At 41.5% G+C, this 126976-nt stretch overlaps 8 protein-coding genes and 3 long non-coding RNA genes across 13 annotated transcripts; 5 read left to right on the top strand and 6 right to left on the bottom strand.

Moving 5' to 3' along the window:
- Positions 1–877: 877 nt before the first annotated feature.
- On the top strand, positions 878–14613 carry LOC147051136 (uncharacterized). Of its 2 annotated transcripts, none has more exons than XR_015067274.1 (4): positions 878–1080; positions 4867–5014; positions 5172–5241; positions 14362–14613. It is a non-coding gene; the product is annotated as an uncharacterized LOC147051136 (long non-coding RNA). The 2 variants fall into 2 exon arrangements; XR_015067273.1 differs by lacking the exon at positions 14362–14613 and adding an exon at positions 5484–6415.
- hoxd3a (homeobox D3a) lies at positions 8550–14356 on the bottom strand. The gene is made up of 4 exons (XM_085920633.1): positions 14215–14356; positions 12912–12971; positions 11028–11650; positions 8550–10053 (listed from the first exon to the last, which is right to left on the bottom strand). The coding sequence occupies exons 3-4, from the start codon at positions 11518–11520 to the stop codon at positions 9311–9313; spliced, it is 1236 nt and encodes a 411-aa protein (XP_085776759.1). The 5' UTR covers positions 11521–11650; positions 12912–12971; positions 14215–14356; the 3' UTR covers positions 8550–9310.
- A 3575-nt stretch (positions 14614–18188) lies between the features above and the next one.
- hoxd4a (homeobox D4a) lies at positions 18189–19594 on the bottom strand. Its single transcript, XM_085920635.1, has 2 exons — positions 18935–19594; positions 18189–18688 (listed from the first exon to the last, which is right to left on the bottom strand). The coding sequence occupies exons 1-2, from the start codon at positions 19344–19346 to the stop codon at positions 18390–18392; spliced, it is 711 nt and encodes a 236-aa protein (XP_085776761.1). The 5' UTR covers positions 19347–19594; the 3' UTR covers positions 18189–18389.
- Positions 19595–28662: 9068 nt separating this feature from the next.
- hoxd9a (homeobox D9a) lies at positions 28663–30062 on the bottom strand. The gene is made up of 2 exons (XM_085920601.1): positions 29459–30062; positions 28663–29111 (listed from the first exon to the last, which is right to left on the bottom strand). Exons 1-2 carry the CDS (start codon positions 30060–30062, stop codon positions 28867–28869), a joined length of 849 nt encoding a protein of 282 aa, XP_085776727.1. The 3' UTR covers positions 28663–28866.
- A 2130-nt stretch (positions 30063–32192) lies between these two features.
- On the bottom strand, positions 32193–35275 carry hoxd10a (homeobox D10a). The gene is made up of 2 exons (XM_085920706.1): positions 34603–35275; positions 32193–32467 (listed from the first exon to the last, which is right to left on the bottom strand). The coding sequence occupies exons 1-2, from the start codon at positions 35273–35275 to the stop codon at positions 32193–32195; spliced, it is 948 nt and encodes a 315-aa protein (XP_085776832.1).
- Positions 35276–37703: 2428 nt separating this feature from the next.
- Positions 37704–40236, bottom strand: hoxd11a (homeobox D11a). Its single transcript, XM_085920666.1, has 2 exons — positions 39687–40236; positions 37704–37939 (listed from the first exon to the last, which is right to left on the bottom strand). Exons 1-2 carry the CDS (start codon positions 40234–40236, stop codon positions 37704–37706), a joined length of 786 nt encoding a protein of 261 aa, XP_085776792.1.
- Positions 40237–43560: 3324 nt separating this feature from the next.
- On the bottom strand, positions 43561–46671 carry hoxd12a (homeobox D12a). The gene is made up of 2 exons (XM_085920565.1): positions 46072–46671; positions 43561–45023 (listed from the first exon to the last, which is right to left on the bottom strand). Exons 1-2 carry the CDS (start codon positions 46625–46627, stop codon positions 44782–44784), a joined length of 798 nt encoding a protein of 265 aa, XP_085776691.1. The 5' UTR covers positions 46628–46671; the 3' UTR covers positions 43561–44781.
- Positions 46672–53037: 6366 nt separating this feature from the next.
- Positions 53038–55020, top strand: evx2 (even-skipped homeobox 2). The gene is made up of 3 exons (XM_085920903.1): positions 53038–53431; positions 53549–53784; positions 54400–55020. The coding sequence occupies exons 1-3, from the start codon at positions 53038–53040 to the stop codon at positions 55018–55020; spliced, it is 1251 nt and encodes a 416-aa protein (XP_085777029.1).
- Positions 55021–60732: 5712 nt separating this feature from the next.
- lnpa (limb and neural patterns a) lies at positions 60733–66428 on the top strand. Of its 2 annotated transcripts, XM_085921083.1 has the most exons (13): positions 60745–60895; positions 61368–61453; positions 61531–61572; positions 62345–62532; positions 62614–62672; positions 62748–62788; positions 63378–63461; positions 63559–63610; positions 63684–63893; positions 64812–64917; positions 65063–65133; positions 65430–65582; positions 65723–66428. In XM_085921083.1, exons 2-13 carry the CDS (start codon positions 61427–61429, stop codon positions 65860–65862), a joined length of 1173 nt encoding a protein of 390 aa, XP_085777209.1. In that variant the 5' UTR covers positions 60745–60895; positions 61368–61426; the 3' UTR covers positions 65863–66428. The 2 variants fall into 2 exon arrangements, with proteins under 2 accessions (XP_085777210.1, XP_085777209.1); XM_085921084.1 differs by lacking the exons at positions 65430–65582; positions 65723–66428 and adding an exon at positions 65207–65410 and having other exon boundaries at positions 60733–60895.
- A 4704-nt stretch (positions 66429–71132) lies between these two features.
- Positions 71133–74247, top strand: LOC147051145 (uncharacterized). The gene is made up of 3 exons (XR_015067269.1): positions 71133–71188; positions 73194–73288; positions 73782–74247. It is a non-coding gene; the product is annotated as an uncharacterized LOC147051145 (long non-coding RNA).
- Positions 74248–115339: 41092 nt separating this feature from the next.
- On the top strand, positions 115340–122578 carry LOC147051146 (uncharacterized). Its single transcript, XR_015067268.1, has 3 exons — positions 115340–115518; positions 115802–115873; positions 118941–122578. It is a non-coding gene; the product is annotated as an uncharacterized LOC147051146 (long non-coding RNA).
- The last annotated feature ends 4398 nt before the right edge of the window (positions 122579–126976 follow it).

The raw sequence follows: 126976 nt of genomic DNA on the forward strand, positions 1-126976 counted from the left end.
GACAGATTCAGTCACTTAACAGATGGCTGAATAAATGTAACGATAAATATAAATAGAACCCCCTTCTGAATACAATACATTACAAAAACAACTATTACAAGACACAACACATCAATTTCAATTAGCCGTTTCTCTCCAAACAACCAGACAACATACAGATAAAACGGAGCAAACTCACCCGTGAAGACACGTCAATCACGTTTATAGTTGAAATAGAAAACTAAAGTGGGCCAAGGTCCAAAATGTAACATATAAACCGTGAAATATACTTTAAAATACTTTTAAAAAGCCCACACACAGAACAAATAGAAAGGACGTCTTCCACTTCCGGTTTGCAGGTGAACTCTCTTTTCCTATTAGCCCCTAATGACAATATATATATATATATATATATATATATATATATATATATATATACACTTTTTTTTTTTTTTTACTTTCAAACCTTTGAAATAGGTTCATCGAGCGTCAAATTCAGCAATTAGTTCACGCAAATAAACACGGAATTGACATTTTTATTAATGAAATGTAATACTTTTTGCATTATTGCTTTGCTGCCTTTGGAGGTGAACGAAAAGGGAAAGTGAAAAGGTGACATTTGCAGTGCAAATAAAGCGAGCATTTTGCTGGCTCAGCACGTTGCGAGGATGTGACACCGCTCCCTGGTTTGTTGCATGAAAAGTTCCATTTCTCTCCACAGCCACTGGATTTATTTTTATGCAAATTAGCATTTTTTTAATGACACAACACTACATTCTTAGCTTTTCACCTCTGAGTACGGCAAAGCAAACACAGGTCAAGAGTAATGCAGCAATTTCTCTGATCGTCAAATAAAGAGCTTTGATTGGCTGATCAAATCAATGACGTCAAACTCACCTGTGAACCAAAAGTAAAGGAAGCAGGAACAACCTGCTGACTTTTTTTTTTTATATGTTCTAAAACTGGTGACTTCATATGCATTATGTAAATGCAATCTTTAATGCTTTTTTTATGGATTTTTTTTTATGTTTCCTATGGATTCTACCTTCTTGGACTTCAGTCTAGGTGCATTTCCTCTTCCGACATGAAGTGTCTTCTTTGGTGAGTTTGCTCATTTTCATTTGTTTGTTTGCTGGTTGGTTGTTGGTTTTATTGCGCTTATGTTTGAGATCGTATGTTGAGATCTGGCAGCAACTGTTGTGTAAAATGTTTGTACTAAACCTGTTGATTGCTGGTTTGAATCAGACACTGTTTTGGAATGTAAAATGTAAAATCCTTCACTCCCATGATGGATGAGGACAAAAATGAATGCCTTCACCCGCCATGGTCTCCATAATAATGTATTTTGAATGCAACTGTCTTTTCTGATTTTTCTGACTACTTTATAAGTATACAGTAATTGTAGCAAATTTGTTATTTCGTAAGTGTGTGTGCATAACTGCCATCATTTGGTATTATTCAGAACCCAGAGAGTAGCTGTCGGATTTAAAAGCTTTGATAACCTCTATATTAGAAGTGTTCCAAAAGTCTTGAATGCACCATTTTGTAATCGGAGTAAACAAATAGTTGCTTGTGTTTACAAGTGAGCAATGAGCATCCCTCCAGTGTTTTGGCGTCTGATGTGGTGTTGCTTTTGTCCTAGTCGTGGCCTGGAGCACTTGCAGTGCAGAATGGCAGCAGGACTTGTCATGAAGTGTCAGCATTGCTTTTCTCTGAAGTTCCTTGACGGAGTGTAAATAGTCACTGTATTGATGGTTTGTTTTTGACGTGCATTTCATGTACAGGTTGTTTTAACACGGCCAGCTGATCTAGAAATGCATTTTGTCATTTAATCATGGGTTGTCATTCAGAAAAGTTTTGGAAACATCTATAGAATTTTGTCTTTTTATGATGCAATGTGTAAGTAGTGTAACAAAATTGTAGAATTTATGTTTTTTTTTTTTAACTTATGCAGCTTTATAATTTGAGACTCATCTATCTCTTTCCTTGCAATGGACTATCTAAACTTGACTTGACTTGACTATCTCCTAGCTAGCTAGCTGCTAGCTAGCTAGCTTTTGTAAATGGTATTAAGATACCTAGCTAAGTAGCTAGGTAGCCATCTTAATACAGTTTACAAAAACAACTGCAAATTTCAGATTCACATCCAGTAACTTTGACAAGTCGCGTATTTAAACTGTAGTTGACAGTGGCATAGATGTATCGCACTGAGGTGTTTTTAAATGCAATTTCTTTGGCGAGCGAGTCGATCGGTTTTACTTCTATCTGAGCGGGCCACACAGTGACACATTGATTCAGCAAGATAAGACCATCACAAACTTGCCAGTTCCCGCTTCTCACAGGAAGGATCGTCAGTACTCAAAGTAAATATCACAATGACAGATTGATACATGGGGACGCCAGACTATGTTGATAGTAGCAATCTGTATGGAACGTGGGCCAGAGCAGCAACAAGAAATTACTTTTTTTTTCTGGTGTGATGCATGGATCCCGCTGTTGAGCCTAGTTCATGGAAAGTTCAGCTGAGCAGCCTGCTCTGTCACGGTCCTTTTTTGAATAGATTCATTCTACGCTATCTCCCTGGCAGGCCCGGGGTAATGGATGAGGTGCAAGGCTCTAACAAAAAGCACATCTGCATGCGCACGATAACATGTTTCACAAAGGAGTGGCGGCTCGCTTTGAACAAGGACCCTCTTGGAGATGTCCACACATGGTCCTCATAAACAGTTGAGATCCTCAGGAGACCAAAATATCATTGGTCTGAAGTTGACCTTTATAGTGCACTTTTTTTTTCCCAAAACACTTTCGATATGCTAGCATCAAACAATCGAGAATTGGAATATTTTGGGAAAATGTATGCCTCTTAAGTAGCAATAAACACGCATGACGTTGCAAAATGGTAGAAGGTCATGTGACCTTTGATTAACTTATGTCTGATTTAGAAAATCTGTCAGTTGTGGGAGTGCATTAGCAATGATGCTAACCAATTTTGCCAGACGCAATAGTATGTAAATAAAACGACTGTGATGAACACGCTACCGTGGCTATAAACCACTCCGAAATATATTCCCTCTTTGCCCTTGCTCTACCGAGTCCACGTCATCGCTCGCCATGCACAGTATTGTATAATTGACTGCCTGGCCCTGAGGCAGCCGGAGGTGTCGGCCATCTCTGCGGTCACACCTCGGTGCCTCACAGTTGGCGAGGGCGGCCGTGCCACAAATCACAGTCCTCTGACAGGCGCGCTCTTTACTTCGCATCCTGCGGAAATGCAGCCGCCTCGACAAAAAGGCCCCGGAAGCTAAGACGGCACGTTTGGAGTATTACACCAAAAAGTTTTACCTCTGCTTTATCTGCAAAAGCAGACCTGATTAACTGTGAGCAAACGGCGCTGGCATTTACCCCCCGCCTGTAACCTTTAAATATGGCTGAGGAGAACCTCTGCTCTAGCGTAGAAGAGCTTTTGGCCAGAGAAACACATTGTGTCACACTCCCGAGAGGGAACAGATGGGGACGACGAGTGCTTGTGAATGAGCCAACTGAAGTTGAGGAAAAAAGATGATTTTATGCATCAGAAGTGAAAGCCAGAGGGTCAGCAGTGGAAAAATGTACCGGAATAGACAAATACACATAACTTATTAATTAAAACCACCATGGGTTAGTGTTAGGTCATCGCGTTTCCAAATGTTCATGTTGGAAAGGGCTTAAGTGACACTATTTTCAGTTTAAAAAATAAAAATGTGGTGTAAGTTGCCCCTGAGGATTGTAAGGATAACAATTGGTACAGTTCTTTCAGGGGACCACAAATGCATTCAGATTGTGCCTGGTGGCTTGAGTGCATCCCCCCAAAAAAAAAGTTTGATTGTGAGCCCATTTATCATTATTCTCTTTGGCAAACACAATAGCAGCGCTTCCCAGAGGAATTAGGGCAGAACTGCAGAAGACAAATAATTTACTAGCACTTTGCCTCACTGAGCAGCACTGTCTGCCTGCCAGCAAGCATCCATTTACGTCTCCGGCCGCCGCAATAATTCACCGCGTTCAATAAATAGCCTACATGGAAATGATGTACTTATTGTTGTTATTATTATTACTTTTCACACACTGAAATTTAGATTGGGTTTATTATCATGACTTATGTCAGGTTGTGTACTGATTGATTGCCACATAGAAACAAGCAAGCAAGATTATCCCAGACCTTCTACATTCAATTGTTGCGCAGATCCAGCTAATGATACAGTTTAATGAATGTATTTTTGTTTTTATTGGCAGTTTGACTACAGTGAATGATCAGAATGGCGCGATATAAAAGATACCCACAAATGTATAATGTCTTAGCCATCCTTCATCATTTGGGATGTTGGGAGAGGAGAGTCAGTGTTGCAATTTTCAGTAGTCGAGCACACCACAGAGTTGTTGGCCACAGCTCTCAACCTCACGCTCACGAAGAAGCATTTTTCTTCCAACAACTTTTTTTTTTTCTAGCTAATGACATATTTAGTATTCATGTGACTTCCTGTTGTGTGGCCCCTCCACATATAGAAACTGCACTTTCACTGGCTCCATTTTTTTTTTTTTTTAAGAGAGCCAGTCGATAAGATCCCCACTTGGCAGCCTTTTTCTGCAATGACACCCTCTCCTCCCTGAAAGTAAATTAAGTGGAGCTCTAGCGCAGTGTGCCGCGGTAGGAATGCTGGGCCCGAGGCAGCTCCTGATACTCCAGGGGAGCCGGAGTCCACATTATGCTGCGGCAGGCGAGGGCCATGGCGACCACAGCGGCTGACAGCCCCCTCGGCGGACGCGCTCGGACCGCTGCCACCGTATTCTCGGGGCATCTACATTATTCAAAGATGAATGCATTGTCAATTTTGTGTCTCCAAACACTAGATATGTGCGGCGCTTTGCTCCTCCCGCAGCCAAAGGTGGACTCACCTCCGCCCGCCGCTAGACACTCTACAAATGAAATCAAATGTCTTCCTCAATGCTGCGGAATTACTTAACCCTGCGAGATGCTGCCGTGCTCTCGTTTTACACGGTAAAGACAAAAGTATAGTGGATGGGGGGAAAATTATATATCGTGCAAGTGTCTCGTGTAGAAATGAGGTGATGGCACCTTTGACTACATTTCTTTTTTTTTTTTGTAGAATATGGATTGCTCATTCTAGTCTTTTCTCCCTTTGTCTCCCCTGAAGTCAGATCCAATGTTGATCTTCACTTAAAAAGTTCCCGTCTCGGCTGAATTCTTAACCCTGAGATTGAAACGTAAGACCATTGTTATTCATTCCGTAATCATCCTCGTATCGTCAAGTTGCAGGCTACTTTATTGAAATAATGTGTCTGAGATTACAAATGAAAACGGCCTGGCATCATTCTTTATCCAGAAGACAGATTAAATTCCAAAGGCTGTTACTGTAATAGGCACACTTGTAGCTTGCCATGAATTAGAGCTCTAATTATATTAGCTACTATTTTAAACAAAATAACACATTTCTTATGATCCATAGGTGTAATTTATAGCAAAGCCAAGTTCATTTTCCTGGGCAATCAATTTTGCTGTGTAGCAGAAGACTAATGTCATTACGGAAAGCGCGGAGAGCCGGGCCCAGTATCGCGCCGAGCACAGGAGGGGATTTCCAAAGATAAATGAAGATGCAATTTATTCACTCATAATTTCATACGGAAGGGAAATCTGGATGAGCTTCACCAAAAGGCGCTAATTCTAAGCAAAGGCGTCCAGCGAGGCTTTTGTAGGACAGGCGTGGCTAATGTGTGAGTTACTTGGGGTTTCCTCCCTTCAGCGAGTTATCTCTCACCGGGGAGGAGGAGAGGAGCGTCTTGGTCAGGCCCTCCTAAATCATAGCCACGGGAGAGAGTCATTTATTTCACTTACAATTATATCTATCAGCCGCACGTAAGAGCTGCCGTAAATCCCCACACTTCAGGCTCGCAGACATCAGTTCAGGTTTCTCGGCTAGTTACTCTTCAGCCACTCTTGGTGTGAGCTTCTTGTGAATGGCCAAGCCTGCGTGTGAGGTTCTCAAGATTTGAAAAGAGATTCATTCAAGTGAGATGATGGAAGGGAACATCCTCACCAACTGGATTTGTTTTCCTTTGGCTTTTGGATCATGACGTCTGTAATGGAAGAGAACAAAATGTATGATGAAAGCAGTACACATCTCTGTTCAGGGAACTCAGTGCAAAATGGCTAAAGCAGCAAAAAGTATAAATGTTGATTGTAGATAAAAGAAAAAAAATCTATATCTATCTTGTATACTTTTGGAATGTGGGAGGAAAGTGGTTTTATGGAAGACTATCATTTTGCCATTTACAAACATATTATGCTTGTCTAATTGCCCCCATGGGAATTATTAAACCAATAGAGTAGTTTTTGTTTCATGACATGTTTTATTGTTATCACTATACAGAATATTGGACTGTTAGCTGTTGTAGTCAGGTGTCTGAAAGCTTGTTTTCTTTTTATAGTATGCAGTTTTTCCTAGTCTGACAACATCATAAATGTATGTTTTGATAAGCCTAACTGTGGTATCCAATTTTAATGATGATGAAAAACACAAGTATTTCAAATATTTTATTGTAACCAGAGACATAATACAATTTTGGCCACAGAATTAAAGTTGATTTGAGATTATCCTAGATTATTCACATTTAAATTGCATTTTGACTGCAAGGGTGAGAATGTTTGAAAGAAAATGAAGGATTTTAGGAAACAAGAACATTTTGTCCATCCAGCTTCAGCTTTCGGCACCAAATCCCGTGCACAGCATCAGTCCCAAAAGAAAAGAAAAGAAAAGGGCTTCACTTTAAACCTCAACAATGTCGCTTTTGTTGATGCGGTGGCGATGGGGGGGGGGGGGGGGGGGGGGGTCAATCCGCGAGTCCCATTTTCAGTCGTAAATTAGTTCTTGTGCAACCTTACCCGCAACTCCCGTTGTCACCAGCAGCAAAATAAAAATTTAATTTTTTTAAAAAAAAAGTCAAAAAATTATTTTTTTTCAAGCAACTGTTTGTTTTAAAAGTACTTCTGCAGTGTGTCCATATTCCACTGCGCGAAAAGAACAAGATTCCTCTTGACGGGATGAAGATGGATGGAGCCGGAAGTATCGCGAGATCTTCCCGTAGACCAATTGAGCGTTGGTCTCCCCTTCAAATTGAATCTTTGTCGCTTTTAATTTCTCCTTGAGATCATTGGAGTCCGTGGAATATCAACACAAACGTTACTCGTGGGTGCTCGTGGACATGTAGGCGCCGCCACAGCACTGAGGACCCCTCGTCAGTGTCCAGCCATTGCGCATGCGCGACTTGAGCTCCAATCAGGGTCACAGCAGCAGCCCGGGGCGCGCTTCACTTTTCTCAAAATAGGTTTATATTTATAGATTTTGATTTGTTTAGATGGCGCGTTTATACTGGTTTTGAATTTTTAATCATATATAACAAACAGTCTAATGGACTCAGTGGGAAACACACTGTAAAAGTTCATTTTAAGCCTTTTGTTTTCAAAAAAAAAAATCCATTTGACTGCAAATGTAGGCCATCACTTTATTTTGCATTTAATCTTTCAGAATTTTTATTTAGGTATAATTCTATCTTCTTTTTTTATCAACACTGGTGCCTGCTACACTACTGTTTTATGTTAATCATTAAGATAGTTTTGAGGTCGCACTTGGTGGAAAAAAAAAGTTTGCAAACCACTGGACTATATCTTTTTAATGGACTATACATTATACTTTTTTTAAAAAAAATTACGTTTGGATATTTTCCCAGCATGACCATAGTTTTGGCTTCAGTAACCAAATGTTTAGTCTTGGTGGAACGGATTTGGAATTGAATTCAAAGCAACATTTAAGAGGACAACTTGCACGCAGCGTGTTTATGGCCTCCCCCCATTCAAGATTAGCCCGCACGGTTTGAAGTGTGTTTCTTGGATTTGGAATGCAGATGCTTTGTTGGCGAGGAGGAGGAATCAGCGAGGAGTCGAAAGCGACGAGTTTTTGATTAATGAGCTTTGAAATGGCTCTCCAGGAGCAATAAAGGATGAACTGCTCCCTCCCTCCCTCCCTCCCTCCCTCCCTCCCTCCCTCCCTCCCTCCCTCCCTCCCTCCCTCCCTCCCTCCCTCCCTCTCCCCTTCGTGCACGCGTGCATACACATTAAAACACGCACACGCATGCACTTTCCCTTTCTTGCCCGTCGATACATTGGATATATATTTTTTTTTTAAATCCACCCGATCAATATAAGGATGGAGCTCATTCTCTTCCTAGTAATAATCACACGCTCGGTGTCGTAAAAAAATAATAAAACGTCAATAATCTCCGGGGCCTTTTCTATTTCACAGAAATGCACTTTATACATTGGCTATGCTGGTGTCTAATGTATTGATCCGCTTCTCCTTGTTTGCAAAGTCCAGTGGCGCTCAATTGGCCTCCTGGTAGTCGGCAAACTCAACAAGGCATGGACATTCTATTCATATTCACAATGAAAACAACACACGACGCCTCGTGGAAATAAAACAGTCAAGTTTGAGCACTTTATTTACAAAATGTCCAACACAATAAAATAGAACATTTCAATATCATCGGGGTCTGGTAATTTGATGAGTTAACGACAGGAGACAATGAGTAGAAAAACCAAAATGACATGCTGGTGTGTACAATATTTGATACTTCGATAGTCTACGATTTTGCTTAAGATTCCACACAAGATTAACCATGGACACGTAATGGTGCTTATACACTATAAAATGCCCCATTTGTCCCCGATATACAATTAGATTTTTTTTTTTTTTCAACAACCCTGTTTTGCCATCAAGTGCACTGATCTGTCCAATGTTACAAAAAAGAAAAACACGTATAAATACTCGCTTATAAACGATAAATAATGTGCAATCATTAAATAATAAATAGATAAGAGCCCGAAAACGATTATTCAATAATCATGAAAATAAATAAATTCGATGATGAGGATGAGATCCTGACAAAAGAGACAAAAAACCGGACTAAACGTCCTTCTCACTACTGATGAGTTTCTACGTTCATCTACTTCAAGTCAAATATTCAGTCCAAAATGCGCATTGCACTTTATATATGTATATATTTAGAAAAAAAACAAAAAACAAGAACTCTCAGACATCCATCCCCACGTGTCCATTAACGTGAGAGGATTATTTAACACAAAAAAAATACACAATAATCGTCATATCAATACTGTGATGATAATAATGCACAACGACTCGCTCGGACTTATTTGAAGAATGAGGTAATAAAAAAAGCGCGACGTAATATTGGCACACACTCAGACAGATCCACACTTCTATTACAAGTGCGTGAGTTTGGGCGCTTCCTGAATCCTTCCCTGAGTGGCTTGATGCGAGGTGAGGTCCGTGTAGGTGGGGTGGGGGTCACAGGGTCCGTGGTGGTGGTTCCCCGGGATCTGGGCGGCGCAGCTGTAGTCCACGCTGGTGGACGACGGGTGGGGAAGGTGGCCCAGGTTGAACACGGGACCCGACGCCGGCATGGAATCCACAAAGTTCCCTCCCACGTACACGGGGCTGCCCTGCAGGTTAGCGCCGGCGAAGGTGGCGCCGCTCTGCATGCCGTGGTGCTCGTACTCGGCGTTCTGGTAGCGCTTCTGCTGCGGCATGCAGCCGCCCAGCGGGGCCGTGTAGGCGGCTAAGCCGTACATGTTCTGCTGGGGCTTGGCGAAGGGCGGAGGAGATGGTGCATCGTAGCCCAGCGAGTTACCCAGTTGGCCGGAGTAGCCCATGTGATTGGCGCCGGTGAGAGGCGGGCTTCTGTCCGGGGAGTGCCCCAAGGGCGAGTGCGCGATCCCTTTGGACTTTTGGTCCTTTTTGTACTTCATCCTCCTATTCTGGAACCAGATCTTGATCTGGCGCTCGGTCAGGTTCAGCAGGTTGGCCATCTCCACTCTGCGTGGGCGGCAGAGGTAGCGGTTGAAGTGGAACTCCTTCTCCAGTTCCACCAGCTGCGCGCTGGTGTACGCAGTTCGGACCCGCTTGGACGCTGGCCCGGTTGGACTCTTTTCGTCGCTCACCTCGCCTGGGAAAAACAAAATGACATTTTTTACCGTGTGTCCAAGTGGGAGATTGCGAAACTATAAATCAATTCGTCGTATTAATAAGTCCACGATTGCGAAAATAACGGTGCTTTAGTTTTGAGGTTTTATTGCAATAGGTGCAGTTAAAGGACCACCGAGGTTAAATGAGTGCAACAATTAATCAACACAAATCAATTGAGCAAGTTCCTGCTCTTTGGAAAATATTTGTGCTTATTATCTGATATGTAACTGGCCAAACCAGTAATTGAATCATAATCAACGAAACTTTGTTTTCTTTGTCAATTTGAAATATTGTCCTGTTATATATATATATATATATATATATATATATATATATATATATATATATATATATATATATATATATATATATATATATATAATGAGATGAAAATAAAAAGAGATCATTATTAACGAATTGATTATCTTACCAGCCTTATTTCAATGTAGAAATTAGAAATGAGAATAAAACAAAACTGCCATTAATTTCTTTTAAGGAAAGCGCTATCGTGGGAAACATCTTTATTCAAAATAATTCTTCACTGTTTTTTTGAAAAGATAAAAAGTCTTAGTAGTATCGATACTTGGTAACAGTATCCGTAACTATAAGTCAACAATTGAGTACTGGCAAAAGTATCTGTCTGGGGGGGGAAAAAAAAGTGGATAGACAACAAATCAATCACTCCATGCAAGGAATATTGTTCATTTAATTAGAAAAAGGGGTTAAATGTCTTTAGTATCTCAATGTTATTAAAAATGGAGTTAACGTTTGGCACACATTTGTAGAGCAAAAAAAATAAATAACATGGATTAGACCCAGATGATGATGATGACACGGGCCTCATCCGCTCACCAGCCCCCACACCCTCCACCCCCGGGCCTTACGTTTGACACCTCTCGCCTGGAGTATTACTTGGCGAGAGTGCCACAATATGCACAAGCATTTCCATCATACCGGCAGCTGGGCAGTTGTTATTCGTCTTCTGCTTGGCGTTCTGCCGGCTCTCCTTCATCCACGGGAAAATCTGCTTGGTCAGGGCGGGTGACGCGTTGTTGCTCCCCGCCGGTGGCTTCTTCTTTTGGGGCGTGTTGCCGTTGGATCCGGGCGAGGGTGGGAGCGGGGCTCCGGCCTGCTGCTGCTGCTGCTGTGGCTGTGGCTGCTCCCCGGCATTGGACGCTTGGCTGCTGCTGTTGCTATTGGTGCTATTGTTGCTTTGGCTACTGCCAGCACTGCTGCTGCTTTGCCGCATGCAGTCCCCATTTAAGTCACTCTCCTTGAGGCTCAGCGGCCTGCCGGAGGGGGTCTGGATGGGACACACGGAGCCCTGGTAGTCCCCGTCGATGTTTGCCGCGGGGTAGGACTGGTGGGCGTAGTTGTACGTGTCAGCCTTGGGGTACGTGTAACCCCCGAAGAGTCCCGAGTTGTCGTAGTATGTTGCTTTCTGCATTTTTGTTGGCTGGCTCAAAGACAATCAAGCAGGCAGGGTCTCTCCAATGGCATCAGTGGCGGTGCTTGTGATTTTTTTTTTTTTTTTTTTCACGTGATTGGCCTTCCCCACTTTGCCTCCAGTCTGTCACCTACACATCCCAAAATATAAAACACATTTTGAAGGTTAAAGAAGAAATAGTTACCAATCTCTCAGTGGTGGTGATGCACATTGCAGTGCCAGTTGCCCCCCCTCCCTCCTCCCCTCCACACACACACACACAAAACAGTTAAAATTTAACTTGGACTCAAAAAGACTCTCTGTGGGGCTTTGGTGTGACGCTGAATCAGCATTTGACACAGCAACACACAATAGCCTTTTCACTAATCACAAGCTCTGACAAAGCACGTCGTGGAGAAGATGGAGAGACGCTCACACTCACATGGATCACCCAAATAATCTGTTAATATTAATAAATGAAATGTATGTGCGTGGGAGGGTAGAATAGGTCGTTGATGTGGGCGTGGTTGGCACAATTTCAGATGATCATTTGTCTTGTCTCCACACACCTTGCATAATCGAATACAATTGAATACGTAACAGTCGAAGCAGTGCAGAGCTTTATTTCAATTTTAGCGTGCGTGTGGAGCAGTGTATCATCTTTCTTGTCATATTTTGCATTACCCATAAAATAATATTTGTTTTTGTACTGCCTTCCCTTTCTACTGCACGTTAATATACATTTTTTGCCTTGCCTACAAATTTCCCTGCGAATATAAACTGTGTGTTAATATTTAGCTAGATTTTAATGTCCAAATATTGTAAAGAATTAAGCAACATTTTGCACAGGCGTCCTAAAATCGCCTCGTAAATATCAAAAGTAGACTTGTGTATAGTTGTACGTTGGTGGTGCCGCTCGTCGTGCTGCATAACAATTGCACCTGTCACCCGTGAGAGCGCCGCGGCAAAATTTATGAGCGCAAATGTGCAAAACACACCACACACGCCCGCACACACACTTTGCACTCCACTACAAGTGCAAAACAACCAAGCGTAGGTGGAAGGCAAGCGAAAGAATTTCAGATGGTGCCGAGCTGCTCTTATAAAAGCGGGCTCGTTGCTGACAGTGCTGCACAAATAGTCCTCTGTTCGCCAGCGAGAACATTTACGCAAATATCTATCTATATTTTAAATGGACTACTCGGAAATTTCATTGTTTGATTTTTACATTTTTATTGTACATTTTGTACGTTGCAGCTCTTGGGATTTAGGAGGTGAATATAATGACATTTCCATGCCTCGTGTCTGTTTAGGTCACTGAAGGTTCACTTTATGTTGGGGCAAAAAACAACAACAACAAAAGGCTTTGTTTGTTGTGTGTGTGTGTGTGTGTGTGTGTGTGTGTTACTCACCAAAATCTGCGCAAATGTGTGTGACGTCCTTTAAACATTCAGCATCGTACCCAACTCCACCTGCAAAATACAAATATTTCCTCACTGTCTCAATATCGCATATTGTAAAATTTGCACGCGCAATTACGTTTTTTTTTTTTTAAATCCTTTCCTTTTCAAAAAGCAGTGTCACGTGATGCCTTTAAGACCCCCCCCCCCCCAAAAAAAAAAGTCCTACATATGCACTTTAAACAAAGACGATATTTAGCAGTCATAAGCAGTTTTTACCTGACCTTTTGGGTCAAGCGGCTTTTAAGTCGACGTTTAATGAACAACGAGGAACGGTTTTAAAAGCTTCAAGTAGAAGCCCAAAATGCCGCAAACTCCAACGTCGCTTCACAAGCGCACACTGATGTCGAGAAATTCGACCTTGCGATGGGAACCAATGGCTAAAAGACGGCTCGGATGTGGAATTATTTGTAAAAAAAAAAACGGGTCGATATAGAGCCGCTCAAGTGCTCGGGGCCCACTGGGCGACGAGTAGCAGACATGCTCGCCTATTCAAGGCGCAGTGTTCCTCGCCTACGCGCTGCTACGGTAAGTTTGCTCCACACAATGGAGCCGACTCCATGTAGACACTTATTATCTCCACGATGGAGTTGCGAGAAGAAAAGGAAAAAAAAAAAATATTGAAATTAGTCCCGAGTGTTTTGGTGAATTGTGTATTGACATTTGGTGAAATGAAATATTTCCTTTTCATTTGAAATATGAAGCTACTGTTAAAATAAATTATGATTAAGACCTTTAAGATTCTCTTAATGCGGGAATAAGAATGAACAAATTGTAATATGGACATTTTAAAATAAAAAACGACAGAAAATGTAAAAACGGTGCAAAAATCGAAATGCTTTTCCTTTGTCTACGAATCCTCACACACGATTTGAGGGTTTTTTGTTTTTTTTTAACAAAGCCGCGCGGCTCAAACCACATAAATCACACCGAACGCCATTGTGACGATAAGACAACAAATTAATGTGATTTACGATCCAGGAGTCAAAAAGAAGAAAAGTGCCTTCTACTTTTCCCTTCGCGCTGGCTCGCGTGGAAATGAGCTGAAAAGTGCACCGGGTTCCGTCTCCATCATATTTGGCTTTTCCTCTTCCAAAAAATCAGAAGCTTCCTTTTTTTTTATTTTTTTGTGGGGCTTTGCATCCGCTGCATCCGCGAGCGCTTTAACGAGCGTCCTCCGCCTCCGCGTGGAATAAATCACGCTTGCATCAAATTAACCTGCTTAAAGGTTGCTTTGCGCCATGCAGCTGCTTACCTGCGCGTCAATTCATCATTTACAGTAAAAAAAAAAAAAAAAGCCAACATGAGCTCGCTTTTCCGCGACTCCTTGTCGAATAAATCCTTCAGCTCTCCTTTTGTGTGCACACAATGCTGTCCTAAACCCGATCTTGCTCTTTTGCAGACATTTCCATACACCAGTGGAGACAGTATTCCCGAAAGAGTGCAGCGAGGACTCAGCTACCAATAAAAAGCCAACATAGGGTATATCCTTATTTCTGCACAGCAAGGAGAGGAGAGAAGGGAAAGAAAAAAAAAAAACCTTGCTAGCAATCAATCAGCAAATGAAATAGCAGGAATTCGAGTGTAAGGGCCCCCGTGTAGATTTGGGAGCTAAACAGTAGAATATTTGGTTTGGGGAGGAGGGGGGAGTTTTATGATGACAAATAAAGGCACTGCCCTGCAAGATGCGAGCATATTTGTCCACGTGATTTGTTCTCCCTCCACCTCACCGATTCTTTTGGACAAAAGGGTTGCGTTCAGATTGGTTCCATTCACAAAAATCTTGCAAATATTTCTTGCCACACGACTAATTTTTACACGTAAGGCATTAGGCAAAGGTATCAGGCCATTGTTCTTCAGCATTGACAGGCAGACAACAAGCGCGTCTTTCAATAACACAAGCAATGAGCGAGCATTTGTCACCAGAAAGCTTCGGAAGGCTTTTTGTGCCTTGCTGTGAAGAAAAAGATTCAGCATATGTTCACAGGGTCATAAAAGTGAAAGATTTACAGTTTTCGCCCCCCCCCCCCACACACACACACACCTACTCCCCTCCCTCCCTCCCTCGCAACCTTTCAGGAATTACTGGGGGGTTGATTTACAACGCATACACAAGTGTCAAAGTTCCATTGATACACATTTTGAAAATTGAATTCGTGGCAAATGAATTTGAGCATTCGCGGTGAGCATGCACATTCACAAATGTGAAATAAGTGGCCAGGCAAGATGCAGTAAATAATCGGACCTACCCGAGCATCCATCGGTTCGGATGTGTCGCTCCTGACGCTGCTGTGCTGCTTAGAAGCTATTATTGTTTCCCCCCCCCCCCCATGCACCCCACTTTCTCCTTAGGAAGATCTTTTCAGTTTTTCAAGTCTAGATAGAGTCCTCGCGATTAATGACGACGCCGAGCTTCGAGGGGGGCAACGGGGAGCTGCATTAATTATCGGGCCGGTCACGTGATCTGAGACCAGAGAGAGAGAGAGAGGGAAGGGGGGGAAGCAAGCTTCCGGAGAGAAGCTGTCGGCGTGGATTTTTCTGCAAATGCTACCCCCCCCAAAAAAGACGACGTGCTGTTGTTGTCAAGAAGGAAGGAAGGCGGAGAGAGAAGGGAGAAGACTCAAATATGGCCGGATGGGGAGAAGCGGCAGCGGGGAAGCAGCCTTAGCGCATGCAGCTGTCATTGGAAGTGGCAAGGCGCCTATGGCTGCCATTTATTGGTGCTCGCACATGTAGGTCAGCGCGGAAGCTCACCCCAACATGTGTAGTCCAATCACACACTTTTCCCATACAATCATATGCGAATACTAATGGGGGGGGGGCGCCTTGCATCCATCCGACTATCGTATAGATGGCGTGATGCGTTCAAGGACATCAATTTGATTTGATTTGAAGACATACGGGAGAGTGTGTGTGTGTGGGGGGGGGGGGGTCCACATGTCTTATTCGAGGCCTTTTGTGTGATATGAGCTTCAACAAGGTGTGAGGTCTTTTCCTAGTGGTGCCATTTGAAATCATGTTGAAGATTTTACTGAAGCAAATACTCGTCCAATCCAATCAGAACGTGTTTTTCAAAAACCACCGCTTGGATAAAAGCACATAGCAATCAAATGATATGAATGCTTTTAAAAATACATTTATTTTTAATGATAGATTTTTCTTTAACTCCCAACCTGTCTTGTAAGTGATGCGGTCATTAGAGTGCGCATGTATGCGTAAATTTGAAAATGGTGGTTTCAGCGCACGTTTTTTGTTGTTGATTTTTCACAAAATTTCAAGGCAGCAAACTTTGATACAATTTTGAGTTGGGCGGTTTAAAAAATATTTCAATTGATTCCAATGTGATAATTGTCTTGTATTCCTCCCCTAATGTTAAAATATTCGTAAAAAATAGTCAATTGTTTTGGAACAAACTATTTGCTGTCAATAAGATCAATAATTTATATTTCCAACTTGTTCCAACTTAAATGACTGTTTAATCCCCTCCCTACTCATGAAGAAAAATACAAGCCGTGTATTTTTAAATGCAGTTCACAGGGTGAAATTCAAACTTCAAACCGAATCTGATATTTTCACTTCAGACACACGTATCCCTGCCACCTGACATTTTCTGCCATTGAAATTTTGTATTGTGATTTGTGTGTGTGTGTTTGCGCGCGGACTTCCTTACAAGACTGCGTTTGCATTTAGAAAAAAAGAAAGAAAGGGGACAATAGAGAAATGAGGACAATGGCAATAATTTAGGAATAGTAGAGAAGTTAAGACTATTGACCCGGGTAAAAAAAGAAAAAATACGTCCATATTGTGTTAAATATACGAGTATTTATTCTATACAAAACGTGCATTGTGTGTTTTTTGTGAAGCCGACAACGTTAAGCGTATATTGATGCGTAAAAGAAGACGAGCCAAAAGGCGCACATTTGGCCGATGTTTTCCAAATGCGCCCCTGATGTGGCACCTCGGGCGTCAAAATGTAACAAAAATAATAAAAGAAAAACACTAAATATTGTTTTTTAAGCAGTGCCGAAACGCATTTTACTCATCGTTGTTATTATTATTATTATTTTTTTTTTACAAATTTCTCATTTGAATGATTGAATCACGGTTGACTGAAATCAGACACTTGTGCCCTTCTGCCATCATTTAAATGCATAATCAGTAGAAATCTTTATTTGTTTCCAATATACATCTCACATCCCGGTGCACAAATACAAAGTAGAAAGCATGTACAAAAATAAGACCAGTAAAAGACATTGCATTAACAATGACGCCTACAAGAGAACATTGGAGGTCTTTTTTTTTTTTTTGAGGGGTAGTTAAGAACTCCGTTGTAGAAATCACGCACCGATTTGCTTTGGATGCTTCGCGGAGTTGTTTATGAGGGCGAAAAGGGAGAAAATGCAGCTCGTCCTGCCGGGTCAGGGGTGTCGGGGTCATCCCTTGCGGCTTGAGCGTGTCCCCTGGATGAACCTGCCAACCGACCTTCGCCTCAAATACCTCCCCGGCAAGACCTCCACGAGCTGGGACAGCTTTTAGGCCTTCTCTTGTCTTCAGACAATGACGGGTTTAAAACAAAACCAAGAAGGAAAAAAAAAAAAAACGGTCTTTTTTTTTTATCTGGCTTGTCACCCCCACTTCTTTGTGTAACTAAAGACAAAATACATTCTCACATTAAACTAAGACGACATAAAGCCATGCACAAATGTGTAATTTGTAAAAGATTACATATCATTCATTTCATCGTGTGTGCGCTATGAGAAAACGTCCACTTAAAAACGCAAATAAATTAAATTCAACATTCTCCTAAATTTTAAACAAACTCGATGTCATGCGGGAAGATTTTGAAAAAGAAATTGGCTTGGCAGAGAGGAAAATATGAACAAAGAAATGTAATCATGGCTATTTGTAAGGAATGTTCTTTTCAAAGAAAACAAAACGTTTATAGTACAAAATAAGTTAAAACAAACAAGCAACGAAGACGAGCGATATATATATATAAAAACGAGATTTGTTTTCCTGCTTGCGATTTTCCTTCAAGTACAATGCGCGTTTGTGAGAGGCGCTTTTTTTTTTTGCATGTGTGTAATTTGAACGAATGGGCTCCCTGTGCGAAATAAAGCTACTTAAGACTTTAAGCCAGCGTGAATTCACGAGAGACGACATTCTTAAATCCACAGAGCCCCCCCACCCCAACCCAAAAAAACAATATTTCTTAAAAAAATGCTTGAATTCGTGGCGCCATATGCAGGAAGTGTGTCGAACCTCTCCGGCAAAATACTGATTGATTTGCTTTTTTTTTTTTTTTTTTTTCCTCAGGCTCAGGACAACACTGATTTTTGTTGTTGTTAAATTAAAAAAAGGTAAAAAAAAACGACTTCAGTCCATGCAAAATAAAAAATAAAAGTCAGATGCAAGTGAATTTGTCGTGGTTTATAAGGATGTGATGTCAGTACTGTTGTCCTTATGGAGGCTTTGCAGGTGGCCGTGGGTCGGCACCGACCTGCCTTTGGTGTTGGGCAGTTTGTGGTCCTTCTTCCATTTCATCCTTCGGTTCTGGAACCAAATTTTAATCTGTCTTTCTGACAGACAAAGCGTGTGAGCGATCTCAATCCGGCGCCTTCTGGTCAGGTAGCGATTAAAGTGGAACTCTTTTTCCAGCTCCAGAACTTGCTGGCGCGTGTAAGCCGTCCTTGAGCGTTTGGGCTCCGAACCGGTGTAATCCGGATTGACTGCAAGGAATTGAAAAAATAATACATTATTGAAGAAGTGTAAAAAAGTGGGATCATATTTGTAATATTTTGCGCGCAAAAAACAACGCACTTGCAACCACCCTTGGGGTTTTTAGGCTCTCTTGTTTCGCGGCCTGTATCGCCCCCCCAACCCCCCAGCTATCAAATTTACGACTCGTGTAATTGGCAAGGCCTTTCAAACGCTCCCATAAACATCACACCGGGTGATTTCCAAAGCGCGCTTACCCGTGGTGACGTGCACTTTCTTCATCCAGGGATAAACTACCGCGGGCTGCTTCGCTTGGATCCCGTTTGGACTCTTGGGGTTCTGCTGCTGGCCTGAACACGTCCTGGCTCCCGCTACATGAACCGAGTCGCCCGGCTCCGACTGCGCGCCGTACGGGCTCGGTTGTCCGGCTCTGTCTTGGACGTGACCCCGCGGCTGCAGCGGAGCCTCTTGCACTGCGGTGCATCCGAACGCTTGCTCCGTGTAGTTGGCGCGTGGGTAGATGGCCGGGTGCTGAAAGTCAGCGTCCTGCGAGCGGTTGAAGTAATCCGAACCCTGCTCAGGGATGTAGTTATTCTGCGAATATTCCTCACAGGGAGGAAATTTGGGGTCCACATACTTGGAGTTGACCATATACGAACTCATGGCCATTAATTTGTGAAGGTAGAAAATACTAATTTTTCTCCAGTTGTCTTTTTTCCTGCCTCCATAAAGCCCTCCTACTTTGGTGTCAACTGAATAAAGTTAGCGGACCATGTGACTGTGCGGGCCAATGGAGGTGACGCTGCTACTCGCACGGGTAAACAGACAAGTAAAGAGCAATTTCATCCTCTCCAAATATGCCCCCTAATTAGACTCCTGCAGGAAAAATAAACCTCCAAACATCTGCTTGCGTGCACGTCTAGAAAAGGAAGGTCCACTCCAGATAGAACAAAACCACTTTATACCTTGAATTATGCTTAAAAAAAAAAGGAAGATAAATACCAAAAAAAAATGTTAAGCCTGCACCTCCAAGCTCTCATGTGCTTGTGCTGTGGTGTTGAAAAGCGACAAAGAAGAAGCCCCAAGCGGAGTGAGGACAATTGATGGCGACTGTCTTTGTCAAGGAGGGGGGGGGGGGGGGGGTCATCCAAAAGTTACACCAATCTCATCCCTTCATCTGCTGCCACGTCTTGCAAACAATTGGTCGCCTCTGGGAATCATTCATTAGGCGCACAAACAAGAGCAAGGGAAGGCGTGTGTGCATCCAAAAACAAAAATATGTCCCAAAACTATTTGTGTCATTTAAGACAGTAAATAAAGCTGGGGAAAACTTGAAAATATTATTTATTGACTTTTTTTTTAAAATTAGTTCACTCAAAAACAAGTTGTTTTGAGTTGCAGTAAATTATGAGTTGTGAAAAGGCGAGACAAGCACCTGCCATAAAACAAAAACTTACAACATTCAATTGAATCGTCCAACTTCAAATCTTATTCGTTTGTTGTGTTGAAATTTCAACTTCCACGTTTGTTTTCCATTCCAAAATGTTCATGCAGGCATGATGCTCAAAATGTCAGAGGATGCAAGGAAATCAATACATCGAAGTCTTTTCATCGACCATATACTCCCCTAGAATCGAATCTGTGACTGGGCTTGCATTACACAAATTCGGTTCTACAGGGTATATATAGACGACGGCAGGGCATCCTCAAGAGCAAATCAACATGTGTGGAAACCATCCAAGAGACAAGTCTAGTCAACTTCTTCATTTGGGAACAGCCCCCCCCCCCCTCCCCCCAAAGACTTCCTTCCCGTGTGTGTGCGTGTGTGTTTTCCTGCAATTTCCCCCATTTGCGTCCATGTTTGATGATAGTTAAGTTATTTTGGCTTCTTTTTGGCATTCCTCACAATTAGAATTGTCAAGTGAGGGGGGAAAAAAATGGTTGGTCTATTCTCCCTGCAGTTAAGAGTATTTTCTACGAATATATCTGACGAATTTGATGCAACAGTTTGTCAGTTTCTTTCACGTTTTACTTTGCTTTCTTTGATGAATCTTCAAATTGGTGGAATAAAGAAATCTCTTGCCATTTTAAGAATGCAAAAATCAATCAAATCTCTTTAAACTTTATACTTAGCATTACAGTCAATTTTCTGGAGCTAATTTAAGTGTTAGTTTTTTTTTTTTAGTATAGAAACTATCCACATGATGTCAATAAATCCTTCAAGATTAACTCAATCTTTATCCAACCTGCATGAATTATTTCACCTCACATTTAGCATTGAAATTATGGAATAGTGGCAAAGTTCCTTCAGGATTACCATAAAAAAAAATAAAGTTTCTTAACATATAAGCAACTAATGGTTATAAATACCCCCCTAAGCTATTAGCCCCTTTTTTTTAATCGAAATAACTATTAAACAATAGCCAAAAATGAACCCATAGGAAAACCTTGCCTCTGAAGCACCTTTATTTTTCAGTGTAAACAAATTCTTTGTCATCTAAATCTATAGTTTATCTCCACACGGGCCAGTTAACCCATTGGCCCACCAAAATTATTTTTTTTCAGGCCCTCTGACAACTCAAAGGGGGCACAAGTTGAGCAATCCCCTTTTTAGCCATTAACTATAAGCTCAGTGGCAGCTACTTACACAGCTCGGCATCCAAGCTTTCACTCTTACTGATTAATTATTGTGCATATCAAACAACGTTGATCATTTTTCTTCGATTTTCTCCTCACGTTGCTCCAATGATAAAAAAGAACATCCATTTGAAGTGTGCATGCAAATATAAAAAAAAAGGACCCTATGTTTTTTAACTTGGCAAAATTCGTTTCAAATTCGTTGAGATATAATTATATTTAAAAAAAAAAAAAAGCAGTAGAAATTGAACACGTGTGTTATTTAGTAGTGAGACAGGCTGACCTGTCTTTCACCTTGCCCAGGCCAGCCAGCACTTGAGACGGGTCAAAGACGAAATGCAACACAAAAGAATCATACAGTCAGCGTTTTTTTTTTTTTTTTCAACTAAACGCTCAAAGCGAGTGTTTTGGCCTCTTTTCACTCTGCAGCACTCTTGCACGCATTTCTGCCTTTCAAAAGCTCCAAATAGAAGGCGGATTTTTTTATGCCACATTTAGACACTTTGCTCAGCCATGGCATGCATTTAAAATGAGCAGTAAATACGCTTTTAAGCATTAGATGTTTTTTTGTTTTTGTTTTCAAGAACTGTTAGGCACATCGGGCCCTTAGGACTGTAGGCCACATGTGACAAATATTTTTTTTTTTCTACAATAATGTGATTATTCTCGTTAGAACGCAGAACATTCATGCACCAAAACAACAATGAGCTAAAGAGTAGCAGATCAACAAAGCTGGAAAGCAACTCCAGTCCTAATTAGAGATGCTACATTTAAATTCAAGTTGGATTTAAATCACATTTGAAACAGAAAAAAAAAAATCACTATGTGAATCACGTATAGAACGTCATCTCCCGAACCCCTCCCAACCCCCCCACTACAGCCGCCCCCATTTTCCTTTTCCACGCAGGAAACAGCGTTAGGTATGTGTGCGTGACATCATACGCCCAAGCAGCAAATGATAAAACGCCGTCTTACCGCAGTGCCAGCCAACACACACACGCGCACGCGGGCGCGCGCACGCACACATCAGCACCACCGCCAGCTCCCTCCGCGGCCGACGCGCAGCCCCACGCTGCCTGCCGGCCGGCTGGCTGACCACCCAGCCGGACGTACGCTCCTCTCCGGCCCATCTGGAGCCGCTCGCCGATACACAATGCGAATTATATTTTGTCTTGTCAAGCCACGGGCCATAAAGCAAACTTTAATGGCGTCACGTGTTTCCTGGCAGCCACTCACGAGACCGCGCGGGCCCATAAATAACCCCTCCAAAGTTGCACTTCCTCGGTAATGGCTGTGAGGCTGCGGAGCATGCGAGCAAGGAAGGAAGGAAGGAAGGAAGGAAGGAAGGAAGGAATGAAGGGAGGAAGGATGGATGGATGGATGGATGGAGGGAGGAAGGTCACAGTTGTCGTGACACCACTGGAACACGCGTGCACTGAAATAGACACCTCTCATTCTCATAATTGCCTTTCAAGTATTTTTAAATGTATTATTGCTTCATTCATAAATGAATACATTATGTATACTATTAATAACGACAATAATAATCACAACAATAATAGTAATAATAATAGTAATACATTACTATCATAATCATCACTATTGATTATATGTGGTAGTAGTTGTAGGGTCCAAATATGAATTATGGAATGGCCATTTCATTTAAGTACCGCTAAAACTAATAGTAATAATGTAATGAGATTTTTTTCCAATTATTTTTGAACATATTACTTTATTGTATTTTTTTGGTACTTATTTATATTTTAATGTCTATTTATTTACCCTCGTAATTCTAATTACAGTCTTCATATTTAAGAAATAATAATAAGTTACAATAATAAAAACGATGACTGAGTGGTGGTACTTGTTCAATAATACAAATATGAATCAAGAAATGGACACGTCATATAAGTTCGCCTATGTTTAATATTAACAATATCCTTTTATTTTTATTCGAATTTGCATTGATTCTTATTTTATCATTATCATCATCACCATCTTCACCATTCATTCCTATTGTTTTAGTTAGTAGTACTACTACAATAGTAGGAAGGGTAATGGTAGTATCAGTGCTATTGACTATTATTATAGTCCATAAGTAAATGTACTCAAAAAGTACATGTAATACTCAAGTCATGATGATCTTATTTTATTTCAATCACAAATGTACTTAGTGTGAAATTGGAGCTTGTTTACGTGAACGCATGCGTGGCAACAGGTGGACACGTCCGTTGTACCTTCTGCCATCTAGTGGAAGAATATCCAACTGTTCTGCCTGTCACTATACGTCGCTGCCATAGATGGAATTCGCTCATCATTTTCAGACCAATTAAGTCCAATTGGATCAGCACACTTGATGCTCACTCATTGCCTTTGGGAATCACGTGACTCACGCCCTCATAGTGACGTCATTCAAATGTGCAGCCATTCCTCCTCCCCGTGTGGAACGTCATGATGATGATGATGTCTCCTGCACCTCACCAAACTTAAATCTCAACTTTCAGTTCAACCTCAATATGGTTGAAAAAAAATACATCTCAGTCTATTTATCACTAAGCAATTTTAAAGCTAAATTCGGCCACAACTGTCCGAGATTACAGTCACGGACTGCCCCAAAACTCCTTTGAGAAAAGCCAAGCAAAAGTAGTCATGTGACTGTGCTTCTCAGCCAATCAGAGCGCAGCTTCATTGGCAGAGGTTGACTGTTGGACAACACCGCCTCCTGCTGGATACCGGGGTATTGCACCCCCTCCCTTTTCACCTCTCGCCCTCTGCACATCTAAATGAACATTGTACTGATGCGAGAAACATTTTAAAAGAGGCATTGTGCGATATTTACGTGAATTTGATCTTAATTTCGTTAGGTTTTACCGTAGAGTTTTATTTGCTGTTGTTTGAGTTGCTAACTTGAGTCGTCTGTTTCCTGCAGTGCTCGTCTGAAGCCTTTCCAGGCCTTTGTGGGTAAAATATGTCCAATTGAACATAAAACCAAAAACTGTGATAGAATATCTTAAAAATACGACTTAATACATGACAAATATTGCCTGCATTCAATATGAGCGAAATGCAATCTGTAAGGATATTTGCAAGTCCTTTTGTACATCTTTTGAACTTAATCCAAGAGTAGTAAAAAAATCTAGAATCAGAAAAAATGACGTGACTGCGTGTATTCAGGCTAGTCTACTGCTGCTGTCGGTGCTGTACGCAGCCTCCATTTTGCCGCATTGCAGTGAGGTTGTAAATACTTTCGCAGCTGCCTGTCAGGCCTCACTGAAATACTGTCTTTGTTCACTCGGCCCCATCTCCAACAGCTGAAAAGCAGCGGGCAAAACATCCACACACAAAAAACAAAAACAAAAAAAACCCGGCTTGCATTGTGAAGCTAGTGGCACCATTTTGATATCAATAAACAGAATTTGCAAGAAAAAGCTTTCCCACTTTTTTTTTTTACACTCTAATCCCACAAAATCATTTTAAATACATGCTATTTATTTCTAATGACACAATAAATCCCTTACATGCAAAGAAGCCCTTTCAGACAGAAGCAATCGATTGCTAAATTGTATTTCATGCACAATCAAAAAATCTCCTTGTTTCTTCGAAAATGACATTTTGTCATGATACCAACAATCGAATTAGCTCATCTGCACAGTGTAAAACGAATTGCCATGCACTGTTCTGCTTGGCAGAGGAAACAGGAAGCTGTCATTTTTTACATCGCAGACACACGTACACAACAACTTACAAATCGATGTCGGATAATCCATGTTTAATCGTCGACGTTGTCTCTTTGGCGCTGGATGCTGTTGGATTTCAAGATGACCTCGATGAAGCGAGGAGACGGACTGGCAATTTTGACATCGTATCGCTTTGGAGAGCATTTAGACGCAGAATGAGGTGATGGAGAGAGGAGGGGGATTTGCGATGGCAGGGGGGGAGGGGAAGGGTGGGCGGGCGGGCGGGGGTCCGCCTGCCTGCCTGCATGGGAAATGAGCAAAAGAGCCATGAAGACGTTTGCTACCTCGCACACATGACCACTGGCATCCAATGACAGGCCATAGACGCTCACAAAAGGCGTCTAGTGCCAAGTTGTAAATTGTCCTCTCACAAAAAAAGGAATTTCCATTGCAGTAACTCGTCCTGTTTTTTTTTTTTTTTTGGGGGGGGGGGGGGGCGCTTAAAGGCGAGGGGCCCCAGCAAGCTCCTTTTCGCCCTTAAGAATTTCCTAACCAGCTATAGCCAACTAGTTTTGTACATTCTAAACCTTTTTTATTTGTTTATTTATTGTATTTATTATTTGTTCATTTACTTTTAGGCGCAAAAGTCAACAAAGGGTCCAATCACCTCGATTTTACCGGGCATAAAAGCTCTAAAGTATTGAGAGAACATAGGGACATTTTGTTTATGTTGCGCCATTATGTTCAAGACGGCTATGGCAATTGTGCAATTCAGGCTAAATAATAAAGAATTTTATTAATGACGTGAAAGATTGTGCAGTATTTACAATGCACGTCAATACAAAAACACCTGAAATTGTATTTTTTCACCCTCATACTTTTTTTGAATAACCAAGCAGATTCCCACAAGAGGATTGAAAATTATAGGAAAATAAAATGAAAATATTTGTGTAGCTCATGTCTAAGAGTTGCTGGTGCGCATACCATTCTTTGTTGGATGTATCTTTTTTTTTCTCGCACTACGGACAGTGTACGAGCGCGCGCGTGTGTGTGTTTCATTTTATTTCCACTCAAATTGGAATAAAACCATTGGATGCGAAGTAGACGCAATCGAAAACGTTTCAAGTAAAATAATAGACTTGGCTATCATTTGGAGTGATGTGTGTGTTTGTGTGGTGTGTGTGTGTGTGTGTGTGTGTGTGTGGTGGTAAGGAGACGCCATGTTGGTGGTAAGATGATGGACTAGAAGATTATTTACAAGAACCCAGGCTGGCGAGTTGCTCTTAATTTATAGTATAGTTAATTTATAGTAATTTATAGTGTACTTTTTGAAATAGCTTTTTGCAAACAATGTGTAAAATAATAACAAAAATAGGAAATAGAATTTTACACCACTGTTGTATTTTAGGAATCTTTTCATATTTTTTTTGTATTTTTTATTAGAGTTCATTTATAGTATAGCTGTACACGATGTCTACATAATTTAGGCGCTGATTGGCTGGAAGAAATCACATGATTCGAGGGCCTTGAATAGTGAAGAGGCGCATATTTACCTTTTAAGCTATAATACGGGTTGTTTGTCAATTTATATTTCAAACAAAGTTGAACCTATTTTTCAGTTACGGTAGAAGTCCGCTCTTCTTGTTTGTATTCTATTTGAAGTTAATTTATGGTTTTATAACCAGCTTCAATCAGCTCTGCTTGTCTTATCATCCCATCAAAACCAGACCCAAGCCAGGAGTCGACAAAAAATATTAGCTCGTGACAAGTAGTCTAAAAAAAAACAAAAAAAAAAAACAGAACTAATAAATTAGCTCATGTTGACAATCTGAAAATAGTTAACACGGTTCATTGATAGCGCAACTTTGCAATACTTGACGTAACGTTTAATCTATTTTTTTATTTTAAACTTGTTAGCCAATATAGATACAATAAAAGAATAATAAAAGCAATGTACATTATAGTAATCAAATAGTTACTTTTTATAATCCCGCATATTATAGTTATTTGCCAAACTTCCCAGTAGCCATTATGTTGAACTAATAATAATAATAATAATAATAATAATAATAATTATTATTATTATTATTATTATTAATTTGAGTGTATTTTACCATTCACATGAAATGTATTATTTTGTGGAACATTTGGGGGAACCGTTTTTCTTCTTTTCTAGTCTTCCGGGGGCCATATTACATTTGTGAAAAGAATAGCATCAAGTTTATCTTTATATATTTGGACATTTTGTGGGTAAACGTTGTAGTGCAGTTCCTCTGAGACTTTATTTTGTTTTGGGTTACTGACTGCATCGAATGCTATCACGGGTCCAAGAGTCTTGTGGTCATCATATTCGTGTTAGCACATCTGAGTACCACATTGGAGCTGTGCTAAATTAGAAATTTGAAAATAACTCATTCCAATAGCTAGGAAATGAAAAGTGCATGAGTGATTGATCAAAGTTGTATTTGAAGCGACTAATCTACAAGCCTTAATATAGCATCAACATTCATGATCGCTGTACTGCTCCATTAGTTTCTATTTCCTGGAACAGCCCAACATTCGCAGTCCTCTATTTTATGGCAACGACTAAACAACTGTTGACCTCGCAACACACGAGTGCGCGCACACACAAAGGAAATGATTTTTTTTGGGGATCTTTTTGCAGGTACAAAGAACATTTAGGATAATTACAGTCTTACAATTATGTAAGGGGATGCAAATACCAAAGTCCGTTTATGTTATTATTATTATTACGATTACTATCATTTTAATCAATAAACGATGGCTCCCTTTTTGTTTCCATTGTGTTTGATACCACAGCGCCCTCTAGCGCCTCACGGCCACTCTTTACTTTAAAAAATACACTGTTCCAAAGTGATAGTGTAACTACACTATAATGCACAATTGTGACCCCCCCCCCCCCCCCCCTTAAAAAAGTACTTTACTATCGGATAAAAGGCAAAATAAAAAAAACCAAAAAACAAGGCAGTCCAACTGAAGTTTAGCTTCCCATCAGTGAGAAGTAGAGTTGATGAATTAACGTGACCATTAAGATGTGGGAGTGATTTCCTGTGCAGCAATCCATCGGCCAGACACCCCTGTGTCCACATTTTGATTGTCAGCAACACACGCACAAAAAAACAAGAAGTGCCCAGAGAGGGAAAAGGAGCTTTCAAAGGGGCTCCTTGTAATTACTGACTGCCAGGGCCAATAAACTCATTTAGGCCAGACGTCTAGCCATCTCTATGGCTTTATTTCTTCCTGCTCTAAAGTCATTATAAGACCACAATGATATCGCCTGATCATAAACACCCACCACTAAAAGTCTCAAATGAAATTTACCTGGGATTCGCCATCATTTGTCTCGTTTGCAGCACGTGCAGTCGACATTAAAATCGAATCACGCACTGTCCACAGAGGTGACGCAAAATGTATCTGTGCGTGCGTGTACGTGTGTTTGCGCGCGCGTGTACGTGCGTAACCGCACTAACGCGCACTCGCACACACACACTAAATATATATATATATATTTGGGTTTTTTGTGCACACACACACACAATTTATGTCGAATGCACGCTGCCTGTAAATAAATGTGTGTATTCCAACAGATAGGTCAAACAAATTGAACAGTGAAAAATCTTTATATTCAACAATCAAAAGCAACTCACACACACACACACATGCACACACACTCTCTCTTTCGCTTCCCTTTTTGTCACTTAAATCAGTTACAAAAAAAATTATAATAATAAAATAAGTGAGAAATTAATGGTTTCACTTGCAACGTGATCCACAATGTTTCTCAGGGTGCTTCCAAATTAAATCAAAAATAGTGCTTTGAAAAAAAAAAAAAGTCCAAGTCGTCCTCAGTGCAATCAGAGCTGCTCCTTTCCACCTCTTTCTCGGTTCATCTTCTTCATTTTCATCCTGCGGTTCTGAAACCAAATCTTGACTTGCCGCTCGCTGAGGCTCAAGATACGGGCCACCTCGTAACGGCGGTCTCGACTTAGGTACATATTGTACAAGAACTCCTTCTCCAGCTCCAGAGTCTGATATTTGGTGTAGGGGCAGCGCTTCTTCCGACTCGACCGCGCGTGGATCCAGTTTGCTGCCGGGTTGCCTGCATGCACAACAGAGCACAAATTAGCAGCCACAAAAAAAAAGCTCCTGTTTATCTTTGGAAACTCAGGAGAATCCAGCATTCCCATCCAGGTTTTTCCTTACGAACATCTATTTCAGGAGTGTTGTGATTGACCCCCACCCCATGCGTGGAGAAAAAAGTGCAAAATCCAGGGTAATAACATTAAAATAAAAAATAAATAAAGCGGGTTGCGTCCGCACTGGGCCGCGGTGTAGTAGTGGTCTCCAGGACACTTTTATGGGTCAGTAAAACATCCCCGTTTTACGCAGTCAGCTCACACAGTTATAAATCAGCACTGGGGGCTATTTGCATGTGCTTATACTTACTTGGGTCAACTTGTTTCTCCTCTTTGGGCTCGCTGTGGTTGGAAAGCTCACTTCCACTCTGCGCCCTTTCCGGACCATCGGGGAGGTCCTCGGCAAAAGCTCGACTTCGAGTCTCCTGGCCCGGTTTGGTGTCGCGGATCTTTGCTGGTGAATGCTCCGGCTTCGGGGTGCACGGCGCGCGTCGGCCTGGGGGGAATCCGGCAAAGCGGGGGACGAGATCGGGGACTGGGTCCATCCAGGGTCGCGCCCCAACGCATCTCGGGTCCGATTGGTGGGCGTAAGGGTGGTGGTGGTGGTGGTGGTAGAGCCCCTGCGGATGAACGGGCGGCCACGACGCAGGAAAGACGGCGGATTTGGGGGCGAAGTTGCAAGAAGAGAAATCGGCGTGGTGATCGCCAGCGCCTGGCGGCCTGGTTGGGGCCATCGTGTGCGGGGGTGGTTGCATAAAGCGGGCGCCGTACACGTCCTCTGCGTCCGTTCCCAGAACTGCGTCCGCGTAGCAGCTGGCGAGTGCGCCGCTGGAAGACATTTTTTTGTTTTGATGCGAGCACTCAAAATAAAATGACTCGCAGTTAAGGGGAAGCTCCCCTCTATGAACAATCATAGTATTTTTGCTGGCCTGCGTCAACAGGGATTGGTTACACAGATCACGTGATCATATTTACTAATTCTGCCAGTAAATCAAGCCTACCCTTGTTGCACCCCTTGGGTTTTTTTTTTCTTTTTCGTTTTTTTCTCTATAATTTGAATGGGGAAAATAAACAACATTCGATGTTGGGTGACCAATTAGAAAACTATAAAGCGCACATTCGCGTGTGCGCGCGCATCCCGCGCACTCACACTGACTCTGCAGCGCTCGTTCCGTTACTCATGCACTCAGTAAAAAAAGCTTTATAGACTTGGCAAATCCTCGTAAAATTGATGTAATGACACGTTGTAAAAGGAAAGAAAGAAAAAAAAAAAACAGACGCCGTTTTTCCTAATCAACCTGGATTCATATTTTCTTTCTTTCTGTTTTATTTCACACAGAGTTGGAAAAAGCGGCAGTAAAATGTTCATTGGAAAGAGAATAATAATAATAGCGCTACCGGCTGAATATATATTCATATTTATGTGTATCAATAAATGTTTTATGGTCTGCGTGTAATTATACATGCCACCTATAAAGAAAGAACAGACTCGAGGAAGCACACACGTTGCAATTTCAATGTCGCATTGATTTTTGTTTTGAAACTTATGTGCAAAAAAAAACTTTGGACCATACCAAAGTCAATTTCATGATAAATTCTTCAGTCAAGAAAAACATCCACAAAAAGATCCACCTTTTGTGCTCCTCTACTCCGTATACTTTCATTTCATGTCATTTGTGTTTCTTTTAGCTTCATTTGTAATTTTTTTCCCTCCAACTTTCTCGCTTTGCCACTGGAAGCTTTATAAGGAATGTGTTTGGTGTTGAATGCAGCCTTCACAGCAACCACTTTATCCATATTTCATTATATATATATATAAAAAAAAAAAAATACACAAGCACTGTTGATCATTTTATTGCAAGAGACTGTACATGCCACACACATGCAACACATCATAAGCACACGTGAACCTTGTTTTGGAGCCCATTCACGGCCTAGTGTGGAACACCTTTCTTCTGAGCTAATGTTTCACACGCAAACACATGGTGGATGACATTACTGATAGCTCAAATAGATCAAAACTAGGCCACTTAGTTACTCCCCCCAAAATCCCTTTCAGGTTATTATTAATATGTAGTTTATTTTTGTGGCATCAGGTTTTGATACCTTATTTAATATTATGATTGTTCTTAGTATGCTGCAGTGTGATGGAACACCTCTTCAGTAATAACCATATTTTGCCCCCCCCCCCCCAACATACTACAGTTAATGCATCTATCTATGCCAGTGATGTATACTGACACGCAGAGAAATTGGTTTCTCTTCCACTAGATGGTAGGGAAAAAAAACTCGCGCATCCTCTTGTTGAGTCATTTTTGTCTGAAACTTTTTTTTTGTACTGTAAAATATAGATAAGTTGTGAAACACTTAGATTGTGGGGGTGTGCCTAATAAAGTGACAGTGAGTGTCCAATAATTTAAGATTCAAAAAGTATGACAACACCAAAAAATGTCTAATACCACAAGAAACAGAAAGCGGACATGATGCCTTGAGATACAAGTGACTGGACTTTTTTTTTTCAGTCAATCAACTCAGTTCACAAATGCAGCACTTTGACAAATATCAAACTTTTCATCCCAAAAGTTTATTTGCCACGCTCAGTTGATGTTTAGTGTCAAACTAAACATAAAACTGAGAGAATTTCTTCTGAATTTCAAACAAGCAAGCACTGTTTTCTTTAAGAACGCCCTCAACTAGTTAACATAAGTAGAAAACCCCACAGAAATGCTAACAGTTAGCATCAATAGTCACAATTTTACAACCCTTGAAGAAACAGATATTTGAACACAAATGGGGGCACAACACACATAGACAGATAATATACTAATACTCACAGGCATGTGTTTTTTTTTATCCTCTACAAAAAAATTTCTAATTATAAGGCAAACTTATTCAGTGGAAGTAGAAGAAATCAGTTCTTTGTTTGTGTCTGTTTTATAACGCTGACCCCTGGTGGCCAAAGTGGGCATATCAGAACAATGATTTCGATTTAGAAGCTGTGTAATGCTAACATCAATACAACTGGAGGGAATCCATGCGATACTTCAGGAGAAAGTGAGATTGCAGTTCAGTTCTCGCACTCGACCTTCCCGGTTCATCTTCTTGAGCTTCATCCTACGGTTCTGGAACCAGATCTTGACCTGCCTGTCGCTCAGGTTGACGCTCCTGCTGATCTCCAGGCGGCGCTCCCGGCTCAAGTACATGTTGAAGAGGAACTCCTTCTCCAGCTCCAAGGTCTGGTGCTTGGTGTAGGGACAGCGCTTCTTGCGGCCGCTCTTGGCCGTTAACCAGCTGCTGCTTTGGGGGTTGGGCTTGTGCTCTGAAACAACAACATGGCCGACTTGAGACAGGATGTCACATGCACATATTATTGGGTTGAAAGTCACACATTGGGTTGAGGATTTTACCAAGCACTTGAGGTCAAATTTTTCATCAAAACAAACATGTTATCAAGAAATGGATGAAAAGGTTCTTAGTAGAACTGTGGTTAAAAATAATACATTTTTGATTTTCAACTTTCCAGTCAGGGGTCTCCCCAGTGAGTCATTAGCATGTTTGGCACAGTTTTTAAAGCGGATGCCCTTCCTGACCCAACCCAAATATTTTCTTCAACTTTGCCATGCAAAACGGCGACCAGCTTCAGTTTGCCAACCTGGCCAAATCCAAAATCCAACCCAATATGATGAACCTAAATAATTGACCCAAACTTGTAAGTAAGCCAATCTAGCAAGTAGCTTGGCAAAAGAACTAGCACCATATGGGAGTTTGTTTCTGTCTTTTAATGTAGTTTGTCAGAAATGTTCCGGGACTAGCGACACAGATAATTTGTTTCCAACCAATCAAGTCTACAAAAGTGATCCTATGACATTAGCTTTGTTCAGGCCATAAAAAGAAACCAGATTCGCCCTGAGCATCTGACACTTCCTGGCCTTACTTCAAAAATGTGTACTTTGATTGCATTTGAAATCTATTTATGACACCTGGCCGGGAATCTTTCTGACACGCCTCATTAATCAGCGGGGAAAAAAATGATGACTGTAAAACCTTTGAGGCAATCCCATCCATAGGGACAAGCAATGTATTTTGAAATAAATGTACACTCACAAAAATAGATATACAGTACAGACAACAAATCCGTTTCTGTGCTTCCTGCTAAACCCGTGCAAAAACTGGGACACATCTGTACCTTCTACTGAGGGCAAAATTAGTCAAAGTCACATGTTGAGGGGTAAAAAAAAAAAAGAAAAAGATAAAGATCATAAAAGTAGGACAGTACTTAAGAACAATAAGTTACATTGTAAACTATTGTTTAAAAAAAATCCAATGACAAAACCACATTATAGCATTTGAGGGTGCCAGGCAAGTCATCGAAACTAATGTTTTAAAAAAAAAACATATAGACGTTGAAGATAATGTTGAATATTTGTACTTTATTATGCCCAAAGGAGAGAAGTAAGTATCTTAAAAAGCATAATGTCATATCTTTGTACATAAAGTGTCACAATCAAATGTTATGGGTGGAAAAAGAGAGTTAAAAAAAAAAAATCGGGTCAATTCACGTTTTAACAAATGTAAATTTAAAAAAAAGATGAGCATAATAATGACTATTTTTAACAGTGTTTGAACGTTTTTCTAGTTGAGGCCCAAACGGGTGGGGAAAAGTTTTATGAAAAACTAAACACTCTTAATTACTTCAATGACATCATTATCACTTTGTTTGGAGTGTTTACAAAAAATAAAGGCACAACGCCAAATGTTGTTGTTGGACACCAATTTTAGCCCTTTTGACTGACTTTTACTTTTATTTTTCATTTTAATGTTCTCACTTATATAGTCCCTCTCCTCCTCATATAATTCTATTTAGGGGTAACGTAAATTCATTGATGAAAACACCCAAAAAATCACACACGGGCTATTCCTTTTCACACACCATCTCAGTTTTCACCACATTTGTAATGTTTCCAAATTGCATATTTATTTTCCTTTGCAAAGTGTCAAATGGAGCCCTGAAGATTTTTCTGCTGTGTAACATTTTATGAACATTGCAAACATTTGGCTACGTTTTGAGAAAAAAGATTAATAGTTCCTTGGGGGGGGGGGGGGTCATAATCCTCATCTTACTCTGTGCATACATTGCTGCTTTCCAAAATGCGTTACACCATTTGCAAATAAAAAATATGTTCATTGTTAAAACTAAAATTGTTTAATTTGACAACAAAACCAGGCCCTCATAGTTTTTTTTTTTTTGTTGTTTTTTGGGGTGGGAGAAAAGCTCACTCTTTACACTACATTCAACATTTAACTGGTAAAAAGTTGAATCGGCGGTGCAAAATCAGTCCAAAGTATCGCGTACGCGCTTGTGCGCGCGCTCCAAAGCCTCTCATTAAACATTACGACTGCGGAGGCTTGTTTGTGTTTTATTCTCGCTTTTACGATGCACGAGGCCAAACCCACCTTTGCCATCCCGTGGCAGCAGCACCTCGGGACTGGAATGTCTCTTCTCTTCTTCCTCCTCGTCCTCCTCATCTTCGTCTTCTTCTTCTTCCTCCTCCACACTGGACGTGTAGCGCTCCGCCGGGCTCCCCGCAGCCCCGGGGCTACGCGGCGGGGCGTCCTTTTGTGCGGGCTGCGGTTGCGGGCGGATGCGCTCCAGCTGCATCAACGTCGGGCTGGGCTGCTGGCGGTACTCCTGCCTCCCGTTGGCGTACGTTTGGCTTAGTCTGAAATAGCCCGGAACTGGAACCTCGGGGGCGTCGGCTCGGTTGGGTTCGGCCGCAAGGGGCGAGTACGCGTGGAGATGGCCGTCTGTCTGCTGGTTGACTGCTTGCAGGCGTTTCTCAGTGAACATGCAGCAGTTGCCCTCCTCCTTGATGCTCTGTGCGTACGTAGAGTTTGGACTGACGGGCGCCTCCGCCAGTCTGCACGCCCTGCCCGGTTCACCCCATTGGTGATGGGCGAAGTACGAGGGGACGCTCATAGCCGCGCCGTGGTGACCGCGCTCGCCTTTTTTAGCCAAAGGTGGCACCAACCCACAAGTTTGCATCGCGTAGTCGGACGCGGACGGCGCGTAAGGGAAAGCGTCCATTAGGAAAGGGTTTGCCGCAGCCGAGTTGCCGGGGAAGGACATTTTGGTCGTCCTATAGAAGCTGACATATCTGCGCTGCGAGTCAGCGTGCGCGCCGACCACATGACGAGCCCACCAATGAGCTTTGAAAGTGGCCTTGACACGCACTGCAGAGCAGCTCCGAAGGCGAGGTCTGCAGCGACACCTAGAACCAGCACTTGAAATTGGTTCAAACTGTTTGAGGGGGGGGGGGGGGGGGATTGGGCCCTGGCATGCAGCAGAGACTGACTGCATTGTTGTTTGAAAACGGAAAGTAGTTGAAAAAAAATAATCCTTCACACAAGCGACAAAGGGAAATATATATAAGCTGTATTACAATAATCAATAACCGATTCGTTTGTTGTTGAAATGTTTTGGTCTGCAGGTTTTGGAGGTGAAAATTGTGACACACAGGCGTGCAAGCAATGCATACTCGCACACACATTCCAGTGCAACGCCCACAACAATAAACAATGTACCCAATGTTCGTATCGTGTTTTGTGGTCAACCACGTGAGGTTTAATTACATTGAAATACTTAACAGTGTTTTCCATGTTTTTTTACTCATCATTTCGGCATCCACTTAGTTCATTTAAAATGGATTGCATGTCTGTATTTTCTTACATTTTTTTTCTCCATAATTATAGCGCATATGACAGGGATGAACAATTTGTTAAATGGGTTTTGAAAGAAGAAGAAGTGCATGTGGATACAATGAAGTTTGTTTTATTCCAGGCGTTGTTTTGACTTCATGTGGCGATTGGGTAAAAAAAAAAAAAAGCTAACAAATTATAGGGGCGAAAAAATAAATCGTTTTTTGTCGCATTTAAAATTGACAAAGAAGTCTTATATTTTGTCGCTGCCCATTTTAATCTTTAAATTTCAGGTTAAATTTGCACACATATTTTTGCGCGCCTTTCCTGAACATTTGTTGAAATAACTGAATTTTTAAAAATCTAAAGTATACAGCTACTCGCGTATACTTTAATATTACACATTGAGATTGATTATTGAAATATACATCGTTTTCGTCAATGATGTGAAATACTGTTAGGTATAGTTTTTATTTCCATTTTACATGCGTCAACACACACCCACAGACACACACACACACAGACACACACACACACGCAGACACACGCACATTATGTACATAATATGTCTCAACGGCAAACCATTGAAAAAAAATAATACGTGTGAGTATAATTGCACAATTTTAAATATGTCTTAAAGAAAAATACATTTGGGGCGAGGGCGACCGTTTTAGTGTAGCCTGTTACATTTGCAGTAGACATTAAATGAGAGGTTCGCTTTAAAAAAAATCCTCTTGAAATCCCAGCATCAAGAATATTTGTGCGTTCAAGTAAAAAAAAAAAAAAAAGATTGTACGTACATTTAGAATTTTATTATACTTTTTATGGTCTTATTTCTCTGCGTGTTCTTGTGACGTGTTATGCACTCTCAGATGACGCCCAAAAGAAAGATGGAATATGATCAAATAAAATAGTATGTAGTTTACATATGTGTGTGCGTGTGTGTACACGCACACACACGCACACACGTGGAGAAATAACAACTGGTTTAAATTTGCCTGCTTCATCCCCTTCTCCAAAACAACAAGGCTGCCCTCTTGTGGACATTCTGCAGAACGACGCGCACAGTCGCTAATAACCATGAATACTATTTCACTGCTGGATTTTGATAGCGATGTTATTAAACGCTTCGTCAAACTTGTTATTTAATGCAACCCCCCCATCACCCAGTCGATTCAAATTAAAAATACATTACCACATCCGAGCACATGGATGAAGCAAAATGAGGCAGTCACACTCACGTACATTAAGAAAACTCAAGTCCACGTCCACGTTGCTCCATGTTGAATGTCCAACATGAGTCCCTCAAAATAGATCTCCAGCTCCTTGGACATTTGCAACTGTACTTTGAGGCAGGAAAGAAGGTTTGCATTGGAAGAAGTAGATGGGGGTGGGGGTGGGGGGGGCTCCAAAGTCCAATAGCCCCTTATTTAGCCGTTTACAGCTGCTTTTATGATTGTGTCTAGACGGTTCAAGGTTTAGTAAACAATCCAGTGTGTGAAAGGAGGGGAAATAAAGGCGTGAGGAGTCGCATTTCTCCCCAGGCTAAAAAAAAAAAAAAATTCTCTGTCAGCCGCTTGTCATTTAGTTGAACATTTTTTTGCTTTGACACATTGACACCACATGACATGCATCCTTTAAATGCTCATACACACGAATAAATAATGTCGGCTAAAATATAGTTTGTTTTCATAGGTGAGCTTAACTTAAATAAATGAATTGGACACGTGACGTCACGCTGCCGTTTCGAATACATGGCGGCTGACCTATGGAGAAGGACTCAGTCTTTGGCGTGTGTTTGTGTGTATATATATATATATATTAGTGTGTGTGTGTATTTTGTTTTTGTGTTGTGTGTATCAGAAGAGCGGGTTGCCAGTGAAGTACTGTAGACGGTCGCGGTTGAGCTTCTTCTCCTTCATCCGTCTGTTCTGGAACCAAATCTTGACTTGGCGGTCGGACAGGTTGAGCATCCTGGAGAGCTGCAGGCGTTTCTCCTTGTTGATGTACACGTTGAAGAAGAACTCTCGCTCAAGTTCTCGGATCTGGTACTTGGTGTAGGGACATCTTTTCTTTCGTGACTTGCTTGTCGAGGCTGGACGCAGACGAGAAGAATTGAGTTAGAAAGAGGCAATAAGGTCTTTAGTAGATTTAGTTATCCAAAAAAATGGAAATTTACACACATGACGATTAGCAATTTCATTTGAACGCATTTCCATATTTTTTTCTGCAAAACACAGTAGTCGCACATGCGCCCTATTATCGCACGCACTCACTGATCAATGCGCACTTAAATTCTCCAAAATCCAAGATATTGGTTTTGCAGAGAAGCATGTATATTCAACATGGCCGCCAGATGTAAATAAATGTGGCCATTTCGCATTGGTTTACCATCTCATACCAGCAGTAATTTATTTAATTTTTGTTTCTATTTTGCTGTATTCAGAGATCCTTATCATGGTCAAAATATTGCATTATCGCACTGGAAATGAAATAAAAACGCGCGGTTTGACGCTTTTAATTGGGACACCTTTAACACGTACCTCAAATTTCTAATGGGTTCCCTTTCTTAACAAGTCCCAGTAAAATCGAGTTATTTGTATGCACAAATTGCTAAAAGGTACACCATGGTATAAAATCACCACTGGGAACTGCACAAAAAAAAACTTTTTAGGATGACGTGTTACACTTTTGTTGTCGACGGAGGAATGTTCAGTGGGCAAATGGGACAGTTAAATAAAGTTATTATCAACAAATGGCCTTACATCTCTGCCCTTGTTGTGGCGCACGTGACTGTTTACAAGCATGCGCAAACAGCATTACTCGATAAAAGCGCACCCCAGTAATGAGTTTATGTCTTCGGATTCAACCACAATCCACTTATACGTCGTCTCCAGTTAAACACATTTGGCGTTGGTTGTTTGCAGGCGTTTACGTCATAAGACCATAAGGGGGTACTCATTATTTTTATTTTTTTTCCGCAAACACAAGATCGCCACGGGAAAAGATGGTGAAATACAAAGTGTTGAGTATTAGAAGATAAGGCAAAACGCATGAATTTGATTGAAAGTCAACTAAAAGGCGTTTTGCACAATATATTGACAAAAATCATTAAAAAAAAATTGTTAAAATCCTAGAAAATATTTGTTAATATCCAATACATCCCCAAAAAAAGTTTCTAAATTGATAAAAACAATTGTAGCCCCTCTCTTGAACGCCCATTATAGTTTTGAGATATGATAAAGCTATCATCAAGCATGTCAATAATTAAATGAGCACTAAAACGCTTGTTTTCTGCTTGGCAACTGTAATGTAAATCGCATATGTCCTCTATGTCAGAAAACTAATATTTGAGGTGTCAAACACTATGATGGCACACACTGTTTGCGGACAAGTAAATATTATTAATTGTTTTAAATTCACCCCAAAAATACATGTGTATTAATTATTTCTGTGAAATTTCTAACACAAAATATTCCCCATTAGCAATTGTAATCGGTCCAAAAAATAGGCTTTAGATATTTGAAAAATAATTTTGCTAATTTTATTTGTGACCCCGCTGCCACGGAGAGTAAAATTATGTCTGGAAAGATGTAAATAAACCTCTACGGTGTGTTTACTATATCCAGCAGGCTGCTGCTGTACAGCAGGGCGAGTGCGCGCGTACGGCTTAACAGTTTCCCATTGTAAATACCTTTACAGCCGTAAAGAACATCTTATTGGGATATAAAACGCTTTTGCATGCTTATAAAGGTCCACACGAGCGCGCGCGGCCACGGCGAAGGACACGCCATTGTCCACGCTGGACTCTTCCCCCAATAAAGGAGGACTATACAACCCACTCTGCTGGCTGCTCTTGTCGCCACAGTTGGACGACGAGTCGTCGTCCACGCTGGGTTCGTCACCGGCCGTGTCCTCGCCGCTTTTCTGTCTCGGCTGCGGCGGTGGAAGAGGAGGAGGCGGCGGCTCGGCGGCGCTCTTGTCCGAGTTGGAACCGTCGAAGAATTGGTCGAAGCCCTGCGGCAGGACCCCGTTGCGTCCCACACCGGGGAAGAGGTTGCAGGGCGAGGCGGCGCCCGCGTGGGGGCCGCCGCCGTAGAGGGGTTCGCTCTTGAAGGACGACTGGATCAAATCCCGGTGCATGATCTCCTCCGAGGAGTAGTAGGACGCATAGTTGCCCCGGTAGTGCCATTTGCTGGGGTGCTCCAATCCGTAATCCCTGAAGGAGACCTCGCGGACAGGTTGTCCGATGTTGCCCGAGTAGGGGAAATTCACCTGGCAGGAGGTGCTTTGCGGCAAAAAGGACGAGACGGAGGTGAAATCGGGCGTGGAGACGTAGTAAGTGCAGCTCGGTAGATACATGTTGGAAGAGCGCTCGTCGTAGTCCGTCATGTCTGCGGCGGCGGGACCAGGAGGCGGAGGAGGAGGCTTCTCCGCGGCTTGTGCCCGTTAAACTTGGCCCATCTGGCTCGGCAGCCCAGACGCGCGCAAAGAGCCGCGAGCGGGCTCGCTATACATCTTGATCGATTCTTGAGGTAATTGTGTCATGTGATCCGCCGGCCAAGAAATTACCATACATCAATATCGGTCATTAAAAAAAAAAAAAAAAAAAAAGCCCCGTCCTGAGAAACTCATGTGAGGCCGTGGGAGAGCCTCCATTGGCTCCCTGGATGCTGGGGGGGAACTCCTCTCTTGCGCCATCATGAACGAGAGAAACCAAGACGAAGAAGAGGAACTGCAATATTTTCATTCAGTCTTACTCATTGACAGCAAGTTGACAAGATGCCATCCGCGTGCATGCACCTCTCCACCCCCCCCCCCCCCCCTCCATTCTCCCCCCCACAGAAGACGTGGAAGCATTGACGTTGACCTCCAGCCTTATTAATGAAGGGCGTACGAGGCGGCAGCGAAAACGCCAAGGCCACATGCACGTCCATGTTGGAACAGCGAGTAGCACAAAGACGCGCATGTCATTACGCACTTGAAGCCTCATTGCGCTGAGGCGATATGATGCTTGGCGCACTTAAACAAACGCATGATGGCTTCTAATTCGACATTCTTTATTGTCCCGCGTGCAATAAAACAGACGCTTGCATAAATACAACACGCACCCCCTCCGACCCCCACTTTCCATTCCCGCCCCTCGTGAGGGGAGAGATAAGCAATCACACAAGAAATTAACTTGAGGAATATGCACTTAAAATGCAATTAAGAGGCTTGATGATTGTTCAAATAGGGATGAAGATGGGGAAGAGAGATGCTCACAAATCACAATTGTGGAGTTCAACAACAGCGACGCGTGCGTTATTGAATATGATCACAAATTCATGTCAGCTTGAACGATTTGGAAAAATATTGCAATCATAATTTGTTTGCCTCAATATTGCAATTAGGATTAAATATGTGAATGTTTTTTTTCTTCAAATTCCCGTTCCCATGGTTTTTTTCCCAATCATAAATAATAAGTTAATTTGTTAGACAATAAACAATATAATATAATATAAACACTATTTTAGTGTTCTGTGGGGTTGAAATAAATACATTGGGTGATTTAAAATGCTTTCACCTTAAACTGAGACACACACACACACGCGCGCGCACACACACACACACACACACACACACACACACACACACACACACACACACACACACACACACACACAATGCACTTTTAAATCGTAGCGTTAAATTACAATTGCTAAAGACTATACGCTCAGTTGTTTCCAAGAAATGTTCCATTTTTATTTCGTCACTTATTCACTTTAGCTCATTTAAAACCATTGGCTGGCTCCCTTCTTTTCTTATATCAGACAGATTGATGGACAAATACAAAAGCTAACAAGCTTGCAAATAAGTTGTATAGGAAATGTGATTCAGTCTAATACTGTGCATCAATTCAAATCCTAAAAAATATATTTTAATGACATAATATATAGGAAGACTTATTTTCATACATGTGCTTTTTGTATATCTTAGAGTAGATCTAGATAACTAGATTTCCAACAGAGATATTTATCTTCATGATTCTTTTTTTTTGCTCCTTTTTGATAGCCACATGTTGCGCTAAAACGTAGACAAGGCTTAATACTGTATTTCTTACGATATAGTCTATATGAATAAAGTTAATGAAATTAATAGTCCATTTGTATTATTCTGTTTATCTTCCAATCATCCTTACTTGCCTTTTATTAATCCCCAAATTAAACTCAGTCTATAGAATCCAATAATTGACTCCAACAGTGTCATTTTTATTTTAGTTACTTTGTCGCCAACTGTGTTTAGTCATCGTCTGTTTTATTTGTCCACCCACAATTTTAGTTGTTTGTTATTTGTAATAAAGCTCGGCAATGAAGTTGTAAGAAATATAAAGTGTTACAGTGTTTTAAAAAAAAAAAAACTACTGCGCCTGTATTTTTCAGCACAGTTAGCCTATGACCTGGCAATATTTCTAAAAAAAATCACTTTATCAATGTCTGCTCACACAAATTATAAAATGAGGACGTATTGTCGAACAACCACCGTGTTTATTCACCAAGGGAAAAGACCGACGTGGTTCACAATTGATCATTATGCTTCATTTTTTTTTGTCCATTCCACCCCAAAAAAATAAAATAAATAGCCAAATGTTATAGGACGTGACAAAATGAGAATGCGTGGGAAGTTGCAATGCTCAGTCCACTAACTTGACCTTAACTTTGTTATGGCACCCCCACTGTCTTTAGGGCCCATGAGCTAAATGACGCTGTCTGGCTGCGTTTTGCCGCAATAAAGCAATAAAGTCACAAAATGGGGGCGGAAACGTCGCACAGAGGAAGCGAGTCTTTGCCGCAGCAGTAAAAATACCCCCCCCTTGAAAAAAAAAAAAAAAGATTCCTGCTCAAACGTCTTCTTTTGGAATCTTGGGGGGGGAACATGCGGAGAAGACAACACAATACCGCGCATTTTAAATACGATATTGGAAAAGTGATAGCTTTTGAAATATAAAACGCAGCATGAGTTTTTCAATTGTTGTATGAGAGTGGAATTATAGTCACGGGGATGTGTAAGCTAGGGAAATTTGCAATTTGCAGAGCTTTTGTAGACGTGTATAATTAAATTTGTGCCCATGAATTATTATATTTGGGGCTCCAAAATGAATTAGCACGTTTGGATTCATACAATTAAAAGAAAAAGAAAAGTTCAAACTCAGTCAGACTATTTTATTTATTGTGATTGCATTGATTTGCGTTATATCATGTGCTATAATTCTGTATACTGTGTTTTAACGACATGGAGCATTTTGCGAGTGCTCCCTATATAAATAAAAATGACTTACTTACCTAAATGGAACTGCAGTCACCTTCAAGTGACTTTGCAACAGTGCAGCTGCAACCACAGTGTGTGTGTGTGTGTGTGTGTGTGTGTGTGTGTGTGTGTGTGTGTGTGTGTGTGTGTGTGTGTGTGTGTGTGTGTGTGTGTGTGTGTGTGTGTGTGTAGGGGGGGGGGGGGGCAACAAAACAAAAGCTCTGATTTTGTAACGCTTTTTTTCCCCCCTTGAAAGTGACATGAGTTGCTCACTAGCCCGTCGTTTTGTGGCGTGAGGTTTGTGTAAAAGAAATAGTTTGGTTGAGTAACACTTAGAAAGCAAGCTGCCGTTTAATTTTCCTCTCCCAATAAAAAAGAGAAAAAAGAGGAGGAAACGTGAATACTTGATGGGTACTAGTATTTATTATAAACATGACGTCATCCTGCTCCATACATTTGTATTAGGTTAAACAAATTGTACATTTTTGTTGGAATCAGCTTATGAGAACAGGTTCGCCAAAACACATGAGGTATTTCTTTAAAAAAATGGTATGCCTAAATATAACATTCAATTTTATTTCTACATGTCATGGACAAATACGAAGAATGCATTTCCATCAGAAATCACCGTTTATATACACACTTAAAAATGCGACCATATTCTGTAGCATAATAGCACAATTTCCTAAGTCATTTTTTTTTTCAACTTGCTACCACAATCATTATCATGAGTCATAGTTAAATATTTCCAGATAATGAGGACAAGTTTTAGCAAGCATTTATTTGCTTAATAGCAAAATTGCAAAACATGTGTTAACCCAATGGCACATTTCAATGTGTTTGGAAACAGAGGGTGGAAAATAAGGCAACATTATTATTATTTTTTTTTTATGGTAAACCTGATAACATATATTTGACATTCATTTTAACTTAGAGTCATAAAGGGAAAAAAAATAGCAGCGCGCAGACTTGCTAAATATGTCGCCCAATCCCTTCTCGTTTTCCGTACACGTTGAAATATGACGTAGTCAACGATGCTATTACGCTTACGGCATCGCTAAAACAATGATTTGCTTGCTAAAAAATAAAAAAATCTCTTAATATATGAGGGGATTCTAAGTCACAAGGCAAATCGACTCGGCTCGTTTGTTGAGTATGTTATTTCATTATTTTCTAAAAATGTTGAAACATGACTCGGCTAGCTACGTGTTGTACAGACTTGGATATTATTCACATTCCAGCAATGTTGACATCCACAACGCGTGTTTTTTTTTTGGGAAAATGAAGGCGCATTTATTTACAATGAAAATGTATCAAATCAAATAGTAGACAAGCATGCATATGTATAATATGTATCATTAAATGGGCGTCAACGTGAACTTGAGCTTCTCGACACATAAGACAGAGAGTGAAAAAACGCACATGTGGATCTTGGGCCGCCTCCAAAGCAGCCAACGCCAAGTGTGAAATGCTTGCCGTGATGGGGATTGCAAGTATTTCACACACGTTTATAAATAAAAAAACCCACGCCAGCCAGTCGAGACGTGACGTGGCGCTGCCGTGGTGGTCCACAAGACAGGAGCGTCTTCTTTCTTTTCTTGTCTTTCCTTCTTTTTCTTGGCTTTATTTTTTTATTTTTTTTTAGTCCACTTAGTAAGGAGCAAAGACCTGCTCCCGCATCATGAGTCTCTTCTTCTTCATTCTGCGGTTCTGGAACCAAATTTTCACTTGCTGGTCACTCAGATCCAGTCTGTCCGACAACTCTTTGCGCTTCTGCCTGTTGATGAATTCGTTGAGGAGGAACTCGCTCTCCAACTCAGCCAGCTGAGGCTTGGAGTAAGGCTTCCTCTTCTTTCTGTTCCTCACCTGCTGGGACGAGCACCACGGACCACCTGCACGCACGCACGCACGCCCACGCATACACGCACAATTAACAGCATAGCTGCGGACGCGAAAAAAAGCTTCTGATAAAGTCTTCCGTGTAGTATGAAAATACATCCATCCATCTATGGAGGTCGAGTGACACGTAGGTGGTCAGAAAGGCAGCGTATTTTTTTTGGACGCAAATGGAACTATTTCATATTTATTGATCAGAAATAAGATCACATGACATGCGCAATGACGCCTTTCTTTCCGCTTTAAAGCAGCGATTTGATCGATATACCGTCATGTTTATCAAGGCGTGATTTTCTATTGTTTGCGGGTTGCGGTATAAACTATTCTCGTCTGTTTTAGATTTCTTATGACGCAGACTTGCAGATGTGACGTATTATGTTGTTTGGATCTATGCAATGAGAAAACATGGGATGTATTTTTTTTTTTTTTTTTGCATTCCGTGCTATTTATTATAGCAACTATATCAAAACAAATACGTGATGTATAGTTAAGAGCGAATGGCGGTGCTGAAAATAGACGGTCAAATGTATTTGAATATCATTTTTGGGAGGTTTTCTATTAAAAAAAATAGATCATTTAAGAAATTAAAGCGTGCATATTGAAAAGAAATGGTGGCGGCTATTCAGATCATCAATTGCTCCACTTCACCCAAATTTAATTTGACTTTTTTTTTTCCAAAAACGTGTCTATGAAAATGACGACTGCAACTGATAGATTTCTAACAGCTGTGTATTAGAAATAAGGAGTCAGACAATAGTTTTAAGTTTTAAACAGTTCAAATGAAACCCAGAGTATTGATGTTTCAATCTGTCTGTCCATGACCTTGGAAGTGCTTGAAAAGTGCTTGAATTTGATCTTGAAAAGGAGTCCTGGACAGATTGAGTGATCCACTATTTGCTGCAACTGAACAATCGTTGATAATCATCGACAGAAATAAAACCAGCCATAAAATGTTACATGAGTGCAGGATATTTTCAACAGTGAGTTTCTTTAACAACAAGAACAATCATAAAAATAATAATGATAAAAAGGGGGCTACTTGACCTTCGGCAAAACACGTGAGAGTGGACGAAGGCCGAGCTGGGTCTTGCTGCTTGTTGTTTACATGCAGTCGTCGCGCGCACTCCTGCTCCAGATGGCCAGCAGCCGAACCATGCCCGTCCAAGTATCCCCGCAGCTCCTCGGCGTAAACCTCGTGAGGTACCCCCGACTGCGGCACCTTGTGGTCTGAACCAGGCGGGCAACGCGCAGCCGACTCATCCTGCAAGGGAGACTTGGCCGAATCCCCGTTGTTGTTGTTGTTGGTTCCAGGCGCGGTCGAGTTGGGGCGAAACGTCGGGCAGTAGGTTCCGAAGGCGCGGCTCTGCGCAGGCGACCCAGACGCGCACGAACTTGACCACGGGAGCGTGCACAGCTCTGCCCTTCTGTTGTAAGGGAGGTGATGGTGGTGGTGGTGATGGTGCAGCGGGGGCATGTGGTGCGCCCCGCCGCTGGCGCCCCGCAAGTTGGACAAGTAAAGCGTTTCGGGGGTCGGGGCAAAATTGAGCAGAGGTCCGACATAGCCCGGTGGGCTCAGAGGGTTCCGTTCGCACATTGCCATGGAGCTGGCCGCGCGCACGCTGCTCCCGAAGCGCCTTAGCAACTTCTCAAGACTAACGGCTAGCTAATTGGTGATTTGTCAACGGGTGCTCACGTGATATGCAAAGTGCGCACGGGGGCCCCACCCTGCGTGGACGCTCCAAATAGAGCGAGACGGATCGGTCCACGATGCTCGTTTTGTGCGTGTGTGTGTGCGTGAGTACGTGCGTGCCTGAATTCATCCATTTTCACCTTTCAATTGATTTATGGCCATAAAATGACCGTAAAGCTTCTATGACAGGAGCAAGAGCTTTTACTTTGGGAGATGCACACGAGGACATCTTTTTTGGTCGCTCCAAAAAAAAAAAAGAAAAAGAGGAAGAAGCAAATGTCCCTCAAACCAGCTGGGTAAAACAAAACAAACAAAATTCCGATATAGGTCAAAATTGACAGACGTTTTATGCATCTAACTTTGGCGTGTTTTGACAAAGCAACTACATTTTAGTTTGTTTTCGCTAAAAAAAATTGTTGTTTGGTACAAAATGATCCAGAAAATTGGGTCAGATTGACCCAAATTGAGCGGATCGGTCAATTTTTTTTTAATCCAAACTGTGTTATTTGTGACCCAGCAGTTTTAAGATAAGACAGGAAAAAAATTGCAAAGATTAAAATAACACATTTTGATTCATGGCTTCCGCATTTAGTATGTTCCACGTGGAGCTTTTCACTTGTTTAAGAATTGATATGACTTGATTATTTGTATGTAAAGTGCACGACTGGATTTTCCATATTATTTCCTAAAACTACGTATGAGCACTTCGTGAGTCGTTCTTTGTACGTCAAAATCCTTTTTTGCAGTTTTTCAAACTACATCACACAATTGCTAAAGAAATAATAATTCCAAATCCCCATATTTTTTTCCTTAAAACCGTGCGTAAAGCACTGTGAGGTTTTTTTTGTTTTTGAACGGGGCCTACATGTATACTTAGTTACATACTTCGCATGTATAATTTGGACGTAATACTCAATTGTGTATTTTTAAATAGCCTTCAATGACGTCAAAAGTCATTCCGAACATTTTTTTCCACAAAACCACACACGTGATGTGTGAATCCTCGCCACGAAAAGCAATCTAAAGGTCACGCATACCAAACTATATCATTTTTAAGCTAAAAGGAAATAAAAGTCATTTCGGTAACTTTGCGCATATCCCACATGAATACATTTCCCTTCAACCCGCGTATTTATTTGTGTGTTTTTTAGACAAAACTGCACTCCACAAAAATGTTATTAATGCCGAATCCCCCACGAGGCATCATCCTTCCTTAATACCACGCAATTGTCTTGTACGAATATTAAGATGGCGCCTGAATACTCAACCTAAAACTACATTTACAATACTTAGGTTTCATTATAGATTTAAAAAGGCACATTGAAAAGCAATACATACGCATTTTGTCCAGTGACTAACTAAATCCAAAACGTCCGAGCAATTGGAACATACCAGTAGTGTTGTTGTTGTTGTTGTTTTTTTTATCTAGAGTATCGACCTCATTATAAAATATGGTTTGTGGCATCTTAAGACAGTTTCTGTCTATTCTTATCATGATTTTTATCTCTGTCGTTGTGCACCATGAGTCGCCCACAATGAAGTTATTCTGCAGTAATATCCCGCTTGCAGCCTTTTCGCTTGTCACGCACCATTTTGATGCTTGCATGACGCACAACCAGAATAAATGAAGAATTTAGCGCAGAAAATGTCTTGCTTAGCTTCACTGTGAACCAGGATACACTGGATTTGATTGTTCTTGTCCTATTTGAAATCAAGTCAAGATAAATGTGTGAAACTCTCATGCTTGGTTTTTTTTTGCAAATCGAGAATACAAAAACAAGTCGCGCATGCCGAGTGTTGCAGTTACAAAACAAGGGGGGGGGGATACTTGTAAAATAAGTAAACAACTACATAATCAGCCAATTCATTTTTTTGAAATCACCAATATGTGAAGCTAAATTCGTCTTTTTCAATCAACATTCCGGTTCAAGTCTTGATCGGGCCAAGAAATGTAGAGGGCTGGAAAAAAAGGTCAATAAGAAAAACAGATGCACACGTTGTTTTTCTGTTAAACCAATGAGAATAAATGAACGTCTCCTGCGACCTTAGACAAGCTTAAACATAACACGACCAAAATACATTTCTTGAAAAGAAATATGTTATTTGATGTGTTTGCATCAGGGGAATTCACTATAAAATGAAAAAAAAAGTTTGGATGAAGGAAAAGGTATTTTTAAATGAATGTAAATTTGCTGGAAAACACAGTAAAGAAGTGTTGTGTTGTTTTACGGCTCTTTGTGTGAAGCGCTTGGCTGCAATGTCGTTTCCTGCCAAGGAAACTCTCCCCTGCACTATTGTCCTTGGTAATAAACTTGCTGCCTGTGCTGCATGCATGCTGCTTCTCTCGTTCAAGTTCTCTGCTGCTCTGCACGTCTGTCTGCAACACACACGCACGCACACACACACACAAACTCAAAGTCGAAGACTCTTCAAGTGTCCCCGTTGGCGCCAATCTTTGTCCAATTTTTTTTTTTGCTGTGTATGGAACAATGACATTAGCCTTCTCATAACTAACTTTTTGCACGAGTTTAATATGATTGTAAGGGTTTACAGAGAGTTTTTACAGACTTGTGTAGGGGGGGGGGGCGTGCAAAGGTTTACAAAAAGCCAACTTGAGACTTGTTTAAAGGGCTAACCTTACAAGGGTGACACATTTAAATGCAATTCATGCTGTCAACAGACTGTAAAGTCCATAGTATTGTTAAAATCTACACACACATACGCGCGCGCGCGCACCGACTCCTTATTCGTTCAAAATCGAGCAAATAGTTAGAATGGTAGCTTCAGTCAAAAGTTGTTATTATTTTACGGTTTTTGGTGAACCAGATGGGAGAAGAAACTACACACACACAAATCAAAAATAAAAGAAGATCGGAATTGTCCCGATTATTCCTTTGTGGATTACATTGACCTGAATTGCTGGGAAGATATAAACAAAGAAGCGAAACTTTTCTTTTTTTTTTTTAAGCAAGAACGTGATATTGTGACAGTATGACCATATACGTACAGCCAAATACGGTAAGCTATAAAGACGCCGGAGATTTTGTTGCAGAACAAAGAACTGCGATACTTGAGAACATTCTGATTATTTTCCTTTGAACGCGTCCCGTTACGATCAAAGAAATTTCAATCTGCACTTCTTAAAATTACATATTTGTACGAATATATCAGTAGACCACAATCCAACTGCGTAATTTTTTTATTTATTTTTTTGCTTGCTCCGGCCTGTTCTGCGAAATATTAGTTTTACTTAAAGCAAGGTAACAGTAAATAATATCTTTGCTCTATTCGGCTTTATTCCAGCTCATAGATTGAGTTTTACAAATATAGCTCTTGAATTATTTTGAATCACATCGTCCTAATTCAAGCTGATTGTGTTAAAGGATAAACAGTTAACATAGAAAGAAAAGAAAAAAATCTAAAATCCTGCTACTACATTGTGGCACACCTGGTTCCATATTGCACCTCTGCACAGCGACGTTCTTTCGTTTGTCGTTCATGAGAAACGCAATAGTATTCTTCAGATAGTTTAGAATTAATGCAGGAACCATTTAAATCGCACTGGCGCTATTGGTGGAAGCACTAATGGGTGAAAAACTGCAACCAAGTGCACTATTCATGTAAAACTATTTTTCTTTTCTTTTTTTAATCTGTATACTTCAAAATACCCCTTGAAAAATTATTAATCGCTTATGCAGTGTCTTAAAAATGAGTCGTGATAATGTTATTTATATTGGCCAGTGAATGATCCCATCAAATAGAATGTTTTAGCTTTTTAAATCAGGGATTCAGCTAAATCAAAGTAAGACGAACAAAACCCGTTTCATAAATCCTTAAAAATGTTCAAATGTTGGGTTAAAAACAACCCAATTTGGGTGAAAAATATATAAATATATATATATATATAATTTCCTAGTAAATTGGGTCAATTTTTTTATATATATAAATAATTATTATTATTTTTAGTACATAATATGTGCATGCACGCAACTCTAGTGAGTGAGCTACTGGATGAATAAAAAGAGGAAGAAGAAGAAGAAGAAGCCTCTCTGTGCTCACGCTAACACAAATTACTAACTGGCGCCCATACTGACCTGTCAGCACTTTATTATTTCAGCCAATAGGAAAGCTGCAATTCTCTCGCCGCTATTCATTTGTATTCCGCACAGTGCATAAGTAGCTTCTGTGCATATTAAATTAATAACAGTTTAGTATCCCCAGAACTGTATTCCATTAAAGGTGCTACTAATTCACACTTTTAATAGTCAATTCAGAAGAAAGCTGCATAATGGCCAAGGCAAAGTGAAATCATTCTATCCATCATTTTATCTGTCCATCCATCTATCCGTTTATTCGTCTATCCAGCTCGACAAGTTTCTCCGTCTGTCTGTCTGCCCGTCTCTCTATCCGTCTGTCTGTCGTTCTCTCCATACATCATGTTCTTATTTGAACTTATTTATTTGTAAGACTCAACACCCAGTCGAGCATGTTTTAACTCGTAGTTGAAACAACAGCAACAACAATAACAACAACAACAATAGTTTTCCATTTGGGATTATTAATTGTAATTTGGGACAATTCTTTTGAAACAACACTTCAGGCTGCTGCTTTATTTATTGGATGGTAACTGTAATTGCAAGAAATGTACACTAGATGGCAAGCTAACGCTAGTAATCAGGACCACAGACGCCCTGCAAGAAAGCAATTGTAAATGTTTTGGAAAAAAAATCAAGACCTCCCGCAGTGTCTTAAAAAACGAAACGAAAGTCTTCGTGTTATTGGTCAATTGACATGATGACGCAAACCTCAATTTCAATAAGGTTGTGTGAAATGTAAACAATAAAATATTATGATGTGCAAGTTTCTTTCAACATTTTCAAATGAAGACAAGTTACATAAGGCATACTTTTTTATTCTTTTGCAAATAACTCGTGAATTCGATGCCTGCAACACGTTCCACCACGTTTCAAGCTTGCAATTCTTTTGATGGTCACTAGATGGCAATGAGTCCACGTGTAGTGTGTGTTTTGCCTGCCTCTGTTCACAGAAATTAACATAAATGCACATGATTAGGTGCTTAAAAGTTACTCAACACTTTCTCAATACTTTTCTTAGATAGTTAACTACAGTTGAAACATTATATGAGTAGAAGTTTGGACTCTTCGTTTGCTTTGATGTCTGCTAAGATATTTTTCCGTTCAGTTATAAAAACAGACCAGTACATATTTTGCACATTATTATAAAACAACTGTAGAGTCTTATTTTTTTTATTATTTAAAAGCAGCTGCGAAGAACTAGAAAGATAATTGTACTTAACATTGTCACAGAAGCTCCTCCATGATTTGCATATCTGAAACGCTTATAAGGTGTTTCAAATCCGGCAGGGGGCGCCAGAGCACGCCGAAGCGACTGTAATGATTCCTTCACAGTCTTTGGGAGAAACAAGAGTTCTTTACGATGCCTTATAAGGCACCTACTGTATAAACACTGCAAGATGCGACCGCAGGATAAAGCAGTGACATTTTAAATATTCAATTACAGTTGATATAAAATGAGATTTAAAAAAAAGTGCAGGGAGGATTGTCATATTTTAGCTGCTTTGTTGTCAAAATGTGCAATAACACGTAAGGACGTTAAAAAGGCTTTTAAAAAAAAAGACGATTTACAGAAACAAAATTAGCACAACCCCAAAAAAATGAAGCTAAATAAATTAAGGGGGGGGGGGGGGCAATAAAGGCTCGCAAGAGGAGGGGATGGCCTACGGAGCTGCGAGGGGAGGGAAACAATAGAGAATCAAAGCATAATAATATTCCTAAATGAAAGGGGGGAAATGTTGCAGCGCTCATTTTATTAATCAGACTGTCAGTGTGAGCAACCAGGAGGCCAAAGAGCCAAAGAGCTGTGAGGGGGTGCCCTCACTCCTCCTCCTCTTCTCTCCTGCTCTCCTCTTGGATATTATTCGTCTGACCGAAGGCCGCCTCCATCATCAACTGACAGCCCTCTCCTATTTATTTGCTGATAAACCTGTTACAATAAATGATCATTGAAGCCGCGTCAAACTGCACAGAGATTTTTTTTTTTAGGGGAGGGGGGCATATATGACATATTGGCGGCGTGCGCGAGGAGGATGCCAGGAACATTTTGAGCGCCCTCTCCTCCATTTCTTCCATTTATTGCGTGTTGCTTATAAAAAGCTTTAGAGACATCGCAGAGACACTTGCACGCGGATTGAGCTCCCGCAGTCATCCCCAGGCAGGACCACTTTTCTCCCTCCTCCCTCCTCATCCTCCTCCTCATCCTCCTCCTCCCCACACGCTTTGATGATGGAGAGGATAAGAAAGGAGATGATACTGATGGAGAGGGGTCTGCACAGTCCGGTGGCCGCCAAGAGGCTCACCGATTCGGCCGGTAATTCCGTGTTGGAGGCCCTGGAAAACTCACATCACGGAGGACGACTCAGCCCGAGAATCACGTCAGCGTCCCTGCACGGGAGTCTCGTGGACATGCCGAGTAAAGGCAAGTTTGAGATCGACAGCCTTTTCGGGTCACACCAGGGCAACGAGCACAGTCCCTCGGCGGACATTTCGTCGTCGGAGAGCCGGAAAAAGATGAGCCTTTATTCGGAAGTTTCCCAGGAATCGGACATCAACAGTGATGTGGAAGTGGGCTGCCCCACGCATCGCTCGCCAAGCCAGCACAAGGAAAACAACAAAGGTAGGAAGACAAATCATTTCAATTGAGTAGGATTTTTTTTTCTTTCATGATAATAATAATAATAAGGCTGTGAAATTGGATCAAAGTGCAAATCAATATTTTCTTCTTTTTTTTCAGGTTATTCTGATTCTGGCTCGTCTAATACAAGTTCGAGCTCCTTGTCTGGTTTAAACGGAAACTCCTCGGGGACGTCCAACAACTCTAACGCGGATCAAGTCAGGAGGTACCGCACAGCCTTCACCAGGGAGCAAATTGGCCGGCTGGAGAAGGAGTTTTACCGGGAAAATTACGTCTCTAGGCCGAGAAGATGCGAACTGGCCGCCGCTCTCAATCTTCCTGAAACCACCATCAAGGTAAAGCAAATCACGTGCATGGAGAAATTACTGTAATTATTTTTTTTCCGTTCACTTTGCTGATTTTTTTTTCTTTTACTTTAATGAATCATTAAATGCGTTGTGACTATTTCCTCGCGTTTTTTGCAATCATTTGTTTTTTCTTTTTGGAAAAAGGCCTATTGCATGAATAGTAAATTCGAGATGAATTTACAAGTCGAAAGTAATTGTTATCTACCTGGTTGCAGTTTTTAAGTCAATTCATCATAAACACAAAAACAATGTACAAATTAATGTATGAATTCCTTGAAGATATTTTTAAGGGTTGCATTAATAGACAAATATAGGATGAAATGTAATTGGTTTTTGTTGCACGAATTGTATTCCTGTATTTTGTCATTATTATTTTCGCATGATTTCCTTATATTCGATTCATCATGATTTAATAAACAAAATTAAAAAATATAAATTATTATTATTATTTAGTCCGCAAAAACTCTTGTTTCTAGGTGAATTTAAAGATTTTTTACAAGAATAATTTATGGAAGGTGTGTTGTTTAAAAAATAGTCAATTCACGATGGATTAAAAAAAATGTGGGGACAAGCAACTTAATGTTTTCTGGTTCTTGGTGGCAGGTGTGGTTCCAGAACCGGCGCATGAAGGATAAGCGTCAGCGGTTGGCCATGTCGTGGCCCCACCCGGCGGACCCCAGCTTCTACACCTACATGATGACCCATGCGGCAGCCACGGGGAGCCTCCCGTACCCGTTCCACTCGCACATGCCCCTGCACTACTACCCGCACGTCGGTGTGACGGCGGCGGCGGCGGCCGCAGCCGCCTCGAGCGCCGCGTCATCACCCTTCGCCACCTCCATCCGGCCCCTCGACACCTTCCGCGCCCTCTCGCATCCCTACTCCCGGCCGGAGCTCCTGTGCAGCTTCCGCCACCCGGGACTTTACCAGTCACCGGCGGGCCTCAACAGCTCGGCGGCCGCGTCGGCGGCGGCAGCTGCAGCGGCTGCGGCGGCGGCTGTCGGCGCGCCGTCGGCCGGCGCGCCCTGCTCGTGTCTCAGCTGCCACAGCAGCCAGGCGGCCAGTGCGCTCGGCTCCAGGGCCGCCGGAGCCGGCGCCGATTTTACGTGCACGGCCTCGGGACAGAGGTCCGAGAGTGGATTTTTGCCCTACTCGGCGGCTGTGCTGAGCAAAACCTCCGTGCCCTCGCCGGACCAACGAGAGGAGACGTCACTCAACAGATAACTGTCAGCATCCCTTAATGCCCCCCCCCCCCGCAGCTTTATTTTCAACACATTGACACCTTCTGTTTATTTGATTGTTTTGAAAATCGGATGATTGTGACTGGAACTCGTTAAAAAGCTAAACGACCAACGTTAGACAATTACAATAATGGCAAATTCACTTTTCTAAACATAAAAAAACAAAACAATTTCCACTTCCCTAAAAGTCCAACAATTACCAATGAAGTGATGCCTCATATTTTTAAAATTTGAAGCAGATTCTTGAGAACAAAATGTTAAAATGCTCAATTGTTGTCAACAATGTCTGGATCCCAACAATTCTAATATTTTTAAGTTAAAATTCAACAGATTTGTTGCACTGAACATTTAATTTATTAAACCTGCATGTCGTTAAAAAGCTCCCCCCCCCCCCCCCCCCCCCCCTTATGGACAAATTTCAGTCAATTAACATTGATTTTAAGATGCAAACTTTAAAAAAAAAAAACATATTTGCTTCTTTGCCCAGCTTAAGTCACATAGGCTAATTTTTTTTTCATTTCATTTCATTTTTTAAGTTTCATTAAGTATAGAAGTTGTTCCAAAGCATTTTATAATGGACTAATGGTAGTCATTTAAAGACACTTCCGGGATCAAACCTTATGAAAAAAAATGACACACACTCATACGAGACAAACAGACACACTTGCCTGTCTGCTTGCCACTAATTTTTTTGTTACACCTAAAAAGCCCCCAATAAATGGTGTCAGTCATTCTTGCAGGTGACAACATCCCCCAATTAAGAGTCATTTTTACGCAATGTTAGATTTTATTTCAAAATGTCGACCAATCAGAAAACAATATTAAGACTCAATCGTTGTTTACATTTCGATGCAGTTTTCTAAATATTCCTGTCTCTGCATTACGTGACACTTTTTGGTCATTTAGTAAGATTTAACTTTGCAAAATTTAAAGTCCATTTTGGGTAATGATTTAATATATTTTTAAGACAATTTTTATATTAATCTCTAAATGTCATTAATTTTGAGCCACCTTGCATTTCATTTTAAATAATTAATTTTTAAAAAAGACATTTATTGTGTCCTTACGCTACAATTATTTTCGACCCCTTTTTGCATCTATAATATTCCCCAAACGGTACGAACTCCAAATTAACACGCACATTTTAAGGTCAACTACATCTGATTGTTTATTTTACGTTGAAAAAAAAAAAAGTCTATAAGCCATCAACTTATCAAGCCTTTTCATTTAGAGGCTTCAATCACAGTCCCAAAATCATTTTATATCGATCCAACTTATTTCACTTTTGCCAACTCTCCAGTTGCATCGGAACCGTGATGCTATTTTTTTATTTTGCAATACTTCACCAATTCTGCATTTTCCACAACTGTCCAAAACATCTTTTCACAAAATGCGGACGCGGGTAGGCGGCAATGTTTGGCAGCAGGCGGGCAATGTTTGCAGCAGAAGCAGCGGCACCTCTGCTCTGCTCTGCTCTGCTCTGCGGGGACCCTCCTAATCAGCTTGCAGGCAGGCGCGTCATTTTGCATCGCCTCTTTCTTGTCAATTCCTCTCTTAATAATGCGAGGATGATGACAAAAATTGCCAATCATGCACCCTAGATGGGAGCTTCCTTTTTGAATAGGCGGCTGCGAGGCAACGGGCTCGTTTGGAGACCCGCTGTCAAGTCCTAACAACCCGCGCAGGGAAGTCATTAGACATACAAAAGAGCCAAGGCGAAGACAAAGGAAACTCTGTATATATGGTTAATAAGTCACCGATGAAGGCTTGCAAATATGATGGCCAAAAATACAAGCAGAAAGGAAGCCCCACGGTTGTTGTTTTTTTTGCAGAAATGGAAACCAAACGATTCATTGTTTATTTACAGACGAGGCCGTTGCATCAAACACATTTTTTTCAGAGCGGGGAGATCCTCAGCACACTCATACAATTGCGACAAATTCATCTGTACTATTTTATTCGTTCCAATATGTGGGACATCATCGATTTATTCATTTTACAACGTGAATTGTAAATTATGGACTATTTTGCAAATGGTTAAGTTATTGAGGAAGAGAAATGCTTCCTTAATGTGGATGTTTTTTTTCTTACGTGTGACTTTCTGAATGTTGTTAATGTTGAAAACACTGGATGTGAGCCAACCACAACAATTGCCCCCTAAAATCAGCATTTTTGTGCAAAATTACAAAAAGACTCGATAATTTGTTATTTTTATTTTCATTATTTTTTACTTTCACAGTCCACTCAAGGATTGGTAAACGAGCACTGACTATAATATCGACCTTTTTACCTTCTGGGGTCTAACTATCATTGTATTTAAAATAACTGACTGTATGGATTTAAATATTTTAACTTGGAAAAAAAATGTGCAATATGAAATGTAAATCCTGTTATTTATTGATCGTGTTTGTTCTTGGGGGAAAAAAATAAATAGAAAATGTTGACACACTTCCACGTCTTTACGATAGACTGCATAAAATATTTTATTTACAGCTCTCGGTGTGTTTGCATGTTGTGACACAGTTCCATCGCACTGTTAATTAAAAATGCATGCAAATGTTGGAAAGGGGGGCTGGGAGAGGGGGGGGGGGGGTCTTCTATGAGAGGTCACTCCAGCACTATCATTTACCATTATTTGTACATTACCTCTAAATGAAACTGGCTGATCCTGTCGTTAATTGCGCTGGGTTCAAATATACGCACAACATGCACCAGAATGGCCCCCGGGGACTTGAAAAAAATATATATTTTTTTCAAACATGGCCATTAAAGAAGCAAGATTAGGGGGCTGCAAACATGGGCGTGATGTATCGCCGTGTTTCCTGGCGCTTTAAAGCGAGCCTTGCATTATGATAGATTGAAAGGGGGGGGGGGGGGCAACACTGGCCACAATAACGCCATTAGTTCTGCATCCACCGAGAAGAAGAGAAGTGGGGGGCTGGAGGGGGGGGCGTCATAACAACGTCGAGTGCCTGTCACCTTCACTGAATGTTTTTTTTTTTTTTTTATGCCACGGGGATAAATCTCTTGCTTGTTTAATATTCTACTATATTCGGCTTTATTTGGGTGCTAATAGAAAACCCAAATGAAATGTCCACACAGTGGAGATATAGAAAGGCGCGAGGATCGATGATGCGGCCCCTACTGTCCAATCAGGCTTGCCACGTAATTGCCTGTATTTTCAGGGTAATTGAACGGCTTGTTGTAAATTGAGAGGATTTGATAGAAAAGCACATGAAAAGTGCGTTTACTGACATTCATCGCGTCTTTGACATTGATTATCTGATCAGCGCCGTGTCACGCTCACCTCCAATTCTTCATTACACACTGTTTATGAGCTGTTACTGCACAACTCGCTTGTTCCACTGTGATTGATTGCCTTATTAACGCGTGTTCTTGTAAGTGTGACCGGACTGATTACGATGCATATGTTTAGAATAATGTTTCATTTAGCTGACTGCGAGTAATGCAGGGTGACAGCTGCTGCGGGAGGACAAAAAAAAAAAAAAAAGAGGGAGGGGGGGGGGTATGGAGTGGAGGGTAAACTACAGGGAGCAAGCGGGGCCAAAACGCGTTGAAGGTGGAACCGCAACATGAGCAAGTGTTATTGTGGCCAAAAATACTAATATGGCTGTGGTTCCTTTTTTCGGAAATGGAAGTTCACACCTGTGGAAGTCGGCATGCCACATAGTGGAGTGGATGTATGGGGGGGGGGGGGGGACAGGAGGGGCAGTGCCCCACTAGATCCTATTTTGTTCATTAATTATGCAAGAAAAAAAATGAATATGTTGGCTTGTTTCCAAACTCATTCACTGGATACAGGCTTAAAATTGCTGGGGCAAAAAAAAGCCAAAAAACAACAACACAGTTTGGCAGATAGACAAGAATTATATATATATATATATATATATATATATATATATATATATATATATATATATATATATATATATATATATATATATATATATATATATATATATATATATATATATATATATATATATATATATATATATATATAAAAAAAAAAAAGACTACAATGTGTTTATTGCCACCCCTAATTGAAGTTTCTCATTAAACCAAACTTTGCTGTAGAAAAATTTGCTCTATAGCTTAATGCTAGCACAAAATGCAAAATATCATAGCAATTGTCAAGACACCACGCATTTCATGTTTTTGATTTACTCTATTCTGTCCTAAGAAACATGTATTTTGATCTGTGAAAAAATCTTCAACTGCAGAATTGTTTGGACCTTTTGATAAAGTAGATCCGTGTGTAAAGTTTAAGACTGTTTTTTTCTTCCGCAGGGTTAAGAAAAAAATAGATCATAAGGTCACTAAGTGTGAAAGTGGCACAAAAGGCTTTAAACCGATCTTTTACCGTTACGAAAACACACATCGGTAGATTATTCTTCAAAATGCTGTTAAAGAGACTTCAAAACAAACGAGTTCATAAATACAGATGGTAAATGAGGACCAATTTAGTTGTCTTGTTCCTTATTATTCCATCCAAAGCCAAGTAAAGCCGATCGTATTTTTCTCTCATTTGGTGCAATATTTGCATCACACGGCACAGCTGTTACAGCCTCAGACTATCAGGTAGCTTCCAACACCTATAAGATCTCATTTAATGCTTTAAAATGTTCCCCAAACGTGAGCGGAAGACGAGAGCTTAATGAGATTTATGCCGCCATTACGCTCCTAAAGTAGTTTCTGCTCTGTTTGTCTCAAATCATTGCTTCTGTTCAAATGTTACCTTCATATATTACATGGCATTAATTCAACTATAGCTCATTAAGACGGAGCGAAACGGTTAAATTAGCTTATCAAGTCATAATCATGATGAATGGGCTTTTAATTCTGATACAAGCTGGGCAAATTGCAATTTTGTGCCTTTTGATGGTTCTCAAATAACATTTAATATAACGGGTCATCCCCTCAATCAATTTACTGGAGGCTGCGAGCGTGTTGCGCACGGGATTTTTTTTCATGCATATGTATCGAAACGTGTTCTCAATTATCTTTGGAAATTGCTTTTATTGGGTTAACGATTAATTCTTCCACAGTTTCTTTGCTGTGCATATGGTAACGGTGGTGCAACAAATTAATATTCCTCAGATGAGGTCTATATGCTTTAGATTTTCATTTTTTTTTTGGGGTACATATAAATTATGTAGTGTTATGCTTGGGGATTTCAAAAGACATGAACAGGCAATTTCTTGTGGAACTGCCGACATCTTTGAAGCGAAATAAATTAAAAAAAAAGCGCCATAGTGTGTCATTAACTGTAACAGATGTGGTGTTATCTTTAATACACACTGACGGACTGAATATACAGTATATTTAAATAAAGAATAATGGAGAACTCAAACAACAGATTTGTCACAGTGCCATGCCAAATGTTGCACAAACTATTGAATTGAAACGAAATGTTTCAAAACAGCATTGCTTGTAAATACTGTACCCTTAATCTGACCATGTTTGTCATTTTAAAAGTTGAATTTGAACATGCAGGGTTAACTGTTACTTTAAGTTGTAATATCATCAATCGCCACTAAGTGGCAGATATGTCTTTGTTGTGGGTACACACGCTCATTAGTAGCCCAATATTTGTTTATGGATTTGAAATGATATGCAAAATGGACAAAGTTGTTTCATAATGTTAAGATTGTAAATGTAGGTCAGTGCTTCTGGTTGTGTTTAGTTGATCTAAGTCCATCACAGAAGAAATGTTCGATGTTTTTTGGATGTTGAAACGGGACACGCCCCCTAAGTTTGATACCATCTAAACCAGGAGAGCTGCCGACAGTCAGGACAAGACACAGAACAGTCCAACCAGTCAAGATCAACTCAAGGTATGTACTTTTTTTAAATTTTATTTTAATCCCTCAATTCGGCTGGTACACGTTTGCTCCCATTCCAAAGTGTCCGTCGGTTGAATAGCTTGGAAGATGTAGCATCAATGAAATACATTGTGTTAGCATCCACTCGCTCGCTAGCCAAAGTTAGCTCGGGAAGCTAACACTTGTCGGGAAAGTGGATTAAAGTTATTTAAAAGCACAACTGACGTCTTATTCGAGGTTCAACGTTAGAGTAGCAATGGACTTGATGTCCTGCATTGGAAAAGAAATGAAACGCCACACGCGATGTGCACTTTTTTATGCTAGCTGTTAGCAAGACGCTAACCGGGGGGGTGCTCCTGTTGAAAGTTGAAAGTCTTTCGACTATTTTCAGATGTTAAGGAGTTTGAAACCATTCACTTCGAGTGACTGGCTTTTAGTTTCCCTTTGTCTCGTTGAGTGAAACATTGCCGCTTTATGTCCACAGGTGGAAGACGTCAAACATTGAAAACATTTCGAAAGAGGCTCCAATCTCCTTTCACCACTATGGGGGCTGCCATCTCTCGGTGGAGGGTGTGTTTTTATTTCAAACTGAATGTTTTAACTTCATTTTACCCACTTTAATTGATTCCTTTTATTCTCCCTTGCAGGCCAAACCTTCCACTGTGGAGATTTTGGAAGGACTAGATAAGGTATGCTTTAAAACAAATGCATTTTAATTGTATAGAATGCATTACTTATTTTCCACAAATACATTCAGTGTATCGTTTAATTGGCTCAGTGGGCGCTATGAGGCAAGCCATCAGGTGTGACAGTTTTTATGACAATTGTAAAGCTTCAGGTGCTGTCAAAAGAAAGCTGAAATGAGTAATAGACGTGTAGTCCAAATAAATCCTTGCGTATCGAAAAGACTTCCTCATTTGAGGACTGACGGGGCTTTAGTGCGCCACTACAGTTAAGCTGGGAGGCTATTTTCAGCCCTCTCTCCTTGGAGCACTTGACATTGCTCAGGTCAAGTAGCAACAAAACATCTCGTTAGAAAAACATCCTATCTCCTACTGCAAAAAGATTATTTCGTTGTTTTTTTTATTTGCGGTCTGTCGTTACGCAACATCTTCGTCCTGTTACAACATCGGATTGGGAGGATGTAACGCGCTGGTTCGAGAGTGACAGACGCACATGTTCGAGCGGAGTACATTTACGTCATTAGCTATTTGTAGATTGGGTGACCGAAACTTAGAAGGGGTGCACGAAGGAATATCGTGTGGGTCTATAAAAGACGCTGGCTTCAGTTGATGTCTTATAACACAATGTCAAATAAGTCAGCTTGGCTTTGACGATAAAATCAATACGTTTGACCCATGACCTCATTTAAACTATTCGGGAAATAAAGTAGTGATAATTAATCCCCAAAATATTCTGTGATATATTTTTCCACTTAACATCAGCATTGTCTTCTTCCAGGACATTCATCTTTATGAGGAGCACGGTGAAAAATACCAAAGGCAGCTGAAGATCTGGCTTGGCCGACTGCTTATGTACTCTGCGCTTCTCTACCTCATCACCTGCATAGTGGTGTACTGCTGGTACCTACCGGAACAGCTCATGGGGCGCTTTATTCTCGCTCTTCCCTTTGTCATCTTTCCTTTATTGTAAGTATAGTATACCTAATCAGCCTTGAATGAAATGTCACAGACGCCAAGCTAATCAATGTCTTCCTATTTGTTTTTCAGAGTGTGGTTGCTTCGAAAACTCCTGATAGTCATATTTTCACGAAGATTTGAAAAGAATAGTATGAGACTTTAGACTCTTGGTACAATTTTAAATGAAATTAGGCTTAATTTGATTGATCCCTTTTTTTTTTCAGATGAAAAACTGGAGACGCTTAAAGTGCAAAAGAAGAAAATAGTAAGTTATCAATTGAGTTGCTCTATATTGTTGTTTATTGTCCATTTTCTTTCTAAAAATAGAGAAATGTAAGGGGGGGGGGGGCATTTTTTAAAATTTATTTTCTAGCGCATTTCACATCGCAGCGCTTTTGAATGACTCGAACAACTTCTCATGTCGGAACCTTTCATTATCACTCTTATCGATCCTATCAGCGCTTTGTATTTGTTAATCAAGGTTGCGTGCAGATGGCATTGCGTTGACTTAACCCAATAAACTACTCTGCTAATGTCACAGTAATTAATAGCATGCGGCGTCGCAACGAAATAAATCTGAGAAATGACTTGTCATCCTCTGTCGGCTCTAATAACTTTCAATAATTAGGGCTGATGGATTTTCACCATCTCCATTATCGAAGTAGTGAATGTAATTATTCTTCATATTACGTGTAAACATGTAGAAATGTTAAGTATTTGCTGTAAATGAAGATATGCGCTTTGCGTCACTTCTAATGTCACGGTAGGTGCAGTTTATTACAGCTGGATAATTAGATATTAGATGATCGTTAAATGAATATACAGCGTTTTTCACCACGCACTTCTCGTTTCAGCTCGCAGAAGTTATGGAAACGGAGACGTATAAGAATGCAAAGATGATTCTGGAAAGATTTGATCCCGATTCCAAGCGGACAATTGTGAGCAAACTGTTTTGTTTTGAGCAAAGTCAATCCTAATGGGGGTCGAATTGTTTCATGCGTCCAACTGAGAGTTTTTTTTTTTTCTTTTACAAAGGAACTTGAATCGACTCCGCTCGGACCCCAGATGACGCCAAAAGCAGGCCAAGGTAGTCACGAGTAATAACAACTCACTTTCCTCTGCTTCGCTTAACCTCACCGACACTTTCTCCTTTTTGTCAGAGCTCCGCCAGCGTAATGTCATCCCGAAAACCCCGGCGGCGGCCAATCCTGACAGCGGCGTCGCGGGCCGCCCACCTCTTTCCAGCGGGCCCGGACGATTGTCCCACTCGGCTCCGGGAGGACCCCCAGAGAGGGTCCTGTCGGCCGCGGCCGCTCAGGAGAGCTTGATGAGAAAGACCATGACCCCTGGAACACCTGCTCCAGGATTTGGTGAGTTACCTCCATGGGTGAGGGAGGGAGGGGGGGGAGGGAAACCACATCATAATGTGGCCGATTAAAGCTCGATTTACTCTTCCTGGTTCTCTCTCCCCAGTTGCTCAAGTTCCATACCTTACTGTCTTAAATCATTACTCAGAGTAAACATTTCTCATACAAAGTGAAATTTTAAAAAGTGCTTTTGTGTGTAGAAAGTGCTGGCTCATTAGTTGGCTGCCTTTTTTTTTTTTTTAAAGATTAAATAAAAAATAAAACTTTCTATAGAGACATCTGTGTATCCCGTATAGAGGCGCTGACTATTCAATATAAATTATTTCTGGCCTATAAACACTCAATGGAAGAAGCAAATGGGTGCAAACAGTAAAGGAAATGTGCTTCAAGAGGGAGCGGCGAGCCGTAATTGCCATGTGGAATGCCAACTGCGAGCAATGCACGAAGCAGGATTACATTAACTATGATTAATTAGCCGGAGCGCCGTTTGTTCTCTGGGCAATGGCGACGGAATCTCAGTTAAATGTCTTCTTGGCAAAAATTGCCTTTGGCATCGGCAACAACCTCACAAACGTTTTACACCGCTCGCTATCACCTGCTTCTGCCGAAAATTGAAAGTGAAAAGCAATTTGATACACAGAGTCGCCGCAGAGTTTCCATATGTCGACGAATTAATAAGCAGCGGGGTACTGAGACGCTGCCAAGTCTCAGCGAAATGACCAGTCATCTTCCTATGATTGCTCTTGATGTTAGATTATATTAATTACTACTCTCCGACGCCGTGGGGGGGGGGGATCCGGACGTGCGTTGCGAGGGAGATGGCGAGTCATTAACGGCAAGGAGTTTTGCAAAATGTTTCATCTTTCTTTTCCGAAGCTCGTGTTTGATATCCGTGATGGCATAAAGGGTTTGTTTGTAAAGGGATGCACCCGCCGGGTCCGCCCCTGGCCAGACCAGTACTACCAAGAAACAGGGGGGCTATGGACAGAGTCCTGGAGTACCTTGTTGGAGATGGCCCACAAAACAGGTCAATGTCATAAATCTTGTATACATTGGCATTACATACTTTAGTATTTTTTTTTATTGTGTTATTTATCAAATATTGTTTTGGGGACTGTTTTCTATTACTGACCAATGACCTTTTTTTTTTTTCTCTTCTATTCCTCCCTCAGATTCGCTCTGATATGCCAGCAGTGTGTGTCCCACAATGGCATGGCGTTAAAAGAGGAATTTGAATACGTCGGTAAGCCTGAGCTCTTCGTCAGTCGTCGTCCCCCCCCCCCCCCTGAAATGTTGTGCCTCCATTTGCCCTCTAGAACTTGGCAGCGCAGTATATCATGCGGTTTTTAAACGCCTCCAACACCGCCGACCCCTGCGAACAAATTCGCACCAAGATTGAATATGCAAACCGACGCTGCGCATCAATCTTGTGCGTTTATGCATCTCGGGCCTTTATAAAAAAACAAAACTAAATTGGCTCACATTCATGTATCTGTCTGTTTGTGAGATGGCATTCACGTGTTGTTTTATTTGTCTCAGCCTTCCGCTGCGCATATTGTTATTTCCTCAACCCTGCAAGGAAGAGCAGACCTCAAGCACCCAGACTTCCCGAGGTCACCGGTGAGCTCAAGATGTCTTCCGAGGCACCCTCATCATCCACTGCCGATGGAGACTCCCCTCAACCTCTTAAAGGTACCCACGCAATGCACATATATGACTCAGACCAAAATCTCGGGCCAAACAATTATTTTAATTCAGACATTGTAATCTCGTCATACGGATTTGCCACAATGGATAAAATCTAAAAGATGCTTTTTCTGTTTCACGAGCAGGGGACATACATCATACAACCCCCCCGACCCCGCCGGGGTCCAGTCCTGAGTCCGAACCCGAAAGCACTCCCAAATCCCAAGACGAGCCCTCTGAGAAATCAGATGGAGAGCAGGATTTGTCTGCCATGGATGTGGAGTAAAGAAATCATCTGGAACTTTGCCGAAACCGATTGAAAGAGAAAGGCCGTACTCCGGAGTAGCACAGTAACCCGCCGGGTTTTACTCTACTCGGCCTTTCGCTTTGGCGAACCTTTTTATCGTAGCGCGTGTGGTAGGAAACTCTTCACCAAGCAGTTGTCGGGAGCTTCCGTCGTTTTGTCAAGCTGGATTTAGACATGTTTACCTCCGTCGTTGACGTCACGTCTTAATAGAAAAGTGTTTCTGGAACGCATTTTTTATTTATAAAGTCCATTTACTGCTGTGCCTTAGCCATGTTGCGGCAAAGTGGTGCAACCATGTTTACACGCGACGGTACAATAGAAAGCACTTGCAATATGTATTTATTTCCACAAAGAGGGGAAGGGAGACTATGGTTGCTATTGCGCACCCGCTGGATGTGCCTTTTACATTTTAAATGGCTTCCTCTTGATGTAACCTATTTACATTTTGACAATCTCTTTAAATGTTTTCACTCAAGTGAATGGATGTGTGTTTGCTGTGAATGTGTCAGTTTAAGTGTAAATAATATGAAAATAAATTTTTGAGAACATGAAACCAAAGTTTTAAGCATTCTTCTCAAAATGTACATATCGAGGCGCTTCTTGCTAGCAAGACTGTTATTGACTGCGAGAAAGATGAAATAGTCGTGATCACATTAACTCTCATGTATTCCGCACGTGCGTCGGGATTTACAAATTGCCGACCTATTTAGGTTCCCCCACCGCCGATGTTTCAACAGTCAATTTTCATTAGCTGTCCAATTTTATCTTGTGATCATTTCTTTTTTTGCTCATTGATCATTTCAGACAGCGTAGCATAATAGCGTTGACATGGAGCCCGACCACTCTTGATTGCTTGACCCTCTTCATTTGCAAACCAGAAAGTCATTGCAGCTCCAAAGTTGCTCCGCTGCCACCGCCTGACCCTCTTTCCCTCAACACGCACTGTAAACTACGGAGAGAGAGGTCAACGCGTCGCATCTTCTATGGGTTTTGATAATGTATGTTTACAGAGACGTGACCTCCGGGGCCTTGTAATGCATCAATGTGACATCCACAGTAACGCCTGATTCCACCGCATGCTGTTTGGGGTTGACCTCTGACAAGAGTTGAACGGGGGTGAAAAAAAAATGGGACATCAATAGGACAATGTTTGGATGTTTTCACACCACTGGGAGCTTGTTCCGCCATGCGCAGGCTGCACATGTGCATGAGTGTTTTTTTTTTTTTAGTGCTCTGCGACAGTGACCGAAATTATTGTCTGTTTTGGGTTTAGGGTGAAGATGTTTGTTGCTCAATCAAAAGATCAGTTTTCAACTAAAACCAATATTATAAAAATGTAATCATGCAGCGAGGAATATATTTAAAACGGCCCTCCACGTATTTTCATCATGTCCAAAATTCAGAAGTTTAAAATTTAAAGAAATATTCCATCATCTCAAATCCTTATTAAAATTGAGTATCTTCTGCGGTTAAGTCAATAGTTGCGGTTGTTGATGTCATGATGGTTTATGAATTATGAATTCACTCTTAGGGCCTTCGCATCGTTCAAGCTAGGAATGTCACCAACTCTTTTTTTTATATATTTGTACAATGGCAACATTGTTAGATAGAATAATAATAAAAAAAAACAGATTTTAAGCTGTTTATTGCCACTCTCAGTTGAAGTTTATGGTCCAATTAAACAAAACGTGTATTTAAAAACAACCTTAGCTTAGCTTAGCCTTGAATCCGCCATCTTAATGCTAATGCTAACATACAACTTTCTGGCATTTTCATTCATTTCACAAGGAAAAGACGATTTTAGATACAATTGTTTTGCGTTCCAAGCATGTTCAAGGAACAAATTAAACTTGCCACTATATTCCGAATCTTTATACGGGCAGAATATTTGATACAGCTCTTGTGTTGGATCTTAGGTGGTCATAATGCTCTGGACATGATGTCATTAGAAATGAAGGATATTCAAATCATCTGTGACTGTGAGATGATAAAGAAGAGATACACTCAAAACCTCTCGAATCAACATTTCTGTCACGTCAACGCGAACGTTCTCACACTGGAATCAAATGACTGATGAAATACCAAACCCCGGTGCCGAGGTAATTTTGTACAAGCGATGAAAAAGCCACAGTGGAGCTGTCCCAAGGTTCATAGTTCCATTTCATTCCCATCTCTCACACGCGCCATGGAGGCCACTTGAGTCAAATTTATACTTATCTTTTATTTATACCCCGAAAAAAATGGCAGATAAGAAACATAAGCGTTCTTGATATTGTGTTCTGTCATAAGTTGCAGCCAAAGATTGAAATCCTGCGAAACAATTTTCTGAAGAAATGAAAGAGCGTGCCCTCCTGAACCCCGGAGGAAAATAAGCCTGGCGTGTGAAGTGGAATATGAAACAGAGGGCCCCTTCGAATAAGTAAAACAGACAAGTGCACCAAGCTTGTCACTTTTCCATTTGCTGCCCCCGAGTGAGAGCGTTTCAAAAATTCCCCCCTCATCTCAGCAGAGACCTTTATCGTTATGCTCTATCTACTGTACTGAATACGAAAAAAAAAAATCATATCAAGCAAAGAAGCCTTTTTTAAAGATTTGCCTTGATTCTCCCAATCATTAAGTAGCAAACAACAAAAGCCATGATGGAGGCGCTGTTGCTAAATGCCGAGATGAGTGTCACAGACGCAGTTAGCGCGCCGACGGTATCAGACGTAACGACGGGCTCTCGACAACAGCATCATTACACCGTAATAAGAGCAGCATCTCCTTGAGAGCGGCATTAAAATCACATTAGAGCTGGCCTTGATGAGCACTGAAGGGGTAATGGTTCCGAGCAGCCGGGCCCATTATTGTGCTGACTGACGCTCGCTCCTCCATTGCCACTAGACAAAAAACAAAAAACTCGGCACGAAAGGTCATCAGCCTCTTCGGAGAAATTAGCTCGAGAAAGTCAAGCCGTTTAAATGTTTGATGCGCAGATTTGATTGGTTTGAAAAAATAAATACAAATCTATTGGTCAAATAACAAACGCATGATGAAACAGTGTTTAGATAGCAGAATGACATTTAGGGATCAGAGCACATTGTTATTGTCTGGTCTGTCTGGAGGTCGTTACGACGTAAGAGAAATGACGATCTCTGTTTGACAATTGTAAACGATATGTCACCGCATTGTAATTACGTACTGAACTGCGAGGATGCTCTCGTTTCGTAAACTAATCTCGCCGCGTTGTTGCGTGAAATGAGTTGTTCGTGTTCACATTTTAGAGACTTTTAAAAGCGACATTGTTTCGATTCATTTCAGAGTTTAAGTTTGGTGTTGGGAAGTAGATTTATTCCAGGGGTGTCCAAATTTTCTCCTTCGTAGACTGCGTAAAGAAAAAATTCACTTTTAATTCATAAAATATAGGCAACAACTCTACCAAGTATTTTTATCTTGTTTAGAAAATAATCAAAACAGTGATGGGGGACCGAGACAAATGTGAGTGGGCCGCGAAAAGGAATGAAAGGTGGGCCACAAATGGCCCCCAGGCCATATTTTAGAAATCCCTCATTTATTAGTTGCCCAGTGTTGGCTTAGTGAATACAAAAGTCAAATTAATTTCTGTCAAAGCTTTGACATTATTATCATTAGCCGTCTCCACTGATTGGCCGGCAGAAGACACAAGTCGAGCTTCCCCATTCCGGTTCCGTGTCCTGGGAGAAGAGTTGCGATCCGGTGCTCATGTGGAAATCATACAAAGCATCCCGTAGGCAGGAGGTTGATTTTACGACTCCATCTATTACCACTCTGTCATCGTTAATTGTCTTCTTTTTACCTCGGCAGGATTCTCCAAATTGGTCCTATCGAATGTGACAGGAGGAAGAGCATTAAGCATCTGACAAGATGATATCTAAGTTCAATTTCCTACTCCTCACCTGATTTATACCTGGAGCACATCATTTTCCTTTCTGTCATAAAGACCTCGATAAATCAGCGGTGCTCACGGAAGCGCCGCGCAACAACCTTTCTTAGATTTGTATCCTCGCCATTTGCTATTAGGGAGCCATTACAAGCACATTTTGTTTTCTCAAACAAAAATAATCAAATCTAATATGGGTGAGATTAGAGAGATAAAGAGAGAAAAGGCAGATGGAGCTGCTCAATATGTTCTAAATTCAATATATAAAAAAAAAAACTCTCGGTATATATATATACATAGAGAGAGAGAGAGATTTTTTTTTTTTTTCTTCCGTCAGTGACACCATTATCCATCTGTTTGGACAAAATTGCTGTATCATGGTATAAATCTGGCATACAAGTGACATATCCTCTAAAATAAAAGGCAACATTAACTGCTCTATCTTCTAGAGGCCACGGGACGAGCGGGCCATAAGCTCAGTCAAGTGTGATGGCAGTTATACTGTGTTTTTACTAGACTGCAGACAATTATACGTTGCTCCTCTCGCCATAAGAAGACAAAGTGCCCCCGGGCTTGAGCTGAAATGATTTCAAATAGATTTTCCAAAATGTCTCTTGGCAGATTGCTTCCATACATTATTTCACTTAAATGGAAAAGGGGGAGGGAAAAGAGAGGGGAGCCTGTAACACAAATCAATCACAACACTTTAGCACATGGAGAGATGAGAGCGTTTTGTGTGTGTGTGTGTGTGTGTGTGTGTGTGTGTGTGTGCATAACGTTGAAGATGTGCACACAAGGACGCTGATAGGATGGGCCACATCTTTGCTGAATGATGACACGCGGTATGCTTTGCACCATCAAAAAAAAAAAAAAGGGAGAAATAATGCATATTAAGCTAACCTGCTGACTTTGGAGGACTTCTTTTCTTCTCTGGCAAATTCAATTTAGTTTGTCTAAGCCCTAAAAAACACAACAAGGATGAAATATAATAATTTGATGATATCAGCAGACACATTGGAACCACTATTGCAAAAAAAAAGGATGTTTTTCAAATTGTGCTTTTATAATTTGATTGAAAAATATAATTGCATTCTACTTTGAATGATGTATTCAACTTTGTCTGAACATGTCAGAATATCACATACATCGATCCAATCTAAAGAAAGGATAGAAAATACAAAATCTTTTGCAAGCTCTTAAATAGATGATTCATGTTTCTTCAAGATATAAAATACATAAAGAATAAAAGTAAATAATAAACAAACAAACGAATGGTTGAATAAGCGATACCCAAAATAAATAAATAAAAGAAGTTAAGGAATTCGCTTCCGTTTGCGTGACGTCACGATCTGTCAAGGAATAGCCAAGATGGCCCAGGTGCGACAACATAAACGACGACTGGAGCAGGTAAGAACGCACTTATTTTTTGACCGCATTTCCTTTTATAAATGTTTATTATTTAAGGAATAAGCGCACTGCAGTGTGTTTGTCATTTGCACATGCTAAATTCACACAGTCCTGTCTTGTATTTCTAAAAAAAATAAAAATAAATGAAAGCGCCATCACTTCGGCCAAATTTTTTGTTTTATTATGCATTGTTGTCGTTATGCTGTGTATAGATAAGCACCAGCTAGATTTAATGTTATTATTTTTAAATCTTGACAAGATGTTGTTCGTGCAAACTTGTATAAATTGTAAAGTCAATGCTCGATGACGTCACACAATCACACTCATACATAAAAAAAAAAATCGAATGCCAAAAATGAATGCTAAATTTTAGTTCCAAGACTGACATGTAGCAAAAAATCCACTCACGTCACTTTTTTTTTCATTTTAGGTTTCAAAGAGAAATTTCTTCACAAAGCATCCAAATGGCAATCTTGCTAGTGTCCTTGGATGTTTTAACGTGTGATGCTCGTCACATAAAAGTCAAAGCCAGTGTATAGTGTGCAGGATTTATCGTTATATTTAGGCCATAACAACTCTCTGGGCCCTCCTGTAGTCTGCAAAGTCCAAAAATCTCCAACATCACAAAAAAAGAAAAAGAAAGAAACTGCATGACATACCCGAAACAGCATGAATGAACGTAATTATCTCGGTAAATATACAAAAACAGACTAAAGCTTCATTTTGGTGGACATTATTATCCTGTTGGTACTGCAACTGTATACCAGATAGTTCTTTACTGGAATATTCCCCATTGCCAGCCATAATAAATTGCTTTACAGTCTTCAAGGCCATAATGCTCATCAGTTATTAATTAGAAATTCATTTTACGGAATAAATAATGCTCATGATTGATGATCAAAGTGGTAATTAGGTTCTTGGTATAATTCACTTGGGAAAAAGCCTTTACACTGGAATCCAGGTTGTTAAGTAGTTGCTCATTTACGGTACTGCTGCGATAGCCCTCGTCATAAACCTTCACCATCGCGGGAGCGTCTGGATTTAGGGAGCACTAACCAAAGTTGTAATTTGCTGAGGTTACAATTGGCAACCAGTTTCACGTCTGGACTCTTTTGTTGTATAAAACTACCACCAACAAATAATAGGTATTCGTCAACTCGCGTTAGGTCGGTATGAATTAAGAGCATAAAAACGTACAACAATCTCATGGGCATCATAGCGCCTATAATAGTCGTTTTTTTTTAAATGACGAGAGAGAAGTGTGAAAACTCGAGCCGTCTATGGTTCACTATTGATTTTTTTACACCCAAGACTTGTGTGTTGTTGATAGGCTCTTTGATATATTTTCCAGCGAGCGCTAGTCCCATTGGACTTTTGTAGAAAATAAAGTAGTCAATATACACCTATTAGGATTTCTTGATCTGAGCCCATAAAGCTGCGCTGTACGGTGTTTCCGATGCTCATTGCATCATAATAGCAAGCAGAGCGGCGGCTATTACTTTTAGAAGATGAACCACCGACATTTGAGCCGCTTGCTGAAATAGCGTTGTTTTAGAACAATCGATGCAATTGACCTGGGTTACACTGGAGATGCGCTAGAACCTTGAAGGTCGAACGTGATCCGTTGTCGGAAGGTCTATTGTGGGGAAGGATTCAAAACGATTGTTCTCGGAAGAAATAATGAAGTTGCGCTAATGAAATTTAGTCTTAAATTATTATCAGTTTTTATTTTCTGACATTATTGAATTTGAATGACTTTATACTGTTTTGCTACGCTATCATGTATCAAGTATGCTAGCTAAAACAGTTGGTAAGCTTCATATAAAAGTAGTTTGTAGTGAATATATTTACAGAATGGTTTATGTAACATGGCTTCAGAATTGCGTACATGCTAGCAAAATGGCCGCCATATTTACAAACATTTTTTTTTTTCGGTCGGCTCACTTAATTACAAATCTTGAGGCATATTTGACTTGCATTTTTGGTCATTTTTTCCCTTTACGAGATCTTTGAGGCGACGAAAGCCCAAACAAACGGCGGCAGCTAATGGTTTCATCAAACGAGGATACCTTGACCGGTCTCTCTCCCGTCATCGCAACGGTAACAACCCTTTCCTCATCTGCCCTTGCAAACTGCTCTCTGTCCTATTAGCAATTTATAATGGAGATCAAGAAGTAGTCAGTGCAGAATGAAGACAACTGTCTGCTCCCTTTCCTAATTGGCTTTATGTTCTCTTTCTGATAAATGGCTTGCCACTACCACAGAGTCCTGTGGTTTTTATTGCCCTAATAGGCCCCAGTAACCGGATTTACTAACAGATAGTGGGTCAAAAAGGACATAGAGAGCAAAGATGTTAATTAATATCAATAATGGCCAATTATTAGTTTGACAGAGGGATCCCAGCTAGTTGTGTGCTCTAATGACTGCGAGCTAACTTGAGGGGGAAATCGCTGGCGAATTAGCATAACTGCGTCTGCGCGCTCCACGGAGGTGCCCAGCAAACATCTGTTATGTTAGCAATTCAAATAGAATTCCTATTAGTAACCCTGGCCGTGCTTGCATAATCAGTCATTCTTCTCTGGCCATTTTGCAGGCACTAACAATGCCCTAGTGACTGGTGGAACGCCTCCCTTTGGGATTTCCAATCAAACGCGGCCCCATGTGGACCTGCCGGGTCCTAACAACAGACAGGCCAACGTGGACTTCTGAGGGGAGCTTTGTGCTCTGACAAGAGCTCAATGTATCCACCCATGACACATGACCCGAGAATAGAATTTTGGATTTCAATACGGCAAGAGAAATATTTATTGTGTTGCTAAGGGAGTTGACGCCTTGTAATCAATGTTTGACTTCAAACTAAAGAAACGCAGCAAAAGCCAAGCGAGCCGGCGTTGCGATTGTTCCTGCTGCCTGAAAGCAGAAAAAAAAAATAAACCCTTTGTCTTGCGTACTGTACGTTTAGCATTTAGCTTCCTCAGCTTCTTATCTTGTCCACCAGATCTGTGCATTGTTCTCTCCTTATGTTAAGACTTCCATCGTGATTTACAAGTCTGCGTGTGACCTTCTCGTTTTGTAAAGTGGGTGTGTAATTTCTCTGGCGTGTAGTTTAACATGTCCACCTTGTCGTAAGTATCAGTTGAAAAAAAAAAAAAAAGAAATTCAGGAAAAAAAATACATAAATAAAATAAAAAAATTTTTGGTATTTATTTATTTATATATATATATAAATAAATATAAAAATATATAAAATTGGGCCAAAATGTCCACTCTGTTAATTTTTAAAAATCTAAATAAAAGAGTGGGGGTTGACCGACATTGTTCATTTCACCATTCACTCTTGCATTTGAATTAATAGCGAATTAATTTGCAGTTGTTAACGAAGGAGCAACATATGTCTGGCGCACGGCGTTGCATCCAACAGATTTGGGCTCAGTATACATGACTGGGCCACACCACGCTCGTATGGATGAAGCAACTTCGGCTTCACGCTCCTTTCCATTCGGCGGCCTCGGGTGTATAAATTTGCCTGATTGTTTTCCTTTCATTCATTGCAGTCGGATCTGGCTTTGATGCAGTTCTGTTGTCCCTCAAACAATTGAAGTGGAGACAATGATAGATCCGTGTACCCGCCATCTGTAAGAGCATCTGCTCCCGTGCATCTGTACAACATGCTGGAGCGGGGAGCCTCGGTAATCTGCATAATAAGGAGAGGGCTTATCTCAGTCTAGTTAATAATCGCCAGCAATCGATGCACTTCATTCCCTCGGTGCCGACTGAAAAAAGAGAAGCGGCAAAAAAGTTTCGGCTTGTTGTCAGCTGTCAAGGGGGTCAGACGCTGTTGATTTTGCCCGGAGCTACACATTTAGTCAGCGCTCAAATTTCATCTTTCCGTGAATACTTTCATTATAGAAGGACATTTTTGAGTTCTTATGCAGCTTCTTACTTTGTTATGGGCTTTGGAGCCTCCTTGGTAATGGAAGACCTCGACTCACAATCGAATGTGAAGCGGGTATTCCTTCACCAAGGTTGAACTGTTAACAAAAAAAACCCAAAAAAAGTGTTTGTATTATGGCCACAGTCTGTTGAGCATCACTCTCATCTGCCAAAAATGAAGCAGCTTTATTTTGAAAGGCCTATAACATATTATCCTCCAGCTAGAGGGATTTAAAATAGGACCAAAAAATACAAACATGCAGGATTTGTTTGAAACAAAAAAAAAAGTTGCCTCTCACTTGATAGAAGCATTTTTTCTTGAATTCCAGTAAAATGTTTTCTTGCAACTTTGCAGTTTATCCATTGCCTTTTTTCAATTATCAACTACTATAGTGGCAAAGACTTGCAAAATCACTAGTATAGATTTAAAACATGCGCTGAAACAAGCCGCTTAGCAAAAGCTGCAAACAAAACAACGCTTTAAAAAAAAAAAAAAAAAAATGCTGATGTTGGAATATCAGGAATCCCTTCCTTTCTATCATTTAATAAATGCCTTTGGGTTTTAAGAATCAGGATATGATTTTTTTTTTTTTTTTAAACTAAACACTTGACACTGGCTCATCGGAATATACGTCATTGATTTGCTCCAGTGTACCATATTGACCCAAAAAAATATCTCTTTCTCACCAACCTCTTGTTAAATATGCTCATTAAATCAAGTTAATGATATGGGAAAAAAAAAACAATTCTGCATTGCCACACAAATGCACGATTTTTCTACGATCCAATCCTCGACACTGTGCTTACTTTACGTTCATCCTAATTAAGCATGCATGACGCTCCTCTTCCAGATGCCTTTGCTTCTGGAATCCACCAGGCAGGTGCATCAAGTCCCCCCCCCAAGTGCAGCCCCAGAAGCAAGACGCTCTTCAGAGAAGTGCAGGTGTGACATGTTAAGAGGAGTCCAGGTGCTTATTGAGTTATCAGAGGCAGCCGCCTCTTGTTTGATTTATCACCAGGGGTTTAGCGTGGCCGTAACCGAGGCAGCACTACATCAGACGACAAAATAAAGCGCTCCGAAAAAATTACCTGCTGCCGTTTCGACGCTATGATAACTTACACGGGAAAACCGTCGGACGTCACGTGACGCCCGTGGCTGATAAACTAACAATTCTTAGTAGCTGACAGCGCTGAATAAATCTCTCTTGCTAGATCAAAGTTTCACCTTGAATGCCTTGTAACTACACCAGGACACGCTTGAGAATGCATCAGGAGCAAATAATACCGTGGACCTGATGTGGCACCTTGGCAAAATTTGATATGGCCTTTGTTGGTGATTTGTAAGATTTACATATTTGAAATTGTGTCCTGTTTATGGAGATTTGTTCAAAGTACGCTTTTGTCATTCACGGTGAACAAAAGTCAAATATGTGGTTTGAATATTCTTATTTTTTTTTCTATAGAGAAAAATTGAGCAAAATTGATTTTTTTATTCATGAATAGAATTTTATTGAAAGAAACAATGTAGCAAAACTGCCCTCCAAATCCAATGGCGTCCATCTAGCTCACATATCTATTTTAAGCCTTGACTTTTATCCGCCGTCGACGGGCTGGCGAGTAGGCCGTGACATTGTCGGGGTGGTGTTTTGACACTTTAATTGGATAAAGTCTTTTTTCATCACAGCTGCTGGGAAATTAAGAAGAGATTGAAAGCCCCTGATGTCTTGTAATTAAGTGTTTCATATTGTGCGCCGTCGTTTCACTTGGACCGGCGGCGTTGCTCTGATGAATGGGCCATAAAGGCAACCATAGCAAAGGGGGGGGGGGGGGGTTCCTGCTCCATCAAAAGCCGAGGTCAGGAGAAAGCAATTCAGCTCGTCACTTACGTGTTAACACGCTCGGCATTTGGATAACACTGCTGCGAGCACAATAGGAATTAAGACGTCAATAGAATTTTGGCCGGGGCATTGGCGTGCTTAGAAAAGCAAATGTTCCTCCTCCGCCCAGTGTGTTGAAAAGGGGGCGTCGGTTTCCCCAAACAAACCGCTGTCCTTGATATCAGCTGGTTAATCCTCCCCTTTTAGTGGCTTTATTGGCTCATTCAAGAGGCTCTTTTGACATTCCCCCCCCCCGCTCTGTTAAAAGGTGACTGCATCTCAAATGAAATCTGGAGTGTGCTTTACACAAGCGCCGAGCCCCATGTGGCTCTCGCCTCCCAGCGGGCCTGTGATTTTCCCGCTTTAAGTGTCTACTGTCAACACTAATTTGTCCCACTCCTCCTTTGCACCCCCCCCCCCCCATCCACCCTTCGCTGGAAAAGAAGGCACTCCTAAAGTTTTAATAAAAGATCGGCTGTTTTTTCCGAGAAGGCTTTAAAAGCCGCAGCGGCAATAAGATGCTAGCTAATGATTACGCGAGGCGGTTAGCGACGCCGCATACTGTTTTATAAAGCGAGGCGCTAGCGCTAGCCGAGCTGTAGATATCATCTCCGAATAAGAGTCGCATTTTTAGCATTAAAAGTATTGCCAAGGAAAAAATATAAAGGAATACTTTTATGCCGTCATCTTGTTTTAGGGAGCCGCGTTTACTTCTAAGTGGTGTCGAAGAAGTGTTCTTGTTCTTTCAAAGTACTGCTGGATGCAGAAAAACAAAAGGTCAATATCTTGAACTTTGTACAAGAAAAAACATTCATGTATATATGCCACTAAAGTCTACTTAATCCCTGCTTAAATGTCAGGTTTTTGTGATTAAAAAAAAAGAGACATTGTAAGGATTCTCAGAGGGAGCAAAAAAAAACCATATGAAGTTTTTGGGGAGTTAATCAGCAGCCATTTTGTGAAAAGTAGTTGAACTGTTTTCATTCAGAACACAATCAGATCACAGTTATAAGAGGGTGTGCAGACTTATGCAATCACGTTTTCTTTTGTACAGTTGTTTTGAAACCTCCTCCTAAATATATATAAATGTCAATTTTTCACCATACTACTTACTTGTGTACAACATTTGACACAACTGCTCTGTTTTCATATTTGGTTAGCGTCGAAATTTTTAGTAAATAAATGTTGCAGGTTCATCGATTGCAAGTGTGAACGTGTCGCCGGCGCGACACAAACTGAAAAACCGCGTCGGTGAAATTCCCTTCATCGGATTTCCTCGGGATTAATAAGCGCAGCATGATTACATATAATAGTTTCTGACATGTTTTGCTTGAGCACAATTTCACCAGCCGCCAAAGGAAATTGCTCCGTTTCATTTATGTGCCTTTAATGTCTGAAAGAAAATCGATGGAAAAAAAAGTCATTCCTGGCTTTCCGTTGAAACAAATTCCCTTCTTTCTCTTTGAATGATAGCTCGAAAGGAAAGCAGTCAAGAGACTTTCTTTTCAATTATCGTTGACTTGTTTACATAGCGTTACGGCCGGACGTACAAATCTCGTACGGGAGTGAAAAGCCAAATACAATTTCACCAGCAAGGTAGTGCTTGGAAGCATGTTAGAAATTGTTCAATATCTCGACCCAAGTCCAATTTACACGCCATTGTTTAGCCGTGTAGTGTGTAGTCGGGTTATGGTAATGTAATATGCATAATTCATACACCTTGGGCCCCCTCCTCATTTGTGATTCGGCCGTCCTGCCTGTTCATCTGAAGCTGAATTAATGCTACATTGTCCATTAGGGCGAGCGCAACGCTAGCCGACGCTGTCACCGTCACACACACAACACACACACACACACACACTCTCTGGACTCAAATTCCATCGAGGCTAATTTCCTTTCATTTTGCTCCACGCTCCGAATTGCTTTTCAAAAATACTCCGCTTCTCAATTAGAATCCATCTTGATGACGTTGACCCTTGCTTTGTAATTGGAAGTGGCAGATTTTTGATTTTATTTTTTTGGTGGGTTTGGGGGATTCCGGCTTTGAGCTTAAGCGGGTCGCAACCATGTGGCTTGTTATCCTCTCCAGAGTAGTTGTGACCTTCATAAGACACGCTCTCCCTGCTGGGAACACATCCCACCCCAGCACGTCCGCTCCACAGCCGGCACTCATTGGGTCATGATGGGGCTAAGCAGTCCCATTAAAGCACGCTCATCTAGGCTAGGACCACGTTCACGTGGCACGGAGATGGACTCGAGCCAAGAGGTCCCGAGCCCGTCCTTTCTCGGTACTGAGATAACCCAAAATGATTTTTTTTTTTTTTTTGTTCGTCGCATCTGCCGCCACCTCCACTCTTGTTTCACGCTGAGCTTAGTGTATTCTAAATCCATTTTTTGGACACGCTGCGGTCAGTTTAATGATCATTATGTGGCTCAGATGGAAGAAGAAGGGAATAAGGTGAATCAATGTTCGATTTTTTTTTTTTTTTTTTTTACCGTGTGACTTGATTCATGGCTCACGCTATGATAAATGGCCATCTTCCCGCTTTGAGGCTAACTCTCGCAAAATGAATTTGTATGTTACGTGCGAAGAGTCACCAGAGATGCCTTCTGGCTTTGCTTTCGGCGTTTCGTTCGTTGATTAGTCCTGAAATATTATTTAGTGGGCCCGGGTTAACTAATCCTGACACATGTCGAATACTTCAAGGTAACAAGAAAACATTTCAAATATTCATCATGCGATTATTCAGTAGCCGATCTCGTAGATTCTCAAATCCTCAAGTGCTTGTTTTTAAATGCGCTTAGTCAAATGAGATGCAGAATTGACTACGTTATGAAGATCTCGTGCACCAGCTCGTTGAGCTGATGTCTCGCTGATGGGAGGGCGAGCAAAGAATTAACACCTTCCCAAAACCGCATGCCAAAAGCAATAGAAGAACCATAGCCGACATGACAAGTCAGGTCAGATGTAAAAAAAAAAAAAGTCAAATGGAAGTGACAAACGGAAACGATCACGAGGTATGCGAAACATCCTCGTGCTTCCGTCGATTTCCATCCATTCTTGGAGATCGTTTCAGGAGTGAACTTAACAGATTTGCGTTGAATGTTTGCGGAACCGTGTTCCAGACACCCTTTTTTAAATTCATTTTCAACAATTAAAATCATTTTCACAGGTCAATAATTACTTATATAATTTATTGGTTTTTTTTTATATTAGTTTTTTTTTTTTTAACTGACGCATAAATATCCTGTGGGAAATTTTTTTTGCCACACAACATTGTTTTAGTATATATTTTGGACAAAATAGTAAATTACTCTATGACTGGCTAGTATTGAAATGTGATGTACAGTATCTGCAGGCCAGGCGAAAAAATAATACAAACATACGGTTCATCATCCCTCTAAAATTGATATTCATGACAAGGTCTCTCTTTTCAGCACTTGCCCAAGTTGGCCATATTTAATCGCTGCATTTAATTGAGTAATTTGAATACTTGCAAAGAACCCTCACTTATTGTGCCAGCACACTCATTCCTCAACTCAACATCATAACAACAACAACAACAAGCAAAACTCACGCTGTGCTATGTTATTAAACTAATCTTCAGGGGCCTTATTTTGCTCTGCACACCAAATTTGAAACTTGAAAAATGCCATAGTAATGTATTTGTATTATATAATAACGAGTCCCACGCAGCAAATTTATTAGTCTCCGTTTCTGTAAAACGCAACTTCCATCCCATAATTAGCATCTTGTGGTTTGCTTTCCTGAAGAGAAAGTGAATTTTTATACGCCTTCGTAATAAATAGCATATTTAAGCACCCAGGAAATCACCGCCAGACATCCATCCCGCATCGTTTCATTTATTCTGGAGTGTTTAATTAAAGCCGGGGAAACTACGCGCAATTTGTGTCTCAACACTGTCTGAGACTGCTTATTAGATATTAAATTGATGCATAATTCAGCCAATTAAGAAAGTAATCACACAAAGTAATGTAATGTAAGTTAATTATTACGGCATAAGCAAACAGTTCATCAACGCTGTTTAATGCCGTGACTCTTTAATATGCTCGGCGAGCATGGAAATTTTTGATGTGCTTATTAAACATTGTAGCGGCAGATTAGCGCTTTTCGCTATCCATAGCTCACGTACGACGGATAAAACGAGACCTTTCCTTCCGCCCTTGCTTTTTTTTTTTTTGTTTTCTCGGGGTAAACACACGTGTCACACTTGACCTTTTTCCCTGGGGGGGTCAGGCTGCTTTTATATTGGCCGGACATGTTTTCAACTTAATAGAACTATTTAGCTGAGATCCCCGGGGCCTTTATATTTATTAAGCCGCAATGAGTTGCATCTGTCTGCTGGAATCAGCCAGGGGTGGGGTCAATGTAGTAATGGAGAAATATAGACACTCAGGGAACCCACGTTTGCAGACGTGGCACTTTTGCGGCCGGATGAACAATTCCATTCTGGCTTGTGTTGTAATCTTAAATGATTAGCGCCGCTCATTACAGCCCCTTGTTGTGCGTTGGATTATGTCGACTATGAACTGCCGTGGCCTTTATTGACAAAGCACCATGTGTGAGTCTTGTCTCCTTGTTCTTTCTGAGCTTTATTGATTTATCTTTGTTCAGCCTGTCGTACAGCGTCGCGTAATGTCGGTCATTTTCTTCAACGGATTTTAAGCCCCTGTCTGGTAATCAGGGATAATTGTCAATTATCACAAGGACCCATCAGATCAATTACTGCCGAATCAATGCGGCCGCACTGGGTGTGCTTTTCTTTCCTTCCCTTCCCTTCATCACCCCCTGGAAATCGTTTAGTGCTGCGGTTCTCAAACTTTTATATCGAGGAGGAGCTCTTTACCCAGAAATACTTTTTTTTTTTCCATCAAAAAAATGTTTTTTTTACTTAAATTACAGTTCATATTAATTTAAACTACTGTAACATTATGCATAAATGAATGTAAATAAGTTTTTTGCTTCAGTTCAATGGACATTGTGGTGATCCTTGTGTGCGCATTGGCCACCAGGGGGCAGTACAACCCAGATATGCTCCTTAGTCGTTCTTTCCCGAGGATAAAGAATACATGCTTGTGGATATTGTTCTAGTGTCTAGATTTGTGGACGTTAACCCCGAAAAAATACTTTCAAATATATTCTTCTCTTCACTAATCCATTTAGTAATTCAGCGATTGTTTTGGTACCGTACTTCCTTTTGCGGTATTAAATATTCTGCAAAGCACGCTTTGAGAATCCATATGGATTCCAAATATACCTAAAGTCTCATCCAAAACTCACTCTGTATAATATTTCTAATGGTTATGTTTTGCTGGAAAATCAATGCAGGCTGAGGTTTTACCGTGCTAGCGTCTGAAAGCCGTGAGGGTCTTATTATATCTGCAGTTTTTATCGCGCTATAATGGAGACAAGACGATTGTTACCTGCCCGGGGTTTCTGTATTACGTCTTCGCCTAGCAAAGTGAGCAGCCTTTTTCTCGTCTGGCAGGCGAGATGACTTTTGTAATGAAAGTTAATGTCACGGAGTCCTTATTTTCCTCAAGATAGTTCCGCTTGTACCTCATGAAGGAAAGGCGCCATTCGCTGGCTCGCTTCTACCGTGTATGGAAACAAATGTGCTGCTGTAATGGAAAAGCGGCCGGTCAGCAGCCTGATGTATTATCTTCTCCTCAGCGTATTTATTTACACTCAGCTACTCCACAAATTGTCTTGTCATCTTAATGGGTGACAATTAATCTGTTGCCAAGCAGGCCGAGGTGAACGAAAGAGATGGACTTTATTCCCCCCCCCCCCCTCCAAAAAAAAACCTAAACTTTGTTTCTGGGTTTAAATGTGCCACCGTACCGTTTACGTCTAGTAAACACAAATAATTCATCTGAGTGAAGTGTTATTTGTCAAATTACGATTAGCATGCATTTCTTAGCTTTGCTTTTTTTTTCCCGAGCTTCTATCGGAGATCTTATTCAAGGACAAACCTTGCCTTGGGCGTAGAGGAAGGACACGCTAAATCAAGACAAATGGTAAGGTCATCATTAAATCTATTGTAGCATCTGTAATGCTTAATGCCTAGCATATTGCGCCGACATATTAGTTATCGAATCCTTGTTTAAGACCGGCGCCCGAGCGTTGTTGTCCCTTTCAATCTGTGTGAAATGTACAATAATCATTTTCAGTAAGTCTAGCAGAGATTGACATTTAACCAGTGTCCAAACTGCTCATATTTCATCCCCACCTGAAAGAGGCCTCCATAGAGTATAATCACACACACACACACACACACACACACACACACACACACACACACACACACACACACACACACACACACACACACACACACACACACACACACACACACACACACACACACACACACACACACACACACACACACACAGACCAAGAGAAAACAGAGTCTGCACTTTGTGCACAGCTATTTATATCAATAAGTCCCGTGCTGAGAGGCACAAAATGAGCGTTTAAGCCACAGGGCCCAGAGAGCTCGGTAGCAGGTGGGCAGACTGCTCGGAGGTGTCTGGGCAAAAGGGGGGGCTGTTGGGGGGGGGTTCACTCTTTATACAGGTGTTGCCCATCTTGCCGCGCGTCCGGTACGATTTGAGAAGGAACGGGACAGCTGGAGCCGGCAACGGCGGGCGAGAAAGAGCTTCGTCTCACTGCCCGGGGCCTCCGTAGGTCAGTGCGTCCGCCCAAAGGGATGGTGGAGCGAAACGCTATCAATTCCCCAAACAAAGAAGCCACTTGAGCAGCCACAAAGGAAACATATGTGATGGAGCTGACGCGCCAGCAGAAGCTCACTTGAACATGTCAGCCTCTTCTAATTAGCTTTTGTTAAGTCCCTCCGCTGTCTGCCCAACTGAGGCCTCTCTCCGAGTCACATGAGGGCTTTGTGTTTACGAGGGCAAAGGCTTGGACTCGCTCCCAAAACACGATGTGTGTGTGTGTGTGTGTGTGTGTGTTGCTTGATTTAATTCTTCCTTAAATGAGAGCTGAAGACCAACATTTTCCTAAATCTAGATAGATTGACACAGTAATGTCCTATTGATTTTGCTTGGGCGATCAAGCGGCGCTTTACAGCCCTTTGTGAGGTTTTGGCGCACAGCTGAAGGTTGTGTTATATTCGCGGCGCTCGCTCGCTCGCTCGCGTGACACCTGCCCCTCCATCATCGGGATGTTTGGGAGTCGTTATTTCGCCCCTCGTTGTGTTGCGGGCGGACATGTGTTCCATGTTGGAGTCCATGTGAACCCGCTGCTTGGTCGTAGTTGATGGAGTTCAAACGAGCTGATGATGTGGAAGGACTATTTTCCAGCTCCATCAATTTTTGGATTCAATATTTTTATGTTTTTTTTTGTTTTTAAAGTTGCTAGCCAAAGCTTGACTATATTTATTCTTTTATTTATACGAGCCCAAACGTACAGTCGAAATTGCAGCCATTGATTGAAGTAGAGAAAAAAATGAGAACCACAATTATCGTTATTTTGTAGCTATTAAATAAGGTGAACACACAAATACAAAATATGCACCATTGCGGGCAACTAACGGAAATAAAAAAAAAAGCCCGGACAATCACATTCGACGAATCGGCCATATTTCAAAATATTGATTTGATATACAAGTAAATTGACTTACGACTTTGGTCACGTAACAAATTCAACTCAGAAACGAATGTGCCCCTCTAAATGAAGCAACATTTTTGCAACCGATTATTCTTCCAATCATTCACTCGATTAATCGAATAATTCTATGCGAATCAATTTTTTCATGATCAAACAAGAAAATGTCGGACGTGAGGTCAGATATCTATTTTGTTGTCTGTGACTTGGCTAGCCCGTGACTAGCTCAAGAAACGATATCAAGCCAGATTCCAGATCAACATAGCAGACGTTTGTGTTTACATACAAGAAGTCAGCACGCCTTGATGAATTCATGCAGCGGCCTCCCGCATCCTCGTCTACCTCGAGGATTTGTATTTAACCGCGTCTCGTCGAATCCAGCCTCGTTGAGAAACATCGGGCCCGCAGCGAGCTGTGCGACCGCTGCCTGCCATGATCCCGAGAGCTTTACTTTCTCCTTGACAGTACTGCTTGAAATGGGAAAAAAAAAAAAAGAAAAAATTCTGTGCGATTATATCTCAGATGGCGTCGGTTTGCCGAAGGATCTATAAGGACACGCTAGAATTCCAACTACTCCATCAATAAAATGTTTAACAAGGATTAATATTTGTTTTGGCCATATTGGCTTGGTTGATTGATTCAACGTTTGCTTTATTTTGTCATAAACCGTTTGAGACACATGACCGGACAAATAAATGTCAAGATATTTGTCCTGGGGAAAAGTCATTTAAATAAAGATTGTGTAGCTCTTGAGGAACGTCTCATTAGTTGAACCATACACAAGCAATCAGGAGCGTATATTCCCCTTGACTCCATTTACGACTCGCCATTTCAACAAACAATTTGAAATCGGGAAGCGGTGATGCAAGCTTTTTGCAACTATTCATATAACCTGCCGTAAAATAAACGAATCAAAGATAATTATATGGAACGAGTGTCGTTTGATTGCGAGCCGTACAAATGGAAATCAAAATACAGTATTCGTTTCTGATAAGTGAACTCAGCCATGACAGGAGATCGGCTTTTTTCGTTTTTTTCTTGAACGCTTAGACTAAAAACCAAAATGCTGTTGTGGAGGAATAGCCAGGTAACAGTCTGGAGATGTCTGGCCAAAAGGGATTTGTCCCCTTCAGGTGTGGGATGGGGGGGTGGAGGGGTTGCGCCATCCCTCGCTATTTTACATTCCTGAATTGCTCAGCTGGCCAAGCACGCTTTCCAGCCCCTTGGAAGTGTGTCATCGTGTCATATGACCGCTGCTTGCCGCTGAATTTATCCAACAAATATGGATTATGTTAAAGTGGCCCTGTGAATTGATGAGGATATGCTAATTTGTCCCCAGATGGGTACGTGAGATGCGGGAGGGGGGGGGACAGCAGAAAGGCATAAGCAGTGTTTGGCAGGTCCATCATTCCGTCATTAAAGGCCACATTATTACTTACAACAAGGCTTGCATGACAATTGCAGTCCCTCTGAGAACAAGCTGGCGCGTTCGCCCGTCCGCCGTGTCCTTCAGCTTCCCTTTTTTTTTTTTTTTTGCCTTTTTAGTTTTCTTCTCCCTCAGCTCGGCACGTCAATAAGACCGGGGCCGTTACGAGCCGAAGCCATTCGTTAATATAACGAGATGCTTTTTTTTTTTTTTTGCTTTAATTGATAACCGATCAGTGCTGATGAGGCATTATGCACTTGTGGATACAAGGTTGTTGCCGAAGCGTACGTTGAACGGGAAGCACCTGGAAATTTGTTTAAAGGGAGGCAGGAGTCCTCCGGCGACGCCATTATTCTGTTGTTGAGATGCATTATTATTGAGCTGAGCTGTTTGCTTTCTAGCTACACAAGCAGAAAGATAATAGCGGCTTATGCTCAAGTGCGCACGTGGGACACTTTTGGAAATCAACAGCGGCGTTAAAAAGAACTCGTCACTTTTGCTCTTATTTGTGGAGGGAAATCAAAACATTGGAAAAATGTTGGATGACACGACTTGATGTATTGCCATGATTTGTATCCAAATAAGCAGGTGAGTATTGGTTAGTCAGCTTATTCATATTTACTTTGTCGGACTACAAGTCACCGCCTTTTAAGGTCGTTTTTAGTCGACAAACAAACTAGTGCAGCAAATGAGTCAAACTTTATTCACCTTCACTTCAACATAAGGCACACTTAATTATATTTTTCCAAAAATCAAAGGATTTAAGTGCACCTTGTCGTCAGAAATATACGGTAATTGTAAGAACCGCAATAGTAAAAATTAACATTGAATAAGAGTATCATAAATTTAGATTTCACTCAGGGTGATCCACTGAGGAATGTGAACTTGTCAAAAAATATTTTATTGAACACTTTGGAAAAAAACGGAACTTAACTGTAGATGGATTTATAAAGTATAATATCAATGGTCAACAGCAAATTTTAAGTCGTTTATCGTAGTATTATAGTTTATTTGATAATATATAGTTTGACATATAAACGCTTGCGCAATACAAATTTTACCACAATTTCAAATTTATAAATAAACATCCATATCAACTTTTATTCATACATGTAACATAATATTGTACTCTATTACCATACATTTAATATGATACAGTCTGTCCTATTGACAAATATCAGTAAGATTTTCATTCAGCCGTACTTTGCTGTGCGGCAAATAACCACAGACATCCCATCCCAACATATCAGAGATTATCATCACAAAAATGTCAGAATTAAAGTTGTCAAGATCGGCTTTCTACTTCCCCCCCGGAGACCTCGCAAACCCAGTTGAGAACAAGGGAAGGGGGGTGTGTTACCATTTGTCATAGACTTCTCCGCGCTGTATTTGCTGGGGGCATTGTTAACACACCGCCTCCAGCCCAGGATTTGGCCAGGCCCCCAGCAGATGTAGACCCCTCCACACCCACACACACACACACACACACACTGGAATGAATCCACCCCACCCCTCCCCTCTGAGGAAGAATAAGATGCCCTGGGGCAATTCAGCGAGTGTGCATCAGTTCAGATGAGGCGCGTTAAGTGGCGAGTGATAAATTTGGCATGACAATTGCAAACACCATCACTTTTGTCTGTAATTAATTCCAGTGGTGCCTGAGGCCTTGCTGGTGTTGCGACTGGTGTGGGCCAGCAGTGCTTTGCTAACGAGGACACATTACAGCCAGGATTATAGTCGTTGGTGTGAGGCGTTTTAAGATGTGGTGCCATCTAAAAAGATATTTTTACAAAAAAAAAATAGCTAACAAGAATTCATATTTGGTAGCAGTTTATTTTTTTTCTTTTAAATTTCTTGAGCTGTTCTATGGCGTATCACGCTATATGTTAGCATTATGCTATCCGTTTTTCAGTAGACAAAACTGGATGGAAAAACAAAATATATATGTATTTAAACATTTTTTTTTCTTATATAGTACTGTATTTAACGCCACCCTGAATTAAAAGTGTCTTTCATTCAAAATTTCCCCGTAACGAATTTTAGTATCACACTATGGTGTTGCTTGGCATTGAATATTTCAAGCCCACAGATTGCATCTTTAATATTTGGTCCAATGGGTCCAACAACTCAGTTTTTCTCATTCAGTAGTAATACGGATGCATTAATTAACGGCTTGTACTTCTGAGTAGTTTTATGGCGGCTAATGTCCCTCATTAAGTGAGGTATAGTTACTCAAGGACATAAAAGAACCCCCCGGCAGTCCCATTCATCCTGATTTTACTTGTGAGAGTACTTGGGTACCCACCTTAACCTTTTTTTGCTAATGTTGCATCTCTGGGCCTCACCATCCTCCCGTGTTTACCGGCTCTACCATCCAACACGCCACCAATCTGTGTCATTACCTTGTCATTGCATCAAATCACACGATTAGCTTCAGGGGCAACGGTGTAGGCGGGCTTTGGCGCGGCTAGCTATTGCCGGCTAATGGTGCGGTTAGCGCCGTGATGGAGCGTCGTGTGCCGTCCTCCGTGCGGGGCCAAGGATGCGCCATCATTCAAGCCTGCCGTAAATGGCCTCAGGGTGAATCTTGTTTCACTCACAACTTTCATGTACGGATAGTGTTGTGGCCCTGGAAAATAATCTCAACTCTATTTGGGTAAATAAAAAGAAATGAGCAAAACAGGCTGCTAACTCCCATTCATAATATTACTCAACAGTATTTATAATTTCCAGGACTCTTTCCGCTTTCCCGTTGAAAGAATTAGCAAAGCGTTAAATGTAGCGTATGAAAGGGGGGGGCACGATCCAGTTCTTCGGACAGGTTGTCGATGCAGCCTTTTATAATGCAACGCCTCGCAATTATCTCACGCTTGCTCATTTCAAACTGACATATCGCTTTTCCTAAATGTCAGTCGTGCACTTGGCTTCCCCCGGCTTCACGCGAGCCCTCCGTGCACCGTACACACAGCTATGATGACGGCAGCGCTTTAGTCCTCAACATGTAGCCCCTCCCCCGCCTCGCCGGCGGGAATAGTGGTTCAGGCATCACCCATCGTTGACCTGGCTATTGTTGTTTGTGATACTTACTGGTAAACTTTTGCAATCAATACAACATCAGCCGGCCGAGCCCCTGGGAATGAAAACCTGAAACAGCGCACTTAATCTTGGAGCCGGCCCCTGCTCCCTGCTCTGCCACTAAACTAGGTAGTTGGCCTACTTGATGCGGCATTATTGCCGCAGAGGTCAGATGTGAGCTGTCTTGCTCGCCGCCTGATGAATGGCTGTTTTTGATAAAGCGTTTCTTCCATCCAGCGAGAGACATTTAATAATGATGGACCATAACTGCGCGCACACAAAAAAAAAAATCCTTGTACAAGAAGAGGGGGGGGAGGAAAAAAATCCCTCCTGCCTGCCCTTCCTTATCTCAGACAGTGAGCGGTGAGACCTACCTTTGGCTAGCAACGGTGGCGCTACAGTCTGATAATGTCTCATTTTTAAATCACTTTAATATTTAACAAACTTTATAAAACATTTTCATGGGAATTGTTTAAGTGTGTCTATTGGGCATCACTCCACTAAAACGCTCCAATAAGGCCTCTGTTGTTGTTTTTTTTACATCAGAGTACATTTACAATGCTAACAATGCTAAATGATAGCATTATGTCTACAGTAATGCAATTTCGCATCCACTTTACTCTCCGGAGGAACGCGTAATATAATTGAATGCGTGGATGATCGCTTAGAGGCCTAAGCAACAGTATTTATCTTACGTCTCCAAATAAAAAACGTTTTAAATGACTACGGTGATGAAAGTACCCGCTTGCGAAATTAAATGCCATTCTCAGGGAAAAACAGTGCCCGGAACGTCGTGACAGTTTTGACATCAACACCGGCTTTTAGTGACAGGAAGAACAGATTAATTGGAACCATAACACATTCCTTAAAGGTGAGGTAAACACAGCCGATTGTATATTTTTCACCATCAGTTAAATCTCAATTGGATCTCCAACGAAATCCCAAGACGTTGAACAGTTAAATGCATTTTGACGTCCCCGCATTATACTGTCACTCGACTATAAATGAATCCTAACTTTGCTCGGCGCCGAGGAATTACCGACGTATTTTGAGAAAATACATCGCGTGCCACGCTTTGAATTATGACGGCGGATCCAAATAAATGCGTGATGACTCGGGATAATTTATTGGGTGGCGGTATAGTAGTTCCATATTGAAAAGGGAGAGCCTAAGTGGGCTACGGAGGCTCGGTGCACCCGCTGGCCCGAATTGTGAAATGTCAGCGAAGAATGGAGGCTGTTTACTGAAGCTTGGTAAATGAGGGCTTCATTTGGGATGCAGCCGTATTCAATTATATGGTTATTTATTGATCAGAAACGATGTGTGTCTGTCTGCTGTGTGTAAAGATGAATTTGGTGGTGGTGGGGGGGAAAAATAAAGTGTCAGGGAAATTGGCTGATGAAGGATTGCATTTGATCTGAGTGGGAATTCAAGAATGGAGACAGAATGCCCCTGTGTTCAAAAATGGAGCAGAGGTGAATTTGCAATTAAAGGTTTCCACAAAGAACTGTCAAGCGGGGTTCACAATGGAAAGTGAAAACGCATAACAATGCAAAGTCCAAGCACTTGTTTTTTTTTTTTGAGAAGTGACAGTTATTAAAGTTGAACTGAAAACAAATGTTTTGCATTGCTGGATGTTGGACGGTAATGCAATCGAGTGGGCACGTCGGTGAATTCAATAATGAGATTCTCAAACTTTTCCCATCAAGTACCACCTTAAAAATGACCACCAACACGACTAACTTAGAAATATAGTATCTTACATTTTAGTCCTAAAATGTAAATTGTGGTGGTTTTGCTAAATCAATGCCCTAGACATCAAATATCTAAATGAATGAACTGTAAAATGTATTTTTTATGTATAAAAAATGTCATGTCCATGTCCCCCAAAAATAAAATTTTAGAGCAATAATTCAAAAATAAATTTAAGAAATACATTTGGAAAGCAGGATAGGCAACAAATGTTATTCTTGAAATATATTCCTGTAATTGAATTTTTTTTTATACATATTTATGTCAATCCTTTTTCCAGTTTTATTTTCTTAATCCAAATTCAGGCGACTCTCTTTTTATGCATCTTCGTAATGGCGCACTTTAATCACTTTTTGCAAAAACAAGTTTCCCAATGTAAGCAATTAAAAAAAGTAATTGAATGTATATAAATGAAGATCCAAATAAAGATATTGAAATATAAATACGTATATATCCCTTTTCCTACTGATAGCTCTCACCCGTGCAAACACAAGAATCGATGTTTGCTTCAATAACAGACAACGATGAACGAAACAAATCCCGACCCCGTTTCGGGGTCGCCGGGGTGAAATAAATGTGAAAGTTTTCATCTGTCGACCCCTCTTGTTTGCTCATTTACTGGGCTCAGCTGAAGTGCGCTGGGCTGTGTGATGCACCAGCGCTCTTGCTGGCTCCCTCGCTTTACATCCCTTCCTGTAAACACTCTTATATTATTCACACCGGCGTCCTCCCGAGAGAGAGGGACCCCCTCGTGAATATGGAACGCCAGCTAGCTAGTGCTTCTCGCCGTCGGTCAGCGGCCCCGGGACGCTCGCCGCTCGCTCTGGTGTCTTTACCCGGACTGCCGGGTAATCCCCCGGACAGCCGGGGCTTCTGTGTTGTCTCCCGGTTGTTTTCTGTGTAGTTCATAAATTATAGATGGGCCATGTCGAGGGCCATCATGCTGCCTGATCCCTGTCTGTGCTGACAGCTGTATGATGCGCACTGAGTGCAGCAGATTGGGAGCTCAGAGTTTCATCAATAAATATCACTCTGACCCTCACACTTGGCCTTGTGTCAGTGGTCAAGGTAATGGCTTTTTATTATCGTGAAGGGCAGCCCAGCGTGGGGTAGTCTTAAGGTTGCTCGTCCATCTCAGGTCTGGAGACGGCCGGAGGAAGGGAGGGAGGGGGGCGGATGAAGCGAGCGAGAGACGAGAGGCGTAGCCGGGCTCCGACTTGAAATGGACCGCCTCGTTATTATGTGGAGCCCCGAGGATGTTTGACAGGGAACAGCGGGGTGCTTTTGTGCGGCGCTCCGGAGGAAGTAGTGATTTTCACCGCCACATTATTGGATTAAATTAACCTTATTAACCAGCTGTGATGAATCCTATCGAGCTCGGAAAAGATACGCAAAGAAACGACAACGTGTTTTCCTTTGATTGCCCGGGCTTGGGCTAGGCGCTAACGGGGAGGGAGGGGGCGAGGGGGGGTCGGATCACGGATGACGGGGCTTGAAATGCCATGATTGTGTACTGAAGGCTCGGGCGGCCGGACATGCGGCGTGATGTCTTCAGACTGCGGCTTTTCAGACAAAACAATAAAGAACAGAAGCAGCGTTTTGTTAAAAGTTCATTCATCAGAAGCTGCATATTATTTTCTTTTTTTTTTTTTCTTTTTCTGAAAAGGGTAAAAGCTGCACGCTGTCAGCGAGGCACAAAGGCTAGATGCTATAGATTACTTTAATCCCCTGCCAGATATAAAAAGGATAATTACATATTTGTGGTGGAGGCTGTGCGCTGGAAAAAAAAAAATCAATACAGCCTCTTTGTATGACACTTCATTAGTGTGAAAAAATCTCAGAGCTGAGAAGAACGGAGCTGCAATTAAATGGTTCTGCTACCTTGGACGCTGTAATGGCTCTATATTATTATATTATTATCCAGTTTATTTGAAATAGTGGTTGCGCTCACAGAGTAATTGGAAACCATTGATTATGTACTTTTATGTCGACACTCTTGCACATCATTATGGAGAGAAGCAATAGTTAGTTAGCCTCTCTAATGAAGCACTAATTGCACTAAGTAGGTTAAGATGTTAGTCAAACTCTACTCAACTCAAATGGCGCCACAAAGACTTCCAATTAATCTGCATAAAGCCGCCGGCACGTGTGGGCCGGGCACGTCGGGTTTGATTTGCCAAAAGTCACGTTCGGGATTGGAAATAAAGGAGAATGTAAAGTCACTTTACCGCTGTTTCAAAGCGAGGAACCTTTGTAATGGAATGTCGCTTCCCTCCTGATAATGTCAACGGTCCGCCGTGTCTTTTAACTTTTACAACCGTGATAACATTTACGCAAGAGTTCACACCTTCAACCTATCGATGACATAACGCCGGCGTTATTTTAGAAAAGTCTTTCAAAACAAAATGCGGATAACAAAAGGGAGTGATAAAAGTAGTGCTTAGGTGGAGCTTAGGACACGAGAAACCGCAAGTTTTACGTAATGTAACGATATATCACATCCGCCCTCCATCATGGTCCTCGGTGGAGAAGGAGCGATGGCGACAGTACACTCCTGGCAATCAGTCAGCTCACCACCCACCACTATGCGCCATCCCAGATGTGGAGTGCCAGTTACGGCTTAAACCCGCCGATGGTGGCGGGAGGACTCGGTGCATTTGATCTTTTTTTTTTTTTTTTCTTTCAAAGGGCTCAAACGCTCCCACCATTGTACGCTTGAGAGACACTTCACCCTTCACTAGCCAGGATGAAAAGAATGTCAAAAGTGCTCTCTTGCTTGTTACTGACAACCCGGGACTTAACTTTACTCCAATTGAAAACAAATTTGATTTCACATGACCCGATACTAACCATCGATTCCATCGGGTTTGTAAAGCGATGGGAATTAGCCAACGTGTTAAATGTTCTTTTCGGGACTTTACGGGAATAGACGGGACCGAGGAGCCGGGTCGAACCTTGTGAGCTGTCATTGCACATGAAAAGGATTAATGTCATCTTCTAAGAAGCAAGGGCAGAAAGCCGTCTTATAGTTATTTATTCTGTTTCATTCACATTCTGCTGGCTCTGTAAAAAAAAAAAAAAAAGGCTAATATCAGGGCCTAATTTGTAGACCTTTAAATTCCAGACAGAGATTCCTTAACATATCTCCGGAGCTCACGGCTCCTCTCGCCAGAGCCCTCGTCTCTCTCCTTGTGGGATTCCTCTTAAAGCCCACCAATTTACTATCTGAAGCAAAGTGAAGATTTACATGAGTTTGTACTTGAATGGCTCCAACTCCGACTAAACACAAGCTTGGTAATTACCATTGGAGGGATCCCGTTTTCTGATACCACCTCTCGTTCTCCGCCCTGCACCTTGGCCAATTGAAGGGGAGAGGAAAAAGAAGGAAATACTTATTCCCCAATGCCGATTCTTAGCGTTCCTTGTTCAGGATCTGTAATTGGATCTGTGTTTTCGACTCCTTGCTAATAAGCGGCTTACTTTAGCTCCCCCTAGACTTGACCCGCTACATTTTTTGTTTTTTGTTTTATGAATTTTACAAGGGGATTTTAATAGATGCTTTAGGCTATGCAAAAAAACAAAACAAAACATAGGCTTGAAGGGAGCCATAATGCGGCAGCCTTGACACGGAGCACGCCCGAGTCGCTGCTTATCATTGCGGACGGTCTCTCATAACTTCCGAGATTGATGTCAAACAAAAAAAAAACGGAAACGACCGAGAGGAGATACATGAGAGAATATTAACCTGTGCTCCCGTAACTAACTAATTGTTTAGTATGCGCTCGCACCTCGGGCAGGCGCTCTCATTATCTTTACCCGAACATGACGGCTCGGCCGATTTTTTTTTGGTAGCCGGGCTTGTTAGAGGAGATTGGAGGTCAGGGCCAATTGTAATCTTCCTTCACTTCTGTCTTTGGTACGGTTTAAAGGCCACAGTCTGAATTGGTGTCTTTTGATATTTTACAAAGATTACAATTGGAGCCGCGTGTATTTATCGTCAGCTGAAGGATATTCATGAAACGTTAACTTTGAGGCCAAAGAAGACCTTAACGGGATTTGCTCGGCTGTAGCGCAGATATGTTTTTTCTATCGGATCTCGCGCAACATAATGTATAGTAGTTTTCAGATTTAAAATCTTTTCGTTTGTTTTATTTAATTTTGGATTTCTAATATATTTTTCCATTTTTTTATTCTATTTATTTTTTTAAAAAATCTATTTATTTTAATCTTATGGCCCAATATGTAGCGCAGATATGTTTTTTTATCGGATCTCGAGCAACATAATGTACAGTAGTTTTGCATTTGCAGTTTTACATTTGTTTTATTTAATTTTGGATTTCTAATTTTTTTTCCCTTTTTTTTTAAATTCTATTTATTTGTATTTTTTTTTCAATTTATTTTAATCTTATGGCCCAATATGGAATAGTCTGCAAATGAAATCTCGAAAGCGTGACTTCCAACTTTCCCTTAATGCGCAATTATGCAGTTAGAAGTTGAGTCCCCCCCCACAAGTCCAGTTAAGATTTTTTAATCACGTTTCCCAGCAATTTTATCTTGTCATTTGCCAAGCTGTGCAAACACGACATGTCACCTCTCACATCCGTCGTGTTCATCTGTCCTTCTAATGCGAGCGAGCGCTCGCCGACGGTCCAGTGCTCATTTAAAAACGGCGGAATGACAGCGTCGCCTATCCGGGGTCGCCCAAATGAGAAGGACGGGGGGAAAAAAAATGTAAAGATGAGTGTTGACCCGTAGCCTTCCCTCAGCTACCTCAATCATTAAATACCTCCAGATATCCTTGGATGATTCCATTATTCATAACGAGACGTAACATTTTTTTTTTTTTAATCATGAAGCCAATTCATTTGTCTCGCAAAGAAAGGGACTTTACAGAACATCTCCAACATTTCTCCAGATGAACGGTCGTAGAGGTGAATATTCAATGAAGCCCGAGCTTTCCGCACAGGTACTAACTAAGACAGCTTGTACTAATGACCGACACAATCGCCCATCTTGACGTCGACGCCGAAGATAACAAGGAGAGGTGGGAATAGGTGTAATGTTCTTCGGCTCCTCTTCCATCTTCCCGTTTCTTCCCTCACAACGGGAAGCGTCTTTTTTTTTTTCCTTCGGCGCTAAAGCTAACGTGACATCAAACTTTCCTCCCGCCTCCCTCTCTTGCGGTAATTCTCCCATCTGGAGGATGTTTGAGAGAAACAAAGAAACAATAAGAGGAAGTTGGGCGAGGAAGAGGGGGGGGGGGGTGGCAGGGGGGGGGGGGCGTCAGGCTGTCAGTAATCTGACAGCTATGGTAACTACCCTCTAATCCAGACGGCTCCAGCCACGCTCCGGCCTGACACCCGTGCCTCTGACTGACAGTTGAAGACCAAGCACATTCCACAGGCAGAAGTGACATCCATTCTATTAAAGCAGACAAGCACAAAGCCTAGATTTGCCCCGACTGGCTGCTATTGCTATTGGGGGGGGGTGATTTGGAGAGGTCCTGGAGAAGGTGTCAGACTCAAGCTCAGATGATAACCATATTGTAATGATGCTGCTGGACAATGAAGTGCCATGATTGCCCATGCTGACAGCAGAGGTTTATGTCTGGGTGTCCCCCCCCACACCTCCACCCCCGCCCCTTTTTTTTTTTTTTTTTTTTCTCCTCAACCGTATTCACAGGCAGCTCACAACACACAGCCTCTAGGTTCCAACTGTCAGTCAAAAAAGCCGGGCGCACTTCATATTCCGACGCCAGCCAACGGGCATAGACTGACCCGAGCGAGACACGTTGCCGTTGCGTTGACAGGAAGCGCCGAATAATTGTTGTTTATCTCGTTCCTCCTTTTAGATCTCACCCGGTAGCGTAAAGAGACTCCTCAGTGTCCATTTGCTCGGCCAGAATCTTCCACTTAACTGCGGCGAAGCTGCCGAAGGTTGTTTTTTGGCAGGAAAGCATGTAATTGGTTTCATTTGGGGTTAATTATTTGCACTGGCAGGTCGCATTGTTGTAAGGCGTTCATTAGGGTACACATCCAACACACGGAGCAAATGAGATGAGCTGGCTGGCTGTGCTTTAGGCTGGTTTTGCTTGAAAAGAGTTTTGGGGATTTCAACAAAACCTTAATGATCCTCTTAGCAGCCTATATAATGAAACAAGTTTACATCAATTTAGCCACACAGCAGCCTTGGCGTCGGACAGGCTCGACTGCTCATGTCTGGCTGCGTAGCCTAATTAGAAGCGCTTAAAAAAAAAAAAAAAAGTGGACCCAAAATTTATGTGCTCGGCTTTATTTTCACTTCTGTCCCTTCTTTCGGTTTCACCTCCATTTTTTTTTTTTTTTTGCAGGGTGTAAGATGTTTTTTTATCTCCAGCTGCAGTTTTATTTGTCAACAACTATGCATGGTAGCTCTAAACAAATCTGTCATACAGATAAATCCCAATATATGTACTATCGAAATATATCAGCCACACTCTTTGAATTCCCTTTCCCAACATTTAAATGAGTCACAGCCATTTGGGTCCCTCGCAGGCTCACCGAGGGTGACATTTCCCGTCTCCTCTCCGGCCACAGCGTGCTCGTCTTCCATCTTACTTAGCTCGTCTTGATGGAGACTCAGGGTGCATGCCTTGCTTAAGTGACAGGGAGTTAAGTATACATTCACGCCAGCCTGGGTTGCTAGTTAAGTTGACAGAGAGCCTCTGCAGCGGGCTGGTCAACACCAAGCTCATTCGCTGCCATGATTTAGAATGAGGCAGCTAGCCGACTTGGATTTAGACAGCACATGTATTAAAGTCTTTATTGGTTCCTGGCACATGTGGACGCATCACACATAACACAAAAGGTCTTTTGGAATTCATGGATCTTCTTGGACTGCAAAGCATGGAAGGAGGAAAATACAGTCACCAGACACTTCATTAAAATAAGGTTGTTTTTTTTTATTGAAGCTTTTATTTAAACTTCAAATGTTATCAAAGTTGGTTGATTGATTTTATTTTATTTTTTGACAGTGTAGTTTGACATGTCAGAATGAACACACCAGCGTATGTAAGCACATTTAAAGTCACGTTCCACGTTGGCTAGTTCGGCCGTATTTGCGATGCGTAGACGATTCTCTCTCAAAATGTTCTCTACTCCCATTTTCCATGTCGGTGTCATATTGAGCAGAATAATGAAGCCCGAATGTGCCACTGCGGAGGTCCGTGTTCAAGTAGGCCTTAGCTGATGTGTTGTTTTTCCTCACTCCACAGACGACAGCGCCCCTGCTGGCCAAGTCGTGCACTCCATTTCACAAATGATCAATTCCACCCCAAAAAAAATGGATTCATTGCATGAATTAATGTAATTGCCATTTTTTTTAAACACAATACATCTTATATTTGATCTCATTAGATTGTGCAAATGTACCTGTGAGCGCAATTTAACGCACAAAAAAAAAATGATACAGCTCGTCGTTCGTGCTCTCTACACTTTGTGCATCGCAGGCCAGCAAAGCTATCATGAGATAGATAATTGCACATTTTTAGCTACTCAATGAATAGTTAATTGGTTTGCCATCAGAGTCCCTGGGAAAGGTTAACATTTACAGTCACAATGTCACCAATTAGCATCTCAGCTGGCTTTGTTCATCTGCAAATATTTAGGGCAAAAAAAGTCAATGTTCGGGCGACAAACGTTGCAGAAGCACGAGATGCTAGTCGGCGTCATTTGGAATCAATGCGCGCATAATCAAATTGCTATTGACAGCCCTCATCCTCATTCTGCCCGTGGCTAAAAAAAAAAAAAAAAGATCTCAGCGCGGCCAAGGATGAATGCATTAACATCCCCGCCGTCAGTCTAGCGCAGAACAAAAGCTCCTTGACGCAATGTTAACACTGGAGATTAGGTCAAGTCCTCCCCCCCCATCCCTCCCCTTCTTCCCCCCCCCCCCTTCAGAGTTTCTCTCCTGTAAATGACGACTTTTGATGTGAAACAAGCAACATGTCAAGGCGAGTTGAAAGATGTAGGCATTTTCTGCCATGTCACAATGACAGGCCCTTGAATATTTGGGCCATTAGGGGCTTATTAGTGAATAAATGACCAGATGGTTCAGTGATGCACGGAGATGGACAGAAGTGGATGCTACTAATCAGCAGCGTCTGTGGCTGGGTGTCAAATCACGCGACATGGTAACCCGTGGCAACAGAAGAAAAGTTAACATTAGCAAGTCAATTTGGGATCGAGCTGCTGTAAACAGGGATTGGAGCAGAGTGCATCCAGAGAGCAATTGAATTTCAAACGCTGTAAATTTATGGTTTTCCATTTGCACTTTTTATTTTTGTGAGATGTTTGATGCCATATACAAATTGTGCTGATGGTGGTAATGGTTTTCTAGAGGTTTTTTGGTTTGAGTTACTATTCACCTGAAACATAAACACATCTCACATTTGTTCCCTTTCAACTGCACCTCCCGCCTTGTGCGGGTCAATATATCAGTCCAATTTTTACTTTTCACTTGTTTTGATTAGTTGGATTCCCAGATGCCCCGCACGCTTCTTTACGGGAGGTAACCAAGAGTGTTGAACATAAACCAGGTTTTGGCCTCTGGATAATTGGTGTTTTTATTTTTCTGTGACAGATCTGAAAAGATGCGTGGTGCATTTCACGGCTCACAACACAAGAGAGTTTGTGTTGGCAGAATATTGAACATAAATGAATGTTAAAGTGTACGCTAAGAGTTTTTGAACACATTAAGTCATTGTAATTAAGTCAAAGATAATGCTAGCCAAGAATTTGCATTAGCATGATAGCTTAGTTTTGCTATTTTGGGGTAATTGGATAATCTGGATAATTGGTGTTTTTATTTTTTTGTGACGGGTCTGAAAATATGTTTGGTGCGTTAAACACAAGAGGATCCATGTTGGTAGAATAATAAACATAAACAAATAAATATTAAAGTGTACATTAAGAATTTTTGAACACATTAACTCATTACAATTAAGTCAAAGATAATGGCAGCCTAGAATTAGCATTAGCATGCTAGTTTAGCATTGCTGTTATTTTGATGACGCTTTGATAAAGAAAGTGAAAAGTCATTCAACTCTTTCTAGTCGAATTTAATTTTTTAAATATTTTAGTCATTCCTTAATCATAATAGTCACCATCTGATATTGAAACCGGCATCGTTTATTTCAACATCGTCACATGTAAATGTAACCAATCCTGAAAATTAAATCAGAATTGGTCTTTTTAACCTCCAACCTAAAAAAAATACTTGTCTACACCGACCGAGAGATTCCCGCAGTGTTATTTTTTTGGATTAGACTAACAAACCCGAATGCGTATGTGAGTAGAGTACACATCCGATAAATTACCACGACTGTTGCCCTCGATTATAATTAAACTACACTTTGTGCACATTAAGCACTTTGACGCATTGATGTATTGTAGTGATGAAATTCCTTGATAAACAAATTAATTTGAATAATTTATGCACACATTCAGCACTCCACTCTATAATACCTTCGAACAACAGCGCGGGCGATAAAACAATAGATATCCTCAGCTTTATGTAGGCTGGAAACAGTGGGGCGCCGTGTTATTATCCGTCCCCCATTACATCCAGTGGAAGTGCGTTGTTATTATTTGTCATCATATGCTAATTACACATCATTAATGTTAGACCTTAATGGCCTCAGGAGCGGGTAATAGGCTGTAAGGCTGAGCCGCTTGCTTGCAGGGAATCCGAGTCTAGGGGAGAAAACACATGCTAATGAAGCTTAGACGTTCTATCTTGGCAGATTAAATGGGGGGAAAAAAAAAGATCACAACCCTTAAAGTAAGCGTTTTGACATGTGTAATTGGAGGAGACAACAAAGTTTTGTTCTATTATCAAGAGGGCTGAGGAATCAGACGTAAATCTCTCCAGCAAGCTTTGCTTTCCCTGTGAGCCTTCAGTCAGTTTAGCCAAATGAAATCTCATTGCCGCTTTCAAGCTTTTGGCTGGCAAGATGGAGTAGTGCCTTGGAAGCTGTGCTCGATTGAAGACGCTAATCTGGGAGCAGCGCGTGTTAGCATGCTTGCTAGCCTCGACGAATAAATCGGTGGCAAATATCCAACGCTCATTTGGTCATAACATTTGGAATTTGTTTTTGGGGGGGGGGGAAATGTGTTTCTAAAGTCACATCAAATTTGAATTTCACTACGGCGGCCATTTTGTGGAATTAAATAAATCAATAAAAAAAGGAATGCGTACATCAAATAATCGCCAATTTGAAATTTTGGCCCCTATCATATCCGTTTCACCATAAACCGATCCTCTTTGCAAGATTGCGCCAAAGCACTCATTTTAGTTATTACCCCCATCTTCCAAGGAATGCAAGGGAGCTATTCGGAATGACTAAGTAAGCGCATCTGGCCCGTTCCAACAGGCCCGGCCCCGCTCCTCGGATGAGACGACAACGCGACAGCTGGTCCGACGTGGCTTCGTGTTTGACCTCGGAGCTCCACGTGTAGTTGTGGGCGGGCCCTCGGCACTCTATACTCTAAAGACATGCGTGCCAGTTGGAACACCTGGTGAGCGGGGGGCCCACCTCGGAGCCGTGGGTCTAGTTGCACATACACCGGGTTAGGGAGAGCGTTGAGGTGTGTTCTCGAGGTCTTTGACCGAATATCAGCTCTTGACACATTTAACAACCCAAAAGGCTCGTAAAGCTGGGGGGGGAGGGGCTTAAGTACCCATTTGCCCTGTCTTTGAGCTCCAAGCCCAGAGGCCCTGTCATCGCAAACTAGCGCAAGTTGTAAGCCATAGCTGGGGATGACCTCCATATATCCAAATAGAAGAATGTGGACGGCTTCCGCTTTGACCTCACCAGCTGTTTTATATATAAAGCCGTGAAACGCCGCCGATGCAGCAGTTTGTTGAACTCAGGAGAAAGTGGGAGGAACTATTTTTACTTCTATAATTGAATTAGCTTGTGTTTTGAAGACAAATTGTACTATTATTATTATTAAATGGTTTATTATAAAAATTAAAAAAAATCGGAAATGAGGCCCTCTGTTACAATTTCATGTCAATCCTATTTTCTACCTACGAGTTAATTCTGGCCTGCGATGACGTAAGAGAAGTAATAGGTAGAACGTTGGTGCTAAAATGTCAGTTTGTTGAATTATTGCTAGTTATCACAATCACCTTCTCTTTGACTCCTTCATGTATGCAATGAGAATCGTGCCGAGCGTCTGGGAGAAATGTGAAAGGTCAGATGTCATCTTTCAAATGCGCTCCTCTAATGAAACGCTGTTGCAAATAGGTGTTGAATACGAATTGCATTAATTTCTTAAATGTCTTTCATATTTGCCAACGCCTCAGCCTTTTTAACTGGGATAATTTGACAGCAACCCTCTGCCTCTCTCTGACAGCTCCGAGGAACTCGCTCGGGCTCGGCACCTGCGTCCACCCAAGCATTAAACCTCAGATCCTGAACTCTCCTCACAAATGAACTGTCAGATCATTACGGTGCGTGATGCAATATAATCTGTCTCAGAATTAGCATTTGGGCAAGTCCTCACAGTATCCCCCCCCCCCCCCCCCCCTCCTCCTCCCTCCCTCTCGTTTTCCATCTCCTTACCGTACATGCAGCTCTCTCGGAAGGCTCTCGTTTGAATATGCATCTCTTCACATTTCCATGAAAGACCCGTGGGGAACGTAGGCAGAGTGCAGCTTTCAGCATTAGCATGTCAGGAGGGAAGGGTCCTTTTTTCGTACGAGGGTCCCACTGCAGATGCTCTGCCTCACTTGTTCATTACAATTGCATTTCATCAGCTTGATGATGTCCACATGTCAATTGAGCGCCAGGATTTTGCACACAAAGGAGCCTCTGGGAAAAGGACCTCGCCGGCTAATCAGCTGATTATCATACCTCAAACAAGGGCCGTAGCGTAGACGCTCTCGCCCGCCAGAACCCGCCAAGTTGAGAAGACAGGACTGATGAATCCAGATAGGCAGGCCGCCGCAATGTTGATTAAACGAGCTCTGGCTTTTGAAAGCGCATGGAGGAATGTGAAGTTAGCAAACACGAGGCGAGCGAGCCTGGTCCAACACAATATAATTGGAATAGATCGAGGCTGTCACTATTTATTTATTTATTTTTTTTTTGGTGTGTGTTTTAGCATACTAGCCACATTTCTAAACCGGAGCGTCACAGCAAATTTGGGTTAATATTTATTGTTGATATCAAAGAAATAAACCGACACTGATCGTTGACGTCTATAGACGTCAATGGCAGTGAATGCGTGAAGGGATTACAGCCAAAACAAATTCCAAGAACGTCCTGGGCGGCCATCGTGAAGAATCCAACGTTCCTCAGCATATAGAATCGGATTTTTATTTTTCGATAATTCCCAATATTTTATTATTTTATTTTTTTTACAGTGATTGAAACGAAACTCGGTAAAATGAAATACAGGAAATGGAAACAAATGATGTCAAAGTTTTGCAGACATTTTATTCTTTGAGCTCAGCAGAAACGCATTGTTGTCTTTGGTTTTTTTTCGGGTTATTGTCTTTACTTTAAATCAAATTGCCCGCCACGCCTAACAGACGTGAGGTCACAAGTGACCTGCAAGTCCAATTATAAAGTCTTGCATTGTTCTTGGAGCTGGGAAATAATAATAAAAAAAAAAAAAGAATCAATGTGCTGAAGGCATATCCCCATCAGAAGACCTAATGATGTCTTTCTGGACCACAGCCTTGCACACTGCATAGTAATCTTCTGCTAATTAGCTTTATAATGCCGAGGCAGGCCTCCGCATCAGCACAATTCCAGAGAGGACAGTCAAGTTATTTATTTATCTCGCTCGTGGCTCATTGTTATGGCTCTTATAATTGAAGTGGAATTATTCAGATAGGATTTTCTTCGTTTGGAATTAGTGTTGCGCACGGTGTCAACTTTATTTTCATGATGTTTCATTAATTCAAATGAATGGAAAAGAACATTTCAAAGTAACACTTGAACTTTTGGAATACCGTAATTGTCAATTCCACGTTGGGGGAAAAAAAATATTTTCATAGGCCAGGATCTAAAATACTGTTTAGAAATATATTTTTGCATTATTCTTCATTCCGTTTAAAGTCCAGTGTTGACCTGTACGCCTCTTTAATGGCTTTATTGCTTGCTCGGAGCCATTAATCATCAGTTATTGATCTTTTGACTGCTGATTAAGCCCCTCCCCCCCCCCCCCCCCCACACACACACACACACATGGCATAGAAAATATTCCAGGCATGTCATTCATCACAATATGTTTTGCTCACGTCGTATAATAACTCAGATGGCTTTGCAAACTTATGACCCCAAACTTTTCACAAGTATTTGTTCATTCTCCGAGAGCTTAGTAGGTGTCCACCTTTTCCCTGTCAGCGCTGCCGACTGACAAGTCTGGAGAATTTGGTGAGATGTTATACGGCAGCACAACTCGTCTCCGACTCTTGACAGCGCACAGCACCTGCCAAATGATGTTCTTACCTCGGCTATCAGCTACGAGCGAGCAATGCTAAGGGAACTATTTCACACTCCCTCAAGGTGGAATTTTCCCGCGTCGTTCCTCTACTTTCATTTTCTCGGGAGGGAGCAGAGGAGATAGTTTGATGGATAGTGAGACACTGGACAGAGGTTTGATTTGATTCCCAAGCTAAGGTCTTCATCGCTTTGCGGGTAGAGTTCACGGAATCAATCGCGCTTGCATTATTTGCTTATTTGCAAGTTGTCAAATTTGAGAAAAATGGGAATAAATATGGCGTCTTGACATACAAGTGACCCAACTTACAAGCTGTTGTCCGGGCCGCACAAACGCTGTTTACTGTCAAAATCAAAATCAAACAAAAATAATTGCATGTTATGTATTTAAAATAACCATTTTACTAGCTTTATGCTAACACACGATAGGGGAAAAAAACATAAACATGCTAACGAATAGCACCCACATGATGACGTTATTTCACTTAATGTTGAATATAAATTGTGCAGCAAAACATGTAGACAGACAATACCACAAAATTGATATGCATATATTCTTTATCCTCTGCAAAATAAGACTAATAATACACATTACTGACAATTTCCATACTAGGTGCCATATTTAATTCGATGTATTTTAAGTTTCACAAGTCTCAAGTACAAAGTTTTTTTTTTTTCCTTTTTTACTGATGCAACCTGGTAGCAGACAAGGAGGTAGATGAGAAGCGTTTAATTTGCTCGTCCTTTCAACTCTTGTGCCAACAAACTTAAGGTCTTATATCCAACGTGCAGATTAATACGCCCGTCTAAGATCTTCCAAAGCCAGCTTCAATGCTCAGGAGATTAGCACGTCTCCTTTTATCTCGAACTTCTTCCGCCGTGCCGATGACCCCGCGCTTGGTGACAGGACAGCTGGACATAAAAGGAACCTGTGCATTTCTTCACAAGAGCATGTGCCATAATTAGAGCCATAATGGCGTCTGAATGGAGTGCAGGTTAATGAAAGTCTGCGAGGGAACCGAGGGGGGGGCTTTTGGGTAAAGAAAACAGCGGGCTTCTGCCAGCAGCCCGATGATAGCAATTTGCAGAGTGAGTTATGTCCTATAACGTCCACGCAGCGAGTACTTTGCGCGTGTTTGGCTCTTAAATGGGATCTAGTGATACACTCTCATTTATTAATATGCATAGAGGAGCTAATGAGGCCGAACCATCTCAGATAATAGGATTCTGAGGCTGCAGGAACGCCGAATGCATTAATGCTGTAGGACTTTGGTGTCAGGTATTTGTCTCTGGATGCCTCAAAATGGAGCTTTAAAGCATGGGCGTTCCGAGGAACGTTAAAAATGGCATTGTTTCTTTGGACCTGCGGCGTATTTTGAAGTTATTGTCCCTTTTGAATTGCTTTTGAGGAAAAGTCCTCATTAATGAGATAAATAGCTATTATAGGGCTCATTTACATATAATGAGCTACTTTTACACGTTCTCTCACTTGAGCGTTGTTTGTATTGGAATTGTCTGGAAAAATAATTACACCTTGAAAAGTAACCCAAGTGATATGCAATAGTCTAATGCTGGGTTCTTTTTATTTTATTTTATTTCATTTGATTTCATTTTATGTTATTTAATTATTAGTTTAAAACAAAAAACTTTCATTTTATTTTATTTCATTTTATTTTATTTTATGTTATTTTATTATTCATCTAAAAAGTGCAATAACCACATCTCTTCAAAATCTAAAGAGTGAGCAACATTTTTAGCGTGTTTTATTTTATTAATAGTCTAAAAAGTGCAATAACCAACATCTCTTCCAAATCTAAAGAGTGGGCAACATTTTTTTAGCGTGTTTTATTTTATTAATAGTCTAAAAAGTGCAATAACCAACATCTCTTCAAAATCTAAAGAGTGAGCAACATTTTTTAGCGTTATCATCATCTCATGAGCTGCCTCTCATTTTGAGCATCAGTACCAGTACGCATCTTATCTTCGAAATGAGAAAAGCAAGCGGTGTGTTTGCACCGTAATTTGACGTAATAAAAGCGAGCGTAACGTCCTCCAGGAAAGCAAAAAAGCTCCGATTCTTGCCCTCTTCCTGTCAGCACATTTCGGCGTTGGCGTATTAGCATTGTCTCCTCTCTGTAAATATGGTGTCCTCATTCAGTCACAGTGAAGAGGAAGAACATTTGACTACAATGGCCTATTATTGGCTATAATAGGGATGAAACAGACTCTCAAGAGAGACCGGCAGACTTGTGAACTGGAAATGTCTGCTGTTCATCACAACACTTTAGAGGCGAGCTTTTTTTCTGTGCGAGAGTAGCAATCGGTGCCCCAGGATAACTTGCGCTGATGCCCCTCTTCATTCTCGCACTTTTTTTTTTTTTTCCTTCGGTTTGAAAGAAAACTGCTGTGAAGTGTTGAGAAAAGTATTTTGTTCCGACTAGTGTTTTTCTACTCCGAATCAGAATCTCCACTTTCAGAATCGTGCAAAGTCAAATTACAAATGTCATCGGAATTTGATTGACATTTTATCGACGAAGCAGATTATATCCGGTCAAGTTAGCGTCGTTCACTTCCCTTCTTTGACAAGAACACAACTCACCACAACCATCCCTATCTCCTCTTTAGACATTAACCTCGCCACCCCTCCCCAAATGCTGACCCTCCACTTTCCACCCCCCCCTGACTGGACCCCTCTCTTTGGTACAGGGCCGGGCTGTCAGGCCCTCTCCTGTGAGTGCGGCTGCTGTGATTTCCTCTGGGCCATCAGGTGGGCTGCTGCTAACTAGCCAAGCCTGAGACAGGGTGACCTCAAACCTCAACATGATGGGTCTGAATCAACAATGTGTTGGCCTAAACAGGGAGGGAGGGTGGGAGGGAGGAAACAAACAACAACACCCGTCTGTAAGTGAACCAACAATGCTGCATAGCAAAGTTTTTTTTTTTTTTCAAAACGACTTCAGCCTGAAGCTTTCGGCGTTTGTGTTCTCGCCGCCGTCCTTCCCTCGCAGTAGGCGTGTCGTAAATCAACGGTGTGTGGTGTGAACTGTCATTATCGTGATCATTAACGTTGGCGATATCATCTGCGCACGGCACGTAATTATCGCGTCGTATTCCCGATGCCTCCGCGTTCATTCGGAGTCTGTCAGATGAGAACAAACTGGGTTTAACGAGCTTATCCGATGCCGCCATTTCAACGATGTTAGGGTTGAATAAAATGAAAAATAATATAATTGCAATTTTTTTGCAATTTAATACGTGATTATTTTTCACCGACGTCTGAATTTGTGTTCTAATAAACAATGTTTTGATCTTACACAATTTGAATTCAATTTAATCGTTCAACACCTATCGAAGGTCTAATTATCGTTTTAAACCGATTCTACCTCCTAGTATCGGCCAGAGCAGGTGCGATTCTGTTGGTCACAAAATATCGATCAGTTCGCCGGCGCTCCACAGTTGTTAGCATTTAGCCGGTGATAAAATGTATCGACGCCACCCGCGGATATCTGAGGCCTGTCTCTCTTCTCTCCTGGGTCTTCTTGGGCTTTTCAAAAATGTTTCAAACTTTTCCTCTCCCTCTATTCCCCTTGCGCCATCCTCCCATCATATCTGAAATGTGCTTACAGCAGTGGCCGTCTTTTGCTTGAGAGCTCTTTGCCTTATGCTTCCATCAGAGGAGAGCGAGTCTCACAGATGCACTGCTTAACAATGCCATCCCCTGCTCCCATCAGAGGGGGGGGGGGGAGGTTGCGGAGCTGCGCCCCGCAGAATAAGGGGGGCAGGTCCCCCGTGATTGGCGAGAGCTGAACATGGATGCCAGCTTCCATCTGCCATGATAGCCTATCTCTGAACCTTCAATCTGTCAAAAAGCTCGGTGCCTGCTTGAAGGCTCCGGGAGATTTGGCCGCGCTAAACAGATTTGACAACAGGCATTATCACTGCGAGGGGCTGGGCTAAAAACGCCATCAATGTGTTAATTGTGGCTGGAGATGTAAACTGTCACTTCTCATCTCATTTAACACTCATGTGGCCAAATTGTTTGCGCATCATTTTTGCCGGCTTGAGAAAACATATGGGAATGTTTGGGCCTGTGGGCTAATCCTCCATTAACAGCATGTACATGTTTTGTCACTGCTGCACTTGTCACGGAGAAGAGGACTCCAAAAAATAAGCTTTTAGTATTTGGCTAGCAAAAAAAGAGGTTCATTTAAAAATAACATTTCTGATGACTAATGGAAAAAAAATCACAACAACTCAAAATTGAAAAGGTATGAATTCTTTTTGCCCTTAACAATATATATTTTTTTATTTCAAACAAAATAAAATAAATGAAATAAAAAATAATAAAAATAAAAATATAAATGTGGAAAATGACTTTTTAAGAATTCAATTTTTGTCAATTTAACAAAAATATAAATCTCCATATACTGATCTCTATACATAACAAAATATACTACAAATATGCAATTCATCATTTATATTCCAATAACACTTCTACTCTATTAATTCCTCCCTACATTGCAAGTCTAAATTCATTTAAAAAAAAACATATTTGCGTCACACTCCATCCAAATTGGATTGAACACTTCCATTCATGTTCCTTTTGTGGACACTTCCCACCCTCCCCTCTTCACAACGTCAAGGCTCTTATTTGAACTAATTGATTATCCTCTATCAAAGCACCTTATTATTTGTGAGTTGTAGCAATCAGCCCTATTATTTGCAGCCTTTCCCTTGACAGGCCTTTAATGGTGATGCTTGGTTTAACCCCCGGGCCTTGCTAATAGGATTTAGCAGCAGGTGACTGCTAACACATACACACACCCCCTATAACCCCTTCACCCCGGGGGAATATCCGGGCCCTCCCACTGCCTGCTTTGGAGGAAAAGCCACACAAACGCTGCTCTAATGCAGCGCCTCTGGAAATAACTCCAGCCTCACTCTTCGTTCTCCTCTATTGTTTGGATTCGGTGGCGTCATATTGCACGTAGCAGCAGCGCTAGCGTATGCAAATAAAGCCCCGCACAGACGCGGTGCCATCTCGGGCATGACAGAAGGCCGTGGCCCCTTTACTCGTGACAGAAGCTCTATTACTCGCCATACGCTTTCTAATGTGTGCTTTCAGATTGCCGCCACAGAAACTTTGATTTGTTTGACCGCAACTCAAATCATCTTCCCCCCTTTGAAACGAACGGATACGACGTTAATCCGTTCCGGCTGAAACGAACTCGACTCCCTGACCGTTATTTTCGACCCGATTGCCCGTAGGTGTGTTGCGATTGTTGTAAAGGACTAATCAGCAGATTTCCCCAGTAATAGCATCATTAGCTGCCCCGTCGGTGGTAGGGGGCCAGTCTCAAGCGTAATGTGGCTGTCAGGTGAGGTCTCCGTGTCATTAAAGCCCCCCCCCCCCTGTCCATCAAGATGAGAGCCGTTAACCGAGGCAGGGCCATTCTCTGGGCTTTTATCACTTTGTTTGGTGTCCATCGTTCCACTGTCTGCAGACGGCGGTAGAGGCCATCCATTCCCCCCCCCCGCCGCTGACATTGATGGGGAAGGAAGAGCGCGGGAAGCCCGGGCGACGACAGAATTGGCCGGGAGGAAAGTGAGACCCCCAGACCAAAAGAGCAGGGAGGGGGGATGTGTTTGTTAGCCTGGTAATTAAGGATGGAGTGGCTTCCATGCGGCGTGCGCAGACAGGATGAGGCAAATTACTGGAGTCTTTGTGAGGAAATGCTCCTGCCTTTCTCTCAGTTTCTCTCTTTCTCTGTTCGTTCTCAAGGGAGCTCATCATCTTCTCTAACAGTCAGGATGGGATTTTGTACCCTCTATTCCCCACACCTTCTCCTTGCTCCTTTCTCTCATATCCTTTCACCTCTCTTTGACATGGCTTCTCAAGGCATCACATAATTGACCACATTTCGGACATGTAGTCGTTTTTGAATATTAGAGATGGTTGGAATGTCGTTTTTGATTCTGTTTTTTACGTGACGGATTTTACAAAAACAAGTTTGAGGGCGTATATACAGGAGCTTCAGATGCATTGTTAATTTCATAGAAAAAATATTGAAGAAGAAAAAAAGAGGCTGAAAGAAGTTTATTGCCATTTCCAGTTAGGGTCAAAGTAAACATAAAATAAAAAAAATTACACCGTGGCGAATTTAAAACAACCATAGCTTAGCGTTTCAGGCTGATAATTATCATCTATGTTGTTTTGCCATAACCTTTTAACCAATGAATTGAACACAAATGGTGCAGTAATAGATGTAGACATACAATATAACAGTACTCAGAAATATATTCTTTGTCCTCTCCGAAATGGCTAATATCAGCGCCGTACTGATGAGCTGAGAGAAAATGAAGAGCATCCCTGTGTTTCTATCTTATGCTGCCTCCTGATGGCCAAGGTGAGCACACCAGAAAGTGCTGCCAAATGGTCATGCTAGTAAAACAACCTAGCATCCCGTCCTTCCTAAAAGCCAAAATTCTTAGCAAAATATCTGCAGAGGGGATAATGTGTCTTAAGCTGCGAGACCCTTAAAGAGCGAGCGGTACTCAGGTGGAGAAAGCTGAGGCCCCCCCTCCGAGCGTCGAGCCACAAGCCCTTATGGCAAAGGAAGGCAGAGAACACTCTGGGGTTTAAAAGTACCCAAAGCATCCTGGGTAATTAGCCATTACGGTGCTGTCACAGAGGGTTCTGCAGTCAATACAGAGATAATTTGGGCAATGGTGAATGACAGTGCTGTCCAGGCTTTTTGGGATGATCAAGGACAGATCCAGCTGCACCAAGCATCTGTCAGGCCCATGAATCACTCCTGCAGCCAGCCAGCCAGCCAGCCAGCAGGGTGAGTGGAGCAGAGAGAATGGCCGACCACCACAAATAAACACGTTCTCCACTTCTCTCCGGCCGGGAAATGGCTATTAAAGGTCTGCCGTTACGGAGCAGCGAGTGGAAAAGCCTTGTTACCTTCAGTGGCAAATGAATGACATTGGGAATGAGGTGAGGAATAAAAGTCAAGACCAAGGGGACATTTCTCACTGTTGTTTTGGTGGCCGGGCGGAAATTGAGCAATGCGCTAACGTTTGCGCAATTTGGATCATCTGGAATTTAATGGCTGGCAACAAATGAGGTTTTGACTAACGGGGTAGTCGGAATGGAGATGTGACAAACGTCTTGGTTTCTTCTTAGACTTGACTTATTGCCATGTTAAAGGCACAAGTCTGTTATGATCCCAGCAGGTTTTTATGTCGGTAACATGGCATTTATGTCGAAGGACAAGCACTTGGGGGGGAGCAATATACCAGAATAGTGTTTTTCTACCGTTCGGTCAAAAAGACTTTTTGTTTTATGTTCTTTTTCATGCATCAGAAAGTTGACGTCCATAAATGGATCTTTCTTTTTTTTTTCATTTAGAAATATTTTGTAGCAATCCACCAACTTTTTTTTGCGGGTGAATTTGTAGTCACGCCCGACCTAATTATGACTTAATGACTTTTCAGACTTTGGCTGACTAATTAATTGAATTCAAATCAACATCGCAATGAGTAGAATGCAGTTTTCCAATCAAAGTCAAATGAATGTCGGCATAAATCTGTCAAGTTGACCAATTTTGAAGTGCTTATCATTAAATCATTATTATTACTATTATTATTGTGATGTATATTATTCCGAATATTATTTTACATGATTATTTATTATTGTTATTATTATTATTCGAAAAATGCACCCAATTGACAACACCAACATTCATCGATTTGTATAGATATTTATAAAACACATAACTTCATTTCCAACCATGTCTGGCCGTGACAGGTTTTTTTTTTTTTTTTCATTCCAGAGTAAATAAATATATGTTGCCATAGGTATAGACAACTTCTTTCCTTCCTGAGAAATACTGTAGGTCTTAACACTGTTGCAACAGATTTAATCATGGAGGTTCTGCCCTGGGACTGGAGCTTCCTCTTATGATTCTTAAATCAATATTTTTCCCTCTGTGTTAATACAAAGCTGGGGGTGGGTGTAGCATTCCAACAGCATTACACAGAAAGAGCATTTGTGACCTTTGAATGATGTCATCGAAATATACATTTGTATTTGGACAATCCATTTTTCTTCAGAGAATGGATTTTGTTACTGCATTAAAAAAAAAACAGTGTCAATCAATGATCCAAATAATAATCTTTCAATTTGAACGTGTTTATTCCATCAAATCACCTAACATCTGAGTATTTACCTGAATTTTCAGCAAAATCACTAGCAGCTTGGCCACTTGTCGTGACAACCCATTTTAGTATTCCTCCGGGCTCCATTCCCATATACGTGTCTATAAAGGGAATTTGCAGAGAGCAAAGTGAACATGTTATGTCGGTCATTTGCTGCGCAAGGATATTTTCCTACTTTAAATGCGCCATTTCTCCTCGATACTCTCCACCGAGAAGCATCTAAATGCCCTTTAATTAGCGTGTCCTTCCTAGCTATCGATAGGCCACTGGTAATCACTCAAGAGGACTAATGACTCTTAATTGAATTGCGTTACGGTCCCAACACAACAAATCTTTGTACTGCTAACCAGACATTAAAAAAAAAAAAAAAAATTGCCGGAGAGTTCGCCAATTGAAGCTGGATTATATTTCGGTAGACTGAGAAAGGCCTCGAGTTGTAATGCGTGCCGGTGTCAGATGATGCTCTTTGCGTTGGGGGGGGGGGGTCGGGGCGGCTGGATGGCGGATCATTAAAATCTCAGTAGATATTGATTTGATCTTTTCATATTGTCAAGGAGAAATCTAATCATAATAGAGCAACGGAGAGTGATATCTCCCTCAAACGCAGCTCATTATTCGGCAGACTAAAACGGCGGGAAAGACTCCTTAACGTGAGCAGCGTCCGTAATGGCTAACGACGGAACTTTGACACGCTTTTATCGGACACTGATGGAGTGGAATACTTCCTCGGCACGTTCGAAACCATCTCAGTAAGAGCTGAAACAATTTTGAGAAATAATATTATATTTGAGATTTTTTTTTTTTTTTTTTGGGCGATTTGGACCACTGACGAGAAATACCGTCAACAGGAATCCTAACAATGACCATTGACCTTGTGTTAAAATAGTCCAGTTGTAATAAAATCAAATATAATGTAAAGAATGACGAAGATGAGTCATTTTCCATAGACTGTCCGCCGCATAAAAGTAGATTTGATTGAAGAACTTAATGATCCAATTCCCAAGTCCTGTGTCGTGGCTTGGGCCTGGCAGAAATGTCTGGTCCTAATGATCCATTTCAACTTGCCCGTGTCACATCCCTCATTATTCCCAGCAGCTGCTTTACGGTGTTAACATGAGTCACATAGCGCCCTTGATTTGTGTTTAAGAGCAACGTATTGGGAAGGACAGGAAGAAATATAGAATATTGTACAGTATGAACCAGGAAGTGGCCTCGTTTTTTGGATTATATCGATGGTTTCAACCTCCACGCTTTTGGGGGCGGAGTCTGAATTCAAAGCCCGCTCTCGAGGGATTCGATGCGTCACGGATATAATTGGGTGTATTTTTGTTTTCTCTCTGAAGTGTTAAGATTTTAGGGGGTGAATGCCTGGACAAAATACTCCAATTGAATGTGGAAATAAGAATCGTCGACACCCCTAGTTGTTTTAATGAAGCTTTTAAAACCAGTTCAGGGCAAGCTATAGTTTTATTTTCCTTGAAACATCCAGGTCTCATACAAAAACACATTTTTTAATTTTTTTAATCCATTTAATTTGTATCCCAATTTTTTTAAAGATATTCAGAATGCTTAAAATTAATAGTTTAAGAATTAAGAAAATTCACTCAATACATTAAATTTACGTCATAATTTGTATTAAAAAAAAAAAAAAAAAAACTTTTCTGTTTTTACGATGGTCGTTTTTTTTAAAAATATTCTACATGTCACCGTTTTACTGAACACACACGGGTTTCATTTGCTATGACAAGATGTCATCCTTATTAAAGCATTGCCCGAATCGTATGGTCCATATTTTAGCCCACCCAAAAAAAAAAAAAAAAATGACAGCAATAAGAACCTGATCATGTCGGGTCACTGTTTGAGAGCGGCTTCTGCCTCGCCTCGCCTTTAATTAAACAGAAACACACACGACGCTCTTTCATCCCGTACGCCTGCGACATTGACACTCATTATTTCTTAAATCTCAACACCAAGACTGTGTCAAGAATGCATCCATCATTGGCGCACTCCTCCGAGTCAGCACAATCATTCTTTTTCTACACTGTCAGCATATTTGCCAATTTGCAAACTCCATACAGACGTCCGGGGAGGAGGAAGGAGGACGGGGATGAGGAGGAGGAGGGGGGGGGGGTATGCTGACATATTTTTATCACCCGAGATCATCTTGAAACGCAGAGATCATGAGCACGGTGGCTTGTTAGTCTTCTAATGGTTGTAATTAACAGGTCGGCATTAGAAGCTCCATTTCCGGAAACGTCTGATTCTTCATTTGCATGACGTTAATACGGGAGAACGGCGTGTTGCGAAACTCAGGCTCGGTGTGCAGCGGTGCGACGCCGGAGCTTTTTTTTTTTTCTTCCCATTCATTATGTGCCTAAAGCTTGAGTTATCCTCTCCTTGGTTGCGGGGATGAATGTTATTAAAGGCATAGCTGTCTGACACCACTCTAATGAAAAATAGGATGTTTCTGAAGGTTATGTTGCCAGCCAGCTCACAAATGCTTGCTTCATTTTTACCCCCCCCCCCAAACCCAACAAAGCACAAGCAGGCCAATGTAATTCCCACCTCTTGATGGATCTTTTTTTTTCTTCTTACGGTTTTTTTTTTCTTGGTGTGTGGCTTTGTGTGCAGGAGCCTCATCATAAAGAGACCTTTATTATCTGTGTTTCTAGATGCTCAACAAAGGGCGAGACTGGACTTTTTGGCAGATCATACACTTGTGAAAAACTGCCGGTGTACGCCGTTAGTGCTGCACTGGGTTTAATTGGTTGGTCGGATGATATTTGCTTTGCGTTTTTAAGCTAGGTCTTTTCTGGAAAAGCATCGTGATGGTGACAGTGAGGGACGACTGATCAGACCGCGGGTCATATTGCACTTTTCAGTTCTCTGTCAGAGGTGACAGGTCACGACAACCCCTACCCTCTCTCTCTCTCTCTTTCGCAATACTGACGGTTTGCAACTCTGGTCAGCCGCCTGCGAGCTAGCACCCCCCCCCCCCCCTCCCTCTTTCCTCCCCCCCTGCCCGTTTGGCCCCTTCAGTCTTTAACAGCCCGATCAGAGCCACATGGGAGGCCTGTGACAGGCACGGCAGATAGCGACTCAACTTTTACACTTGTATTCAAGCACGCACTTCTCTGCAAAGTCACCATGTCAACATCTTTTTTTTTTTTTCCATCAGAAGAGGAGCGCCGGTACAATCGCCGGATCGCAGAATGGAAATTTGACCCAAAACACATGCATCATCCCGGCGGTAGGAATTTATTGCTACTTGTCGACTTCCTCTTTTGTTGTAACGTGCATGGTATTAAGTATTTTCCCCCCCATTTTGACATTCAAACTGCGTAATGTTACAATAGCTTACAATTTTTGGGGATGAACATTTAGTCCCACTACACTACTGTGTTACAGTATTGGTTATTATTGCGCAACTTGGAGAGTTAACTATTTTATTTTTTTTATCGGTGATATTTGGTGTGAAGAGTTTGAGACCCATTGATGATAATGACATGACTTGTCATATTAAATTTGCTCCAGAATTATAGCGCAACCTGATCCTCCTGAGTGTAATAAGCCACAGGGCCTAAACACAGATGTTTCCGGGTCAGCCAGCAAGACCTCGGACAATTGGTCACCGCCTCTTAATGCATTTAAATCATCGTGTTTGATTGCCCCTCTGAATCCACGGCGATGTGGGTGTCCCCCCCCCCTTGGCCCAACCAAAAATGAGTTACAGTTATGATGCTCCAGTGCTTTGGAAGCTGAAATTTTGGGGTTATGACTCATGTCAGTGTCTGACCTCTGCCGTGTGACAATTTTATAAAACATACAGTTCTGCTCATAACAATTCTTTTGTGTCACTTGTGTCATCAAATGTTTTTGTGTTTTTTTTATTCGCTGACTTGGGAGCGCTTGATAGCTCGATCACTTGTAGAGTGTTGAGAAAAAAAAAAGAATGAGCGAAAAAAACATGTAACTATCGTCTTTGTTGTGTGGCGCGGTGGTTTGTTAGGGATGTTTTTGAAGCGGCGAATCTCCGTGTCAGATTATGCCACACCATTCATTTGACTTTCATAAGGTGTTTACGCTTCAGAAATTGTGGCAGTGGCTTCTCTCTTGTGCAAAGGCTTTTTTTTTTTTTTTATGTTTCACAATTGCTGCCCCAGTTATACCTATCATCCTTTTAAAATACAAAAAAAAAAACAAAGAACACCAGGCTGGTCATTTAAAGTTGTGTTCTAATATTATTTGATTGCTTATTAATTTTCATCGCTATCATTTTTTGGGGTGAAATCATGTTTACATTGTGAGCATCCTGACAAAGCTTTCTCATTTTTTTCCTAAAGAGCCATCTCGGCGAGCACGTTCATAGCTGATGATTTCCACAAAGCCCGGTGCTGATGTGTTTGATGTAGACAATATTACTTAACACCCGGGCTCTTGTTAGCCAAGAGAAGTCTGTTGTCGGGATCACCGGCAGTATCCTTAAGGGATGGAAAGGATGAAGAAAAAAAAAAAAAAGTGAGTCCTGTTCAAAGGCACAGACGACCCCTGACTGGATTAACATTTATTGACAATTGTTCAGGCTTTCCTTTCTCTCCTTTTATTTTTTTGCTCCAGGACAAAGATTCAAACATAATTGCAGCGACTGTTCCGCCCACTGATCACCGACATGGCAACAAAGGCTTCCCTAATAGGGGGTTCATTAAGGATTAGAAAGTCTCTATTACAAAACAAATTAAGCGTGCTCTGATCTTAACGTATAGGTCGAGCGGCGTTGCAGCAAAGTTTAAGCTGTTAGATGGCTGAAAAACTTATTACGGCTTAGCGCTGAGGTAGCACTTTGCTATTGATTTTACGATAGCTAGGTATGATGATTTATGGAGTGCTTGTGTCAGTATAACAAGCTGAAGGACACACAATATCATCTCCAACATCATTAAAATTCAGAGGTCTCCAGAGCTAGCTCATCAAGTACTGTTCACCACCTTGGAATTTCACACACACACACACACACACACACATGCTAGCAGAGTCAGAAAGAACTAGATAAGGCGTTTACTGTGAACTGACCGCTTTATCGGTTCATCATATGCACCGCCGCTAAATCGAGGATTTTTTTTTTCATTGTTTTTACATTATACAGCAATACCTTAACTTGCAAGTGACCTCATATGTATTTTACTAGCTGTTACTTGGCTGTTTTTTTTTTTATTTTAGTCTTTTGTTGTGATGATTTTTTTTAAAAAAAGAGGCCAAGTTCAATCATTTCTTCATTCCTAGATGAAGTTGAAACAAAACAAAGGAAACGTACAACTTCTGAAACTCAATGTAAACACACAGTGCGAAACTCCGTCGACAAGCTATCAAAACTAGCATTGGTGTTGTGGCGGAAGTTAATTTAAAAATCTTTTGAAGGTTTGTAATTATCACTATAACATAAACAATTTGATGTTTTGCTTTATAAATTCGTGCTAAGATAGCATACTTTCAAAGAAATGATAAATGATGATGAAAAAAAATCCTTTGAACAAGCGTTAAGTGTTTTTTAAACAAATTGAAATGGGAGAGTTGTCAGTGCTCAGATGCAGTGCTACATGATAGCATGGCTAGCTTTGGTATCCGCTTGAACTATTTTCACCCTGTTTTGCATTTCACGTGCTTTCCTACACCATGCTTATGTTGTGATTTGCGTATAAGCCTGGTTAATGTGCGTATCAATGGCACAGCAGTGCGGTTCAAAAGGTCTCCCTTTTTACACGACCAGTGCCTCACTCCATGAAGCAGCAACCATCAGACTTGGTGGCAAAAAAAATCTGTGGTACACTAGAGCCCCCTGTGGGCAAGCGGTGGTACTGCAGACATCTTCTTAACGAGCCCTGGTTGGATGATTTGGCCAAATGCTTGTCATTATCTGAGTGCTCTTCCTATTGTTTCTTAGCAGTTTCAAAATTATGCTCTGCTAATCTTCATTTCATGTGCGGCATTTAGCTAATAGAGGAGAAGGCTGCTTTTCTGAATCTCGTTCAAATTGGTTGTGGTTTGAATAACATTGCATGAGTTTCTCCTCAAAAATTAACAAGTCTATAAAGAGCTATTTCTTCTCCTCACGAGGATCGCAGGTGAGCTGGAGACTATTCCAGCTGACCTCGGGTAGGAGGCCAAGCAAACACTCATTTACACATTTAAAGTTTTCAATTAAAAACTTGCCTTTTTTTTTTTTTTGAAAATGTGCAAACGTAGTAGAATGACTTAAGGATGTTCTTACCAAATGTCGGCCTCTAGGATGCATGTAAACTTCTGGACCTTGTTTTTTGCAGATTCCTCTGGATCGACCCCCCTCCTTCTTCAAGTATGCCAGATTCTCGCCATCATCTCCTCCGGTCGTGAGGTGGAACTGGCAGGGTAGGGGAGTCCGCGCGGACCTGCTGGGCGTTGGCAACGTCTGCTCGTGAGCAAGGCAAGTACAGACAACCCCCGTCGACCCAACACACACACACACACACACACAAGTTGGTAGAAAAAGATGGGCTGTAGATGGTGGGGCACTCCTGCTGTGACTTGGCGCACCCCGCTGGACAGCTGGAGACTTGGGGAGCGGAGCCGCTGCCAAAGCGAGCTGACAAGAGTGGGTGGGGGGGGGGGGGTCTGCAGGTGCAAGGCTGGGTGAGGCCTGAGGTGGCTCCCATACCTGCAGCTGATCATCTGTAATTATCTCTAGCAGCGAGGAATAGGGCAGAGCGGCTGGACACACACTTTTAAAAGCACTTTCATATCTTTTGGACTCATCACCCTTGCGTTGAAAAGTTACCGGAATTCAAATGGCATTGTGAAATGAATTAAGGGAAATGATCTACTCACAGTAGATAGAAATCATCACACGTTTGGAAAAATATCAACAAAGAGTATCAAAAACGCCGACTCGGCCATCTCCGAGATTGAACAGCTCGCCTCGTCTATGCAGATGAGAGCAAAGTGTAGCAATTTACCAGCAGACTCTTCATCACAACGTTGTCGACCCGAAGCTGTTTTACAACCACAGCTTCGAGCGTCCGTCCCGGTAAGAAATAACGCCGCTTTAATGTTCGGAATACCGAGCTATCGACCCCCCCTCGCTTGACTCCCTCACTCTCCATCTATTTGCTTAATCTTGATTCATCAGTTACCGAGGCTTATTATGGAGCACTGACAGCGTCCTCGGGCTCTTGATAAATGACACCGCTCAAGCCCGATTCAAAACGTGAGGCTCAAGTGCCAATTATCTCGGCAGACCTGGCTAATAAGGGGATCTCTTGTTAACTATCTGATCTCGGCGCCGGCGTCGTTTGTCATCGACGGCCCGTGTTTACCTCGGAGACGGCGGCAGGCGACACCCCCCCCCCCTCTCTGCCTAACATATGTAAAACCCGGATCTTTGTTCCTTTAATAACCTTTTATTAACAGCCTGACATCATGATTAAGTCGGGTCCAAACACGCACACAATGAAGTACACAATTACCCTCAACGCGACGAGCCGATCGCAGTCAGAGCGGAGAATAATGAATATCGAGCCCGGCCGTTTGATCCATTCCGTACGGAGAGCCCAATTTGCTCCAGCACCTGGAGCCGTGCCATCGCGTTCGAGTTTTTTGAGCCCATGATGGATACTCATGGGAGTTTCTTTCCACCGGCGCATATTCTACTGATTTGTAAAGATGATAAGTGCTTTGACCTTAACTCATCATTATAGCTCATTAGCGCTTTTGTTTGGTAGGAGATGGGCTGCTTGCAAACAAAAGCTGTTTACCGCTAAGTCAGAAAGTCTGCGATCAAGGTTGCGAGGTGTTTTTTTTTTTTATTGTTTTTTTTTTCGTAGGTCTCGAGGTCTCAGATTAATCAACACTCGCTGTGGTCAGAAGTGTGTTTAGCCCTCTCCGGTCGCGGTTGTTAGCATGCTGTCTGACGCGGATGGCTAACAGGCCGGCTGCTTGGCCTTCATATGTATTTTCTTTCCTGGGAAAGTAGCAAATAAAATATTTTGTAGGTCTGCGTAGCCAAGGGACTTTGTCTTCCATCATGAAACACCTCCAGCTCGTAAGCACAGACGTTAAGTACTTCCAGACTGTGCTTGGAACATTCCTTTTAAACTTTATTGTCCAGGGCAAAATACCAAAAAAGTGTCACATTAGTGCCACGAGATTTCCGAGATATGATTTGGGATTTTTTTTTTGCTATGTCCTCGATGGAAAAATGACCAATCGCAGCAGTAGAACTACTATTCTGAATTTGTGTATGTATTATGCTGCCCCCTGGTGGTCAAGGCAGTCATTCCAGCAGGAGCAGCACAATTAATGGCATTGTCGCATTAAATCATGATGGACAAACAATTTAATTCCATACAATTATGTTATTATTCCCCATTTTTTGATAAGTAATATATACAACAGTATTTCCATTCATTAAAACACACAATTACAATGAAAAAAAGATGATTTAAGTCTTTTGAGATGGAAGCACGTATCTCAAGACACCTTTGTACAAAAAAAGAAGTGATATTTGGGAATAATCAGCTGTTTGTTTTTAATGATTGCCTGCATAAGGAGACGGTAGGAGGCCAGCTGGAGTGAGCGGATCTTCACAGCGTCCCCACTTCCTGTTAGCCGCCACACCCTCCCCCCTCCCACGGAAGGCAAAACTGTCTAAGTAGCATCTGCTGAGGAAAAATAAAGCTCATTTCCCTCACATGTAGTGAGGATCATTTGCATAATCTCCCCCTCTCTGTAAGGTGAAAACAGAATAATAATTGGCTTGCCCTTTTCTCTCTGTGTGTTGTAAAACAGTTAGGAATTAATTTGAGGATAACTGTGCAATTAATTCTAAATGCTAAAGATGGCGTGAGGGCTTTGATACCAAGGTGGGGGAAAAAAAGATAACACAGACGGAGGTCACGAAATAAAAAGTGCTGCATTTAAATATGGCGCGGAAAGACTTTTTTTTTTTAACTTTGTCGCACAACACTGAGTGTTCCTTGCAGCACTTTGTGACGGAATCCGTGCTGCCTACCTCAGACAGGTGTCGATAAGTAACTCGGCGTGCTTGCTCGTGAAGGTCAGCATCAGAAAGGCTAGTCTGACACCATAATAGTCCATCTGACACCAAACTGTGATTTGATACACGTCGAGCTCCCATGTAGGCCGTCCACGCCGTAGTGTCGGAAAGCATGGCGGCGCCCTGTAGGCTGTCCGACCAAGAATAGTAACTTCATTCCGCGGAGGGAAGAGGAACACGTCTCGCTTTGAGTCCCAATTACACCTAATGATGGCGAGAGGATGGAGCACATGCAGATCTCGCCGCACTTCCAAAGTCACATCAGGCGCGAGGTGCCGTCATTTATCACTGCAGTCATAAGCCCCGCCCCCTTCCCTGAGCAGCGGCTCCTGGCGCATCATGCTTGCTGTTATTTGTGTTTAACTGCCAGGAAAAAGGGAAAATAAAAGCCAGAAGTAGAACGGCCGCATCCATCTCTCACCTTCAGGGAGGAAATGTTCTCTCGGAATAGTCGTCGCCTTTGACCCCTCCCGCTTGGATCATTGTGATCAATTTTAGCTTTGAAATCCAAATTCGACAAGTGCGAGGGATCTGTTACACGCGTCGAAGAGCTCAGCGGCAGCCGAGGGGCGGTTTGCTGCTCGTCAGTGGCTTTCTCCTAATCCCGACCCTGATCTTTGCGTTTGATCCGCCGCACGGTCCTGAGATGACAAGAACGGCGGCTATCGCTGTAATTTAAAGTCGATATCGTGCTCACGATCCCTCTCTGCGGGACAGACAAACGATGGTGGAAGCTTGGCAGATATGGAAAGTTGAAGCGAGGAAGACACGTTTGTCTTAGCGTCGCAATCATTTTTTTTGTCCAAATCATCCATGCCTAGTTTTTTTTTCAATCTACCACAGCTCAGCACAAATTGCTATTGACTTGGCGATGCGGCTAACAATACGGCGCTGATGATTCAACCCGAGGTGCTTTAATAGATCTCAGATTAGAAATGGAAGCCCGGCCCACAAATCTCCCCCCTGTGTTATTACAATCAGAGATGAGATGTTCCCCCCCCCCCCCCCCCATGGCGTGAATGACATGAGATATTAAGAGGCCCGGGGGCCCGTTAAATCCACAAGCGTGCCATGATCTGCGCTGAAACTTTCGGTGAAACGTGCTTCCGTCAAATACTTTGATCGAGGCGGAACATTTATGGGCCGGGGTCGTTGAACTTTGGATAGATAGAGGTGAGATGTCAACAATTGATTCCTTTAGTGTCTACAATTTGTTTTGATCGAGGGTTGTGGCTTTTTTTTTTTTTTCCCACTGCAGCACTGTTTTGCAATTCAATGTAGCAAAAAAAAAAAAAAAGTTTTGCTTCCACCTGCTCAACATGAAATATTTCCTGTCGTCCACATTCATGTTTGGGAGGTCAAAGAGGACTTAGCATAGCATATAGCATATATGGATAACCCTATTTAAATCAAAACCGGGCTAAATCTGGCTCTAACTCAGCAAGGAAAGAAAAAAAAATGCATGTCTGCACACCGGTGGCCCACTTAGAACTTAAATGACTAGTTTAGTTAACCTTCCTGATGAAGCCTAACAAGGTGTTATGACAGCGACGGTGCAGCGCTTCATTTCCACGGAATTAGCATCCGTCACGGCTCCAACCTCTAAAAATATCCTCTTACCTGCCGGCAGTTTTGCGGAATGGCGTGCAGGAGTCCAGAGGTGAAGCATTTTGATAGAACAGCTCGTGAAATATTTGCTGACTTCCATCACCTATGGGACTGCGGTTCTGATGGAGCCAATGATATGTGCCCCCCCCATTAGTCTCGGAGGAGATCCCTTAGCCCACTTCTCTCCCCGATCCGTGCCAATTAAGTAGCAGAATTATGTAGATTAGTTGGAGTCACTTGCACACTTCCACGCATATAGCGAGAGATGACACAAAGATCCCGTTGAATAATTAGAGGGAATTTTCAGAGCCCCGCTAGCTCAATCATACGCTGCCGTATGCTAACTATTTTTAACCTGTTCTTTCTACCTTTTCCTCTCTCCTCCTTCTGCTCTTTTTCTTAATGTAGTCTTCTGTCCCGCTGCTGCGACATTGCCCGAGGTAATTGCTAAAAGTCTACATGACGTCCAAGTCAGACTGGAAAGCTACTTATAGAAACGTGTGCAAAGAAAAAAAGAAGAAAAAAAAAGACATGGCTTTTTTTTTTTCTGTTTTGAGCTTGAAGTCTTTGATTGTACAAAATTCCCTTAATCGCAAGCTTTACTTTCCAATCTGCAACAGGTAAATCTGAAACGTAGCAACCATCCAATTATTTTCTTTCTATCAATATATATATACATCTTATAAATACATTTGAATATTTTCTAGAATTAATAAAATAGCAATGTGCAAATTCAAATAAGCGTCACCGTACCGTTAATCGGTTACAAACGAGCAAATCTGCAAACTCGTCACGCCATGTTTGGCCTGTCATCCGAACAACACTCACAGCCGTGACGCTTCTTCTTCTTTACGAGCCGGCTGCCGTGCGGAAATGGCGAGTGTCGCGAGCAGGCCTTCTTCTTCCCGCAGTCATCAGTATTCTAATGACTCGCTGCCGCCGCCGCCATCCCACTGTGTTTATTTTTAGACATGGGGAGATTGATGAGATGCTCATACCGTCCTTAACCACCAACTAATTAACTAATTAGGACATTTAAATGAACACTTGCGGCGTGGTGTAGGAATGGGCAAACAGCTCACGACTCAGCTCGGCGGCATGCGGAGTTTATGTTTTCATGTTGTGATGAAGGGGAGGTGTTGAGAGTACAAAAATGAGAGAAAGTGCTTAAATAAGTTTTTCAGGTACCCGTACTGTTGAAAACAAGTATCTATTAATGGCTTTTTAAAAAGAGATCCGTTTGGTGGTGTTAGCCATAATGCAATGTGTCGTGCCTGATGAAAATGAAGTTTCTAGCATTCCAAAATTCTCTTTATAGATGAAAAAATCGTACATTTTCTGTTATCATTATTAAAGTTAGCCTTTAGTAGTTTCTTTTAGATAGCATGAAAGCATTAGCTCAAGTTTTTTTGCTAGCATGAAAGTCGCGCTAATGCTAGCTGATGAAAATGAAGTTTCTAGCGTTCCAAAATTCTCTTTATAAATAAAAAAAATCGTACATTTTCTGTTATCATTATTAAAGTTAGCCTTTAGTAGTTTCTTTTAGATAGCATGAAAGCATTAGCTCAAGTTTTTTTGCTAGCATGAAAGTCGCGCTAATGCTAGCTATTATCAATGCTAGCTATTATCAAGTTGTCATTTAATTGTCAGAAATTTAGTTCTTTTTTTATATATATACAAATGCTATTATCACCCCCGCAAAATGTTGCAGCACTATGACGCTGATCACTAAAATAAGATTCATAAATTCAAGTACTAATGGCAGCATGTCCTCGCTCACATGCAGATCAATGAGGCAACATCATCATCATATATCGATCGATCTCCTCAGTGCCCCAAAACTCATTGTTATTAGTCCCAGAATCCCGATCATTTTCAAACACATTTCACTTTGGTTGACTTTGACCTCTGAGCTCATCTGAGCTGAAGGTGAAAGTCCTTGAAAACAAGTCATGGCGATTGTTTCATTGTCTGTATTCTAATTAGCTTGCGTAAAATTGATAATTTTTCACCTTGCACTTGTTTGTTAGCTGGTCAGAGTTGTTAGTATGCGGAGTGTCATGAGTCAACATAGTTTTAATTACAGCAATATATGGATGTTATGGATCTGGGTGATGATGTTATTAAAAAAAAAATCTTGGCATTCCTTTTGTATGCCTTAAAAAGACGTTATGAACACTTTGTATTATTTTTCATTTGCCGCAATTTGTATCATTTGATGATCTTCGGCAAGAAATGACCAAATTTAACACGTGTGCTAGCTTGAGTTAGCTTACCTTGATTTTACCAAATGAGCTAACGGTTAGCGTCACCTTTTCGTCTCTTTTGGTGGGGTTATTATATATCGTAGTATTTTTACCTATTGTGCCATTAAACTAGATTTATATCCCGGATTTAGCTTGATTTGAGTATTGCCATATAATGCTTTGCCGTATCAGTTAATTGGTTTCTTTCCTTGGCATTTGAGCTTGCCAACAGCCTTTTAACAGCCATACACAAGTAAATTGCATTTTCTAGTGTGCGTTTGGGGAAAATGTAAACATATAGTACAACAGCTCCAAGCCATCTGACCAGTTGACTCTAAAATATAGACGTTTTGGCACATTTTGTATCTTTTAGAAAGGAGGGAAAAGGAATTACGGTAACTCCAATCACATGTATTCTCACGTGGTTGTCTTTTTAAAGGTTAATAATCCTTTTAATTAAAGGATAAGCCTGCTATTGAACACAAAATGTAATCACCCAAGGACGGAGAGCTAAAGAGGGGAGAATATAGCCTTTGCAATTAGCCCAATGATTAAGGTTTTAGTGGCGGACAGAGATGAGGGAGCTTTTTGGTAATGTGTCATAAAATTCATAGAGATGTTCGGGCGCGGCGATGATGTCGCTCGCAGCTTTACAGCATGCGCACGCATGGCATTGGCAAAAACACGAAGGCTCCCGAGCGCAAAGATCCGCAACAGCTGTTCTTCTTTCGGCTTTGCCGTTTGGCACAATATGATCTCTCCATCGGCGAACGTTGCATCTGTACTCGGCCCGAGTGCTTATCAATAAACACGCTTGTGCGACAATAAATGATCTACTGAGAGGGACCCCCCCCCCCCCCCAAAAAAAAAAACGTATCAGACTTTAATCACCGACGCTGTTAATCAATAAAACGGCTTCATATATTTTAATTAAAGTTTTACTTGCTGCAAATGTTGGCTGAATCTATACCCCGTGTCCTTTTGGTTTTTCATTACCCGAGCCAGTTTGGACTGGCGGACCGAGGCGGCAGATGCTGATGACCAGTCACGCTAGGCCACTTGCGTTTGTAATTGCATTTTTTTACCTACAGAGGGTGTTAAGAATCCTTGTTAAAAAAAAAAAAGCAGGCGGAATCTCACAATGCCAATTATTGCCAAGCAAATTACCAGGTAGGCAATATCTAAGCTGTCAGGAAAGGTTAGCAGAAATGAGAGGAAGAAGATGGACTATTCAGACATTCATCATGGCCATACTTGCCACTTCCAAATTGAAAATTGGAGGGAAAGCATCCTTCATTTTCTCTAAATTTGAATCACTTATACTGATTATTGCTGTGAGTGACAGAAAAACCTGGATAAATAAATAGGATGGTAATTTGTCGCTACGCTGGATTCATTCCACATTGTTGTTGGG

This window comes from Syngnathus leptorhynchus, chromosome 9 (genome assembly GCF_054491065.1).
Source record: "Syngnathus leptorhynchus isolate UIUO chromosome 9, UIUO_Slep, whole genome shotgun sequence".
Lineage (NCBI taxonomy): Eukaryota > Metazoa > Chordata > Actinopteri > Syngnathiformes > Syngnathidae > Syngnathus > Syngnathus leptorhynchus.

Coding starts and splice junctions, on each gene's coding strand:
- hoxd4a (XM_085920635.1), bottom strand. CDS start 19,346: ATGGCCATGAGTTCGTATATGGTCAACTCCAAGTATGTGGACCCCAAA. Junction 18,689..18,934: donor GAAAGTGCACGTCACCACGG/GTAAGCGCGCTT, acceptor AATTCCTTGCAG/TCAATCCGGATTACACCGGT.
- hoxd11a (XM_085920666.1), bottom strand. CDS start 40,236: ATGACGGACTACGACGAGCGCTCTTCCAACATGTATCTACCGAGCTGC. Junction 37,940..39,686: donor CGACAAGAGCAGCCAGCAGA/GTGGGTTGTATA, acceptor GTCTGCGTCCAG/CCTCGACAAGCAAGTCACGA.
- hoxd10a (XM_085920706.1), bottom strand. CDS start 35,275: ATGTCCTTCCCCGGCAACTCGGCTGCGGCAAACCCTTTCCTAATGGAC. Junction 32,468..34,602: donor GCTGCCACGGGATGGCAAAG/GTGGGTTTGGCC, acceptor TTGTTGTTTCAG/AGCACAAGCCCAACCCCCAA.
- hoxd12a (XM_085920565.1), bottom strand. CDS start 46,627: ATGGCAATGTGCGAACGGAACCCTCTGAGCCCACCGGGCTATGTCGGA. Junction 45,024..46,071: donor TCTCACGTGTTTTGCCGAAG/GTCAAGTAGCCC, acceptor GCGTGCGTGCAG/GTGGTCCGTGGTGCTCGTCC.
- evx2 (XM_085920903.1), top strand. CDS start 53,038: ATGATGGAGAGGATAAGAAAGGAGATGATACTGATGGAGAGGGGTCTG. Junction 53,432..53,548: donor GCACAAGGAAAACAACAAAG/GTAGGAAGACAA, acceptor CTTTTTTTTCAG/GTTATTCTGATTCTGGCTCG. Junction 53,785..54,399: donor TTCCTGAAACCACCATCAAG/GTAAAGCAAATC, acceptor TCTTGGTGGCAG/GTGTGGTTCCAGAACCGGCG.
- hoxd3a (XM_085920633.1), bottom strand. CDS start 11,520: ATGCAGAAAGCAACATACTACGACAACTCGGGACTCTTCGGGGGTTAC. Junction 10,054..11,027: donor TAACAACTGCCCAGCTGCCG/GTATGATGGAAA, acceptor TGTTTTTCCCAG/GCGAGGTGAGCGACGAAAAG.
- lnpa (XM_085921083.1), top strand. CDS start 61,427: ATGGGGGCTGCCATCTCTCGGTGGAGG. Junction 61,573..62,344: donor TTTTGGAAGGACTAGATAAG/GTATGCTTTAAA, acceptor GTCTTCTTCCAG/GACATTCATCTTTATGAGGA. Junction 62,789..63,377: donor AAGTGCAAAAGAAGAAAATA/GTAAGTTATCAA, acceptor TTCTCGTTTCAG/CTCGCAGAAGTTATGGAAAC.
- hoxd9a (XM_085920601.1), bottom strand. CDS start 30,062: ATGATTGTTCATAGAGGGGAGCTTCCCCTTAACTGCGAGTCATTTTAT. Junction 29,112..29,458: donor GGAGAAACAAGTTGACCCAA/GTAAGTATAAGC, acceptor TTGTGCATGCAG/GCAACCCGGCAGCAAACTGG.